At 34.5% G+C, this 118,206-nt stretch overlaps 2 protein-coding genes across 7 annotated transcripts; one reads left to right on the plus strand and one right to left on the minus strand.

The window, feature by feature from the left end:
- Nucleotides 1-6,810: 6,810 nt before the first annotated feature.
- Nucleotides 6,811-97,446, minus strand: LOC144438902 (uncharacterized). 5 transcript variants are annotated; one of them, XM_078128123.1, is made up of 17 exons: nt 97,274-97,446; nt 91,838-91,938; nt 89,658-89,858; nt 88,770-88,858; nt 74,771-74,870; nt 73,371-73,492; nt 56,748-56,944; nt 54,071-54,135; nt 47,459-47,565; nt 46,742-46,799; nt 46,323-46,470; nt 39,416-39,455; nt 38,956-39,007; nt 36,137-36,329; nt 30,141-30,267; nt 10,267-10,357; nt 6,811-7,378 (listed from the first exon to the last, which is right to left on the minus strand). In XM_078128123.1, the coding sequence occupies exons 1-17, from the start codon at nt 97,437-97,439 to the stop codon at nt 7,286-7,288; spliced, it is 1,950 nt and encodes a 649-aa protein (XP_077984249.1). In that variant the 5' UTR covers nt 97,440-97,446; the 3' UTR covers nt 6,811-7,285. The 5 variants fall into 5 exon arrangements, with proteins under 5 accessions (XP_077984249.1, XP_077984253.1, XP_077984252.1 ...); XM_078128127.1 differs by lacking the exon at nt 91,838-91,938 and having other exon boundaries at nt 97,274-97,385; XM_078128126.1 differs by lacking the exons at nt 6,811-7,378; nt 10,267-10,357 and adding an exon at nt 31,165-31,202 and having other exon boundaries at nt 30,140-30,267.
- Nucleotides 97,447-97,737: 291 nt separating this feature from the next.
- LOC144438437 (pirin-like) lies at nt 97,738-107,269 on the plus strand. Of its 2 annotated transcripts, none has more exons than XM_078127460.1 (8): nt 97,738-97,856; nt 99,624-99,950; nt 100,515-100,688; nt 101,110-101,316; nt 103,116-103,245; nt 103,496-103,578; nt 104,887-104,953; nt 105,516-107,269. In XM_078127460.1, the coding sequence occupies exons 2-8, from the start codon at nt 99,669-99,671 to the stop codon at nt 105,626-105,628; spliced, it is 1,056 nt and encodes a 351-aa protein (XP_077983586.1). In that variant the 5' UTR covers nt 97,738-97,856; nt 99,624-99,668; the 3' UTR covers nt 105,629-107,269. The 2 variants fall into 2 exon arrangements, with proteins under 2 accessions (XP_077983586.1, XP_077983587.1); XM_078127461.1 differs by having other exon boundaries at nt 97,748-97,856; nt 99,764-99,950.
- The last annotated feature ends 10,937 nt before the right edge of the window (nt 107,270-118,206 follow it).

Below are 118,206 nucleotides of genomic sequence, written 5' to 3' on the forward strand. Positions count from 1 at the left end.
ACTGCAGTGATAAGTAGATTGATTAACATTTGTTGAGAATGTAAAAAAATAAGCACATCGTTGCACCACTTTAGACAACATTTCCTGACGAGAAACTATTTTTCAAGCATGCATTCTTGAGATCACGGTTTTTTTTTCCTATTTCCTACCTGATATCAATGTCTTATCTGAGTTTATCAGCTTTGCATTAATTAGTGGCTTGCTAGAATAAACTCACTATTTGCCCAAATTAACACATTATGCCTGTGAGTGTAAACATCTACTGATCCGACTAATGGTAGTATTTGTCGGATCAGTAGATGTTTACACTCACGGCATAATGTGTTAATTTGGGCAAATAGTGAGTAGTATTAATAATGAAACATGTATCACATCGACCATCTGTATGGACCACCATATCTCTAAGACTGGTATCACCACGCCAAGCTGTTAAAGGTACTTCAGGAAATAATGAATTGGTAACCCTATTAGAACGTACGATATTAAAATGCTTGTATATAATGTTCTCAACTCTAGTGGAAAAGGGATGGTATGTTAGCGCTCATATGGGACGATCGTTGTTACTCTTCTGATCATGTGATTTGATTAAAATTACATATATAGTTAATAAATTGCATAAGGTCATCAAATTTGAGTGAAGCTGCACCAACGCCGTCATCAATAATTGGTTTATATAGATTAGGTAAGATTCCTTGATCTGAGCTGAAAATAAGGTGTTCTTGATAAGACATAAATAAACCAGCATAACTAGGTCCAAGGCGCCAACATATTTTGCCACAGAAGACTTTATCATGTTAGTTTCAGCACCTGTGTCTAGTATTAAACGTACTGGGTAATGTTTATAGAATGCTTTGAAGAACAGTGACTGTTTGGTATTAACTCGGCATGTACGGACTGGGATCGTCTCTGTATCAGGGCTGTGTGAACGATGTAATATTTCATCTTCATCATTGCACATTCATTGTCAGTACATCTACTCTGGCATGTCTTGGTGATGTATGTCCGATCTACAGGTGGTAAGAAATTTACAGGTGCTGAGCTAGTGATGATAATTCTGCTATCCTCCTTGCTTACACAATGGACATGACTAATTAGTAACTTGACGTTTAGCCTGTCATTGCCTAAATGTGGTAGGTGTAAACTGTCTGTTACTGTAGGTGGGTGACCTTTTGTTGTGCTGTGCGCCTTTTTGATGCCAGGCTTCAAAAGATGTTATGGTTTCATGTTTTGATAGAGACCACTGCTTCAGTGCTCCGACACTTTGGGCCATGCAGATTGTATATACACTGTATTCACTGTGTGAAAGCAATCTTCCTACCACTACAGGATAAGCTAGTTCACAAGTGTAGATCTTGACGTGATGTTGGGAGTGTTATGGGGTTGCTTTTGATGCGTTGAGTTTCGTTTTATCGCTGCCACCATGCCAGTAATTGAATAGAGTAGTCTCAGCAGAACAGTAGTCTCAGTTAGCCTGACTCTCACCACTGGAATTCTTCTATGAGACTGCCCAAATGAGAGTCTGGGGAACCATGTTTCAACTACCCTGCATGGGAGTAACACAGTACATTTCTTCCAAGTCATAAAAAATCAGTTTATGTGACCTGTTGTTGTAATTTAGATGTATCACTCACTTGAGAAGTGATAACTTCTAGTGAAGTACCTAAATCATTTAGCATTTTTCGTTAACTTGTCAATGAATCCCTGATGTTATCTTTGCAATATATATGATCATTTGGCTGTTGCCTTGGGTGTGGTATTGTTGCTAGGCATATTTGCATACATGTTTTGAATGTTTGTTCATTTGTCTAAGAATCAGTTATCTTTGTGAAATACATCACCGTTTGGCTGTTGCTATGGGAGTGTTCATGAATGCTAGGGATATTTGCATGCATTTTTTGAATGTTTATTCACTTGCCTACCAGATGATGTTGTTATTTGACCAAAATATACTGCCATTTGGTTGTTGCATGGTCATGGTTGTTAGGGCCAATTGTGACAAAATCTTTTGAATAAAATCTGAAGAACAACACTTCAAGAAACATCTCACGAAGTTTCAGTTTCACTGACCCATTACTTTTTGAGAAAGAAGTTTTTGTCCCGTTATAATTGTCAAAAAACCCTACCATTTGACTGTTGCTAAGGGCGTGGTCATGGTTGCTAGGCCAATTACATAAGTATGACACACTCACAATTTGCAGACTAACAGTAACACTTTCAGAATGATAACCAAATTTCATCCCCAGTAGTTTGAGAGATAAAGCTCAGTACCAAAATCACCAAGACTGACAGACAGACAGAGAGACAGGCATTTTAACTTGAACCAACCTGTAGTTCTGTGCTAAAGTTAGATAGACAATGTTACCAAGCAACCTCAAACAGAGATTAATTCCAGTGCCATTCACACACAGTTGTTACATTATGTTAAGTACCCCATAAAATCTTTAATAGTTTAATCAGATCAATAAAACAATCATTTCTGTACTCATCTGGCCTAAATATTCCTACAGACATTTCACCCAAAACATTTTTTGGCCCAAATTTGCATATTGTTTATGGTATTATCATGTAATAAATATCACATGATCTATACATCCCCAGAAACATCCCTGTGAAATTGCAACCAAATACTTTTGGAATTATAGACTTTTGACCAAAGACATATTTTTTGCCCTTATTTGTATATCACTGATGGGATCATCATGTCATGATTATTTCTTAAACTAAATATCCCAAAGAAAATTCACACCAAATTTCAGGCTGATCTGCCCAGTAGTTTGGGAGTTTAAGTTTTTTGACCAAAAATCACTTATTCTGACCCAAATCACACACTGGTGATAAGACCATTTTTTCTTCTGTAAGGAAGCTATGTATTAGTGGGTGAAAGTTTGTGTGTGTGGCTGTCTGTCTGTGTATTTGTTTTCTCAAAAACGGCTGGCTCAATTCAAATGAAATTTGGCACAACTGTTCCGTTGAGTAATGGCAAGAACTGATTAAGTTTTAGCATAGACCCTCCACCCACAGGATACGCAACTGCAGTAAACATCAAAGGATCTCTAAATGTTTATTGTACGATGTTTGTTTGTATACATTAAGCTAAATAAGCATTTCCTGTCCGTTTCCAAGTTGTTTACACTCACTGTGACTCAGTGAGAGTTGCTAGCTATCCGACATGTTTTTGACTAAATTTTCCGACCATTTTGAAGTTTACAACTGGTTGAAGACCCCAACAAGATAAATAGTATTTTAGGTAAATGCATACATAGTCTTGTCGTGTATTTTGTTGTTCTATGGCATGAAAAGAAGAATTGATTGCGTAAGCTGTCCATTATTTGCGATTGTTGCAGTACGCTTTGAGTACAGTGTTTCATTCATCACGTTTGTAACCCGATTTCTCTCAGTCAGAAATGATTCTTGAAATTTTGAGTCCATTTATTGATGCTTTTTATCATGTTTTAATATGTTAGGCTGTTTTCATTGATCAGGATGAGGCATGTTATCGTAACTACATTGAAATAGAAAGTAATTAAACATCCAAGCGTGGTTGCCATTTTACCTCTATTGTCGCGGTTGATGTATTCACAGAAAACGATACATTTCGTCAAAAACACGTCTCCAAAACGATTACTAGAGTACTAGACATCAAATTTCTTGCTGCTAGTCGATTGTCTTTGCGGAATTTGAAACTTTAGAGCGTTCTCAGCCAAACTATGACCGAACTAACTGAGAAAATGAGAAGTACTCCAACTGTGACTTGAGAGATTGTATTTACACAGATTACCTTTCAAGTTGTGACTCAACTTTAATATTTGAATGAATTGTAACCCAGTTTTGACTTCTTTGAGTTGAAAAGTACAAATCTTTTATGTTCTTGAGCATAGTACATGTGCTGATATGTTATGTAGGGCTATTAAAATGGTATAAAAATACATGACATTGTAGAAATGTGCGAAATTCGTAGACATACCAGTTTGATTGATTATGTGTTTCACAAAACTGCACATTCATTCTTCAAATTCTAGAGGCAGGCATTGATTTAAAAATGTCTCACGCAATAGTCGGGGCAAAAACAGCTGAATTGTAGATTTGTATCTAAACTTCCGGTCTTTCTCACGCTTGTCGCATAAGTTTGGCCACTATCAGCCTGTCTATGTATAGGAAAATAACATATTTTCATCACAATTGTACGTTACATGACGCAGGCATTGATTTAAAAATGTCTCACGCAATAGTCGGGGCAAAAACAGCTGAATTGTAGATTTGTATCTAAACTTCCGGTCTTTCTCACGCTTGTCGCTTAAGTTTGGCCACTATCAGCCTGTCTATGTATAGGAAAATAACATATTTTCATCACAATTGTACGTTACATGATTTTGTATGGCTTCATGATATAAGGTATCTTCGAATGGGAACCCGTTTAGTGGGGAGGAAAGTACTTCGCGTTGCCTATATACATGCCATACGGCAGTATGAATGCCATTATCCGCTTGTTCAACTATCGAGTCCTTCCTTGCGTATACATAGCTGACAAAAATCAAAAATCGTCGTCAAAGACACCAGAAAATTCATGATCCACACTGGAAGACGCCATGCCATGCCATGGCATGACGTGTTGTGGTCATTAACATAAATTAGCATAACCGCGTATAATCTCTTCTCGCGTTTTGCAAGATTTTACATGTGATTTATGTCGCGTTGTGAGGTTTTTACACCCCGGACACTTGTCTGCATTACCGCTATATGTAATCGGATTAATCATACATAATGTACGCAAACGCATATCGCTTCAAAGGAAATTCCGCAGTTGCATATCCTGTGGGTGGAGGGTCTATGGTTTTAGTAAAAATCAAGAATAATAATGAGCAATTTGCGTAATTAATTGATCGATTGTCTGGTTGCACATGCACTTCGTTTTTAAAGTGCACCACCAATGGTGATGTAAACCAGGAAGTGACAGTACGGATGTATACACGCTGTTGTTCTACACTGAGAAAGACTGTTTTCAAGTATTTCAAGTGTTTGTATCGATATTTTCGTTGAATCTGAAGATTATTACATCGAAGCAAGGAGGTGAGCACTGAAAATACACATCATCTGGAAGCTTTATTGCCAAAATATACAGTCACGATCGTCTGCTCACTTCACACCTTTCAGGCATGTATGAGATTTGGAGCAGATGGTGTGTCTGTCAATCTCAATCGAAACAAGAATATATATCGATACGTTTCTGTCCAGATCTGAATTTTATATTTTGAGAAAGCAAACGAACTTGAGAGCCATGGAAATTCACCTCATTGTGGCATGCATCGCGAAATTCTTGAACTGAGTGTTACATTGCCATAAATGAGAATCAAAGTATAGAGCGGTATCAGGCTTACCATAAAGTATGTAAATTTTCTGATGCATACTAGGGATGTTGCGACGGTTTGAATTTTGTTTATTTTTTGCCGTGGAAACGAGTGTACATATCCCGGGTATGTAGGGGATCGCGAAAGTCGGAGTGTTCAAAGTCGAGTCAAGCTTTCCTGTATTGAGAATAGGTAGCGGATATTTGAATAACTTTTTTGACAACTAACTTCACTGGGACTTCAAAAATCACAGATATAGAGTTAAAATTCATTATGTTCAAATGATACCAATAAGCAATCCAAACAATTGTTCTGTATGCATGGTAAATGTACATATGTCTGTATGCATGTCGGATGTATGTGTATCCCTGTAAATTTGAGTAATTTGATTTCAAAAGCAATTACACCTGTTCCACTACATGTACATTGTACATACATAGATTGATATCACAACATGTACATACATAGATTGATATCACAAACTACTTTAAGATTTCTATAGTTTGGCACACCTTTTGCCAATTCAGGGGTATATCATGTACTAATAGCCTATTACCACAAAGATTGTTGCATTCCAGCAATTATTGTGTATGGAACAAAAAGCTCAATATTACCCTTATGGGAAGGCATTCAGTTTAAATCTGGTGATTTGAACAATTTGCCATCTAGACAACCAGGTAATATACCCACCAAATTTCATGGCAATCGGTCCAGTGGTTTTTGACTTTCAGTTGTTTACACACACACACACACACACAACACACAGACACAGACAGAAAGACACTTAGTGATGCCTATAGCACTACTGAGCCTTATCAGTTCAATTATGCTAAAAACTCATTTTAAGGTGTTTGCCAACGTTTTTTTAAAAAAGTTTTTAAACCAGAATAAGTTTCATGAACATGTTGTCTAGCAAAATCGAAATAGTGAATGTGAGTATTTTGAATCACCTTTAACAAGGGCAAAACTTTGTCTGTTAAGGTCTTGTTAAAGTAATGGCTTCTATGAAAGTATAAATTGATGACTACACTATAGGATGATAGAGCCACAAAGGTAAGTGATGACAGAGCCACAAAGGTAAGTCTGGAATGATAGAGCCACAAAGGTAAGTGATGAATGACAGAGCCACAAAGGTAAGTCTGGAAGGATAGAGCCACAAAGGTAAGTCTGTCTGCTGCAAGTACAGATCGAAGTCAATTTTTTGAAAAATAGGATACATCAGTTTTAACTTTTATATGAAAATGTACAATGAATGATTATGGGCTGAAAATTGTCCATTTGCAGAGAAGAACAATCACACTAGATATACAATATAAATATCTACATGTTTTTAGTATTCAGCACCCCTTAATCAAATATAACTTAAATATATATCTACATATATGATCAGATGATATGTAAGCAAACAGATTTACCTGTTGTAAGTTGAATTTTATTATTATATTTTACTTTATTTCAGTGGGGAAGACATATTAAGTAAAGTCATATTTAAAAAACAGATCTTGCAGTGATTTCAGGTTTGGATGTATAGATTTCACTTCATCTAGATAGTAAAATTTTATGCTAATTTTCTTTGCAATAATTTTTCATGTGTATTTTGCGGAATAATATAATTATACCTCCTGAAGCATAATTAATGAAAAATCAGGATGGCAATTTAGAACTCAAATATTTTAGCACAGAACCAGTGATGTACACAGGGGTTGCTGTGTAAAAAAAACCCTGCAGTGTATGTAATCCAGATTTACTGTTCAGAGACAATAGCTTGGCTTGTGCATGATATTGTATCTACAATTCAATTAGTCAAGTTTTTCCCATTATTCAAGCACAAATGTTGAAACTTTTTCTCACACATCTACTAATTCAATCATAGGGTGTTTTAAATAGAACTTAATAGCAATTTCTCTATTTTCGGCTCAGTACACGAAATTTAGTTGCTGTTACTCAATCGCTTGGTGTTTCTTGGCTAGTTCTACCAAGTCAGGAACATTTTCAATCTTGAAATCTAACAACATTTGCCCATAAGCTTTACCCTGCAAAGAGAACACATAAGTGGAAAGTTATCAGCTTATTGCTATCGCGTACATGGGGTGGGGGTGGGGGCGGTGGTGGCAGGGTGGGGGGGTGGGTGGGTTAATTCCTACTTTGCGATCATTCACTTTTTCATATTTTAGATTTTCAACTGTTATACTCAAATTAGCATATGGATAGTGACAAAACATCACATCACATTTATTCCAAATTTGTACACATGTAGAATAAATCAATTAACTTTATAAGTTTAATGGAGTCAAGATAGTCAAACTGTATACTTTACTAAGTTTAATGGAGTCAAGACGGTCAAACTGTATACTTGACTAATGAGTTAAGATAGTCAAACTGTATACTTTATAAGTTTAATGGAGTCAATACGGTCAAACTGTATACTTGACTAATAAGTTTAATGGAGTCAAGACAGTCAAACTGTATATTTGACTAATAAGTTTAATAGAGTCAAGATAGTCAAACTGTATACTTGACTAATAAGTTTAATGGAGTCAAGATAGTCAAACTGTATACTTGACTAATAAGTTTAATGGAGTCAAGATGGTCAAACTGTATACTTGACTAATAAGTTTAATGGAGTCAAGATAGTCAAACTGTATACTTGACTAATAAGTTTAATGGAGTCAAGACGGTCAAACTGTATACTTGACTAATAAGTTTTATGGAGTCAAGATGGTCAAACTGTATACTTGACTAATAAGTTTAATGGAGTCAAGATGGTCAAACTGTATACTTGACTAATAAGTTTAATAGAGTCAAGACGGTCAAACTGTATACTTGACTAATAACTTTAATGACTTTAAGTCAATGACAAAACATCACATCACATTTATTCCAAATTTGTACACATGTAGAATAAATCAATTAACTTTATAAGTTTAATGGAGTCAAGACAGTCAAACTGTATATTTGACTAATAAGTTTAATAGAGTCAAGATAGTCAAACTGTATACTTGACTAATAAGTTTAATGGAGTCAAGATAGTCAAACTGTATACTTGACTAATAAGTTTAATGGACTCAAGACAGTCAAACTGTATACTTGACTAATAAGTTTAATGGAGTCAAGATAGTCAAACTGTATATTTGACTAATAAGTTTAATGGAGTCAAGATGGTCAAACTGTATATTTGACTAATAAGTTTAATGGAGTCAAGACAGTCAAACTGTATACTTGACTAATAAGTTTAATGGAGTCAAGACGGTCAAACTGTATACTTGACTAATGAGTTAAGATAGTCAAACTGTATACTTGACTAATAAGTTTAATAGAGTCAAGACAGTCAAACTGTATACTTGAATAATAAGTTTAATAGAGTCAAGACGGCCAAATTGTATACTTGACTAATAAGTTTATTAGAATCAAGATACTCAAACTGTATACTTGACTAATAAGTTTAATGGAGTCAAGATGGTCAAACTGTATACTTGACTAATAAGTTTAATAGAGTCAAGATGGTCAAACTGTATACTTGACTAATAACTTTAATGACTTTAAGTCAATGACAAAACATCACATCACATTTATTCCAAATTTGTACACATGTAGAATAAATCAATTAACTTTATAAGTTTAATGGAGTCAAGACAGTCAAACTGTATACTTTACTAACAAGTTTAATAGAGTCAAGATGGTCAAACTGTATACTTGACTAATAAGTTTAATGGAGTCAAGATGGTCAAACTGTATATTTGACTAATAAGTTTAATGGAGTCAAGACAGTCAAACTGTATATTTGACTAATAAGTTTAATGGAGTCAAGATGGTCAAACTGTATACTTGACTAATAAGTTTAATGGACTCAAGATGGTCAAACTGTATACTTGACTAATAAGTTTAATAGAGTCAAGACGGTCAAACTGTATACTTGACTAATAAGTTTAATGGAGTCAAGATAGTCAAACTGTATACTTGACTAATAAGTTTAATGGAGTCAAGACAGTCAAACTGTATACTTGACTAATAAGTTTAATAGAGTCAAGATGGTCAAACTGTATATTTGACTAATAACTTTAATAGAGTCAAGACTGTCAAACTGTATACTTGATTAATAAGTTTAATGGAGTTAAGATGGTCAAACTGTATACTTGACTAATAAGTTTAATAGAGGCTAATCTGCCTAGTAATTTTGAAGTTTAAAAGTTTTGACCAAAAATCATATTTTTTTTACCTAAATCACACATGTCATGCGATCATTTTGATTTATCATATCATGGCAATCGGTCCAGCAGTTTTTGACTTTAAGTTGTTTACACACAAACAAACACACACACATCCACAGACAGACAAACACTTTCCCATGCCTACAGCACTACTGAACCAGTTCCGCAGTGCTAAAAAAATTAAACACGGTACCACAACAAATACTTTGTAAAGTGGTAATTTACCTAATCAAAAGGATTGAATTGTTTCTCGTAAAATATCTGATATATTGAAAAACATTGCTGCTCCATGACTTTTAATTGATAATATATACAACTTCAGACACCAGACCGTGGACAAAAAGAAACCCGATCAAACAAGGAAAGTAAACAACTGCATTAATTTTGATTAATAACACTTCTCACAACACGTTGGAAGTACTTAGAGTCCTATTACATTTTATCATTTGATAAAGAACAGTTTTATGGCCACATTATATAGTTCACATTCACAAATAACTTTCAATTTCCCCTGGAATTTCATGTACACATGAACTGGCCATAAAACTGCTCTTATCAAACCATGATGTATAATAAAACTCTCTCCTGTTCCAACATGCTGAGCCAATTGTTACTGATTCAATTCATTTGTTTACTTTCCCTGTTTGTAACAGTTTCTATTTGTCCACAGTCTGGTGTCGGCAGTTGTAATAAAATTAATGACAATGTCTTACCTGAGGATCACATCTTAGTGATGCTATACCACCACCACCGAGACAATTATCCAACAAGAAATTGAATGCATGAATTCCTGGAAGTTCATACCTGACAAAAATAAGAATAACCATGATAGAATCTATTAAATATTTTATTACGTAATAAGGTACCTTACAATTCAACCCCCCCTCTCCCTCACAACTAAAATGGCCAAAATTGAACTTGTGTCAAAATTGAAAATGCATCATTGATCCATAGTAGACTACATTGTACATAATAAGATGTCTTACAATTCTAGTATTATTGGTCCATAGTAGATTACATTGCACACAATAAGATGTCTTACAATACTAGTATTATTGGTCCATAGTAGACTACATTGCACACAATAAGATGTCTTACAATACTAGTATTATTTGTCCATAGTAGACTACATTGCACACAACAAGATGTCTTACAATACTAGTATTATTGGTCCATAGTAGACTACATTGCACACAATAAGATGTCTTACAATACTAGTATTATTTGTCCATAGTAGACTACATTGCACACAACAAGATGTCTTACAATACTAGTATTATTGGTCCATAGTAGACTACATTGCACACAATAAGATGTCTTACAATACTAGTATTATTTGTCCATAGTAGACTACATTGTACATAATAAGAGGTCTTACAATACTAGTATTATTGGTCCATAGTAGACTACATTGCACACAATAAGATGTCTAACAATACTAGTATTATTGGTCCATAGTAGACTACATTGCACATAATAAGATGTCTTACAATACTAGTATTATTGGTCCATAGTATACTACATTGCACGTAATAAGATGTCTTAAAATATTAGTATTATTGGTCCATAGTAGACTACATTGCACACAATAAGATGTCTTACAATACTAGTATTATTGGTCCATAGTAGACTACATTGTACATAATAGGATGTCTAACAATACTAGTATTATTGGTCCATAGTAGACTACATTGTACATAATAAGATGTCTTACAATACTAGTATTATTGGTCCATAGTAGACTACATTGCACACAATAAGATGTCTTACAATACTAGTATTATTGGTCCATAGTAGACTACATTGTACATAATAAGATGTCTAACAATACTAGTATTATTGGTCCATAGTAGACTACATTGCACACAATAAGATGTCTTACAATACTAGTATTATTGGTCCATAGTAGACTACATTGTACATAATAAGATGTCTTACAATACTAGTATTATTGGTCCATAGTAGACTACATTGCACACAACAAGATGTCTTACAATACTAGTATTATTGGTCCATAGTAGACTACATTGCACATATTAAGATGTCTAACAATACTAGTATTATTGGTCCATAGTAGACTACATTGTACATAATAAGATGTCTTACAATACTAGTATTATTGGTCCATAGTAGACTACATTGCACACATTAAGATGTCTTACAATACTAGTATTATTGGTCCATAGTAGACTACATTGCACACAATAACATGTCTTACAATACTAGTATTATTGGTCCATAGTAGACTACATTGCACATAATAAGATGTCTTACAATACTAGTATTATTGGTCCATAGTAGACTACATTGCACACAATAAGATGTCTTACAATACTAGTATTATTGGTCCATAGTAGACTACATTGTACATAATAAGATGTCTTACAATACTAGTATTATTGGTCCATAGTAGACTACATTGCACACAATAAGATGTCTTACAATACTAGTATTATTGGTCCATAGTAGACTACATTGCACATATTAAGATGTCTAACAATACTAGTATTATTGGTCCATAGTAGACTACATTGTACATAATAAGATGTCTTACAATACTAGTATTATTGGTCCATAGTAGACTACATTGCACACATTAAGATGTCTTACAATACTAGTATTATTGGTCCATTGTAGACTACATTGTACATAATAAGATGTCTTACAATACTAGTATTATTGGTCCATAGTAGACTACATTGCACACAATAACATGTCTTACAATACTAGTATTATTGGTCCATAGTAGACTACATTGCACATAATAAGATGTCTTACAATACTAGTATTATTGGTCCATAGTAGACTACATTGCACACATTAAGATGTCTTACAATACTAGTGTTATTGGTCCATAGTAGACTACATTGCACACAATAAGATGTCTTACAATACTAGTATTATTTATCCATAGTAGACTACATTGCACATAATAAGATGTCTTACAATACTAGTATTATTGGTCCATAGTAGACTACATTGCACACATTAAGATGTCTTACAATACTAGTGTTATTGGTCCATAGTAGACTACATTGTATATAATAAGATGTCTAACAATACTAGTATTATTGGTCCATAGTAGACTACATTGCACATAATAAGATGTCTTACAATACTAGTATTATTGGTCCATAGTAGACTACATAGTACATAATAAGATGTCTTACAATACTAGTATTATTGGTCCATAGTAGACTACATTGCACATAATAAGATGTCTTACAATACTAGTATTATTGGTCCATAGTAGACTACATTGCACATAATAAGATGTCTTACATTCTAGTATTATTGGTCCATAGTAGACTACTTAGTACATAATAAGATGTCTTACAATACTAGTGTTATTGGTCTATAGTAGACTACATAGTACATAATAAGATGTCTTACAATACTAGTATTATTGGTCCATAGTAGACTACATTGCACACAACAAGATGTCTTACAATACTAGTATTATTGGTCTATAGTAGACTACATAGTACATAATAAGATGTCTTACAATACTAGTATTATTGGTCTATAGTAGACTACATTGCACATAATAAGATGTCTAACAATACTAGTATTATTGGTCTATAGTAGATTACATTGCACACAATAAGATGTCTTACAATACTAGTATTATTGGTCCATAGTAGACTACATTGCACATAATAAGATGTCTTACAATACTAGTACATGTATTATTGGTCCATAGTAGACTACATTGCACACAATAAGATGTCTAACAATACTAGTATTATTGGTCCATAGTAGACTACATTGCACACAATAAGATGTCTTACAATACTAGTATTATTGGTCCATAGAAGACTACATTGCACACAATAAGATGTCTAACAATACTAGTATTATTGGTCCATAGTAGACTACATTGCACACAATAAGATGTCTAACAATACTAGTATTATTGGTCCATAGAAGACTACATTGCACACAATAAGATGTCTTACAATACTAGTATTATTGGTCCATAGTAGACTACATTGCACACAATAAGATGTCTAACAATACTAGTATTATTGGTCCATAGAAGACTACATTGAAAACAATAAGATGTCTTACAATACTAGTATTATTGGTCCATAGTAGACTACATTGCACACAATAAGATGTCTTACAATACTAGTATTATTGGTCCATAGTAGACTACATTGCACATAATAAGATGTCTTACAATACTAGTATTATTGGTCCATAGTAGACTACATTGCACACAATAAGATGTCTTACAATACTAGTATTATTGGTCCATAGTAGACTACATTGAACACAATAAGATGTCTTACAATACTAGTATTATTGGTCCATAGTAGACTACATTGCACACAATAACATGTCTTACAATACTAGTATTATTGGTCCATAGTAGACTACATTGCACATAATAAGATGTCTTACAATACTAGTATTATTGGTCCATAGTATAGTAGACTACATTGCACACATTAAGATGTCTTACAATACTAGTGTTATTGGTCCATAGTAGACTACATTGCACTGTACAATATCTTACCCACAACTCTCTCTGATTGATATGCTTGGAGGTTCCTTATTTTATAACTTTTTCAATAATCCATACTTTTCAACATTTTAAGCATAGTAATTAAGTTTAATTAATATGTAGCAAAAGTACGCTTAGGAATCAAAAATAAAGTTCTAAATTTTGTACAAAAATGAACTAACAACTAAATTAAGCATGTGCTGTGAATAAAATACTTTTCACTGTCAAAGTGTCAATAACTTGGGTAGTCAGTGTGTATGATGAGTTTTAGTATGTAAATTTCTTTTGTCATACCTATTCAAATAAATCTATATCTTTGGCAAAGTCATAACAGGTGCATATATTTTCCTTAGTTTCGTCGCAAATATTCTTCATGTCTTTCAAGAAAATCTGCTGACAAATTCCTAAAATTGCTACTCCTTCTACAATAAATTACTGATACCAGAACCGATGAAAATGGGTATTCAGAAATTCACCAGTGGCAATTCTACGCTTGCCAAATGGAAAAAATGTTTTTACAAAACCCTATACACTGGTGAGATTTGTCTGACTTCAAGGAGATGATGTCCTACACTACAAATCAGAGAGAGTTGTGGGTAAAATGTTGTACAGTGCATTGTACATAATAAGATGTCTAACAATACTAGTATTATTTGTCCATAGTAGACTACATTGCACATAATAAGATGTCTTACAATACTAGTGTTATTGGTCCATAGTAGACTACATTGTACAAAATAAGATGTCTTACAATACTAGTATTATTGGTCCATAGTAGACTACATTGCACATAATAAGATGTCTTACAATACTAGTATTATTGGTCCATAGTAGACTACATTGCACACAACAAGATGTGTTACAATACTAGTATTATTGGTCCATAGAAGACTACATTGCACACATTAAGATGTCTTACAATACTAGTGTTATTGGTCCATAGTAGACTACATTGTATATAATAAGATGTCTAACAATACTAGTATTATTGGTCCATAGTAGACTACATTGCACATAATAAGATGTCTTACAATACTAGTATTATTGGTCCATAGTAGACTACATAGTACATAATAAGATGTCTTACAATACTAGTATTATTGGTCCATAGTAGACTACATAGTACATAATAAGATGTCTTACAATACTAGTATTATTGGTCCATAGTAGACTACATTGCACATAATAAGATGTCTTACAATACCAGTATTATTGGTCCATAGTAGACTACATTGTACACAATAACATGTCTTACAATACTAGTATTATTGGTCCATAGTAGACTACATTGCACATAATAAGATGTCTAACAATACTAGTATTATTGGTCCATAGTAGACTACATTGCACACAACAAGATGTCTTACAATACCAGTATTATTGGTCCATAGTAGACTACATTGCACACAATAAGATGTCTTACAATACTAGTATTATTGGTCCATAGTAGACTACATTGCACACAATAAGATGTCTTACAATACTAGTATTATTTGTCCATAGTAGACTACTTAGTACATAATAAGATGTCTTACAATACTAGTGTTATTGGTCTATAGTAGACTACATAGTACATAATAAGATGTCTTACAATACTAGTGTTATTGGTCTATAGTAGACTACATTGCACATAATAAGATGTCTTACAATACTAGTATTATTGGTCCATAGTAGACTACATAGTACATAATAAGATGTCTTACAATACTAGTATTATTGGTCCATAGTAGACTACATTGCACATAATAAGATGTCTTACAATACTAGTATTATTGGTCCATAGTAGACTACATAGTACATAATAAGATGTCTTACAATACTAGTATTATTTGTCCATAGTAGACTACATAGTGCATAATAAGATATCTTACAATACTAGTATTATTGGTCCATAGTAGACTACATTGCACACAATAAGATGTCTTACAATACTAGTATTATTGGTCCATAGTAGACTACATTGCACACAATAAGATGCCTTACAATACTAGTATTATTGGTCCATAGAAGACTACATTGAACACAATAACATGTCTTACAATACTAGTATTATTGGTCCATTGTAGACTACATTGCACATAATAAGATGTCTAACAATACTAGTATTATTGGTCCATTGTAGACTACATTGTACATAATAGGATGTCTTACACAATAACATGTCTTACAATACTAGTATTATTGGTCCATTGTAGACTACATTGCACATAATAAGATGTCTAACAATACTAGTATTATTGGTCCATTGTAGACTACATTGTACATAATAGGATGTCTTACATTCTAGTATTATTGGTCCATAGTAGACTACATTGTACATAATAAGATGTCTTACAATATTAGTATTATTGGTCCATAGTTGACTACATTGCACATAATAAGATGTCTTACAATACTAGTATTATTGGTCTATAGTAGACTACATTGTACATATTAAGATGTCTTACAATATTAGTATTATTGGTCCATAGTTGACTACATTGCACATAATAAGATGTCTTACAATACTAGTATTATTGGTCCATAGTAGACTACATTGTACATAATAAGATGTCTTACAATACTAGTATTATTGGTCCATAGTAGACTACATTGCACACAATAAGATGTCTTACAATACTAGTGTTATTGGTCTATAGTAGACTACATAGTACATAATAAGATGTCTTACAATACTAGTGTTATTGGTCTATAGTAGACTACATTGCACATAATAAGATGTCTTACAATACTAGTATTATTGGTCCATAGTAGACTACATAGTACATAATAAGATGTCTTACAATACTAGTATTATTGGTCCATAGTAGACTACATAGTACATAATAAGATGTCTTACAATACTAGTATTATTGGTCCATAGTAGACTACATTGCACACAATAACATGTCTTACAATACTATTATTATTGGTCCATAGTAGACTACATTGCACATAATAAGATGTCTTACAATACTAGTATTATTGGTCCATAGTAGACTACATAGTACATAATAAGATGTCTTACAATACTAGTATTATTTGTCCATAGTAGACTACATAGTGCATAATAAGATGTCTTACAATACTAGTATTATTGGTCCATAGTAGACTACATTGCACACAATAAGATGTCTTACAATACTAGTATTATTGGTCCATAGAAGACTACATTGAAAAAAATAAGATGTCTTACAATACTAGTACATGTATTATTGGTCCATTGTAGAATACATTGCACATAATAAGATGTCTAACAATACTAGTATTATTGGTCCATTGTAGACTACATTGTACATAATAGGATGTCTTACATTCTAGTATTATTGGTCCATAGTAGACTACATTGTACATAATAAGATGTCTTACAATATTAGTATTATTGGTCTATAGTAGACTACATTGCACACAATAAGATGTCTTACAATACTAGTATTATTGGTCCATAGTAGACTACATTGTACATAATAAGATGTCTAACAATACTAGTATTATTGGTCTATAGTAGACTACATTGTACATAATAAGATGTCTTACAATATTAGTATTATTGGTCCATAGTAGACTACATTGCACATAATAAGATGTCTTACAATACTAGTATTATTGGTCCATAGTAGACTACATAGTACATAATAAGATGTCTTACAATACTAGTATTATTGGTCCATAGTAGACTACATTGCACGTAATAAGATGTCTTACAATACTAGTATTATTGGTCCATAGTAGACTACATTGCACACAATAAGATGTGTTACGATACTAGTATTATTGGTCCATAGTAGACTACATTGTACACAATAAGATGTCTTACAATACTAGTATTATTGGTCCATAGTAGACTACATTGTACATAATAAGATGTCTTACAATACTAGTATTATTGATCCATAGTAGACTACATTGTACATAATAAGATGTCTTACAATACTAGTATTATTGGTCCATAGTAGACTACATTGTACACAATAAGATGTCTTACAATACTAGTATTATTGGTCCATAGTAGACTACATTGTACATAATAAGATGTCTTACAATACTAGTATTATTGATCCATAGTAGACTACATTGCACATAATGAGATGTCGAACAATACTAGTATTATTGGTCCATAGTAGACTACATTGTACACAATAAGATGTCTTACAATACTAGTATTATTGGTCCATAGTAGACTACATTGCACGTAATAAGATGTCTTACAATACTAGTATTATTTGTCCATAGTAGACTACATTGCACATAATGAGATGTCGAACAATACTAGTATTATTGGTCCATAGTAGACTACATTGTACAAAATAAGATGTCTTACAATACTAGTATTATTGGTCCATAGTAGACTACATTGCACACAATAAGATGTCTTACAATACTAGTATTATTTGTCCATAGTAGACTACATTGCACATAATGAGATGTCGAACAATACTAGTATTATTGGTCCATAGTAGACTACATTGTACATAATAAGATGTCTTACAATACTAGTATTATTGGCCTATAGTAGACTACATTGCACACAATAAGATGTCTTACAATACTAGTATTATTGGTCCATAGTAGACTACATTGTACATAATAATATGTCTTACAATACTAGTATTATTTGTCCATAGTAGACTACATTGCACACAATAAGATGTCTTACAATACTAGTATTATTGGTCCATAGTAGACTACATAGTACATAATAAGATGTCTTACAATACTAGTATTATTGGTCCATAGTAGACTACTTAGTACATAATAAGATGTCTTACAATACTAGTGTTATTGGTCTATAGTAGACTACATAGTACATAATAAGATGTCTTACAATACTAGTGTTATTGGTCTATAGTAGACTACATTGCATACATTAAGATGTCTTACAATACTAGTATTATTGGTCCATAGTAGACTACATAGTACATAATAAGATGTCTTACAATACTAGTATTATTGGTCCATAGTAGACTACATAGTACATAATAAGATGTCTTACAATACTAGTGTTATTGGTCCATAGTAGACTACTTAGTACATAATAAGATGTCTTACAATACTAGTATTATTGGTCCATAGTAGACTACATAGTACATAATAAGATGTCTTACAATACTAGTGTTATTGGTCCATAGTAGACTACATAGTACATAATAAGATGTCTTTCAATACTAGTATTATTTGTCCATAGTAGACTACATAGTGCATAATAAGATGTCTTACAATACTAGTATTATTGGTCCATAGTAGACTACATTGTACATAATAAGATGTCTTACAATACTAGTATTATTGGTCCATAGTAGACTACATTGCACACAATAAGATGTCTTACAATACTAGTATTATTGGTCCATAGAAGACTACATTGAACACAATAACATGTCTTACAATACTAGTATTATTGGTCCATAGTAGACTACATTGTACATAATAAGATGTCTTACAATACTAGTATTATTGGTCCATAGTAGACTACATTGCACACATTAAGATGTCTTACAATACTAGTATTATTGGTCTATAGTAGACTACATTGTACATAATAAGATGTCTTACAATACTAGTATTATTGGTCTATAGTAGACTACATTGTACATAATAAGATGTCTTACAATACTAGTATTATTGGTCTATAGTAGACTACATTGTACATAATAAGATGTCTTACAATACTAGTATTATTGGTCCATAGTAGACTACATTGCACGTAATAAGATGTCTTACAATACTAGTATTATTGGTCCATAGTAGACTACATTGCACACAATAAGATGTCTTACAATACTAGTGTTATTGGTCTATAGTAGACTACATAGTACATAATAAGATGTCTTACAATACTAGTGTTATTGGTCTATAGTAGACTACATTGCACATAATAAGATGTCTTACAATACTAGTATTATTGGTCCATAGTAGACTACATAGTACATAATATGATGTCTTACAATACTAGTATTATTGGTCCATAGTAGACTACATTGCACATAATAAGATGTCTTACAATACTAGTATTATTGGTCCATAGTAGACTACATTGCACACAATAACATGTCTTACAATACTAGTATTATTGGTCCATAGTAGACTACATTGCACATAATAAGATGTCTTACAATACTAGTATTATTGGTCCATAGTAGACTACATAGTACATAATAAGATGTCTAACAATACTAGTATTATTGGTCCATAGTAGACTACATTGCACATAATAAGATGTCTTACAATACTAGTATTATTTGTCCATAGTAGACTACATAGTGCATAATAAGATGTCTTACAATACTAGTATTATTGGTCCATAGTAGACTACATTGCACACAATAAGATGTCTTATAATACTAGTATTATTGGTCCATAGTAGACTACATTGCACACAATAAGATGTCTTACAATACTAGTATTATTGGTCCATAGTAGACTACATTGCACACAATAAGATGTCTTACAATACTAGTATTATTGGTCCATAGTAGACTACATTGCACACAATAAGATGTCTTACAATACTAGTATTATTGGTCCATAGTAGACTACATTGCACATAATAAGATGTCTTACAATACCAGTATTATTGGTCTATAGTAGACTACATTGCACATAATAAGATGTCTTACAATACTAGTATTATTGGTCCATAGTAGACTACATTGTACATAATAATATGTCTTACAATACTAGTATTATTTGTCCATAGTAGACTACATTGCACACAATAAGATGTCTTACAATACTAGTATTATTGGTCCATAGTAGACTACATAGTACATAATAAGATGTCTTACAATACTAGTATTATTGGTCCATAGTAGACTACTTAGTACATAATAAGATGTCTTACAATACTAGTGTTATTGGTCTATAGTAGACTACATAGTACATAATAAGATGTCTTACAATACTAGTGTTATTGGTCTATAGTAGACTACATTGCATACATTAAGATGTCTTACAATACTAGTATTATTGGTCCATAGTAGACTACATAGTACATAATAAGATGTCTTACAATACTAGTATTATTGGTCCATAGTAGACTACATAGTACATAATAAGATGTCTTACAATACTAGTGTTATTGGTCCATAGTAGACTACTTAGTACATAATAAGATGTCTTACAATACTAGTATTATTGGTCCATAGTAGACTACATAGTACATAATAAGATGTCTTACAATACTAGTGTTATTGGTCCATAGTAGACTACATAGTACATAATAAGATGTCTTTCAATACTAGTATTATTTGTCCATAGTAGACTACATTGCACATAATAAGATGTCTTACAATACTAGTATTATTGGTCCATAGTAGACTACATTGTACATAATAAGATGTCTTACAATACTAGTATTATTGGTCCATAGTAGACTACATTGCACACAATAAGATGTCTTACAATACTAGTATTATTGGTCCATAGAAGACTACATTGAACACAATAACATGTCTTACAATACTAGTATTATTGGTCCATAGTAGACTACATTGTACATAACAAGATGTCTTACAATACTAGTATTATTGGTCCATAGTAGACTACATTGCACACATTAAGATGTCTTACAATACTAGTATTATTGGTCTATAGTAGACTACATTGTACATAATAAGATGTCTTACAATACTAGTATTATTGGTCTATAGTAGACTACATTGTACATAATAAGATGTCTTACAATACTAGTATTATTGGTCCATAGTAGACTACATTGCACGTAATAAGATGTCTTACAATACTAGTATTATTGGTCCATAGTAGACTACATTGCACACAATAAGATGTCTTACAATACTAGTGTTATTGGTCTATAGTAGACTACATAGTACATAATAAGATGTCTTACAATACTAGTGTTATTGGTCTATAGTAGACTACATTGCACATAATAAGATGTCTTACAATACTAGTATTATTGGTCCATAGTAGACTACATAGTACATAATATGATGTCTTACAATACTAGTATTATTGGTCCATAGTAGACTACATTGCACATAATAAGATGTCTTACAATACTAGTATTATTGGTCCATAGTAGACTACATTGCACACAATAACATGTCTTACAATACTAGTATTATTGGTCCATAGTAGACTACATTGCACATAATAAGATGTCTTACAATACTAGTATTATTGGTCCATAGTAGACTACATAGTACATAATAAGATGTCTAACAATACTAGTATTATTGGTCCATAGTAGACTACATTGCACATAATAAGATGTCTTACAATACTAGTATTATTTGTCCATAGTAGACTACATAGTGCATAATAAGATGTCTTACAATACTAGTATTATTGGTCCATAGTAGACTACATTGCACACAATAAGATGTCTTACAATACTAGTATTATTGGTCCATAGTAGACTACATTGCACACAATAAGATGTCTTACAATACTAGTACATGTATTATTGGTCTATTGTAGACTACATTGCACATAATAAGATGTCTAACAATACTAGTATTGTTGGTCCATTGTAGACTACATTGTACATAATAGGATGTCTTACATTCTAGTATTATTGGTCCATAGTAGACTACATAGTACATAATAAGATGTCTTACAATACTAGTATTATTGGTCCATAGTAGACTACATTGCACGTAATAAGATGTCTTACAATACTAGTATTATTGGTCCATAGTAGACTACATTGCACGTAATAAGATGTCTTACAATACTAGTATTATTGGTCCATAGTAGACTACATTGTACATAATAAGATGTTTTACAATACTAGTATTATTGGTCCATAGTAGACTACATTGCACACAATAAGATGTCTTACAATACTAGTATTATTGGTCCATAGTAGACTACATTGCACGTAATAAGATGTCTTACAATATTAGTATTATTGATCCATAGTAGACTACATTGCACATAATAAGATGTCTTACAATACTAGTATTATTGGTCCATAGTAGACTACATTGTACACAATAAGATGTCTTACAATACTAGTATTATTGGTCCATAGTAGACTACATTGCACACAATAAGATGTCTTACAATACTAGTATTATTGGTCCATAGTAGACTACATTGCACGTAATAAGATGTCTTACAATACTAGTATTATTGATCCATAGTAGACTACATTGTACATAATAATATGTCTTACAATACTAGTATTATTGGTCCATAGTAGACTACATTGTACACAATAAGATGTCTTACAATACTAGTATTATTGGTCCATAGTAGACTACATAGTACATAATAAGATGTCTTACAATACCAGTATTATTGATCCATAGTAGACTACATTGTACATAATAACATGTCTTACAATACTAGTATTATTGGTCCATTGTAGACTACATTGCACATAATAAGATGTCTTACAATACTAGTATTATTGGTCTATAGTAGACTACATTGCACACAATAAGATGTCTTACAATAATAGTATTATTGATCCATAGTAGACTACATTGCACACAATAAGATGTCTTACAATACCAGTATTATTGGTCTATAGTAGACTACATTGTACATAATAAGATGTCTAACAATACTAGTATTATTGGTCCATAGTAGACTACATTGTACATAATAAGATGTCTAACAATACTAGTATTATTGGTCCATAGTAGACTACATTGTACATAATAAGATGTCTTACAATACTAGTATTATTGGTCCATAGTAGACTACATTGCACACAATAAGATGTCGAACAATACTAGTATTATTGATCCATAGTAGACTACATTGTACACAATAAGATGTCTTACAATACTAGTATTATTGGTCTATAGTAGACTACATTGTACATAATAAGATGTCTTACAATACTAGTATTATTGGTCTATAGTAGACTACATTGTACATAATAAGATGTCTTACAATACTAGTATTATTGGTCTATAGTAGACTACATTGTACACAATAAGATGTCTTACAATACTAGTATTATTGGTCTATAGTAGACTACATTGTACATAATAAGATGTCTTACAATACTAGTATTATTGGTCTATAGTAGACTACATTGTACATAATAAGATGTCTTACAATACTAGTATTATTGGTCTATAGTAGACTACATTGTACATAATAAGATGTCTTACAATACTAGTATTATTGGTCTATAGTAGACTACATTGTACACAATAAGATGTCTTACAATACTAGTATTATTGGTCTATAGTAGACTACATTGTACATAATAAGATGTCTTACAATACTAGTATTATTGGTCTATAGTAGACTACATTGTACATAATAAGATGTCTTACAATACTAGTATTATTGGTCTATAGTAGACTACATTGTACATAATAAGATGTCTTACAATACTAGTAATATTGGTCTATAGTAGACTACATTGTACACAATAAGATGTCTTACAATACTAGTATTATTGGTCTATAGTAGACTACATTGTACATAATAAGATGTCTTACAATACTAGTATTATTGGTCTATAGTAGACTACATTGTACATAATAAGATGTCTTACAATACTAGTATTATTGGTCCATAGTAGACTACATTGCACATAATAAGATGTCGAACAATACTAGTATTATTGGTCCATAGTAGACTACATTGCACACAATAAGATGTCTTACAATACTAGTATTATTGGTCTATAGTAGACTACATTGTACATAATAAGATGTCTTACAATACTAGTATTATTGGTCCATAGTAGACTACATTGTACACAATAAGATGTCTTACAATACTAGTATTATTGATCCATAGTAGACTACATTGTACATAATAAGATGTCTTACAATACTAGTATTATTGATCCATAGTAGACTACATTGTACACAATAAGATGTCGAACAATACTAGTATTATTGGTCCATAGTAGACTACATTGCACACAATAAGATGTCTTACAATACTAGTATTATTGGTCCATAGTAGACTACATTGTACATAATAACATGTCTTACAATACTAGTATTATTGGTCCATTGTAGACTACATTGCACATAATAAGATGTCTTACAATACTAGTATTATTGGTCTATAGTAGACTACATTGCACACAATAAGATGTCTTACAATAATAGTATTATTGATCCATAGTAGACTACATTGTACATAATAAGATGTCTTACAATACCAGTATTATTGGTCTATAGTAGACTACATTGTACATAATAAGATGTCTAACAATACTAGTATTATTGGTCCATAGTAGACTACATTGTACATAATAAGATGTCTTACAATACTAGTATTATTGGTCCATAGTAGACTACATTGCACACAATAAGATGTCTTACAATACTAGTATTATTGATCCATAGTAGACTACATTGCACACAATAAGATGTCGAACAATACTAGTATTATTGGTCCATAGTAGACTACATTGCACATAATAAGATGTTTTACAATACTAGTATTATTGGTCCATAGTAGACTACATTGCACACAATAAGATGTCTTACAATACTAGTATTATTGATCCATAGTAGACTACATTGCACACAATAAGATGTCGAACAATACTAGTATTATTGGTCCATAGTAGACTACATTGCACATAATAAGATGTTTTACAATACTAGTATTATTGGTCCATAGTAGACTACATTGCACACAATAAGATGTCTTACAATACTAGTATTATTGATCCATAGTAGACTACATTGTACACAATAAGATGTCTTACAATACCAGTATTATTGGTCCATAGTAGACTACATTGCACACAATAAGATGTCTTACAATACCAGTATTATTGGTCCATAGTAGACTACATTGCACATAATAAGATGTTTTACAATACCAGTATTATTGGTCCATAGTAGACTACATTGTACACAATAAGATGTCTTACAATACCAGTATTATTGGTCCATAGTAGACTACATTGCACACAATAAGATGTCTTACAATACTAGTATTATTGGTCCATAGTAGACTACATTGCACATAATAAGATGTTTTACAATACTAGTATTATTGGTCCATAGTAGACTACATTGCACACAATAAGATGTCTTACAATACTAGTATTATTGATCCATAGTAGACTACATTGCACACAATAAGATGTCGAACAATACTAGTATTATTGGTCCATAGTAGACTACATTGCACATAATAAGATGTCTTACAATACTAGTATTATTGGTCCATAGTAGACTACATTGTACATAATAAGATGTCTAACAATACTAGTATTATTGGTCCATAGTAGACTACATTGCACATAATAAGATGTCTTACAATACTAGTATTATTGGTCTATAGTAGACTACATTGCACACAATAAGATGTCTTACAATACTAGTATTATTGGTCCATAGTAGACTACATTGCACACAATAAGATGTCTTACAATACCAGTATTATTGATCCATAGTAGACTACATAGTACATAATAATATGTCTTACAATACCAGTATTATTGGTCCATAGTAGACTACATTGTACATAATAATATGTCTTACAATACCAGTATTATTGGTCTATAGTAGACTACATTGCACACAATAAGATGTCTTACAATACTAGTATTATTGGTCCATAGTAGACTACATTGTACATAATAAGATGTCTTACAATACTAGTACATGTATTATTGGTCCATTGTAGACTACATTGCACATAATAAGATGTCTAACAATACTAGTACATGTATTATTGGTCCATTGTAGACTACATTGTACATAATAAGATGTCTTACAATACTAGTATTATTGGTCCATAGTAGACTACATTGCACACAATAAGATGTCTAACAATACTAGTATTATTGGTCCATAGTAGACTACATTGCACACAATAAGATGTCTTACAATACTAGTATTATTGGTCCATAGTTGACGACATTGCACATAATAAGATGTCTTACAATACTAGTATTATTGGTCTATAGTAGACTACATTGCACATAATAAGATGTCTTACAATACTAGTATTATTGGTCCATAGTAGACTACATTGTACATAATAAGATGTCTTACAATACTAGTACATATATTATTGGTCCATTGTAGACTACATTGCACATAATAAGATGTCTAACAATACTAGTATTATTGGTCCATAGTAGACTACATTGTACATAATAAGATGTCTTACAATACTAGTATTATTGGTCCATAGTAGACTACATTGTACACAATAAGATGTCTTACAATACTAGTATTATTGGTCCATAGTAGACTACATTGCACACAATAAGATGTCTTACAATACTAGTATTATTGATCCATAGTAGACTACATTGCACACAATAAGATGTCGAACAATACTAGTATTATTGGTCCATAGTAGACTACATTGCACATAATAAGATGTTTTACAATACTAGTATTATTGGTCCATAGTAGACTACATTGCACACAATAAGATGTCTTACAATACTAGTATTATTGATCCATAGTAGACTACATTGCACACAATAAGATGTCGAACAATACTAGTATTATTGGTCCATAGTAGACTACATTGCACATAATAAGATGTTTTACAATACTAGTATTATTGGTCCATAGTAGACTACATTGCACACAATAAGATGTCTTACAATACTAGTATTATTGGTCCATAGTAGACTACATTGCACACAATAAGATGTCTTACAATACTAGTATTATTGGTCCATAGTAGACTACATTGTACACAATAAGATGTCTTACAATACCAGTATTATTGGTCCATAGTAGACTACATTGCACACAATAAGATGTCTTCCAATACTAGTATTATTGGTCCATAGTAGACTACATTGCACATAATAAGATGTTTTACAATACTAGTATTATTGGTCCATAGTAGACTACATTGCACACAATAAGATGTCTTACAATACTAGTATTATTGATCCATAGTAGACTACATTGCACACAATAAGATGTCTTACAATACTAGTATTATTGGTCCATAGTAGACTACATTGCACACAATAAGATGTCTTACAATACTAGTATTATTGGTCCATAGTAGACTACATTGTACACAATAAGATGTCTTACAATACTAGTATTATTGATCCATAGTAGACTACATTGCACACAATAAGATGTCTTACAATACTAGTATTATTGGTCCATAGTAGACTACATTGCACACAATAAGATGTCTTACAATACTAGTATTATTGGTCCATAGTAGACTACATTGTACAAAATAAGATGTCTTACAATACTAGTATTATTGGTCCATAGTAGACTACATTGCACACAATAAGATGTCTTACAATACTAGTATTATTGATCCATAGTAGACTACATAGTACATAATAATATGTCTTACAATACCAGTATTATTGGTCCATAGTAGACTACATTGTACATAATAATATGTCTTACAATACCAGTATTATTGGTCTATAGTAGACTACATTGCACACAATAAGATGTCTTACAATACTAGTATTATTGGTCCATTGTAGACTACATTGTACATAATAAGATGTCTTACAATACTAGTACATGTATTATTGGTCCATTGTAGACTACATTGCACATAATAAGATGTCTAACAATACTAGTACATGTATTATTGGTCCATTGTAGACTACATTGTACATAATAAGATGTCTTACAATACTAGTATTATTGGTCCATAGTAGACTACATTGCACACAATAAGATGTCTAACAATACTAGTATTATTGGTCCATAGTAGACTACATTGCACACAATAAGATGTCTTACAATACTAGTATTATTGGTCCATAGTTGACGACATTGCACATAATAAGATGTCTTACAATACTAGTATTATTGGTCCATAGTAGACTACATTGCACATAATAAGATGTCTTACAATACTAGTATTATTGGTCCATAGTAGACTACATTGCACATAATAAGATGTCTTACAATACTAGTATTATTGGTCCATAGTAGACTACATTGCACATAATAAGATGTCTAACAATACTAGTATTATTGGTCCATTGTAGACTACATTGTACATAATAAGATGTCTTACAATACTAGTACATGTATTATTGGTCCATAGTAGACTACATTGCACATATTAAGATGTCTAACAATACTAGTATTATTGGTCCATAGTAGACTACATTGCACATAATAAGATGTCTTACAATACTAGTATTATTGGTCCATAGTAGACTACATTGCACATAATAAGATGTCTTACAATACTAGTATTATTGGTCCATAGTAGACTACATTGCACATATTAAGATGTCTTACAATACTAGTATTATTGATCCATAGTAGACTACATTGTACATAATAAGATGTCTTACAATACCAGTATTATTGGTCTATAGTAGACTACATTGTACACAATAAGATGTCTTACAATACTAGTATTATTGATCCATAGTAGACTACATTGCACGTAATAAGATGTCTTACAATACTAGTATTATTGGTCCATAGTAGACTACATTGCACACAATAAGATGTCTTACAATACTAGTGTTATTGGTCTATAGTAGACTACATTGTACATAATAAGATGTCTTACAATACTAGTATTATTGGTCCATAGTAGACTACATTGCACACAATAAGATGTCTTACAATACTAGTGTTATTGGTCTATAGTAGACTACATTGCACATAATAAGATGTCTTACAATACTAGTATTATTGGTCCATAGTAGACTACATTGCACATATTAAGATGTCTTACAATACTAGTATTATTTGTCCATAGTAGACTACATTGCACATAATAAGATGTCTAACAATACTAGTATTATTGGTCCATAGTAGACTACATTGTACATAATAAGATGTCTTACAATACTAGTATTATTTGTCCATAGTAGACTACATTGCACACAATAACATGTCTTACAATACTAGTATTATTGATCCATAGTAGACTACATTGCACATAATAAGATGTCTAACAATATTAGTATTATTGCCCATAGCACTATACTGAACCTAACAAGCTCAGTTGTGCTAAAGAAAATGTCATGCTATGGTACACTTCACAAACTAGCAACTAGCAACATCATTGTACCAATGAGTTACTTATCTGTGATTGTACATGTATTTCACTCCTAACCAACGTCAGTCAGCTAGCAATTCAACTAAGTCACTCAAAACATTCCAATCTCATTTACTTTCTTTCTAGAAATGATTTCCTTTGGCTTCAACTTACCTAGTAACTTGCTTTGTATCTGTGCCATCTGATTCTTCCAGCAGATGTTGGAAGAACTGTTGAACCGAATTCTCTGTTAGGGCTTGTCTAAGATATGGTACATATAGTGGATGTCTAGCTATCACACCTGTAATCAAAGGGTAGGACTAGGTTAGTGTTTCTGTAAGATATGGTACAAAGAGTGGATGTCTAGCTATCACACCTGTAATCAAAGGGTAGGACTAGGTTAGTGTTTCTGTAAGATATGGTACAAAGAGTGGATATCTAGCTATCACACCAGTAATCAAAGGGTAGGACTAGGTTATTGTTTCTGTAAGATATGGTACAAAGAGTGGATGTCTGGCTTTTTCATTTGACATAAAAAAAACTGCATGGTCTCAAGTTGAGTATACTCTGTGATACGAGGTACAATTGATATCAATGTATGTTAAACAAGCATTCATTGAAGACGATACATCCCCTGCAATGGATATTTTCAGAGAATTGCCACAAGTGTGATGTATTAGATTGTATGAAATATAGTGGCAATGGCACTGTAGGACAACTGTATAAATGATTGAATATTTGCATACATTTTATGAATGTTTATTTATTAGTCTATTAAGCCCAGTTGTTATCTTTCAGTGATCATTTGGCTGTTGTTATGGGTGTGGTCTAGTTGCTAGGCACATTTACATATTTTTTTTGAATGTTATTCAATTGTCTATTAATACATATCATTATCGTTGCAATATACCGGATTGTTTGATTGTTGCTATGGGTGTGGTCCTGTTGTTAGGCACATTTACATACATTTCTTGAATGTTTATTCAAATGTCTATTAATCACCGTTATCTTTGCGATATGCATGATCATTCCACTGTTGCTATGGGCGTGGTCTTGTTGCTAGGTTTATTTGCATACATTTTTAAAATTTTAGTTTGTCTAAAAATCTGTTATCTGTGAAAAACACTGTTTGGCTGTTGCTATGGATGTGGTCATGGTTGCTAAGGAGATTGCATACATTTTTTAAATGTTTACTCACCTGCCTACGTGATGATGTTATTATTTGACCAAAGCACACTGCCATTTGGTTGTTGTCAGGGGCGTGGAAAGAAAATTTACACTTCTAAGAACATTCCCACCAAGTTTCAGGGCAATCTGCCTAGTAGTTTTAGAGTTTAATTTTTTTCACAAAATTTCGATTGTTGCTATGGGCTTGGTCAAGAAGTGTTAATGACTGGCATATGTAAGTATTATATTATACATCAGGAAGTGTTAATGACTATCATAAGTATGGATTATCAGGAAGTGTTAATGACTGGCATATGTAAGGATTATATTATATGTCAGGAAGTATTAATGACTGGCATATGTAAGGATTATATTATATGTCAGGAAGTGTTAATGACTGGCATATGTAAGGATTATATTATATGTCAGGAAGTGTTAATGACTGGCATATGTAAGGATTATATTATATGTCAGGAAGTATTAATGACTGGCATATGTAAGGATTATATTATATGTCAGGAAGTATTAATGACTGGCATATGTAAGGATTATATTATATGTCAGGAAGTATTAATGACTGGCATATGTAAGGATTATATTATATGTCAGGAAGTGTTAATGACTGGCATATGTACGAATTATATTATATGTCAGGAAGTGTTAATGACTGGCATATGTAAGGATTATATTATATGTCAGGAAGTGTTAATGACTGGCATATGTAAGGATTATATTATATGTCAGGAAGTATTAATGACTGGCATATGTAAGGATTATACTATATGTCAGGAAGTGTTAATGACTGGCATATGTAAGGATTATCAGGAAGTGTTAATGACTGGCATATGTAAGGATTATATTATATGTCAGGAAGTGTTAATGACTGGCATATGTAAGGATTATATTATATGTCAGGAAGTGTTAATGACTGGCATATGTACGAATTATATTATATGTCAGGAAGTGTTAATGACTGGCATATGTACGAATTATATCATATGTCAGGAAGAGTTAATGACTGGCATATGTAAGGATTATATTATATGTCAGGAAATGTTAATGACTGGCATATGTAAGGATTATATTATATGTCAGGAAGTGTTAATGACTGGCATATGTAAGGATTATATTATATGTCAGGAAGTGTTAATGACTGGCATATGTACGAATTATATCATATGTCAGGAAGAGTTAATGACTGGCATATGTAAGGATTATATTATATGTCAGGAAGTGTTAATGACTGGCATATGTAAGGATTATATTATATGTCAGGAAGTGTTAATGACTGGCATATGTACGAATTATATCATATGTCAGGAAGAGTTAATGACTGGCATATGTAAGGATTATATCATATGTCAGGAAGTGTTAATGACTGGCATATGTACGAATTATATTATATGTCAGGAAGTGTTAATGACTGGCATATGTACGAATTATATCATATGTCAGGAAGAGTTAATGACTGGCATATGTAAGGATTATATTATATGTCAGGAAGAGTTAATGACTGGCATATGTAAGGATTATATCATATGTCAGGAAGTGTTAATGACTGGCATATGTACGAATTATATTATATGTCAGGAAGTGTTAATGACTGGCATATGTACGAATTATATCATATGTCAGGAAGAGTTAATGACTGGCATATGTAAGGATTATATCATATGTCAGGAAGTGTTAATGACTGGCATATGTACGAATTATATTATATGTCAGGAAGTGTTAATGACTGGCATATGTACGAATTATATCATATGTCAGGAAGAGTTAATGACTGGCATATGTAAGGATTATATTATATGTCAGGAAGTGTTAATGACTGGCATATGTAAGGATTATATTATATGTCAGGAAGTGTTAATGACTGGCATATGTAAGGATTATACTATATGTCAGGAAGTGTTAATGACTGGCATATGTACGAATTATATTATATGTCAGGAAGTGTTAATGACTGGCATATGTAAGGATTATATTATATGTCAGGAAGTGTTAATGACTGGCATATGTAAGGATTATCAGGAAGTGTTAATGACTGGCATATGTAAGGATTATATTATATGTCAGGAAGTGTTAATGACTGGCATATGTAAGGATTATACTATATGTCAGGAAGTGTTAATGACTGGCATATGTAAGGATTATATTATATGTCAGGAAGTGTTAATGACTGGCATATGTACGAATTATATTATATGTCATGAAGTGTTAATGACTGGCATATGTACGAATTATATTATATGTCAGGAAGTGTTAATGACTGGCATATGTACGAATTATATTATATGTCAGGAAGTGTTAATGACTGGCATATGTAAGGATTATACTATATGTCAGGAAGAGTTAATGACTGGCATATGTAAGGATTATATTATATGTCAGGAAGTGTTAATGACTGGCATATGTAAGGATTATACTATATGTCAGGAAGTGTTAATGACTGGCATATGTACGAATTATATTATATGTCAGGAAGTGTTAATGACTGGCATATGTAAGGATTATATTATATGTCAGGAAGTGTTAATGACTGGCATATGTAAGGATTATATTATATGTCAGGAAGAGTTAATGACTGGCATATGTAAGGATTATATTATATGTCAGGAAGTGTTAATGACTGGCATATGTAAGGATTATATTATATGTCAGGAAGTGTTAATGACTGGCATATGTAAGGATTATATTATATGTCAGGAAGTATTAATGACTGGCATATGTAAGGATTATATTATATGTCAGGAAGAGTTAATGACTGGCATATGTAAGGATTATATTATATGTCAGGAAGTGTTAATGACTGGCATATGTACGAATTATATTATATGTCATGAAGTGTTAATGACTGGCATATGTACGAATTATATTATATGTCAGGAAGTGTTAATGACTGGCATATGTACGAATTATATTATATGTCAGGAAGTGTTAATGACTGGCATATGTAAGGATTATACTATATGTCAGGAAGTGTTAATGACTGGCATATGTAAGGATTATATTATATGTCAGGAAGTGTTAATGACTGGCATATGTAAGGATTATACTATATGTCAGGAAGTGTTAATGACTGGCATATGTACGAATTATATTATATGTCAGGAAGTGTTAATGACTGGCATATGTAAGGATTATATTATATGTCAGGAAGTGTTAATGACTGGCATATGTAAGGATTATATTATATGTCAGGAAGTGTTAATGACTGGCATATGTAAGGATTATATTATATGTCAGGAAGTATTAATGACTGGCATATGTAAGGATTATATCATATGTCAGGAAGAGTTAATGACTGGCATATGTAAGGATTATCAGGAAGTGTTAATGACTGGCATATGTAAGGATTATATTATATGTCAGGAAGTGTTAATGACTGGCATATGTAAGGATTATATTATATGTCAGGAAGTATTAATGACTGGCATATGTAAGGATTATACTATATGTCAGGAAGTGTTAATGACTGGCATATGTAAGGATTATCAGGAAGTATTAATGACTGGCATATGTAAGGATTATATTATATGTCAGGAAGTGTTAATGACTGGCATATGTAAGGATTATATTATATGTCAGGAAGTGTTAATGACTGGCATATGTACGAATTATATTATATGTCAGGAAGTGTTAATGACTGGCATATGTAAGGATTATATTATATGTCATGAAGTGTTAATGACTGGCATATGTAAGGATTATATGATATGTTAGGAAGTGTTAATGACTGGCATATGTAAGGATTATCAGGAAGTGTTAATGACTGGCATATGTAAGGATTATATTATATGTCAGGAAGTGTTAATGACTGGCATATGTACGAATTATATTATATGTCAGGAAGTGTTAATGACTGGCATATGTAAGGATTATATTATATGTCAGGAAGTGTTAATGACTGGCATATGTAAGGATTATATTATATGTCAGGAAGTGTTAATGACTGGCATATGTACGAATTATATTATATGTCAGGAAGTGTTAATGACTGGCATATGTACGAATTATATTATATGTCAGGAAGTGTTAATGACTGGCATATGTACGAATTATATTATATGTCAGGAAGTGTTAATGACTGGCATATGTAAGGATTATATTATATGTCAGGAAGTGTTAATGACTGGCATATGTAAGGATTATCAGGAAGTGTTAATGACTGGCATATGTAAGGATTATATTATATGTCAGGAAGTGTTAATGACTGGCATATGTAAGGATTATATTATATGTCAGGAAGTGTTAATGACTGGCATATGTAAGGATTATATTATATGTCAGGAAGTATTAATGACTGGCATATGTAAGGATTATATTATATGTCAGGAAGAGTTAATGACTGGCATATGTAAGGATTATATTATATGTCAGGAAATGTTAATGACTGGCATATGTAAGGATTATATTATATGTCAGGAAGTGTTAATGACTGGCATATGTACGAATTATATCATATGTCAGGAAGTGTTAATGACTGGCATATGTAAGGATTATATTATATGTCAGGAAGTGTTAATGACTGGCATATGTACGAATAATATTATATGTCAGGAAGTGTTAATGACTGGCATATGTAAGGATTATATTATATGTCAGGAAGTGTTAATGACTGGCATATGTAAGGATTATATTATATGTCAGGAAGTGTTAATGACTGGCATATGTACGAATTATATTATATGTCAGGAAGTGTTAATGACTGGCATATGTACGAATAATATTATATGTCATGAAGTGTTAATGACTGGCATATGTACGAATTATATTATATCTCAGGAAGTGTTAATGACTGGCATATGTACGAATTATATTATATGTCAGGAAGTGTTAATGACTGGCATATGTAAGGATTATATTATATGTCAGGAAGTGTTAATGACTGGCATATGTAAGGATTATATGTCAGGAAGTATTAATGACTGGCATATGTAAGGATTATATTATATGTCTTCATGGATACTACTTTATGTTATTGGCCACATTTTATTCCTTACCTATATTGGCAGTATTGCCTTTATCACCACTCCTAGTATAAGCTAAATCTCCAACCCGAAAACTAGAAGATCCTTGTTCAATTTTAATTTCTTCTGTAGTAGATGAGATGTCTGGATTCTGGCTGTCGCTGCCACTGTCCCTCAAAATTGGACAAGATATCTCTACCTCCTGCCCATCACAATCAACTTTGACCTTTGAAATACACATAATAAAAATTTATGATAATTAAAATTTGATACAAAAACTATGGACCAATTCATCCAAATATCTGAGATAAAAATAGCACCAATGGTGTTGTAGCACAACTGTAGTTTTGTTGTTCATGTTTACCATATACATCATTCTGCTGTTGCTATGGTCGAGGTCATGTTTATAGGTATATTTGCATACATTTTGGAAAGTGTATTCACTTGCCTATTAGAATTAATTGTTTTTGTTATCCTAGCAATTTACACCATCATTTGGTATGGGCGTGGTCTTGTTGCTAGGGATGTTTGCATACATTTTTGGAATCTTCAGTTTCCAGTTTTCATCTTTGCAATATAAACTATCATTTAACTGTTGCTATGGGCGTGGTCATATTTGCATATATTTTTTATATCTCTATTCACTAACCTACTAATCCATGTTGTTATATCTGTAATATGCTTCACATCACTTTTGATAAAGGTGTGGTCATGGTTGCTAGGGCCAGCTTTGACAATATGTTTGGAACAATAACTGCAGAATAACACCTCCAGAAACATCCCCACCAAGTTTCAGGCCCATTCAGATTTTTAGATCTAATTTGCATATCATGGATGGGATCATCACATTGTGAATTCATCTTCATCTAGATATATCCCCAGATGCATACCCATTAAATTTCAGCAAACTCTGCTCAGTAAGTTTGGAATTATAGATTTTTTATCAAAAAGACATTTTTAGACCTAATTTGCATATCACTGATGGAATGATCATGTCGTGAACACTCCTTAATCAAAACATCCCTGAGAACGTTCCTACCAAATTTCATCACAATCTGCTCAACAAAAACTTTTTGAATTATAGATTTAAGACCAAAGAAACATTTTTAGACTTACTTTGCATATCTCTGATGGTATTAATAAAATCCCACACCCCCAATAGGCCAAGAGAGAATATCTAACATGAGTTTGGTAATTTTTGTCTCACATGAGCCACAAGCAAGTTGCAGGCGAGTGTGAGACAAAAAATTCCCCAACAAGTGTGAGATCTTTGGCAATGCCCTTTGGTGTATGGGATTCTTTTTCTCATTTCCCTTTTTTTCTGGCAGGAAAACAAGTTAAAACAAAGTTATTACTGATTGAAATAACAACACCAAGGACGTTCTTACTTTGTATGTATGTCTTGTGTTACTTCACAAAAACATAATTCCTTTAATTCACATTCATTACCAGACACCTGATCGGTAGAGGGGCGATTAGGATAAAAAATGTAAACATGTACCAAGAAGGTCAATTCAGGCAAAATAACGTAGGTAAAATAACAATGAACGATTAGCCAACATCTACATCGGATTTTAATCAGATTGGGTTGGCTCAATCAGTGAGCTGGATTGACCATGATTTATTTTTTCACTTGAAGTATGTCTCTGAGGGTGCATAATCACTACATTCTGAGGGGTTTAAATTCTCCAATCACAACAAAACATGAGAATCCTACCTAAATGTGTCGCCAATATTTATCATCTTTGAAATGTCAACATTAGCCTGTTCACTTTGTTATCAGCTGTGGTAATGTAGTTCCGGTTCTACATTACACGTTATTCTATTCGTCAATTAATGCGTATGCCTACTGACTATTAAACGTAATTAACCAATCAGCAATAAGTTTACAAAACAAAATTTAACTCCCACATTGATACAGAGGGTGAAATCAAATCATTCTCATGTTCCTGCAACCTGAGAGTGTGGGACAGCCTGTGTGAGAACAAATCGATCTCACAATCTCAAATCAATCTCACACACTATAAATGAGCGAGTTAAATTTTGTTTTTATATAAACCTAATGCTGATTGGTTACGTTCCGTAGTCAACAGGCATAGGTATTAATTGACAAATAGAATAACATATATAGAAATGTTCCCACCAAATTTCAGACCAATCTGTCCAGTAGTTTTGGAACCATAGATTTTTGACCAAAAAGACACATTTTTAGACCTAATTTCACGTCATGAACAATTCTTAATCTAAACACCCCTAAGAACCTAAGACGAAAATCATATTTTTGTACCCAAATCACAAACTGGTGGTAAGATTATTCTGATTTGAACAATTTCCAAACTAGGCACACAAGGTGTCTACCCACCAAATAATGATGGCAATCAGCGGTGTTTACACACACACACACAGACAGACACTTATATTAAGTGTGCTAAAAATGGGCTTGTGTGTTCTAGTTAAGGGCAGTAAGATACATTTGTACTGATTCAGAAATAAAGCTATCAGTAAACTAAGATAGACACAAACTTAAAGCGTTTGTTACAACATGTCACTATTGAATAATTACATCAAATGGCCATTGATGTTTAAAGTACACTCATAGAAAGGTGTCATCTCTGATATCAAAGTTTCCTTCTTAAGCAGCTGCACATTCAGTCTCATTTATAATGTTTACACTACATGTATCTTGATTACAGGGTGATTATATGACCCATTTGACATGTAATGTCACAACAATAGTATTAGTTTGTAAGGATCTTAGTTCCTGATAGCTTTCCACAGTAGTTTTAATCATTATGAATGAATAAATTTCATGATATTTCATTCATCTAGTTTTGAGTTTGTCAGCCACTTACCTGAACTTTATCCTTGGAATATAGAAAAGAAAATAACTTCAATACAGGTGACCTGTGGATATATTAAAAAAGATAATGTAACAAAATAATATATTATAGAAATTTAACAAATGTGTTTCAAAATGCAGTATGGATCATCTATATGATAGACATCTCATTTTTGTACAATACTAGTAATTTAACACTCTGAAAGTAGAATACTTTAAATTTGTTTCCAGCTGTGGTTTCTCTTCCTCTGCTGGTTAAACATATCTTCAACAAAACTGTTTATGCTAAGCAAGTGTGAGAACAAGAAAACAGCTTGGCAGCAAGTTTATTAATTGTAACAGGTAACTATATAATGTATAAGACCCAAGTCAAGGAAGTTATATATCCAGTCTGGTAAAACACTTAGCACACCTTTCCAGCAAAACCAAATTGTTGACAATAAAGTAACATATAGTACACTAGTAGAACTTACACTCTTGGTCTTCCGCCAATCAATGTCATGAAACCAGGTGCTGAAATATACATAATACACAAATATCATTTTATAGGGCAGTACAATATAGTTACTGTGTAATCAATGTCAAAAACACTGAATATTTTGAGGGATGTTTTTATTTGAATGATGTGTTTAGAGTTGACATCTCATCCTATACTACAAGTTCAACCACAATGACTATGACAATATGCCAAATCCTTGTTTGGTTATCAATAGTACTATGTACAACTATGTGTCTATATTTGTAGCATCTTGAGTCAGTTTCTAGTCTAGTTCCTGACAGACCATATTCCATACTACATTATCTTCAGTTTCAGAAGTCATAACTATGTCTATATTTATATCATCTTAAGTCAGTTTCAGACGTCATAACTATGTCTATATTTATATCATCTTAAGTCAGTTTCAGACGTCATAACTATGTCTATATTTATATCATCTTAAGTCAGTTTCAGACGTCATAACTATGTCTATATTTATATCATCTTAAGTCAGTTTCAGACGTCATAACTATGTCTATATTTATATCATCTTAAGTCAGTTTCAGACGTCATAACTATGTCTATATTTATATCATCTTAAGTCAGTTTCAGACGTCATAACTATGTCTATATTTATATCATCTTAAGTCAGTTTCAGACGTCATAACTATGTCTATATTTACATCATCTTAAGTCAGTTTCAGACGTCATAACTATGTCTATATTTATATCATCTTAAGTCAGTTTCAGACGTCATAACTATGTCTATATTTATATCATCTTAAGTCAGTTTCAGACGTCATAACTATGTCTATATTTATATCATCTTAAGTCAGTTTCAGACGTCATAACTATGTCTATATTTATATCATCTTAAGTCAGTTTCAGAAGTCATAACTATGTCTATATTTATATCATCTTAAGTCAGTTTCAGACGTCATAACTATGTCTATATTTATATCATCTTAAGTCAGTTTCAGACGTCATAACTATGTCTATATTTATATCATCTTAAGTCAGTTTCAGACGTCATAACTATGTCTATATTTATATCATCTTAAGTCAGTTTCAGACGTCATAACTATGTCTATATTTACATCATCTTAAGTCAGTTTCAGACGTCATAACTATGTCTATATTTATATCATCTTAAGTCAGTTTCAGACGTCATAACTATGTCTATATTTATATCATCTTAAGTCAGTTTCAGACGTCATAACTATGTCTATATTTATATCATCTTAAGTCAGTTTCAGACGTCATAACTATGTCTATATTTATATCATCTTAAGTCAGTTTCAGACGTCATAACTATGTCTATATTTATATCATCTTAAGTCAGTTTCAGAAGTCATAACTATGTCTATATTTATATCATCTTAAGTCAGTTTCAGACGTCATAACTATGTCTATATTTATATCATCTTAAGTCAGTTTCAGACGTCATAACTATGTCTATATTTATATCATCTTAAGTCAGTTTCAGACGTCATAACTATGTCTATATTTACATCATCTTAAGTCAGTTTCAGACGTCATAACTATGTCTATATTTATATCATCTTAAGTCAGTTTCAGACGTCATAACTATGTCTATATTTATATCATCTTAAGTCAGTTTCAGACGTCATAACTATGTCTATATTTATATCATCTTAAGTCAGTTTCAGACGTCATAACTATGTCTATATTTATATCATCTTAAGTCAGTTTCAGACGTCATAACTATGTCTATATTTACATCATCTTAAGTCAGTTTCAGACGTCATAACTATGTCTATATTTATATCATCTTAAGTCAGTTTCAGACGTCATAACTATGTCTATATTTATATCATCTTAAGTCAGTTTCAGACGTCATAACTATGTCTATATTTATATCATCTTAAGTCAGTTTCAGACGTCATAACTATGTCTATATTTATATCATCTTAAGTCAGTTTCAGACGTCATAACTATGTCTATATTTATATCATCTTAAGTCAGTTTCAGACGTCATAACTATGTCTATATTTATATCATCTTAAGTCAGTTTCAGACGTCATAACTATGTCTATATTTATATCATCTTAAGTCAGTTTCAGACGTCATAACTATGTCTATATTTATATCATCTTAAGTCAGTTTCAGAAGTCATAACTAATTCTATATTTATATCATCTTAAGTCAGTTTCAGACGTCATAACTATGTCTATATTTACATCATCTTTAGTCAGTTTCAGACGTCATAACTATGTCTATATTTATATCATCTTAAGTCAGTTTCAGAAGTCATAACTATGTCTATATTTATATCATCTTAAGTCAGTTTCAGACGTCATAACTATGTCTATATTTATATCATCTTAAGTCAGTTTCAGACGTCATAACTATGTCTATATTTATAACATCTTAAGTCAGTTTCAGACGTCATAACTATGTCTATATTTATATCATCTTAAGTCAGTTTCAGACGTCATAACTATGTCTATATTTATATCATCTTAAGTCAGTTTCAGACGTCATAACTATGTCTATATTTATATCATCTTAAGTCAGTTTCAGACGTCATAACTATGTCTATATTTATATCATCTTAAGTCAGTTTCAGACGTCATAACTATGTCTATATTTATATCATCTTAAGTCAGTTTCAGACGTCATTTCAAACCTTCAAGTCGTAACCAAGATCATTTTAATGTTTGAGAGTATGTACTAGATAAATTCTCATACTGCAGTCTCTGTCATCCATGTAATGTGTTTAGTGTGTGCTGATGACTAAAATGAATGGATGAGAGTCAATATCAAATTTGTATCATGGTAGTTCCTCCCAAGTTTATTCAATCTTTATTTTCTGCTACACACTAGCAGAGTCTGAGAGTGTGGTATAGTACAAATCATGAAAAACAAAATGTAATAAACAACACTCACAATTGAAGTTTATGAAGCAGCTGCTCAAAAGACTGAAAAGCTGGTGCTGACTATAAGTTATAACAAATTGTTCCAAGTATTATAATGCAAAGGTGTGTAATACTTAATTGCTCATGAAGTGTCGACTGTCACTTCTACCAGTGGTATTAGTCTTAATAGCTCATGAAGTGTCAACTGTCACTTCTACCTGTGGTATTAGTCTTAATAGCTCATGAAGTGTCGACTGTCACTTCTACCTGTGGTATTAGTCTTAATAGCTCATGAAGTGTCAACTGTCACTTCTACCTGTGGTATTAGTCTTAATAGCTCATGAAGTGTCAACTGTCACTTCTACCTGTGGTATTAGTCTTAATAGCTCATGAAGTGTCGACTGTCACTTCTACCTGTGGTATTAGTCTTAATAGCTCATGAAGTGTCGACTGTCACTTCTACCTGTGGTATTAGTCTTAATAGCTCATGAAGTGTCTACTGTCACTTCTACCTGTGGTATTAGTCTGTAATAGCTCATGAAGTGTCGACTGTCACTTCTACCTGTGGTATTAGTCTTAATAGCTCATGAAGTGTCTACTGTCACTTCTACCTGTGGTATTAGTCTGTAATAGCTCATGAAGTGTCGACTGTCACTTCTACCTGTGGTATTAGTCTTAATAGCTCATGAAGTGTCAACTGTCACTTCTACCTGTGGTATTAGTCTGTAATAGCTCATGAAGTGTCGACTGTCACTTCTACCTGTGGTATTAGTCTTAATAGCTCATGAAGTGTCGACTGTCACTTCTACCTGTGGTATTAGTCTTAATAGCTCATGAAGTGTCGACTGTCACTTCTACCTGTGGTATTAGTCTTAATAGCTCATGAAGTGTCGACTGTCACTTCTACCTGTGGTATTAGTCTTAATAGCTCATGAAGTGTCGACTGTCACTTCTACCTGTGGTATTAGTCTTAATAGCTCATGAAGTGTCGACTGTCACTTCTACCTGTGGTATTAGTCTTAATAGCTCATGAAGTGTCTACTGTCACTTCTACCTGTGGTATTAGTCTTAATAGCTCATGAAGTGTCGACTGTCACTTCTACCTGTGGTATTAGTCTGTAATAGCTCATGAAGTGTCTACTGTCACTTCTACCTGTGGTATTAGTCTTAATAGCTCATGAAGTGTCGACTGTCACTTCTACCTGTGGTATTAGTCTTAATAGCTCATGAAGTGTCTACTGTCACTTCTACCTGTGGTATTAGTCTTAATAGCTCATGAAGTGTCGACTGTCACTTCTACCTGTGGTATTAGTCTGTAATAGCTCATGAAGTGTCAACTGTCACTTCTACCTGTGGTATTAGTCTTAATAGCTCATGAAGTGTCGACTGTCACTTCTACCAGTGGTATTAGTCTTAATAGCTCATGAAGTGTCGACTGTCACTTCTACCTGTGGTATTAGTCTTAATAGCTCATGAAGTGTCGACTGTCACTTCTACCTGTGGTATTAGTCTTAATAGCTCATGAAGTGTCGACTGTCACTTCTACCTGTGGTATTAGTCTTAATAGCTCATGAAGTGTCGACTGTCACTTCTACCTGTGGTATTAGTCTTAATAGCTCATGAAGTGTCTACTGTCACTTCTACCTGTGGTATTAGTCTTAATAGCTCATGAAGTGTCGACTGTCACTTCTACCTGTGGTATTAGTCTGTAATAGCTCATGAAGTGTCTACTGTCACTTCTACCTGTGGTATTAGTCTTAATAGCTCATGAAGTGTCGACTGTCACTTCTACCTGTGGTATTAGTCTTAATAGCTCATGAAGTGTCTACTGTCACTTCTACCTGTGGTATTAGTCTTAATAGCTCATGAAGTGTCGACTGTCACTTCTACCTGTGGTATTAGTCTGTAATAGCTCATGAAGTGTCAACTGTCACTTCTACCTGTGGTATTAGTCTTAATAGCTCATGAAGTGTCGACTGTCACTTCTACCAGTGGTATTAGTCTTAATAGCTCATGAAGTGTCAACTGTCACTTCTACCTGTGGTATTAGTCTTAATAGCTCATGAAGTGTCGACTGTCACTTCTACCTGTGGTATTAGTCTTAATAGCTCATGAAGTGTCGACTGTCACTTCTACCTGTGGTATTAGTCTTAATAGCTCATGAAGTGTCGACTGTCACTTCTACCTGTGGTATTAGTCTTAATAGCTCATGAAGTGTCTACTGTCACTTCTACCTGTGGTATTAGTCTTAATAGCTCATGAAGTGTCGACTGTCACTTCTACCAGTGGTATTAGTCTTAATAGCTCATGAAGTGTCGACTGTCACTTCTACCTGTGGTATTAGTCTTAATAGCTCATGAAGTGTCGACTGTCACTTCTACCTGTGGTATTAGTCTGTGGATGCATCATTAGATAATTATGTAAAAAAAAATTCAAATAGCAATATGGCGTTGTAGTACAACTGTACATTTAAAAAAAAATGCTTTTCCAAATGCTGATCCATTATCCAGTTGCCTATCCAACCCTGTTGTTATCTTTGCAATATACGTGATCATTTGGCTGTTGCTATGGGCGTGGTCACATTGCTAGACATTTGCATACATTTTTTGAATGTTTATTCATTTGTCTATTGATGCCTGTTGTTATCTTTACAATATACACAATCGTTTGGCTGTTGCTATGGGCATGGTCTTGTTAAGAGGTATATTTGCATACATTTTTAGAATATTTATTCATTTGTCTATAAATCCCTGTTGTTATCTTTATACTATACATAATCATTTAGCTGTTGCTATGCGCGTGGTGTTGTTGCTAGGCAAATTTACTTACATTTTTTGAATGTTTATTCATTTGTCTATTGATGCCTGTTGTTATCTTTACAATATACACAATTATTTGGCTGTTGCTATGGGCATGGTCTTGCTAAGCGGTATATTTGCATACATTTTTAGAATATTTATTCATTTGTCTATAAATCCCTGTTGTTATCTTTATAATATACATAATCATTTAGCTGTTGCTATGCGCGTGGTGTTGTTGCTAGGCAAATTTACTTACATTTTTTGAATGTTTATTCATGTCTATTAATCCCTGTTATCTTTGCAATATAAGCGAAAATGTGGCTGTTGCTATTGGAGTGATCTTGTTGCTAGGCATATTTGCATACACTTTTTGAATGTTCAATTGTCTAAGAATCTGTTTTCTTTGTGAAATACATGTACACCATCTTTTGGCTGTTGCTATGGGCATAGTAGTCATGTTTGCTCGGAATATTTACATACATTTTTTTAATGGATACTCACTTGTCTACCAGATGATGTTCTTTGACCAAAATATACTGCCATTTGGTTGTTGCTAAGAGTGTGGTCATGGTTGGTTGGGCCAATTGTGTCAAAATGTTTTAAACAAAATCTGCAGAATAAAACTTCTAGCAACATCTCACCAAATTTCAGTCTCATTGGCCAAGATGAGATCATTATATGCTAAATACTTCTTCACCTACAATTTGTATACACCCCTAGATGCATCCCCATTGCATTTCAGCCTAATCTGCTCAGTAGATTTGGAATTAAAGATTTTTGACCAAAAAGACACATTTTAGCCCTAATTTGCATATTACTGATGGAATCATCAAGTCATAGACAAATCTTAATCTACACAACATTTAGAATGTTCCCACTAAATTTCAGACCAATCTGCCCAATAGTTTCTGAGTTAAGGTTTTTGACCAAAAATGACATTTTTTGACACAAATCACACACCTGTGATGCAATAATTTTGCTTTGAATAATTTCCAAACTAGACACCAAAAGTAATCTCCCCACCAAATGCCAAGGCAAGCGGTCTTGTGGATTTTGAGTTGAAGTCACACACACACACACACACACACACACACACACACACACACATACACACACACACACACACACACACACACACATAGAAAGACAGACGGGCAGACAGCACCATGCCTATAGCACTCCTGAACCTTTATCAGTTCAGTTGTGCTAAAATTCAACATACCCATTCCAGTGCCAGCTGGAGCTACTTCTCTGGACAATACTTCTAATGCCTTTTTATTGGAATGGTGTGCAGCTACCCACAATACTACTTCACGTGGATTGTTGTCAATATGTGCATTTGGACCATATGTCTGTTCTGACCCTAAAACCTGTAGAAAATATCAAAGTTTAGGGATTAAGAATCAGGAACAAAATTTATTTTTCTTTTTAAGATTGACTTGTTGACTAGTGTGCAGTCTAAGTGATTTGTATTGATTTCATGTTCTGAAACTGCAATGAATTTATTTTGTGTACTTTTATTCTGTGCTGTCCTATTCTGTACACATTAACTATCCTACCAAAGTCAGGAGCTCTGACTGACTTGGAACACCTTAGGTAGGATGGTTGCATGTAGATGACAGACTGAAAGAAGATACTAACCTGTACTAGAGTTTTGGTGAAATCATCCATTCCAAGCTGCTTTAACATTCTCCTTGTTCTGTTCATTTACAACAATAGAAATACTACTAAAATGAGATACTAGTAATACACACAGAAACAATATAGACTTGTGAATTCTTCCAGTCAAGGTTCCTACTGAATTGAACACAAATTTCATATTAAGTAATTCAATGTGAGATTACATTTACATTTACATTAATTTTACATTTATTTATTTTCTATTTATTTTCTATCTACTTTAAAACAAATATTCAAAAGCGCTGAACAGTTACAGTTAAAAATTAAAGAAAAACAAGCATTGGGAAATGAAATAAAATTAAGTATATAAAAGTTAAACTTGTGAGATAAAAGACCCGATAAAACTACTAAAATACTACAATCAAGTTTACAAATGTTGATTATGTGACTACAATAATAAGGAATAACTTAATTTCTCTTCATATAGCATGTCTTTTTTGGTTCATTTCTTATCATCATTTCTTTTCCTCATTTTGTTTCAAGTCTGTTCTGTTGCATATAATTGAAATTATTTTTAGACTTAACATTTTCATCTTTCTCTTCATTCCTCACTGTTATTTAAGTCAAAGTATCATTTGATACAGAAAGTAGTGTCTAACTTTCTAAGCAATCAGTATCAATTCATATCAAACAATGACAAAATGAAATCTATACAAGTTTCTGGTTTTAGAAACTAACCTTGTAAGGATTGCTTCAGCAGTTTTATGTGCTTTCTTGGAAGCCCAAGGACCACCTAATGGACACACAGCTGTTACCCGAAAACCATCGGCATATGTAGCACTAACCTATCAACAATCAAAATACCGCCAATGGCGTTGTAGCACAACTGTACAGTTTTTAAAAATGTTTATCCATATGGTAGTCCATGCTAACAATAAGTGTTCATTTGGTGAATGACTATCCAGTTGCCTATCCAACCATGTTGCTATTTTTTCGATATATGCTATCATTTGGCTGTTGCTATGGACGTGGTCTTGTTGCTAGGCATATTTACATACATTTTTTGAATGTTTATTCAATTGTCTATTAATCCCCATTGTTATCTTTGCAATGTATGTGATCATTTGGCTGTTGCTATGGGCGTGGTCTTGTTGCTAGGCACACTTGCATACATTTTTAGAATGTTTATTCATTTGTCTTTCTATTCCTGTTGTTATCTTTGCAATATATGTGATTATTTGGCTGTTGCTATAGGCGTGGTCTTGTTGCTAGGCATATTTACATAAATTTTTTTGAATGTGTATTTAATTGTCTATTAATCCCTGTTGTTATCTTTGCAATATATGTAATCATTTGGCTGTTGCTATGGGCGTGGTCTTGTTGCTAGGCACATTTGCATACATTTTTTTGAATGTTTATTCATTTGTCTTTCTATTCCTGTTGTTATCTTTGCAATATGCATGATTATTTGGCTGTTGCTATGGGCGTGGTCTTGTTGCTAGGCAAATTTACATATAATTTTTGAATGTTTATTCAATTGTCTATTAATCCCTGTTGTTATCTTCGTGAAATACATGACCGTTTGGCTGTTGCTATGGGCGTGGTCATGGTTGCTACGGTATTTGCATACATTTTTTGAATGTTTACTCATTTGCCTATTTGACCAAAATATACTGCCATTTGGTTGTTGCTAAGGGCGTGGTCATGGTCGCTAGGGCCAATTTTGTCAAAATGTTTTGAAGAATAACACTCAGAAATATCTCACCAAGTTTCAGACTCAGTGACCAAGTACTTTTTGAGATATAAGTTTTTGACCAAAAATGAACATTTTTACACCTAATTTGCATATCACTCATGGAATCATGGTATGCTTAATATTTCTTCGTCCATACATCCCTAGATACATTCCCATTAAATTTCAGCCCAATCTGCTCAGTATTTTTGAAATTATAGATTTTTAACCAAAAATACACATTTTTAGCCCTAATTTGCATATCACTGATGGAATCATCCCGTCATGAACAAATCTAACTTTACACCCCCTTAAGAATGTTCCCACCAAATTTCGCACCAATCTGCCCAGTAGTTTCTGAGTTTAAGTTTTTTGACCAAAAATCACCTAGCTTTTCACTGCCGACCCTAAACTTTTTTTATGTATTCAAGAAAAAAATAATAAAATCGCAAAAATTATGAAGCTTCGCGAGAAATAGTGGATGTGGAAACTGAAACTTGAACCAGACACTCACACAGAAATTTTTTTTATCATAAAATAAAGTAAAAAATGCTGCCAATGGCATTGTAGCACAACTGTACAGTTTTTAAAAATGTTTATCCATATGGTAGTCCATGCTAACAAGAAGTGTTCATTTGTTGAATGACTATCCAGTTGCCTATCCAACCATGTTGCTATCTTTACGATATATGCTATCATTTGGCTGTTGCTATGGACGTGGTCATGTTGTTAGATATATTTGCATACATTTTTATATGTTTTTGTTCACTTGTGTATGAATTCCTGATATTATCTTTGCAATATATGTGATCATTTGGCTGTTGCTATGGGCGTGGTCTTGTTGCTAGGCATAATTACATACATTTTTTGAATGTTTATTCAATTGTCTATTAATCCCCGTTGTTATCTTTGCAATATATGTGATAATTTGGCTGTTGCTATGAGCGTGGTCTTGTTGCTAGGCACATTTGCATACATTTTTTTAATGTTTATTCATTTGTCTTTCTATTCCTGTTATCTTTGCAATATACGCGATTATTTGGCTGTTGCTATGGGCGTGGTCTTGTTGCTAGGCAAATTTACATACATTTTTGAATGTTTATTCTATTGTTTATTAATCCCTGTTGTTATCTTTGTGAAATAAACGACCGTTTGGCTGTTGCTATGGGCGTGGTCATGGTTGCTAGGGTATTTGCATACATTTTTTGAATGTTTTCTCATTTGCCTACAAGATGTTGTTATTTGACCAAAATATACTGCTATTTGGTTGTTGCTAAGGGCGTGGTCATGGTCGCTAGGGCCAATTTTCACAAAATGTTTTGAAGAAAATCTACAGAATAACAGTTTCAGAAACTTCTCACCAAGTTTCAGACTCGGTAAGCAAGTTCTTTTTGAGAACTAAGTTTTTGACCAAAAATGAACATTTTTACACCTAATTTGCATATCACTATGGAATCATTGTATGCTTAATATTTCTTTGTCCATACATCCCTAGATGGTTTCCCATTAAATTTCAGCCCAATCTGCTCAGTAGTTTTGGAATTATAGATTTTTAACCAAAAAGACACATTTTTAGCCCTAATTTGCATATCACTTATGGACTCATCATGTCATGAACAAATCTTACTTTACACCCCCTTAACAATGTTCCCACCAAATTTTGCACCAATCTGCCCAGTAGTTTCAGAGTTTAAGTTTTTTGACCAAAAATAACATTTTTTGACCCAAATCACACACCTGTTATGCGATCATTTTGATTTGAACAATTTCCCAACTAGACACCCAAGGTAATGGATCCACCAAATATCATGGCAATCGGTTCAGCGGTTTTTGATTTTAAGTTGTTTACACACACACACACACACATCCACACACACACAGACAGACAGACAGACGCCGGGCGATCCCTATAGCACTACTGAACCTCAGTTCAGTTGTGCTAAAAATCTACCTACCCCACCTATTCTAAAACTGAGCATAATCGGAACCATACAATTTTTTTTATTACAGGCCTTACTATACATTTTTTTTAAAATATCACCAATGGCCTTGTAGCACAACAGTACAATTTTTAAAATTGTTTATCCGTATCCTAATCCATGCTAACAATAGGTGTTTATTTGCTGAATGAATATCCAGTTGCCTATCCAACCATGTTGCTTTTTTTGCGATATATGTGATCATTTGGCTGTTGCTATGGGTGTGGTCATGTTGCTAGGCACATTTGCATACATTTTTAAATGTTTATTTATTTGTCTATTAATCCTCGTTATTTTCGCAATATATGTGATGATTTGGCTGTTGCTATGGGCATGATCTTGTTGCTAGACTCATTTGCATACATTTTTATTCATTTGTCTTTAAATTCCTGTTGTTATCTTTGCAATATATGTGGTTATTTGGCTGTTGTTAAGGGCATGGTCTTGTTGCTAGGCAAATGTACATACATTTTTTGAATGGTATTCAATTGTCTATTAATCCCCGTTGTTATCTTTGCAATATATGTTATTATTTGGCTGTTGCTATGGGCATGGTCTTGTTGCTAGGCACATTAGCATAGTACATTTTTTGAATGTTTATTCAATTGTCTTAATCCATTACTGTTATCTTTGTGAAATACACGTCAACCGTTTCACTTTTGCTATGGGTGTGGTCATGGTTGCTAGGAATATTTGCATACATTTTTTGAATGTTTACTCACCTAACCATCAGATGTTGTTATTTGACCAATATATACTTCCATTTGTTTGTTGCTAAGGGCGTGGTCATGGTTGCTAGGGCCAATTGTGTCAAAATGTTTTCAACAAAATCTGCAGAATAACACTTCTAGAAACATCTCACCAAGTTTCAGTATTATTGTACTTTTTAAGTACTCATTACAGAATCAAGCCATTAACTAAGGAAGTGGGGTTTCTTATCTTTCTTATCACTGAATAATGTTTGTTGGAAATTAGTCCCCGCCGGACGAAGTCCGGGACGGGGACTTATGGATTGGGTTCCGTCTGTCCGTGCGTGCGTCCGCAGCCATTTCTTGGAAATGCCTGGACCGATTTTTTTCAAACTTGGTACAGGGGCAACATACAATGGCATACATATGCATGTCAATTTGTTTCATGATACGATCCAATATGGCCGCCTAGCAGCCATTTTGTTTGCAAATTTTCCCTGTCTAAAGCCATAACTCAGACATGCTTGAACAGATCTCATTCAAAGTTGGTATTAGGACAGTGTTCTATAACATACATGTGCATATCCATTTTCATCGTGATACGATTCAATATGGCTGCCTGGCCACCATTTTGTTTGCGAATTTTCCATGTCCAAAGCCGTAACTCAGACATGCTTGAACAGATCTCATTCAAAGTTAGTATTAGGACAGTGTTCTATGACATACATGAGCATATTCATTGTTGTTGTGATAAATCCAATATGGCCGCCTGGCAGCCATTTTGTTTGTGTATTTTCCATGTCCAAAGCCATATCTCAGACATGCTTGAACAGATCTCATTCAAAGTTGGTATTAGGCCAGTGTTCTATGACATACATGTGCATATCCATTTTCGTCGTAATACGATCCCCCATATCCGACCCATCCTTTATTGTTGTAGGCATGTTCCATGTCCAACAAGCAGACACAACATATCTAAGTCTGCTTGATTTAGGTTCACAAGTGTTGTTGCGTGATCAGAGTAGTGATAATTCCTTAAAACCCAATCATCATAGCGGGGACTATGTCATTCTCAATGACTTGTATTTACAAATGTGGTAAAGCACTATTACATAACACAACAGGCAAAGCTAAGCTCAATATCTAAGTGTGAAGCCCCTATTGTCATATCAGTTGTTATCAGTTTTACTGTGAATAGCTTGAGAGATGCAAACAAGTCGGGAAAGTTGCACTTGAACTGCTAATGCAAACAATCCGTCATGTTTTTGAGAATAAATTTTTGACCAAAATTCACATTTGTACACCTAATTTGCATATTACTGATGAGATCCTTATAAGCTTAATATTTCTTCATCTATACACCCACAGATGCACTCCTCTTAAATTTCAGCCCAATCTGCTGAGTAGTTTTGGAATTATAGGCTTTGACCAAAAAGACACATTTTAGCCCTAATTTGCATATTACTGAGGGAATCATCATGTCATGAACAAATCTTAATTTAGTCGCCCCTAAGAATGTTCCCACCAAATGTCATGCTAATCTGCTGAGTAGTTTTGGAGTTTAAGTTTTTTTGACAAAAAATAACATTTTTTGACCCAATTCACACACAGATCATTTTGATTTGAACAATTTCCCAACTAGAAACCCAAGGTAATACACCCACCAACTATCATGGCAATTAGTCTGGCGGTTTTTGACTTTAAGTTTTTTACACACATACACACACACACACACACACACACACACACATCCACACACACAGACAGACAGACACTTTGCCATGCCTACAGCACTAATGAATCTTATCTGTTCAGTTGTGCTAAAAAATCATACAGATTGATTCAAGCACCTGTGGTCTATACCCATTCATCCAACTTTCAAACAGTGTAACAATTTCTAGTACAGTGATGCCTTGATACTCGTTACAATGTTACAATAATTGTGTTAACAGACCTTTATAATATTGCAATGCATGGCTATGTTATGTTGCCGATATGATGACCGGAGTACATGGTAGAATACATAGACACTCGAATCAATCTGTATGAATTTAAAAAAAATGTGTAGTGAATAACTCTTATTCATTCACTACACATTTTATAAAAAAATCATACAGATTGATTCGAGTGCCTATGGTAGCATTCATAGTAGTACTTTATGCAAAATCAAAACAAACATGGTTGCACCCAGTGAACTATATATGTACGTTCTGTGGGCAAAAGTATATCATGGAACGATCGTTTGACTATCTGGGTTAGTGAGAATTTTGATTCACCAGCATGGCAAAAGACTTTGAAAATAGTTTTGCCATTTCACATTTAGGAGTGTTCTGAATCATATGAATGGGTAGCCAGAGTAGACTGAAATGTCAATCAATTGTGCTCATTTTCCAGGGTTTCCAGTGCATTATGTGAATTTATTGTTCACTGCATGCTCTGAGATGACTACATGGTTCACTGGCATCGTTCAAGAATAAACAAATCTCTAAGTGTATACTGAGTTTACAGGTCTCTTCAGCCACATAACATTTGTCTCAAACACTTTTGCAATATTGTCTCTGTCAAGTTGAAAGTTGACACTGTCATTCATGTTAGGGAACTTAACTTGTGGAATGCGTTACCATACCGTACATGTTGTGCAAAGCTTTATTTGTTTAGATCATGTGGATGCAACATGGTTTCTTACATACTCCGTACGGACGGTCTGACTCCGAGAACCGCCAGAACAGAGATTCATTGGAGTAGAGTGCCTGAGAGCATATGAGTGGCCAAGTGGCACTCAAAAGTCAATATTTATATTGGGCAACTGCAAAATTACACATTGACCAAAATTTAGTGGATTCAAGCCCCCGATTGCTGCTTTTCCAGTCGTAGACTTTCTAGCTATATATACAAACACTACAGGCTATTGCATATATTACTGCCGGGGACTATAGATGCTGTATCTTACCTTGTACTCATTGCTTGGTGGCAAACCTTTAGCACCTTGTACAAACACAGCTTCCTTTTCTTGCCCTGGTTAAGAAAGTTTGATTTGAAAATGTATAGTATGCTATAATGACATATAATAACACAGGTAATAGAGGTGACATTTATGCCATTTTATCATATTATTAGAGAATAACTTTGGAGATGGAACCTCAGTCAAAATGTGGTTGCTCAGACAAGTTGATTTCACAGACATGCAGAGATGAGTCATCTTTTGAATCTTTCATCATTTTATTTCCAGAAATTTCTGAATTATTTTGAACTATCTTTCGTATGGTCTTATGTTTGTAAATGTTGTGAGTAGTATTGATATTGTTAGCTAGTTGCTAGTATTTTTATTGTTAGCTAGTTGCTAGTATTTCTACTGTTTGCTAGTTGCTAGTATTTTTATTGTTAGCTAGTTGCTAGTATTTCTACTGTTTGCTAGTTGCTAGTATTTCTATTGTTAGCTAGTTGCTAGTATTTCTACTGTATGCTAGTTGCTAGTATTTTTATTGTTAGCTAGTTGCTAGTATTTTTATTGTTAGCTAGTTGCTAGTATTTCTACTGTTTGCTAGTATTTCTACTGTTTGCTAGTTGCTAGTATTTTTATTGGTAGCTAGTTACTAGTATTTGTATTGTTAGCTAGTTACTAGTATTTTTATTGTTAGCTAGTTGCTAGTATTTTTATTGTTAGCTAGTTGCTAGTATTTTTATTGTTTGCTAGTTGCTAGTATTTTTATTGTTTGCTAGTTGCTAGTATTTCTACTGTTTGCTAGTTGCTAGTATTTCTACTGTTTGCTAGTTGCTAGTATTTTTATTGTTTGCTAGTTGCTAGTATTTTTATTGTTAGCTAGTTGCTAGTATTTTTATTGTTAGCTAGTTGCTAGTATTTCTACTGTTTGCTAGTTGCTAGTATTTCTACTGTTTGCTAGTTGCTAGTATTTTTATTGTTAGCTAGTTGCTAGTATTTTTATTGTTTGCTAGTTGCTAGTATTTTTATTGTTAGCTAGTTGCTAGTATTTTTATTGTTAGCTAGTTGCTAGTATTTTTATTGTTAGCTAGTTGCTAGTATTTTTATTGTTAGCTAGTTGCTAGTATTTTTATTGTTAGCTAGTTGCTAGTATTTTTATTGTTAGCTAGTTGCTAGTATTTTTGTTAGCTAGTTGCTAGTATTTTTATTGTTAGCTAGTTGCTAGTATTTTTATTGTTAGCTAGTTGCTAGTATTTTTATTGTTAGCTAGTTGCTAGTATTTTTGTTAGCTAGTTGCTAGTCTTTTTATTGTTAGTTAGTTGCTAGTATTTTTATTGTTAGCTAGTTGCTAGTATTTTTGTTAGCTAGTTGCTAGTATTTTTACTGTTTGCTAGTTGCTAGTATTTTTACTGTTTGCTAGTTGCTAGTATTTCTACTGTTTGCTAGTATTTTTATTGTTTGCTAGTTGCTAGTATTTCTACTGTTTGCTAGTTGCTAATATTTTTATTGTTTGCTAGTTGCTAGTATTTTTATTGTTAGCTAGTTGCTAGTATTTTTATTGTTTGCTAGTTGCTAGTATTTCTACTGTTTGCTAGTTGCTAGTATTTTTATTGTTTGCTAGTTGCTAGTATTTTTATTGTTTGCTAGTTGCTAGTATTTCTACTGTTTGCTAGTTGCTAGTATTTTTATTTGCTAGTTGCTGGTATTTTTATTGTTAGCTAGTTGCTAGTATCTTTATTGTTTGCTAGTTGCTAGTATTTTTATTGTTTGCTAGTTGCTAGTATTTTTATTTGCTAGTTGCTAGTATTTTTATTGTCAGCTAGTTACTAGTATTTTTATTGTTTGCTAGTTGCTAGTATTTTTATTGTTTGCTAGTTGCTAGTATTTTTATTGTTTGCTAGTTGCTAGTATCTTTATTGTTTGCTAGTTGCTAGTATTTTTATTGTTTGCTAGTTGCTAGTATTTCTACTGTTTGCTAGTTGCTAGTATTTTTATTGTTAGCTAGTTACTAGTATTTTTATTGTCAGCTAGTTGCTAGTATTTTTATTGTCAGCTAGTTGCTAGTATTTCTACTGTTTGCTAGTTGCTAGTATATTTATTGTTAGCTAGTTGCTAGTATTTTTATTGTCAGCTAGTTGCTAGTATTTTTATTGTTTGCTAGTTGCTAGTATTTTTATTGTTTGCTAGTTGCTAGTATTTTTATTGTTAGCTAGTTGCTAGTATTTTTGTTGTTTGCTAGTTGCTAGTATTTGTATTGTTAGCTAGTTGCCAGTATTTTTACTGTTTGCTAGTTGCTAGTATATTTATTGTTAGCTAGTTGCTAGTATTTTTATTGTTAGCTAGTTACTAGTATTTTTATTGTTTGCTAGTTGCTAGTATTTTTATTGTTAGCTAGTTGCTAGTATTTTTATTGTTTGCTAGTTGCTAGTATTTTTATTGTTAGCTAGTTACTAGTATTTTTATTGTTTGCTAGTTGCTAGTATTTTTATTGTTTGCTAGTTGCTAGTATTTTTATTGTTAGCTAGTTACTAGTATTTTTATTGTTTGCTAGTTGCTAGTATTTTTGGTATATAGATGGTTTTTCTGTCTTCATTAGATGTAGTCCATTGTTGTATAATGTTTTTATTATTGTGTAATTTCTCATCTAGCCTGTGATGAAGATTAATAAATAACAGCCATAGCTTACCTTTGATTTCTTTGATTTGAACTTGACTAAAATCACAGTTGACATCAGGAAGTATGTATTTCTTAGGATCCCCAATTTCATACACCAATTGCTCAGCTACAGTTCCAAATGATACCAATCCACCAGTCTTAGGTGGTTTGGTCAAAATAAACTTTCCATCAACTGCACATTCAACAATGGGAAATCCAATATTATCCCTACAATACATGGGAATGTACAAGATACATGAAAACTTTATCTCACGTAGAGAAATTACGGTGACGTGGATCCATACATTAAACACATATTAAAATAAAGATACAATAAATACAAAATACAAAATAAAATGTACACATTGTTAATGTCTTTAAAATGAAATATGGTCTTTGACCTCTGTAGGTCAGATAAAATGACAAAAACAAACCAGTGCAGAGCAGATATCTTTAAAATACAATCATTTAGTTTGGTTTAAAAGTCTTATTGAAGTGGGCACAAAACTTGATTTGGTTCTGACTGTTCTGAATTTTGGGACACGAAATTGTCTCCCTGATGGCAGAAGTTCAAAGTGTTGGGACATAATGTGGCCTTTGTCATTTACCATTTTTCTAGCTTTTTTTTTTGTACACGAGATGTAAACAATTCATTCAAATTAGTCTGCTTTTCGCCCACTACTTTACTACACACATTTACAATCTTGTACACAAATGTGTACTCTAGCTTAAGACATTGATTTGATCTAAATACTTAACACAATTAGACTCTGGACTCATCTTGGTATTGCTTATTTTGTGCCCCATAGTGTATATAAAATCACTCAACAACACATAATTAAAGAGTATTAAAGAGTTAAAACTGGTGATCAGCGGCCGACCTGAGCAGCCACAAATTTACAGTTATACTGCCTATTGTTCTCCCTTTAGGGGATTATGATGTCATGCAGCGTAATTTCATGTCAGTTAATAACGAGTACAGTAAGCAATGGCAGACAGTAGTAATTCTGACTTTGATACTTGTCACAATTTATTTGAGAGTCATGAATCCTTTTCAATGACAACTTTACCTTGTTCAATAGATTGACTTGGCTTTTTATGTAGGTGGCATGTCGTCTCATACAATAGCAACAATTGGTTGGTACAAAAAGCAGGTACAGGCCAGGTACAGGCCAGGCCAGGTAAAGCCAGAATATTTCTTTTTTATTCACATTCACATTCGGATCCAAAGATCCGTCATCTGTTTTTAGGGATGACATCAAAATCAAACACATCGTAATTACGCGTCCTCACGAGTAGTGACGAGTAGCTACGAGTAGTTACTATGTACTACGTGAAACAGGAGATAATGAGGTGTTCAAGTTCATGAATAACTGACAATAGATATAATCAGTTCACTTTTCTTTGTTTCCCGTAAAGACGTCGTCTTTGAGCGTAGATACGCGTAATTTTTTATCACCAACACACAATAGATAGTGATTCTCACCTTCCGTGTTTCCAATGATGACATCGTCTTCTATCGTAGTTGATCGTAGTTTGTCATAATTTTCGATCGTCAAAGAAAACCACATACTCCAGCCAATAATGTGCTGATGAAACTAGTACTGTACATGTTTTTATGAGTGCAAGTTCATGGGCGATATTCATAAACAAGCGACCTATCGGTCAGAATAGCTCCGCTGTTTTTTTTAAATTTTATTTTTTATTTTGGTGACACGTAGAAGTGGTTCAGTTCTTCAGCTCTTCACTATGCAGTTTTGTTTTAGCGATGCAATAAAGTGGTTAGTGGTTCATATGATGTCTCACTATAAACACATTTTACACAGAAGTTGGTAATGTATTGTACTTTTATACCATAGTCACCATTTTTATAACAAAAATCTACTGTTATGAAAAATTGCACAAAATCTCAGAAAAAAAATGACTGGGAAATGCACACAAGAAAAAGAAATATAAGAGGAATTTGAGGTTGCTATAAATAATTCCAGTGTCTTACAGCTTTAACCCTGGAAAATTTTAATGATGAATGAAATAAACTAGGGATCTAAAATAATCTTGAGGCAATTTGAATTTCAATTTTCTAACAAATTTACCAAGTCAACAACATTCAACTTGTACAAGTTGTAGTAGATATATATAGGGAAGAAATGTATTAATCGCCATCTCAGTTTCCGGACGGCGACAATCCACGCCAAGTACCCGAAAGAGAGTCATTCTCAGCCATACGTTACAGTGGTAACACTCGTTCATGTTCTATTACCTTTCACAAAGAAAACACAACGAAATGGTTGAAGTGATCTTTTTTTTAATTTCTTTTCATCACAACAACAAAATCTGCGTGATCAAAAGTGTTGTAAACTAAACCAGAAAGAATTATCGGACTGGCTAAACTTCCTGATGAACTGGAGTAAGGTCCAAGTCCAAGTCCAAGTAAGCCTCGATAGTACTATAGTACGTGAGAAAATCGTCTCAAACTAGCAATACAACTTTCAAAATATAACTTGACATGTCTTCATTTGTTAGAGTTAAACAATTCAAGACGCGTTTTCACTCGAAAACAACAATTCTGTGAATAATGACACTCTGAACGCAGCGATTTCTCGGACGATGTTACCACTGTAACGTATGGCTGACAACGACTTGCTTCCGGGTTAGTCCCTCGTGCATCCGGGTACCTGGGATTGTCGCCGTAGGGAAACTAAGAAAGATGGCGATTAATACATACATCGTCTGATATTTTAATTTACAGTGTTTCTTGTGACCGGCGCCTGTCAGCAGACTCGGCCATTTTTTTCATCATTCCATTGTATTTAAACCTTGTACATTTCGCAATATTTATAATTCTCAACAAAATACCTCAACATGCCTCACTTCGCTCGTACTCAAAGCAGCCCATCGCGGTATGATCACTGATGACATGACGAGAGAGAACCTTTTCGGATTTACATGTAAAACGGGGAAAGATACGCAAAACGTAATGCAAAGTCTGAAGCCAAATTAAAGTTGTAATTATTTTAATTATTTTTACTTGCCAAATATTTGCATTTTGGAAATGGCAAGACACGTTCATGTCGTTTAACTTTACATGTGACTGTCGGCCAATAAACAAAGTTTGGTTGATTCACAGTCCGCAGTTAGACTGCTCTTGCATAACTTCAACCGCATGCCTAGGCATGCCTTCCTTACGCAAGTTGTCTTAATTCTGGTTCACTGTCACTCCAAATTGCACGTCAATATAGAATTAATCACAAGTTACATGTTATCTGAAAACATCACATTTTTATAGTGGGTCTGAAGTGTGATTTTAGTGAGTACCAAGAACGTCCTGTGTTACTTGCTGTGGAAATTCACCCGGTCAAATGAGGTCAGCTTCAGTTTCTGGTCGAATCAGGATAGAGTATGCAAATGAGGATGTTGCGGACAGGCTGATTATGTAGAAGGGGTGCAGAATTTGGATTTGAAGTTTACAACCCTGTTTCGAATAAACGCTTGTCACTTCATGCATTTGGGCGCCCAATGCGTAGAATTATGACTATAGCACATATTACATTGCTTGTTTGACGTCAATAGTGTCTTTTGAAAAGTGGCAGTTTACTTAAAGTCTCGTCGACTGATTTCCAATATGGCGTCAGTCATAATACTCATTAACATATTCATTTTTTTTTCAAATTACAAAAAAAAAATCATAAAAAATAAAAATGAAGATGTGCTGACTTGAAATTAACAAACCTGAGTAAGCTACCCCCTTGCGCATCAACACACCAGATATCAAAGCAATCTAACAAGAAGTTTTCACGGAGATGATGAAAATGACATTTTATGAAAAAAAATCATAAAAAATTGAAAATGGCACAGATCAACTTGGCATGAACAAAGCTGAATAGCCTCCCCCCAGGGAACATGCACACCAAATATCTAAGAATTCTGACTGTCACTTTCGGAGATAATAATGACAGCGGAACTAAAAAAAACAATAAGATACCCACGAAATCAAAGTTTCAATATTCAGTAAATCTTTTCAGGAACATGACGGTATGTATTCGAAATTTATTGTGATGGACGCATGAACGTAATATTGTAACAGTCCTGGGTTAACAGTAAATCTTTGAGGAAGATTATTGTACAATTGTGTGACTCTCAAAGCATCAATCGCGGTTAGACTTTCTTTTTGTTTTTTGCACGGTCGACAAACTAACAGTACAACTTACATGTACAAGCTCACGCTTGGTGGCCATGGTAGGGCCAAGAAATGCTGTTGAATTTCCGGGTTGCGGAAGTGCAGTTTTGACTTTTATATCTTCGAATAACGGGATTTGTTTTATATATTCTAAAACAACAACTAATTTTTTATGTTTCTCAGTACAGTAACATTCCTAAATGATGGGGTTGAGTTGAGAAATCGCAATGTTCGGCAACATGTGGCGTGATGTCGGTAGATAAACATAGAGACGCAAGTGATGAAGTATTCAGTTATTCGTAACCCGAAATTTTGTTATATAAATGACGTTTTTCCTCAAAATTTTGAAGAAACAAAATGTTTTTAGGTGACCTCTAAATCAATCAAATCAAACAATATATTAATGCGAGACAAGCTTTAGTTTTTTATTTGTTTTTGTGGACAATGTTCGAATTCGACTGACGAATCCTGCGACTCGAATCTAACACGATCACCAGCCAGACGAAAATGGTCAACATGTTTGTTGTAGCCGAGAAGTGCATAAGGAACTTGTGAGGCAGTCCGAATGAATAGATGTAAAATCCGACGTTTTGAATAAAAATTCTTCTTCAAGGTATTTTTAGGCAAGACATATTAGGTAAACACCTGAATATATCTGAAACACTTGCCATAGAAGGCATCGAATGAATAACATTGAAAAAAGTAAGCGTGAAACTGATTTGCATAGGAAAGAAAATCTTTTTGTTTCGTTATTTTTTTCACAATGAAGACTACGCGTAAATGGTCGTAGTTTGGGCTCATGAATAACGGACAATAGGTGTTTACTTTTTATTGTCTACAACCTAAAGTACATGAATATGCATTGAGACTTATGAATATTCACCGTAGTACATCGTAACTACTAGTAGCTACTCGTCTTTACTCGTTACGACGCGTAATTACGATGTTTTTGATTTTGATGTCGCCCCTTATTTGCAATATATAATTTCACCTTCTCTTTTATTAAGTAATTCAACAATGTAAGTACCCAAATATATTCACATTCTGTTGAAAGCATCTATGATAATGACTATGTATCAATACAATATAAATGGCAGATGCACACAATGATAGAAATCCACAATTACAAAGCATAGAATGTACCCATCACTTAACCTGATTTTTATGCAAATTTCATTGACCTCTGAGATCTGATGCAACATATATGGTAGCCATTGAGGGCTCCATGCCTGCTGCTGCTGGGTAACCAAGACTATGTATATGTATCAATATAATATTATATTAACCCTTTCACCACCAATTCCCTCTATTGAGGGAACACTCTAGGGTGCCCATCAATTCCTGCTATTGCCGGAATGCCAAAGTTTATTCACCTACTTTGCTGTAAAGCCGTTTAATGGCAGCTCAGTTTTGCTGCAAAACTTGCTGCCATAACTAGTTCCACACATTTTGTTGAACACATGGAAATGAACGGTTTTTAAGTACATCCAAATGATAAGCGATTACAATTTTTGTGTGCATTTTTCGCTAGCAAAATCGAATTTCAACATGGCGGAAGTAATTAATGGCTCTTATAATATCTCTTACGATGTGAATTTGAAATTTCCACTGAATTTTACCAGAAAAACATCATTGAATACATGCAGTTTGTCGTGGGAACGGTACAAGCATCAGAAGTACCGCTAAGTTTGTGTGATCTCCCAATGGGGAATTTACGGGTGTCGTAGTGAAAGTGGGCAAAATGCATTAACTTATTGACCCATAACCTATGCCCATACCCTCATCTTGGGGCCAATTTTTACTGATAGTAAGAATTATTGTGGTCATTTTTCTTTGTGATAATGTGCAATAATGAATAATATTCATACAAGTTCAATTTATACAGATCAGTTGTCGTAGATTTTTAGCGTGCGTTTTTGAGGTAAAATTCACATTTCAACATGGCCACAGCCAAAATTGTCACTCCTACCATAGATTACGATGTAAATAATGACTATGTTCATGAAAAATTCTGTTAAATTTTACTTTGATGACATTATTGACAAGTAGGTGACTGTGTGAACTATTAAGTGTACTCTATGTAACGATCATGTTATCATGTCATATGTTCAAATCATTAGCAGCATATCTCTGTTGATAGTATGCATGTCGGCAAATAGCGCCAACTAGCTCATCCGAATTTGGCGCTGATACTACCGACTTATTTTTTACCGATTTAGAGAATAAATTTGATGATAAACTTTTGCTGTCCTGCCAAATATTTAATTATATTTCAACAAGCTCACTTTTCAGAAAGTCTTGAGGCAACAATTTCAGATATTTTAGTTCACTTTCACTGCTGGTGGGGACTGACTGTAGCATCATAAATGGATTAGTGAGCCGTTAATTATTTTAATTCAAATCTTAAGATGACTGAAAATAACATTTTCTGCCAAACTTTTGCCAATTTTGACCATTTAACCAGTGTACAGAAGTTTTGTAATAACATAAATGTTGGTATTTTGAATTTTGTTTGTAAAATAAATATTTTGTTTACTTGTGATATGACAATACATAAATAAACAACTAATGTTTCTTTTATTAATATTTTATTACTTTAATCCATATTTCAGTTGTGTATGTGACATTCCAATATATTTTCCAGTATGATGTAGAAATTTTATTTTCCATTGAACTGATACCTACATGTATATCATTTTTCCTAAATATGCAACTCTACATAATTTTGAACATTCCTATAAAACAGATTTAATATTATAAGGCTAACTTTGAAACACTCTTACTATTACACACAATGTTTCACTTGTTAAATTCTAACAATTGCTATACATGTTATATTGTCCACTGAATAACCTTTGACCTTTTCATCTTCAACTCGTTAATATAAACATGACATCTCAACAAAAAATTTGGACTTACGGAGGACATTTTATTCACATCTTTGGATCTGAATGTGAATCCAATAAAAATATTCAGTTGATACCTGGCCTGACCTGGCATGTACCTGTGTTGTGTACCGACCCGAGCAATAACAGTGAAAATGCTAGTGATTTGGAGAGTATATCGGGTTCAAGTTGATTGTCGAATTCTATTGCAAATTCGGACTTTGATAAAAGTACGTGCTCAACTACAGGCTAACAATGACAATCTTTTAAAAATACTGATGAAGATGTCTTCAAGCCACATTGTCATAGTAGGTGATTTTAATTTCCCGGATATTGACTGGAATCATTTAAGTAGTGGCCACAGTGGTGAAGAATTCTTAGATTGTGTACAGAACTGTTGTCTGACGCAACATGTGGAATTTCCTACTAGGGGTCAAAACTGTTTGGATCTAATTTTCTCATCTGAACCAGGGATGGTTGAAGGCTGTACACAGATTGGTCATCTAGGCATCAGCGATCACGTAATGATTAAGTTTGAAGTTTTAGTCGAATCAATTGTAAACCATGAAGATGAAATTGTTCCAGACATTCGCAATGCTGACTTTGAGAAACTAAGAAATGAATTAGAATTAATTGACTGGAATAAATATCTTGCTGATTCGGCTGGACCTCTTGATGAATGCTGGACATTCTTTAGGAATACAGTAGTCAAGCATACTAGTAATTGCATCCCCATGAAGAAAAGACCAAAGAACAATCGGCCAAAGTGGTTAAATAGGGGAACTCTGCATATCATACGTAAGAAACATAAGTTATGGAAAAGGTTCTGTATCTCTGGAGACGAGAACGACTACCAAATCTACACACAACATAGGAATTTAACAGTTAGAAAAGTCAAGGAGGCAAAGAAGAACTTTGAAAAAATGTTAGTGACAAATTTGAAGAACAAACCCAAACTTTTTTACTCATACGTCAGATCTAAACAGAAGACAAAGGAATCCATTGGGCCACTAGTCAATGATAGTGGGGAAACAGTTTCTACAGGTAAAGATACTGCCGAACTCTTGAATAACTTCTTCTCATCAGTCTTTACAAGGGAAACCATTTCACTACCACCAGATGAAGTTGCAGACAGTAACCCAGAGTTAACATCCTCATCGATACAGCAGAGCACAGTTGAGGCTAAGATTAAAGCTCTAAATGTGAACAAGGCCCCAGGACCAGATCCAATTTCAACTTGGGTACTTGTGGAATGTATTAAGGAACTGGCATACCCCATAACAATACTTTTTAATAGGTCACTTAAGGAGAGGTGTGTACCACTAAATTGGAGAATAGCTAACGTCTGCTCTATCTTCAAGAAAGGGAAAAAATCATCTCCTGGAAATTATAGACCGGTTAGTTTGACATCTGTAGTCTGTAAATTAATGGAGTCATGTCTAAGAGACAGGATTGTCAAGCATCTCAACGAGCACCAGTTAATTTTACCATCTCAACACGGCTTTACATCTGGGAAATCCTGTTTAACAAACCTACTGGAATTTCTAGACGAGGTGACAACGTACACGGATGAAGGATCTCCTGTTGATGTAATCTATCTCGATTTTGCTAAAGCCTTTGATAAAGTTCCGCATGAGAGATTGTTACTCAAGCTGCGAGCCCATGGTATAGTTGGAGATATTGCTAATTGGGTTGAAGAATGGCTGTCCAACAGACAACAGCGAGTAGTTGTTCAGGGATGTAATTCATCATGGAAACCTGTCACAAATGGAGTACCACAGGGGTCAGTGTTAGGCCCAGTATTATTTTTAATTTTCATCAATGACATTGATGTGGGTGTCCAGGCACAGATAAAGAAATTTGCTGACGATACAAAAATATATAGGAAAATCCAGGATCCCAGTGACCATTCTTCATTGCAAAGAGACTTAAATCATCTTGTAGACTGGTCAGATAAATGGCAGATGAAATTTAACATTGATAAATGCAAAGTTATACACATGGGATCAAATAACCCGAAACTGAAATACTCAATGATGGACTTCACCCTGAAGGAAGTAGAGGAAGAAAAGGATGTAGGAGTAATTGTGCACAGTAGCTTAAAACCTAGTAGACAATGTTCAGAAGCAGTCAAAAAAGCAAACAAAGTATTTGGAATGATTAAAAGAACTTTTAAATTACGATCAAAGGACATAATACTCAAACTATACAAGCAATTCATTCGACCACATCTAGAATATGCCTCACAAGCATGGTCACCATGGCTACAGAAAGACATTGCAACACTTGAGAAAGTACAAAGGCGAGTCACCAAGGTCATCACTGAATGTCAAGGCAAACCATACAAGGACAGACTAGCAACATTACAGTTAACTACACTCAAAACACGTCGTATACGAGGGGACATGCTGCAAGTATTTAAAATAATCAACAACATTGACAAATGTTCGGTTCCACTAGAGAAATCTACATACACTTCTACAAGAGGACATGCTGCAAAACTACGGAAACAACACGCACGATTGGATCTGCGAAAGAATTGTTTTCCTGTTCGTATTGTTACTGAGTGGAACTCATTACCGGACTACATTGTATGTTGTACTTTCCAAAAACGTCAACGAATTCAAGAATAACATTGATAAACACTTTTGCACCAGATTCTCATGGGATGCCATTATCTCTGGATATTTAATCCCTAACTGAACTAAACTAAACTAAACTAAACTACTGTTACAAGTTGATATATCAAAATTCCTCTAATGATATTGTATTGGCTCAAAAAACAATAATTCGAACCAAGCATAATGTTTCAAATGCCAATTTTTTTTCCCCATCCCAGAAGTTGATTGCTACTGAAGTTCAATGGTTATGTGGTGTAGGCCTACCTGGGCGAGACAAAATTAAAGCTGGCCTAATTTATTGCCTATACATGTATATGAAATGAGAGTAACCTGTAAATGTTTCAGTTTTTGTTGTGGTCTTGTATTGTCGCATGCTTGGCTTGTGACAGTGAGTTTACATCTATCATTTTCGGCCAGGGATGTCTAGGGCAGGATGCTCAAGACTTATGTCATTTATGGAGCCTGAGTCTGCGACCTACATAAAACTCGCATTCGCACTGAACAGCAGCAGGCCTCATCAACTTGTCGGGGAATTGAATTACTGTGTGTTTTTGATCATGGTGTACAGGGGATTATTAATTATCAGTAGTTGGGTAGTGTTGTCAAGGCAGTAGTTTTGTTTCTCGGGTCACCTTGGCGGTATGCCCATTCCATCCAGTGATAGGGAAGTCAATGCTCCCTGCGCCATAGTCACATTCGACTGAAAAATGGCCATTGAAATTTGCTTTCTTGGCGTCTTATAACACATTGTGGATTTTTTTTGTATATTTGTGTCAGTACTCCGATACTAAAATGAATTTCTAGGTCCGGTTTTCAGGTTCGAAATACGTACAAAGTGAACATCGAGGAAGCCCAACTCGTGTCAGCTGTTTACCTGTGCCGGTGTCGTGCGCCAAAGTTTCAGGTTGTATGATATGCGTATCCATCAAAATTGTCCGGAAATTCTGTCGCACATGACAATGCAAAATCAGTCACAGTTTCAGAAGTCTGTTTGTCAGGTGTAACTTCACCATCAACTCATTTAAACTAGGTGTGAAAATGGTTCAAAGTCTTCTCGTTCAATCCTACAAACACTTTTAAAAAGAAGGCACACACGTTCGATAAATTACAGGGATAACATCAGTGCTCAACACACGGAACATATATCGTAGATAATCTCATTAATATATGTGACTAATTTGCGCATGTGCGATGACCCTGTGATGACCCAATCCGGAAAGTTTGGTGGTGGGAAACATTGGCGCACCACACAACTAATTACTGCCCAGGACTGCCCGGGAGATATACAAAGATGTGCCCGGGAGCAAACTGGTGGTCAAGTGGCACTCAAAAGATGATATTTATGTGCATTGGCCCACTTCGAATATATATTGACCAATATTTAGTAGATTCAAGCCCCCAATTGCTACTTTTCCAATGTTTAGTTTGGGGATGGGGGTTTGACCCATTTTTGTTCCCATCTGACAAAATCTATTTTGCTTTCAATTGAATTTGTTTTTCATCCAAAAATTTTGGGTTGTCGGTGGCCAAGTGGTTAAACCACTTGCCTCTTACCACTGCGGTCGGGGTTCGAACCCCGTTCAGGGTTCGATTAAATTTACCACGCTGTAAGTAAGAAGAGTGTCGTTCAGTTTGACTCTACCGAACAACGCAGGTTTTCCCCGGGTACTCCGGTTTCCTCCTGCATTAACACTGAACCCATGAGGGATGGCCCTCACTTGACTTCTTGGGAGACAAGTGTTTAAATGCTTAAAGAACTATCCAGTATAAATAAAGATTATTATTTGCAAATGCAAAAATAAAGGTCAAATGGTGACAAAAAATCTAAGTTATTCGCCACATTAAGCGACATACACACGATGTTTTATATGACTCAAATTTTATGACCGGTGATTGTTTAGCTAGCAACAGCTGGATAATATGTTGTGTGGAATGGTTTTACTTCGTCAATTTAGTCTAAGACTTGTTATCCTCAAAAATTTTTGTGAGACAATCATGTTATCAGAAATATTAAATAGTTCACAAACAAGCTGCATCAAAATCTTGTGTACTTCTCATGACAATCAATCTTTATTCTATATTTTAAATTGAAAGGTACTCTTGTACTGAGCTAGGTTGCTCTTATTGGTACATCTACATTAAAAATAGATTTGCTCATCCCTGATCAAATTTAACTATGAAGCAAAATGTATGTATCCCATTGTAATACTGTGTCATTCATTCATATAATAAAGAGTTGCAGAATAACTGGATTATTTCATTTACCACGAATAGAAAAAAAAATCCAAATAAATTTACAAAATAAAAACTCAATTCTATACAGAGCAGAGATTGAGACAGTGGTATTGTTCAAATACAAATTTGCTCAAATACAAACTTGACAGCTTAATCTTAGATGTAACTTGTACTTGTGTACAAACAAATACCCCTTGGGGAGAAAATGATTAAGAAAGATGTGATGAATTGGTTGATCTAATGTAGGAAGGAAGATTTATGTAAATTCCTATTTTAGCATCTACAATAGAAATATACAGTAAACTGGTAAAATTTATTGTGAGGTAACAAAACATAGGTATACAAACCTGTTTTATTGACTTCATTATTAGTATTCATGTAGTATACGTATGAAATCAATTTCCATTAAACACTCAGCCCCCCCCCCCCCCCCCCCCCCCCCCCTCTCCCTCTCCTAAAACTAGTGGCAGCACTTACAACACTAGAAGACAGGACAGGACCACCAATTTATTTTGCAGGACTACTGCGTTAACAATTTTACTAGTCCTGTGGGATAGTGGTTTTTTTACTCCAGTGTCGAACCCTGATTTCTCATGACAATCAAAGTTTGTTTTATACTTGAAAGACTCTTGTACTGAGCTTAGGATACTCTTGTCGGTATATCTACATGGTTATTAATAAGCTTAGAAATAGATTTGCTCATCCCTTATCAAATTTAACTGTGAAACAAAATTTATGTATCCCATTGTAATATTGTGTTATTCATTCATATGATAAAGAGTTGCACAATAACTGGATTCTTACCAGGAGTAGAAAAAACAAACAAATAAATTTACAAAATAAAAACACGTCTATACAGTGCAGAGATTGGTCAGTGGTATTGCTCAATGAAATATTTAGACAGCTTAACCTCTTTCTATGTAACTTGTTCTCGTGTACAAACAAATACCTCTTGGGAGAAAAAGGATTGAAAGATGTGATGAATCAGTGGTTGATCTAATGTAGGAAGGAACATTAATGTAAATTTCTATTTTAGCATCTACAATAGAAATGCACACAGTAAACTGTCAAAATTTAGTTTAGCATGATAGAGTCAAGATTTTAATAATTCAATAATAATTATATAGTAATTTTGTGTCTTTTTAACTTTTTGGGGGTAAATATTTGATCATAACTGTTGGGCCCGTTAAAATTCTTAAATGGCTCATTGAAATTCAAAACAGCCAATTTATTTTTGCTGGAATGGGGCCATTTTCACGTTGGTATGTTTTGACTTCTCCCAATCACCGTCCATCCCCGATCAAAGCTGAAGTAGTGTACACCCGTATGGACTCGGAGACCACACTTGGATTGACTTTATCCATATAACCATATTTATCAATTAGATGTATTGCAAAATTCTTAAAGTCATACAGAAATAATGTCTCTAACTTCAAAACAAACAGACATCGGAGCGACCATGGCTCCAATCCAGATAGGAGTTGCATGCTTTTGCTCATAGTCACAACCATGTGCTGGGTCATGACCTTGATTGCATGCTGACGTCAATATTGTCCAATCATCATGATGAACACATTGCGATATTTGATTCATTAGTTTCCTAAACTGTATACTTCTGATAACATGATTCGTTACAAAATTCTTCTAAGAATATTAACTAGGCGTGTTACATGTCATCGCAAGGGAAACCATACAAGATTTTTTACATGAGTCGCTAAAGTCATTAAATGTAAAACCCGAGACTCATGAAATTTCACAATTCTTTAACAACTGACGGCTGGTAATAAAATCCAGTAAATAAACCTTCTTCTTTTGCGTCATTTTCATTGAAATTAGCAAGTAACTTACATGAACCTTGGATTTTTAGTGGTACACAGTGCTGTTTACATGCAATGACTCGGAACATGTCTCCATGCTCGGAGCAAATCGAACCAAAAGCGTATTATAGAACAAGAATATTGTCACAGTGGTGCTGTATGTCATGATACGCTTTCTTGAAGTTTTCCGTGGGTATTCTAATAAATACTTATATTTCAGGTCGAGTTTAGATAGAACTTATTCAGTCATCTTGATACTATCTCATGCAATTTGTCTGCATAGCTATAGTTAGGAAATGTACACAATTTACGGTTAAACAAATGGTGTAGTTCCTCTCACCCTCTCTTCTCAAAAAATGTTAAGCCCCGCCAATAGAACCTCAAGCATTATTTTAGCCACCCCTTCTGTCACCTACACTACAGTGGAGATATAAAATCATATGGTACAATGATGCGTTGGAAGGAGACAACTCCAAATGTGAAACAAAATGAAAATAAGACAGTGTAGGAGGCCATTTAGAAGCATAAAATATCAAACCATAGACATAATAAAATACCAGAATTGAAACAATTATGCTATGCATTACATATTATTTGGAAGTGTATTTTGTTGTGGCAAAGCTCAAAGATATTATGCGGATGTGCACATGGTAAATGACTTCTCCTGAAGTTTAATTGGTTCCAAAAAATCCCAAATAAAGAGCAAAACATTTCAAGACTTTCAGACTTTTGATGGCCCAATGGTCATAAACTTTTGTTCAATTCTTTTTAGTGCACATTGGATATTTAATCTCAATTCATGCTTGTATTCAACATCAGAGCCACGTAAACCACTGTATAAGATATTATATTATTTGGAATAGACTCAAATGTATATTGTTACATGTACTATTCAGAAAATATAAATGAATATCCTTAATTTTGAAAAAAAATGCGAAGCCCACATGAGAATATATTGCCCATCACCAGAAAAAATATATTGGTAGGTTGAACAGCTTTTTCATTTTTTTTCTGGCCTAATGTTGTATCTTTCAAAGTAGTTGCCGAAAAGATGTCACATTCAAAGTAAAAAAAAAATGGATGGTGCTTTCTCAAATAAGTAAAAAACAAAATAATCATTTTCTTTACCCAACTCCCAAAACTGTTATGGTCTCGTTTATGTCGGAACCCAAGGTGAACTCAGTGAATTCTCCTTGTCATTATCATTATAATGGAAATTGAAGTTTGGATTTTGATGTCGAAGGTACAGCTCTGTTTACAAATCTCTTTTTCAAGGCCATTCTTTCCAAAGCAAATTGTCGCTTCAAAATGAATTGCGGAATAACGCTAATGTCAGTGTGCAATGAGATAATTATATCAAACAACATTTTAACCAAAGACAACGTTGAACACAATTATTGAAAGAAATATCTTCAAATAGTGGATCTTAAACTGCGTACCTAGTTTAATAGTTTTCAGGGCCACCAAATATTCCAAAAAGAGATCTGCCGTTTTATCAGTATGAAATGTTTTAATATAAGGAACAAGATGTAAATGAGATCGAGCGCATCTTCGGAGTCACTGCATGCTGCATAGCAGGCGACCTCACGTTGAACGACTTTTTCCGTCTTTTTTTTTTAATTTCACTCGCTGACATTATAATTGCGACTTCCTATCTTCAAATGAAGGAGACTTTCAAGACTACTGTTACTCGCGGAAAATGCACAGTGCATGTGCGCACTTCATTTGTACTTGCCGCACAAAGAATTTTTAATTTGCTGCAAAAGTTACAATTTTTAACTGGACACATTTTAGCTGCCCCCTTGCCCCCCCCCCCTCTCCCTCCTCCTGCACACTCAAGTCAGCTGTGGCTTTCCATAAGGTAGTGTGAGTACACATCCGTAAAGGTTGGTTAAGACAATCATGTAGATTGTAGTTTTCTGTTTACTGATGTCTATTACAACAATCAGCGATTTTTTTCACAATCTTGTTGCGTTTTAGTCACATGTTGACTATGTTCGCCATAGCCTGAATGCTAAAGTAATCTCTGAATGACATCCCAAAATGGGTGTGGTCTACGTGAGACCAGAAATACCCAAAAGTTCTCAAAGTAAATCCAACAGAAACTGACTGAAAAACTGTCATTCTTGCATTACACTTATCAGTGGAACCACAAGGATCAAATACGATCATTTTAAATTTTTGTTCTAAACAAACTTTTTCTAAAGTTTTGCAAGACAACTAAAGCCCAATATAAATGTCAAACTTCTCATGAATTTAATGTACATGTATTGAAATTGATACATATAACATTAAATATGACGTAGAATAGACGTCGAATCCAATCTAATAAATTTAATATGAAAATTAACAGCTTAGAGGGTCTTTAGTGGCATAGGACACACTTAAGGGGTCAAATCATATGGTGAATTGCACAACCCTATTGTTGATACACAAAATCACGGAAACAAGAAACGTCACATTATTACATGAATTTTATTATTTAAAAAGAAGATAAAGTTAATTTCAATGCAAGAATGATGCACTATCTTGACATTGCTGCCATATCTGTGAAGATGACATGACTATGCATAACATGTCCCTCACTGAATTGTGGTTATTTTGCATTAGATTTGATGCAACAAAAGTTCAACTCTCAATTGCAAGTCGCACTTCTGTCATTATTTTCAACAGGCAAGCTGAATTTAATTGCCTTTAGAATTTCATATTAGTTACTGCAACTAATTGCAATAAGCATTGAATTTGTCTGAAGTTGTACCTTAGATTGTTAAACACACATGAGAAGTAGGCGGTTTATTCCAAACGTAAGTACAGGTAACTGATTTATACATCTAAATGCTTTATTACAATCCTTATCCAAATTGAGCCTTTAAATATTAATTTATTTGAATTAATACTAAAATGAACATGATACAATACCATGCTGGAACCGTGTGCCAGTCAGTGAAGATTCCACCCGTAGCTTGTGCTCCACATTCTACAAGATGACCAGCTAGACTTCCTGCTGCTAGTAAATCATAATCTGATGACTTCCATCCAAACTGAGGTACAGATTTAAAAATAAAAGTTCATATTAATCATGATACTTTGATATTTTATCACTAATAACTAAAAATAAAGTTACATTGATATTAAAAAATTAAATCTTTGAATGACAACTGACATGCATGTAAAGAAGTAGATCATTTGAATATACCATTAATATTTCGCACCATGACACTTCTAAGCATTCTGAAAACATTACCTCTTTATGAATGTACTATGTACAATATTTCACAAGATTAAATTATGTGTATTGAGTTTAACAAATACAGTAGACTAAGTCTAGTTCATATAGTATCGTTACCATGATTTACACCCCCACTCAGTCTAGTTCCTATACAGTATTGTTACCATGATTTACACCCCCACTCACAGTCTAGTTCCTATACAGTATCGTTACCATGATTTACACCCACACTCACAGTCTAGTTCCTATACAGTATCATTACCATGATTTACACCCCCACTCAGTCTAGTTCATATACAGTATCGTTACCATGATTTACACCCCCACTCACAGTATAGTCAAAGTCGTTACTCTAGAAATTTATTTATTTATTTATTTATTTATTTATTTAGGTAAACCAACGGGCATAAAGCCCATTTACAGGCACCTTTAGAAACAAATAAGGAAAAACAAGCACTAAAAAGATAAAACAAGGGGTAGCAATAACAGAAAGAAGTGACATGACATAAAAGGCAAACACAGAAATAAAAACAACAAAACAGGAAAAATTATTAAAAACACGCAGCCTGAAGCACACGCCGAAAGGCGGAAACAGGACTAAATAAATCTATGTTTGGATTTGCTTTAAAAACGTCATTACAAGTGGTTAAACATCTTAAAATTGGGGAATATTTTCTCAGATTTACTCTAGAGGCACTGATGCGAAAGATATGGTTATTACGTAGCTGTCTGCTTTGTACATTAAAACAAACCTTGTACAAAATGGATGGACAATTATAGCATGAATTGACCAGTTTGTAAACAAAAATAGCATCTAAAAACTTTCGCCTCCTCACCAGTGGGGGAAGCTTAAACCTAGCACATAGTGAATCGTAATCTGTTGAAGTATATTGCACATTTGATTTAACAGATGACTTGTTTTACACTCTCCTTTCAGGCAGTGCACATAATAATTTTATACATACAAATTTTGACAGTGCCACTGTACTATGATGAGTTTGGCCAACTCTACCAAATCAAATAAGGCACACTGACTAAGTGAGTTCAATTCTGTCCAGGAAAAGTTAACTTTTTTATATAATAGACTTACTTCATACATTAATGGTCCCAGTACAACAGCACTATCCACACATCTACCTGTTATCACTATGTCTGCACCTAGTTCTAAAGCTTTAGCAATTGGACTTGCCCTAGAATGAAATAGAAATATAGGCATTATAACAGGGGGACCTGTTCAAGCATGTCAGAGTTATGGCTTTGGACATGAAAACTGCGCCAACAAAATCGCTGTCGGATTGTATCACGATGAAAATGGATATGCACATGTATGTCATAGAACACTGTCCTAATACCAATTTTGAATGAGATCTGTTCAAGCATGTCTGAGTTATGGCTTTGGACATGGAAAATTCGCAAACAAAATGACTGTCAGGCAGCCATATTGGATCGTATCACGATGAAAATGGATATGCACATGTATGTCATAGAATACTGTCCTAATACCAACTTTGAATGAGATCTGTTCAAGCATGTCTGTGTTATGGTTTTGGACAGGGAAAATTTGCCAACAAAATGGCTGCCAGGCAGCCTGCATATTGGATCATATCATGACAACAATGAATATGCACATGTATGTTTACAACAATTTACACAATTTGTATCTTTTTTCAGTATGTGTTGTCAATCAAATAAACGTGTGAATGATTGAAAATACAATGACTGCTCTACCTTGGTTATTTGATGGTTTTTTCAAAGGGAATAAGCCGACCATTTACAGTCTGTAATAGTTGACACTTTTTCACTAAACGATTGACACATTTTCAGTCATCAATGTGATTTTACATACACTTTGCCGACAACGAAACACCTCCTGCTCCGCTATTTGGATAAAAACAATGTGCACTTCTCACCGTGTTTACCGACACAAGGATGTATGCTTGTACACTCATAAATTAAAAAGAAAAACGATATAAAATGTGATAATGAAATGCATAGGTTTCTAATAAATTCTGAGAAATTTCGCTGATGAAACCATTCCTTCTCTAGTATTTTTTTTTTTTATCTTTCATGTTCTTTATTGAAAACCCATTGAAATTATACAGTATACAATAATATATGCATGTTGTCATGAATTAGGTTTTCTTTTTAGGATGAATTGACATAGAAACAAGATGTACATGTACAGAACAAAACAAAAACAAGAAACAGAAGCAGACAAAAGAATGATATCCCACTTTGTCATGTACTACAAAATCAAAGAAATTCTACAATTGTATAATGACTGTTGAAAAAAAAAACAAAAAAAAAAACAACAGATTACTACCGTCAGGATGAAAATATATACATTACATCTACTAGAATACTTCTATGCCTCGAAATCTTTCCATTTTTCTAGGAATATTGGCAATGTTCCCTTACGACGTGAAATAAACAATTCTAAGTTTTGATTATGTTTAACTTGTATTCTTAGTAAATTAAAGCTTGGCAGCTGTTTTTTTAATTTACAACTGTAGATATTTTTCTTATACATGAGAACAATATAATTCAGTAATTTAGACCAGCATTTATCACCTAAAATAATCTGTTGAGATGACGGGTACCTAGGGCAATTCAAAGCCTCACCCCAAGTTGTGTACATATCTTGCCAGATGGCTTTCACATATTCGCAATCTACAAACAGGTGTACTAACGTCTCAGATGTTCTGTGACAAAAAGTACACGCATCTGTATCCACTAAAGGAGAACGCATGTTATATAACATGGAATTAGTATACAGAATATTGTGGCTTATTTTCCATTGAAATTCTCGAGCGACACTACTGATTGTAACTTTAAATGGCATACTATAAATGAAGTTCCAATCAAGATCACCTTCAAAAAGGTTACTAAAGAAAATTTGACTTTTTGGTTTAATGAAGTAACTGCCTGAAATTAATTTACGTATCTGTTTTTGTTCCGACTTTAACAATGCAATCAGTCCACCTTCACTGTGAAAGAGGAAGGTGTTTACAGGTCGTACACAAAAAGCTTTGTTTTTCCTCCAATTCACAGGCAGTGCCGATATCAATCCCTGCCACTGCAGAAAATCTATTAGATTAACCCCCAAATTACGAAAATACTCCCATCCTTTAATGTTACCATCAGTAGTGAAGATATCCGAGACATATCGAACTCCTACATTATAAAAGGTTTTAAGAAAAATACTTTTCCCTTGAATGAGGATATTTTTGTTATTCCAAATAATTTCAGAAGAAGATGAAGTAGACTTATCATGGCTATAGTTGCTCCAAACACTTAACATGTCATGATAAAAAGGAGGAATCTCGAAATTAAGTACATTCAAAGAAAAATTACATTTAAAGATAAGCTGTCCACCAACTGGTTTAAGATAGTAGTCTAAAACAACTTTCCAAGGGTCGAAGTATGGGAGCAGATAGTACTTAACCCACGTTACTTTGAAAGCCTTTTGCATTGCACAAATGTCTAGCATACCTAAACCCCCTTGGCCTATGTCACCAATCATTGTGTCACGTGCTACTCTATCGTGTCCCTTCCATAAAAACGAATAAATTAACAAATTGATGTGTTTTACATCTTTTTGATGGACATTGATAAGATTAAGGATGTACAGCAATTTCGGAATGACTAGACTTTTAATTATCTGAACTCTACCCATAATGATAAGGTTACGACTGGTCCAGCATTGCAGTACATCTGACAGTCCCTTGAGTGGTGCAGCCAGATTCAGTTTATAAGCTGTAGCTGTATCATATGAAAAAAATACACCCACAATCTTGATTGGTGACATAGGCCATTTGACCCTGAACGGAGTATCTCGACGAAATCTCCAATTTCCCAACCAGAGTGCTTCAGTCTTATCAAAATTAACACATAACCCTGATACTTCAGAAAAAAATCTAAGAAGACAAAGAAGGTTTTCAGCAGATTGTTCATCTTTCAGGAAACAGGTGAGATCATCAGCATATGCCGAGCTCTTAACTTCATAGCCCTCCACACAAATACCACTGGTTTTATCATCATGATGTAACCTGATAAGTAAGGACTCCAAAGCAAGAATGAATAAGATCGGTGAAAGTGGGTCACCCTGCCTAACTCCTCTACCAAGATTAAAATATGAAGTTGAAAGGCCACGATTCATGACACAGCTGGATGGATTGCGATAGAATGTTTGTATCCATTCTATAATAGATGGACCAAAGTTGAAATTCTGAAGACATTGAAACATAAATTTACGATCAAGACTGTCAAATGCCTTTTGAAAATCAACGGCAATTAGTATGCCTGTGGTATCAACATCTTTCGTATAATTCATAATGCCGTCGATAAGCCGAACACACTGACCGATTGATCTATTTTTCACGAAAGCTGTTTGTGATACACTAATTAAAGACTCAATGACTTTATCCATTCTTTTCGCAATACATCTAGCTGCCAGTTTGTAATCAGTATTAAGGAGTGTTATTGGACGCCAATTACGAATGTATCTTTTGTCTTTACCCTTTTTTTCTATTAATGTAATTACGCCTTGACACTGACTAGGCGATAGCTGACCCTTTACCTTTGCCTCATTCATAGAATCGATTACATAATGGCCGAGCAGGTTCCAGAATGTTTGGTAGAATTCAACCGTTAGGCCATCATTCCCTGGTGTTTTGTTTTTAGGCATACTGTTAAGTGAAAGAAATCCCTCGTTGAAAGTGATAGGTCCCTCACACATATCCTTATCTATATTGCTAAGTTTGGGGAACATATCACTATTCAGAAAGGTGTCGGCGTATTCCTCATCCCAATCCTGAATATGATTGGCATAGAGCTCAGAATAGTAACTCCGAATATGGCTTTGAATTTCCTTAGGGTGTGTCAATAGATAATCATGTTGATCAAATAATTGGGTAATTTGTGACTTTTTAGCATTATATTTTTCAAGGCCGAGAAAATATTTTGTATTTTTTTCACCAAATTCATACCAGTCAGCTCTGGAGCGCACTACCGCACCTTCTGTTAAATAATTATATTCAAAATTTAATTCATTGCGAATTCTTTCGATTTCTGTCTTCAATTCGTCCGAGTCCCTACCACTGAGCTCTATGTCAAGGTCACGTAACTTATTTTCTAGTGTGGTTATCCGCTCATTCCTCACTTTAGCATTTCTTTTGCTATAACTAATTGTGGTAACTTTGACCTTAAACTTAATATATTCCCATAAGCCTTGCTTATTGTGAGGGTTGCCATACTCTGTCTTCCAATTCTGGAGACTATCGTGAATAAGATTAATATATACAGGGTCATGAATCAGGCTATTGTTAAATTTCCAGTGAGATCTGCCAAGCCTACATCGACTATCTCCAATTGTCAAAACTATAGCTGAATGATCAGACATGATATTTGGGACGATATCACAGTTAACAATAGAGCTCTGGAGAGAACTACTGATCAGAAAGAAATCTAGGCGGCTTTGAATCAATGCTGGACGTAGACGTCTCCAAGTAAAACGTTTTATCGTTGGGTTTCTAGTACGCCAAATGTCCTCCAAGTCAAACTTGGATAAAATACTATTAAACACACTAACTGACTTTTTCCAGGTAATTGGATTACCTCCTGAGCGATCTAAGTTTTCGTCTAAGGTTAAGTTGTGATCACCGCCCCAGATGATCTCACGATCAGGTTCAATATGAACTTCTTGCAGTAGATTCGACAACTGTTCCATGAAAATAGAGTGTGTATTCTCATAATTAGGTGCATATGTATTAACAATAAGGAAAGGCTTATTCTCAATATCAATGGAAATTATGACAACCCTCCCCTCTGTATCACATTTAACTGTATGTATAACATAATCTAGATTTCGTATAATAGTGACAAGGCCTCTGCTAGCAGAGGTACCATGGGAAAATATATAATGACCTGGTAGGATTTTTGACCACTTATTTTCATCTTCTAGTGTGGAATGAGCTTCCTGAAGCAAAATGATATTGTGATTACGTTTCTTTAGCCAACCCAAAACCTTCCTTCTCTTCTTCATACCCCTAATCCCCTGACATTCAGGGAAACAATGTTTAACTTTTCAGCCATTTAGAATTACTAGTATTGCAACCCGTAAAGCTAGTTGTAATGACATAGACAATAAGGTTATATCAAAAATATCTAGTATTACTACTGAGAACATCGTAAAACTATTATTCGAAAACTCTATTACGTATCGACTATCTAGTACCTAGCATCATGCCTAAAGAAAATCGTCCACGTTCCTGTCGTCGCCGAATGGCTTATGATACGTCATTCAAGCTGAGAGTAATCGCGAAAGTTGCTGAGTTGGGTAGTAATCGTAAGACTGCCGAGTACTTTGGATTGAACGAAAAACAAGTACAAGATTGGTTGAAGAAGAAGGATGAACTCGCTGTCACTTCAAAGAACGCAAAACGTCTCCAGGGTGCTGGTAGACCAGTAAAAGACAACAATTTAGACAATCAACTTATGAACTGGATTGATACCCAACGTAAAAATGGAAATGGGGTGACCAGTAAGCAACTCCAACGTCAGGCGCTGAGGATGTCAAGTGGTAACACTTCATCATTCAAGGCGTCAGATGGTTGGTTGCAAAGTTTTAAACGTCGCCATACTTTGTCAACTCGTCAACAAACATCAATAAGACAGAAGTTACCAATGGACTTTGAAGAGAAAATGGTTGCGTTCTATCGGTTTGTCATCCAGTTGAGGGAGAAATACAAGTACCACCTGTCTGATATTTACAATATGGACGAAACGCCACTTCGTTTCGACATGCCAGGAAACTGCACTCTCGATCGTATCGGTTCGAGAACGGTTCACATCAAAACAACAGGTTCTGAAAAGAAAGGTTTCACAGCCGTGTTCACCGTGTCTGCCGATGGGGCAAAACAGTTACCCATCGTTATATTCAAAGGAAAGAGAAACCAGAGTCATTTATCCATCCGCAGTAAAATACAAGTTAGAGTCCAAGAAAAGGGTTACATTGATGAAAAAGGTACGTTAATATACAGATAACTTTCATCATGTTTACTGCAAAAGTTTGAATAGGAACCGAGTAATCAAAATATTTGCATAATTTATGTGAAAAATAATGTCATGCATGCGCATATGGATTGATTAAGTTTACTGGGCCATGACATATTTTCCTTGGATGTTATGACCACTGAATGGAGAGAAGGTTGATGACGTTTTATTTACACCATGTCAGCATGCTCTCTATGCATGCCATGAACGAAGTACGAGCACTGCATACTTAGATACGCTGACATTGTTTCCTCATTTGTTTCAGGTTGTCTTGATTACATACGTCAGCTTTTCCCTCGCCTTGACAGCAATAAACGAAGATTGCTTGTGTGGGATTCATGTTCCGTCCATTTAACAAACGCTGTCAAAGAAGATCTAAGGTCCCGCAACGTCGGTGTAGCAGTGATCCCTGGTGGATCTGATTGACTCCGTTACTCCAGCGACTCGATGTTGGTGTCAAAAAGCCTGTGAAGATGTCCGTTCATGACAGTTGGGATGATTGGATGAAGGATGGCGAGGCAGAGTTCACGGCTACTGGCAAGAGGAAACCCCCAAGTAGAGAAATGGTAGTGCGATGGGTGTTTTCTGCCAGGAACGACTTGTCACCGTCCATCGTTCGCCGCTCGTTCCTGAAGTGTGGCATCTCCAACAACCTCAACGGAACAGAAGACGATCTCCTGTATGAAGATTTAGAAACCGATGACGAAGAAGACGGCTATGAACTTGCAGAAAGAATAGTAGACATATTCGACAGCGATGTAGAAGAGGACGACGAATTTCTTGGATTTGTGTAAATCTGAGTATGATCTCAGGTACCCAAACAAAACGGCCCTTTTCAGGGCCACCACATCCTCCAAAAAGAGTATACCATAAACCACAACAAGCCCCGATTATACACAAAAAATAATGTTTATATACACACAAAAAAATGATTCATTACAGTGAAACATTAATGACATTTGGTTCATGACCTCCTAGTTAAATTTCGTTGACATTCTTGTTTACATTTTTTTAACCGGTAAAAAGTTGTTATTAAAGACGCACCCCGACTTCGAAGTTTGTTTTGTTGATAATATGTTGCAAAAAAATTATTAAAGCCGTGGCTATAAATACAGATTTAACGGTAGCACTCCTGAACCTAAGTAGTTCAATTGTGCTAAAAGCTGACAGACGGACAACAGATGACGACAAAGAATCAACCTAGCCCTTAAGCTCTACTCAGCTGTCACTGACAGTGGGCCTAAAAATGGCTTTCTAACAGGACATGGTGGTTTCCGAACATAAACAAACAAAAATGGTGGTCAATGTTCGACACTGATGTTATTGCATATAACTACAAACCTGAGACATTTTTCAAAAATGGAAATTTTGACGAAAATATCCCTTACCAAATGATACTCATTTATGATCATACATTAAAATAAATAACGCAAATATTGTGTTGTCACACAACTTCATGTTCAGGGCAATGATAGATTTAACTATCAGATGACAGGTTTAACTTTCTTGGTTGTCTTATTGTAATTAAATGCCAGCTACATTCAATTTATAGGTGATGAGACAGCTGTCTTACAACATATTATATAATCACGTCATAAACCAAACTGGCCATGATACACACTTTACCACCAGAGGAAATAGTAAAGTAAACATTATAGCTATTTAACAATGTACTGTTCTCACTGTGTCAGCTATTAATGAGGACATATCTACACATTCTCAACAAAGTTTAAAGCTCAATCTACTTCTTAATTTCAGAGTTGAAGATTTTTGAGGAAAAGCAATGATAAAGAATAACACTTCTAGAAACATCTCACCAAGTTTCAGACTCATTCACCAAGTACTTTTTGAGATATGTTTTTGACCAAAATTCACTTTTACACCTAAATTCCATATCACTGATGAGATCATTATGTTTTCAAGAAAATCTGCATCATAACATTTAAAGAAACATCTCACCAAGTTTCAGACTTGTTGACCACATACTTTTTGAGATATAAGTTTTTGACCAAAAATGAACATTTTTACACTTAATTTGCATATCACTCATGGAATCATTGTATGCTTAATATTTCTTCATCCATACAGCCCTAGATGCATTCCCATCAAATTTCAGCCCAATCTGCTCAGTGGTTTTGGAATTATAGATTTTTGACCAAAAAGACACATTTTTAGCTCTAATTTGCATATCATAGATGGGACCATCATGTCATGAACAATTCTTAGTAAAAACACCCTGAAGAACGTTTCACACAAATTTCAGCCCAATCTGCCCAGTACTTTTGGAGTTTAAGCTTTTTGACCAAAAATCAAATTTTTTTACCCAAATCACATACCGGTGATAAGATCATTTTGATTTGAACAATTTCCCAACTAGACACCCAAGGTAATGCACCCACCAAATATCATGGCAATCGGCCTAGCAGTTTTTGACTTTAAGTCGTTCACACACACACACACACACACACACACACACACACACACACACACACGCTGGGCGATCCCTATAGCACTACTGAACCTTATCAGTTTAGTTGTGCTAAAAATAGCGCCAATGGCATTGTAGCACAACTGTTGTTTCATTTGATTGTTGCTATGGGCATGGTCTTGTTGCTAGGTATATTTTCATACATTTTTTGAATGTTTACTAATTTGTCTAGTGTTAATCCCTGTTATATTTGCAATATGCCTGATCATTTGGTTGTTGCTATGGGCGTGGTCTTGTTGCTAGGCACATTTACATGTTAGATTTTTTGAATATTTATTAATTTGCCTATTAATCCATGTTATTATCTTTGCAATATATGTTATCATTGGCTGTTGCCATGGGTGTGGTCTTGCTGCTAGGTATATTTGGATACTCTATGTTTGTTCACTTGTCTAAGAATCCCTGGGCCCTGTTATCTTTGTGAAATACACCATCACTTGGCTGTTGCTATGGGCGTGGTCATGGTTGCTAGGGGTATTTGCACACATTTTTTGAATGTTTACTTGCTTGCCTACCAGATGATGTGTGATTTGACCAAAATATACTACCATTTGGTTGTTGCTAAGGGCGTGGTCATGGTTGCTAGGGCCAATTGTGTCAAAATATTTTTAAGAAAATCTGTAGAACATCTCTTCAAGTTTCAGTCTCATTGACCAAGTACTTTTTGAGATATAATTTTTTTGACCAAAATTCACATTTTTACCTCCCGTAAGGGTACGGGAGGTATTACAAGCGACCTATCGGTCAGAATAGCTCCGCTGTTGTTTTTTTTAATTTAATTTTTTATTTTGGTGACATGTAGAAGTGGTTCAGGTCTTCACTATGCAGTTTTGTTTTAGTGATGCAATAAAGTGGTTAGTGGTTTCATATGATGTCTCACTATAAAACACATTTTACACAGAAGTTGGTAATGTATTGTACTTTTATACCATAGTCACCATTTTATAACAAAAATCTACTGTTATGAAAAATTGCACAAAATCTCAGAAAAAAATGACTGGGAAATGCACACAAGAAAAAGAAAAAAAGAGGATTTTGAGGTTGGCTATAAATAATTCCAGTGTCTTACAGCTGTAACCCTGGAAAATTTTAATGATGAATGAAATAAACTAGGGATCTAAAATAATTTTGAGGCAATTTGAATTTCAATTTTCTAACAAATTTACAAAGTCAACAACATTCAACTTGTACTAGTTGTGGTAGATATATATAGGGAAGAAATGTATTAATCGCCATCTTAGTTTCCGTACGGCGACAATCTCAAGTTAAGTACCCGGAAGAGAGTCATTCTCAGCCATACGTTACAGTGGTAACACTCGTTCATGTTCGGTTACCTTTCACAAAGAAAACACAACGAAATGCTTGAAATGATCTTTTTTTTTATTTCTTTTCATCACAACAACAAAATCTGCGTGATTGATCAAAAGTGTTGTAAACTAAACCAGAAAGAATTATCGGACTGGCTAAACTTCCCGATGAACTGGAGTAAGGTCCTACTACTTCCAAGTAAGCCTCGATAGTACTATAGTACGTGAGAAAATCGTCTCAAACTAGCGATACAACTTTCAAAATATAACTTGACATGTCTTCATTTGTTAGAGTTATACAATTCAAGACGGGTTTTCACTCGAAAACAACAATTCTGTGAATAATGACACTCTGAACGCAGCGATTTCTCGGACGATGTTACCACTGTAACGTATGGCTGACAACGACTTGCTTCCGGGTTAGTCCCTCGTGCATACGGGTGGATTGTCGGCGATTAACACATACATCGTCTGATATTTTAATTCACAGTGTTTCTTGTGACCGGCGCCTGTCAGCAGACTCTGCCATTTTTTTCATCATTCCATTGTATTTAAACCTTGTACTTGACATTTCGCAATATTTATAATTCTCAACAAAATACCTCAACATGCCTCACTTCGCTCGTACTCAAAGCAGCCCCGCGCGGTATGATCACTGACACTGATGACATGATGAGAGAGAACCTTTTCGGATTTACATGTAAAACGGGGAAAGATACGCAAAACATAATGCAAAGTCTAAAGCCAAATTAAAGTTGTAATTATTTTAATTATTTTTACTTGCCAAATATTTGCATTTTGGAAAGGCAAGACACGTTCATGTCGTTTAACTTTACATGTGAACTGTCGGCCATAACTTCAACCGCATGTCTGGCATGCCCTTCCTTACGCAAGTTGTCTGAATTCTGGTTCACTGTCATTCCAAATTGCACGACAATATAGAATTAACCACAAGTTACATGTTATCTGAAAACATCACACTTTTATAGTGGGTCTGAAGTGTGATTTTAGTGAGTACCAAGAACGTCCTGTGTTGATACTCAAGATGCTTGCTGTGGAAAATCGCTCGGTCAAATGAGGTCACCTTCAGCTTCTGGTCGAATCAGGATAGAGTATGCAAATGAGGATGTTGCGGACTGATTTGAAGTTTACAACCCTGTTTCGAACAAACGCTTGTCATTTGGGCGCCCAATGCGTAGAATTATGACTATAGCACATATTACATCGTTTGTTTGACGTCAATAGTGTCTTTTGAAAAGTGGCAGTTTACTTAAAGTCTCGTCGACTGATTTCCAATATGGCGTCGGTCATTATGCTCATTAACATATTCATTTTTTTTTCAAATTACAAAAAAAAAATCATAAAAAATAAAAATGAGGATGTGCTGACTTGAAATTAACAAATCTGAGTAAGCTACCCCCTGCGCATCAACACGCCAGATATCAAAGCAATCTAATAAGAGGTTTTCAAGGAGTTGATGAAAATGACATTTTATGAAAAAAAATCATAAAAAATTGAAAATGGCACAGATCAACTTGGCATGAACAAATCTGAATAGCCTCCCCCCAGGGAACATGCACACCAAATATCGAAGAATTCCGACTGTCACTTCCGGAGTAGATAGTAAAAATATAAAAGTTTGACGGACACCTATGATTCACTCTACTCTCTATACCTCAATACCCACCTATACCTAAAGCTACGCTTTCAGCTTTCGCTGACAGCGGAGCTAAAAAGGGGAATGTTTTTTACCTCCCGTAAGGGTACGGGAGGTATTAAAAGGGGAATGTTTGTCTGTGTGTCTGTCTGTCTGTCTGTCTGTGTCATCATTTTCTAAAAATAGGCTGGCTTAATTGTAATGAAATTTGGGATATATAATCTTTAGGGTAATAGCTAGACCTGATTAGGTTTTGAGCCAGATCTGTTAATGTTTAATTATAGAAATTTGCATATTAATGAAATCAACTAATTATGCAATATCTTAAGACTGCATACTTCAATTTCAATATAATTTAGTATATTCGTTAAACATAACAACATACATTTGTCCTATAAAATTCATTGATATATCTTACAGCGTTAATGAATAATTTGCATAATTAATTATTTTTGGTAATTAGGCTATATCTTAAGAATACATACTACAAATTCAACATAATTTAGCACATACATTAACCATAAGAAAACACATATGTCCTATCAAGTTTGTTGATGCACCGTACAGTGTTAATGAATAATTTGCATAATTAATGATTTTCGGTAATTAGGCTATATCTTAAGAATACATACTTCAATTCCAATATAATTCAGTACACACGTTAACCATAACAATCGCATATGTCCTGTAAAGCTTGTTGGTGTACCTTTCAGTGTTAATGAATAATTTGCATAAGTAATGATTCTTGGTAATTAGGCTATATCTTACGACTGCATGCTTCAATTTCAATACAATTCAGTACATACATTAACCATAACAAATTGTGTATGTCCTATAAAGTTAGTTGATGTACCTTACAGTGTTAATGAATAATTTGCATAATTAATTATTTTCGGTAATTAGGCTATATCTTAAGACTGCATTAAGCAGTATCATACACTCTTACATACATTAAACTAAGAAAGCACGCTTGTCCAAAAAACAAAGCCTGTTACCATAGTTTTTTTAGTTTAATGAGTTATTTGCATAATTAGTGATTCCCTTACGGGAGGCATTCAGTTTCATCTGGTCTGGTTTCATTTGCGCCCCCATCCCCACTCCACAGACTGTACAACGTTCGCAGACGAACAGTGAACATTTGGACGCGTGCCAACTCGTTTTAGACGTGCTAATTCGATGTCTAGTTACTCCTAATTTGCAGATCATTCATCTATACGCCCCCAGATGCATCCCCATTAAATTTCAGCCCAATCTGCTCAGTAGTTTTGGAATGAAAGATTTTTGACCAAAAAGACACATTTTTAGTCATAATATGCATATCACTGATGGAATGATCATATCAGGAACATTTCTTAATCTAGCACCCCTAAGAATGTTCCCACCAAATGTCAGACCGATCTGCCCAGTAGTATTTTGAATTTCAGGTTTTTATTTAACCAAAAATCACATTTTTTTACCCAATTCACACACCGGTCGTAAGATCATTTTGATTTGAATAATTTCCCAACTAGACACCCAAGACACACACACACACTTTGCCATGCCTATAGCACTACTGAACCTTATCAGTTCAGGTGTGCTAAAAATCACACTTTTTTGACCCACACAAGACTCATGTCTTGTCTGTAACATAAATGAACCTGTTATGAATGATTTAATTCAGCTGTGCTAAAAACAGCGTTTCCAATCAACTTCAAACAGAGGTTAATCTTGAATTGATGCCATTGACATTGACATTTGAAGTAGCCCAAAAACGATTCAATAGTTTCATTGCATCAATAAAACAATAAACCTTTAGTCAAAGCACTTTTTTAACACCGCGAATCCTGTTTTTGGACCCAAAATGAATATCTCCGATGCAATCATTTTCATTTGAACGATTTCCGATCTAAGTAATATCCACAGCAAATACCAAGCTGATCGGTCTGGCGTTTTTTTTTACTTTAAGTGATTTACACACACACACACACACACACTTAACACACACACACATTTCCCCATGCCTATAGCACTAATGAACCTAGTTCAGTTGTGCTAAAAATTCGTAACAATACTACAAGTATGACGTGCATTTCACAACGGTATTACTGCAGGACACCCACTGTGTGTACAATACAACATGTAGTACTGCAAAGTTACTGTTGCAGCCGAATATCTAGTTTTATTAACATATTAAACTTTCTGAAACTTTTAGAGAACCTACTCTACTACCAAAGTTGTATTTTGACAACTGATGAAAATGTCAATCTTTAAAACAATGTCACCGACAGGTTGACACAGCCAGCAGAGAATGTGCAAGTAAATGTCACCTGATAGCAGAGTCAGATGACACAAAAGCCCACTGCATAGCAAGCTGTGCTCTTTTAATTTTTCATTTGTATTCCTGGGACATAGGCATATGATAAATCAGTTATTTACCTCTTCATTCATCATACCACCATTTGTGCAATTTCCACAATGTGAAACGCACCTTACGACACCTTACGTGTGACACATTTTGGAAACTGCACTCAAGGAGATATGACGAACAAAGAGGAGATATAGGGTAACAGTTTGTCTTTATACTGTTTAGTGTTCAACTCACCCGAGATATGCATTCATACTGTGTACAGTCTTTGGAAGAGATAAACCTGACTTCATATCTGTCACACCAAGAGATCCAAGTTCAGCTCTCTGCAAGGATGCAATGAAAGAAAAATCTTCTTTTTTTTCAATACTTTCAATAAAGCTAAAAAACGATATTGTTTATCTAAAAATTTAGACAGGAGTTAAGCAGCAATATATATATTAATTGATGGATTTTCATCATTAACCAACCTGATGAAAACATTATGCCCTTTCACCACAATGCTGAATTTTCCCTAGTCTTCAAGGGGATAGATATTACTTTAGTTAACATAGCTCCATTCACATAAAATGTCTTTCATTGAAAATGTTGGTCAAGATCAACAGTCCAGGTCTCATTAGAAAGTTTACTATTAATACTATGGGATTACTGAGGCACTTGAATGGTATCTGTTTGTATTAAACTTTTAGAGTTAATAAGCAAAATGTGCATTTTTATGGCTACCATTTTGTCATAAACTGATAAAGATGGTCAGAAATTAAGAGACAACCATATACACTCCATAGTGTTTAAAATTTGTTTCAAGTTTAGTTGCATGGGTGTCAAAGATATGACACAAATGGACACACACACATACACACACACACACACACACACACACACACACACAAATCCACATATCCACTGACAGACAGACACTTTTCCATGCCTATAGCGCTACTGAACCAGTTTAGTTCAGTTGTACTAAAAACATAACTGTAGAATTTCACCTTTGCGCATATGTATAAATTTTTTATGGTGAAAATATTGAAAATGATGAAGAACTTATAAGATAAATGCATAATGACACATCAAAACAATGTCCTTGGAGGATCTGAATTAAGAAATCTTTTTATAAATTCTTACCAAGGGCATGAGATCATCTCCAGTCACAATTGCAATCTTCAAACTGACATCAAGTTTCTTGGCAATGTCTTGCAGAGCTTCTAGACAACCATGTGGATTAACACCTCCAGCATTACTCACTACCTTTATCCCCTGCTTCTTAATTTCTTTCAGGAGAGGTGCCATTGTCATTGACACAAAATCTGGTGTGTACCCTAGTTTCTAAAAGAAAAAACAGTGCCAATCACATTGTAGCACAACCGTACAATGCTAGGTTCAGATAGGTGTTCCTTTGCTGAATGATTATCCAGTTGCCTATCCAAACCTGTTGTGATCTTTGCAATATACATGACCATTTGGCTGTTGTTATGGGCATGGTCAAGTTGCTAGACACATTTGCATACATTTTTTGAATGTTCGTTCACTTGTCTCTGAATCCCTGTTGTTATCTTTACAATATACTTGATCATTTGGCTGTTGCTATGGGCATGGTCTTATTGCTAGGAACATTTACATACATTTTTTGAATGTTTATTCATTTGTCTATTAATCCCTATTGTTATCTTTGCAATATATGTGATCATTCGGCTGTTGTTATGGGCATGGGCATGGTCTTGTTGCTAGGTACATTTACATGTATTTTTTGAATGTTTATTCACTTGTCTATAAATCCCTGTTGTTATCATTGCAATATATGTGATCAATAAATATCAGAAACAAGATAAGAACTAATGTTTTCTGGTTTCATTTGCGCCTCCCCATGAATAATTTGCATAATAATAATGTTGTTTTCAAGAGAGCTGATCTGATGGACAACCATGAGCGTCAAGCATCGACTGCGTTTACTTTATCTGTTCCTCGTTTCTAGAGATAATCTATACATTGATCGGTTGACTGCTTGACTCAAGGTATAAACTTGAAGAGCTTTCTTGAATACAGCATGCTTTGTGCCCGACTGGCTTCATGACTCGGTGGAGTGAGAAGATATAGACATGGCGACAGGTTGATATTTACAATTTACTGGAAGTTACGTCAGTAGATTTTCGGGTTTGGGGATTTCCTTCTCGAATATTGATGACTCATACTCTAGGACAGGATCCCAGACAAATTTCTATTTAGATTAATGGTAAGTCGGTCAGTGTAAGCTCTTACACTTGCTTCATTTTTATGACAGGACATGCTCACCTGTTTCCACACCAGCCGAGGCTAGAAGTAGAACCGATCGTGTGCATACCTTGACCCTAGTAGGTGATAATTTGTACAAATATGTGATAAGTCGGCTGCTTTCTAAATTTCCTTCATAATTTCCCATTAACAAGAAAATTGAGAAAATCCTCCTCTGAAAATTTGCAGAGTTCATTATCACCTCGCTGGACTACAACGTTCGTAGCAAACGACAAACAGTGAACATCAAAATTTGGACAGATGCCAACTGTGCATTATTGCTCATTTTAGACGTGCTAGTTCGATGTCTAGACCAATCACATCTCTCAATTTGCACCATCAATATACTGAATATCATATATACGGTATAACTGTCAATTGCTCATAATCAAAAAATGACAAAATAAAAACAACTTGATCATATGGCAATATCCATGAAAAGTATTGTTCTAAGTATGTTAATGTGAACAGACATGGGTAAACTGTAAGGTAGTTCTTTGTATATTCTTTATATTTTAGTATGTAAATTTCAAATGAAACATATAATATGGATGTTTCCTATATTATTGAGGTTGTATTAGTTTACAATCAGGCAGTGAAACTACTCTTCCACTTAGAAATTAAAGTTTACAGATTTAAGTTGTATCTGTAATTCATTAAGATAATAACTTTTGTGTTTCATTAACTTGCATATTATAAGCTTACATGTAAGTGTAGTATTTTTGCAAAATATTTGAGTGCCCCCCTCACCCTACAGTTTTTGAGATCCCCACCAGCTTCGTAGCTTTACCTTTTTTGAGTGACCCCTCAGGTTCCTCCACCAACAACAATAGCACCCCCCCCCCCCCCCCCCGGCTCCTTTTAAAGTTTTATTTCGTATTTTTGGTGCTGTTCACAAAGAATGGAGAAAGTGACATTTATAAACATGGCATAAAACATTATACATGTACATGTCTTCACACCACTTCAGTTGACAGACAAATACAAATGTATGTATAATAAGAAAGTGTGTCCACAATTAATGGAGTTCAACTTACTGGAACTTTTTGTCTGGCTGCTGTAAGTAGAGACATTGTAATCTCTGATAGATAATCAAATACAAGGTAATCTATATTTCCCTGGTTAACAAGTTGCGGTGCTGCAAATAAAATAAACATACATGTTGACCAACAAAACACAAAATTCGTTTACCTGATGTTTATTGTAAGTGTGCACAGGTGAATTCATTCAAGGTACAAAGTCTTACCGTGTTTATTTATATTGGAAGCACCTTGACATCTCAAATGAATATTATACTTGGTGATAGCTGCATTGTAATTAACACCACATCAATTGTTTGACTTCAAAAATATAACATTTGGACAAACAAATGTCTGATATATGTTTTTAGTTACAACTTTTAACAATCCTAAAGTAATCTGGTCATCTAAAAACACCAGGCCTACACTTTTAGTTAGTACACTTAAATAATGATTCCCGAAATATAACATATCTCATTTTGTGGTGTTCTTATTTGATATTAACACAATCAGTGTGCAAAATTAACATTGTCATTGGTCCATTGTCTGAGACCGTTGATTTCCATAAAGTCCAACAGTTTTGCAGAGTTGCAACTACTTGTTGGTATACATGTTCTTATGATCAATTGAAATTTGATTTTAATAAATAACATTTATTCAATGATATGGATAGATTTCCATATTTTACCAGCATGACTCAGACCTTGTGGTACAACTTTTATGCTTACTTACTTGCTTGTATTAAAGTCAAAAGTCTCTCTCATGTCTACAGTCAAATTGACCCAATAATGAGTCAGAGCATTGTTGATATAAAGTTTACAGTGACATGATAGCACACAACAATTACAAATGTACTATAATATGTTATACATTAGAACATCAGTGATGGGTTGAATTTCTGTAGTTGTTACTGTCTTGACTAATCCAAGACATTCAGAGTTATCATAAGCATTCATGTGCTGAATCAGGCAGTGAGGAAGGAGAGGACTGTGATCTCTTTGAGATTGCAGATAATATGAATCCAGTGTCTACAATCTTTGCATCTGTATTTGTGTATAATATTTTGTGAATAATAACAGAAGAGATTATATAGATGAAATAACTTATTGTGAATATTAACCTATTCATTGCACTCACTCATTTTATTACAGCAAAAGACAACATGTTGTATCATGTTAAAGTTCAAAATTGTTTGAACTTTATAGGAAGAGGTAGGTAGCTCTAGATTCATGTTGAAACCGAAACTGTATAGGGTATACGTAAGGACCAGCAGTCTCCAATAATGACCAACAGCTTTTCCCACCTGTAAGTTGATCCTATTTGGTCAGACTTAGCCCTTCTGTGTGGCTTCAGCTGTTTATTTCTTTAACCAGGTTATTCCTTACAACTTTATCAATTAATGATTTAATCGTTTCATGTAACAGCTCAATGTACTAGTAACTATTTGACCAATTTGTGTTACAGATTGTTAAGGTCTACTGTACTGGCTTCAGAAACTACCGGTACATATATGTCAAATGTGCAGGCATTTTCATGGGCTATGTATACACTCACTCTCTCACTTTTCGGACAGGGTCATGTTATTCGACTTTTACTATTGGATAAACACTGCAAAAAAGTAACACCATCATTGCTGCTTAGACTTTTTCCTTAGGGTCTTTTCCAATAGGGTTTAAAGTCAGAATTAACTTATGGATGATGCAGTCACCGAATTTATAACCCTACGTTGATGATTTAGTAAACGAATGACAGTATTGGTAATCAGTCATGAACTTCCACACCGATTTACATATTTGTCATATAAGTTAGGAATTTCACCAGTTCATTGATTTAAATATTGGGCAAAAACATTGGTATTGTGGTATTTTAATCACCTTTACACTAAAGTTGATTGTTTTTGCAAAGGATTTATCATGAACACTGTCCTCCTAATGAATTCGACCCCTGGATTCAATCATAGTTCATGGTGCTGCTTGGCAGTCTATTCTTGGGTGCGTAAATGTCAGTACTGTCCGATATCTGAGACACTTCTTTGCTCAAGATATGTACCATATTTTCGTTTAAAAAACACCCAGATTTCATGGAAAACGTCATCTAGTTTGAACAGAGCACTGGTAAGGGGGAGCAAACTATTAAAGATTTACATAAGAGAGAAATGATATTCAAGTGATTTTGTAACAGTTCCTATGGCATATTATTTCATACGGTAACTTTGTAATCGCCGATATTAGTGCTCTCGTATCCGACACCACAAGAATCAAAGTTGAATCAAAGCTTTAGTATCACCTGATCTTTTGTACGAATGCTTGAGCATGATAATATGGAAGTTCCGGAGAAAATGGCAATGATCATGGGATGAGTTGATATCTGTCCAAAAACAGAGTCTGTCCGAAAACTACAACAGTGAGTGTATGCAACAGTGTTTTCTCCAGGTTTCCAGGACAGGGGGGGATTGTCCCCCCTTCCATCAAATTTTGGGGGGATCTGGTTCAAAATGGGGGGGACAGAACAATTTCATTTTTTAAATCTGCATGTGAGTGATAATGATTGTAACTTATTAAAACACAAGTCGACAACACTTTTAGGTGATCATACATAGAATTTACATTTATTTCAATCATTCATGTATCTGTTTGTCTTGAACTCAACACAACAATAGTCTTGTCAATGTCATTACTTGTACATTACTAATAAAGACGTTTTTGTTTTCATTTTGTTCCAGGTAAAATGACAGGTTCATCATTTATTGATTGTAATACGAACTAATAAACAACATGATTTTTCCATATGATGACAGACAGTCCCTATTTATATTATTCACATTCAGTATTATGTTCCATTACATGGCTAGCACAGTCACATAGAAAAAATCCTCCTTGATTTGTGACACCTCTCCATAGCTTCAAGTTCAGGGCTTTCTCTCCATCAAACTCAAGAAGAGGTGGTCCCTCAATTAATATTGCTAGCAGTCTGTTTAAGGAATGTTCTTCTAGTCTGTTTCTCAATGATGTTTTCACTTTATTTTGTGCAGAGAAACCTCGCTCACAAATTGCTGTGTTGACTGGTAACACAACACAGATCTTTGCTAGTTTTATTAAATTTGGCACTGTATCTTTATGGTTAGCATTGATAAATCTCCACAGTGTAATAAACTTATCTCTAGGATATGCTTGTTGTAATACCAATGGCTTTATTATTGCCCACTCATTCCTTGTTTCATCTGGGACTATGACTGGATGACAAACTTCCCCTGCTTTGTTTACTTTCTGTACACCATAATGAGAGATTAATAAAATCTCTAATTTGTCATTACCATACTGTGGTAATTGATTACATGGAATAAAGGATAAATCTCTCATCCCCAAAATATCAAAAGCAGACACTACCCCAGTACCCTCAGAGGGAAATCTGGTCTCAATGTTATCAATCAGATTACACAAGAATAACTGCTTTACTTCCTGTACAAGATTGACCTGCTTAGATTTGTTTTGCAGTTTGTGTCCCATTAGCATATTATCGCTATTTATATCTTCTGTGAACTTGCTGTCATAAAACCCCTTGAGGTTACATCTTTAATTTGTTTCAGCTGGTCTATTGTTGTACAGACCGTTGGTTTTATTGCTGCAATATCGATTTCATCTTTCTGAAAAATCAAGTTCAGCCGGGTGACGATTGGAATGACATCCATGAGAAAATACAGTATTGCCGCGAACTTGTATTGCGTTAATTTAGTATGTAGTCCGATGGCTTTTGGATCTTTTTTCTTATCTTGACCGTCGAAGTAGGTCACGAGTGCATTCCATGATCGGTACACCGTTTGTAATGCGTCATAGAACGCAAATCACCTCATGAATTTCCTTCACCTTGAGACGTGGACTTTGAAGCATTTCTTCCACTTCTCTGAGAAGGGAGGAACGTAACGAGGACTGCTTAAAATAATAAAATAAACTGGTCAGAATATCTTTGTATTCCTTCAAATACGGGACACTTGATGCTGCTTGACTTGTACACAAAGCGAGACGGTGGGCGACAGTGAATATTTATAAGGAATGGGCTTACAGCCTTCAACTTGGCACTAACTCCATTTTTAGCACCAGTCATCACCGAGGCCCTGTCACTTCCTAAACCGATCATCTTCACCGTGTCTAGGTTGTTATTATTTACAGCACTGATCAATTTATCGGTCAAAGACGATGCATCCTTTTCCACAATGTGTAGATCTCCGAGGAAATGTGACTCAACATCAGAGTTTTCGGTCACATTTCTCACATACAGGACGAGTCGACCAGTGACTGAAATATCGGTACTTTCATCGGTTAAAATGCTAAAATATTCACTTCCGTCATAATTGTATCAGTGATCGCTCGCTGTAATTCTTCGGCCATGGTATGTGATCGATATGATGCATTTCCATCGACACCAAGATTAGTAACTCGTTCACAACCAGCAACTTTTAATAAATCGAGAAGTGAAGCATATTTATCAGTAGCCACAGCTTCCTTCGCCAACCAATATACGGCTTTCATGGCAACCAGCACTGCATCCTGCTTTTGAGTCATCGCATTTGAAACAACTGTTTGTAGATTGGACCGTAGACTAATGTCTGATAAAGCGGCTTGGTGTTTGCCGCTCTGCACGTGTCATACCAATGTGGACATCTTATAGTTTGCGCATCCTCTTTCTGAAGTAAACGGGTTGGTTTTACCAGCTCCTCGGCAGATTTTACATCGCATACCATTTCCACCTTTAGGTTTTTCTAGCCATGAATACGTACCAAGCCACGATTCCTGCCACGTCGATTCTTTTTTTCTTTTTTTGGAAGTTTGATGTTCACTATCACCAATACCACCATCGCATTCCACCAACATTCCGCTATTGATACAATGACCACGGTAGGAATTACGTCATGTACACACACAAACCGATCATTGGTGAAGCTTTTCTTTTCATTGCAGACCCTCCCTCCCCGGCTGATAATATTAACACAGTGTTTTGCTTACAGAAACAACTGATGCAACAAGGGAGTGCTGAAAATAGACAACACATACATCGATTCGTTCAATCTCCAAGCCGTCCCTCAGACTTCGTGTAGTAGAATGCCAGATAATATGTACACGTCTAGTGCGCGACCTGGCGCGCAATGGGTATTTTTATAGGGACGCTCTCGTCTGTAAAATGCGAATCGCGCGTCCTGGAGAAAACACTGATGCAATGCACTGAAAAATTCTAACAGAACAAACATGGTGTTAATAAATAACTTGGATAATCGTGTTCTATACTTCGGTGTTAGCCAAAATTTTGAGTAGCCCCCCTTTCACTCCCTAGGTTTTGAGTAATGCCCCCCCCCCCTCCCCTTTCACTCACCCAATATTTGAGTGAACATCTCCCCCCCCCGGTCATAAATAATGACGGCTCCCTTGCAAGTAAGTACCCGCCACAATCCCATCCAGTTACCTGCACATGCCGTATCGCCCCAGAAACCAGAGGCACAGCCTATTCTGACTGTCTTCCCTGTTAGTGTTCCACTTGACCATCGAATAAAGCATGACGACGACGGTTGTTGCCATCGTGCATTGAATATTTTGACAAGATTCCGTGATCTGCAGACGACTGATGCCATGTTGGTGTCAAAGGTCGGGTTTTCCGAGTTGGAATCAACCATTTCAAAACTCAATGTTAGGACATGGGTTCGGGTGTGACGGATATTTAAAAGAGATGTCTTGTGTGTGACAATGCTGAAGTTCAATAATTTGCTGAAACATCTTTATTGTTGTTGGTGTTGTTGGTGTTGTTTTTGTTGTTTTGCTTTTACAAACAAAGCTTATAACTTTATTTTTTGAGGCCGTACTATACTGCACGCTATCAAAAAAGCCTCGTGAACCTTCCACAATATTCTATTCTCCCCTATGCAATAATAGTTTTCCCCAAAACATCGTGAAGTTTCGTGAACGTTCGCAAACAATCGTATAAAAACAACTGGGGAGTCAGACTGGAGGTAGTATTCGGACTTTCGAAGAGCTCTGCAGCAGACGTTACGGTAAGTGTATCGAACGATAAAATGTGTTAGCTTTGATTTATAGTATGACTCCACGTTATTACATATAACATTTATTCGGATATGCATTTTTACGTGTGAAAAGTTATCGAGATGAAGAGAGTACAGCTGTAAATTAGAATTTCACTGCAAGGGGTGTCCCCTCAATCTCCACGTTTGTCTAGATTGGCCAAATCGCTGTTTCGTAGTCTGATGCTCGTGTTTGGTATTGTGACCGTGTGTTGATAAGACAGTTGCAACGGCGCAGAAATCTGAATGGAAACGACATTCAAAGCCCGGATTCATAGTCGGTGATGATACATGATGTCCCCCTATAACAGTAATACATCCATCGTGTTACAAAGGTGTACCCCCCGGAACGAAATTCAATGACACACGTACGTAGACGTTTACAGTGAAAGCGAGCTGATCGACTGACCTAAAAAAAATTGCTGACTCATATTGTCGTGAAACGTGAAACGAGGGGACCGACAAGATGAACAGTGCAATTATAACATAATTTGAAGATGCGATAAGCACTGGCATTGAAATGTAGTTATAGTTGGTTGTCATTCATTGTACTGGACACGTACAAGAAGATCTAGTGTGGGCTGTGACAAAATGAGGGAACTGTGTATTGAGTCAGCACTTTCGCGGATGATGACCGGGGATGTTGATTCATTTGATGGAAGTAAAGAAAAAATCCGTATGTAGTTTAACGAAGTTGTGATAGTTCATTAGTTGGTTAGAAATAGCCCCATGTATTTATTTATGCATGGTCACCAGAAAGATTATGATGAGTATATATAATAGACTATTAACAGAGCTGGCATGAGAATTCGTGTCGAAACCCCCACAGTCTGGATGCCAACTGTGTGAGTGAAGGTATAAATCGTAACGATACTGTATAGGAACTAGACTATGTGAGTGAAGGTATAAATCGTAACGATACTGTATAGGAACTAGACTAATACATCCATAGCTAGTTTTAACCAAATGACTTTCAAATTTACTGATCACTTAAGGGGGTGGGGTGACTGACCTTCATTGCCTCCTATTCAGCCCCGACACAGACTGAGCTGAGTGAGTCGACAGTTTTCAGTGAACAATAACACCACGTCAAGAGTCTCGCACACACGTAAACACACAATAATACTAAAATCAATATATGCCTAGTTATAAATATATTTAATGTGTGACTGTTCAGTATTAAATATTGTAAATTTTAATTAAAGAGTGTACAATGTACATGTGTATGCCTCCCATTTTGGATTATCTTGTTAATTTTGACATCAAGATTATTCTTAATGATTTTGGAATCAAAATGCTGAGTCGGCACTTTTCTTCCAATGATTTTCTTTGAAACAAATAATAAAATGTATAATTTAACTTGTGCTTACATGAGTCAGTTCACCATCTTTACAGGTAAATGAATGTGTTGTTTTGAAAGAAAACAAATATTGTAAATTCTAATTATAAAATGAATATGCCAGTAGATTTATGTCACTGTATGAGAGATGTTTTGTAAGATAGATGTAGAACTGACAAATTAGGTACTCTAAGAGGGGATCATCAACATGGATCTGTAGAATATCATGTGTGTCTTTTCTAGGAGCAATTCCATGTACACAAATCAGATTTGAAGTATTGTTGAGAAAAGTGAAGGAATGATTGAAATATGCTGCTTGACCAAAGTAAGTGAATGTATTAGTTTTGTTGTGTGCAAGTGGTGCAACCTTATTTTGTTCTCTGTTTTTTGTATACATACAGGTGAGAAGACCCACTCTGTTAGGTTGTTGATATTTTTTGGTCTTGATGTTTAAGCCACTTGCACAAACATTACTTCTCCAGTTGGGCAAACCCAAGATCCGTGACAGTTTCCTTATCCTTAGTGTGTTGTCTTTACACAGAAGCCGAACATTTGCTGACCCTCAAGTCAACATACATCGAGAATTTCATCCAACTTTAAGCTACCAGTTTAAGTTTACAGCCAATAATTCAAGTATGACTTCAAGAACTATTCAGAAATCCATCCTTAGTGTGGAGCAAGCTGAAGGTGTTGGTGCTAGAGTAAGAAGAAGCATTGGAAGACCAGAGGTAAAAAAAAAGAAAAAAAAGACTCTTACCTGAAAATAGTATATCGATACAATCTCTCAACATATGTAGCACTGAACATTTTGCACACCTGTGTGGGTCACTGTCTTTTTGATACAGTCTCTCAACATATGTAGCACTTAACATTTTGCACACCTGTGTGGGTCACTGTCTTTTTGATACAGTCTCTCAACATATGTAGCACTTAACATTTTGCACACCTGTGTGGGTCACTGTCTTTTTGATACAGTCTCTCAACATATGTAGCACTTAACATTTTGCATACCTGTATGGTCAGTGCCTTGTATATACCATAGGTAGACATAGTTATTTGTAACACTGCATGCTATCTCATTTCATAATATCCATCCGTGTTGAATGTTGAAGTGGGTGCATTAATGAAGGTCAAATTGCCCACAGTTGAAATCAAAAGTGGAATTTCTGCTAGAAAGTATTCCCAATTACCACTTTAATGGCTTCAAGTCGCCCAGAATTATGTATAAAAATATTGAATCAATGTATAACAACTAGTAAATATAATCTGACTTTTCCGTATGTTTTTCACAGTTGAGAAGCTTTGACCCATTCTTGATGCTTGATGAATTCAAAGTGGGAAAACCAGCTGGTTTCCCTGATCATCCACACAGAGGATTTGAAACAGTCACTTACATGTTACATGGTGCTGTTGATCATGAAGACTTCGCAGGACATGCTGGCACTATCAAAGCAGGAGATTTACAGGTAAGAACTTACATATGAACAATTACCAAACAGAACCTCAGTTATATGTAACAGAACTTTAATAGTTATAAGTTCTGTCATCATACTTGTATGCTATTGTCCCATACTATTTCAGCATAAATTATGTTATTAAACATAAATTTTTACAATGTAATGTTTTGGTAATAATTAAAGTAGATGACAATAGAACATGTACACCAGTGATTTTCATACATATTTTCCCTACTTTAAGTATGGTGATAGTAATATTATTAAACACAATTAAATTTGTATAATATAATACGGTGATGATTATTGTAACACTAGATAACATCAGAATTTGTACACATTCCCTTGCATTATTGTTGCCCACAATTTTAGCAAATAAAAGTAATATCATTAAAAGTACTAGCGTAACATATGTACAATTATTGAATTGCAGTGGATGACAGCAGGCCGAGGTATTGTTCATGCTGAGATGCCACATGGTGAAAGTGAATGCCATGGATTACAATTATGGGTGAACCTGAAAAAAGCTGAGAAATTAGTTGAACCTAATTATCAAGAACTCCTTGATAAGGATATACCAAAGAAAACGGAAAATGGAGTGACAGTAAAGGTCATAGCTGGAGAATCCATGGGAATCAAGGTATTATAGTTCACACAACAAGATTTGATGAAATATTATATTGGTCGATAAACATTTAAAATTATCACATATGATGCCTAGCAACAAGACCATACCCATTCCATTGGATAGATGGATAGGCAAGTGAATAACAATTCAAAAAATAAATATGTGGTGTTTAGCAACAAGGCCATTCCAAATAACAACAGTCAAATGATGGCATATATGGCATAGATTATATCAACAGGGGTGCATAGGCAATTGAATAAAAATTCATAACATGATCCTCAGACCAATATAGAGAACAGACTAGAAATGCCTTTAGTATTAGGTGTGAATGAGATGCTTAATCCCTCTTCCTACTGTCACTATCTTCCTTCAAGCATGCCTTTTGTTTTACACTCTCTCTGAATACTGCCAAACGTTGTGCAAAATGATACTTCGGGTCTTTATGTTTTTTTTGTAATTACTACACTTAGACTCTATTACCTTTACTTGTAGCCCATTAGTTTTTTTTTCTTCACCACTTGGTAAGTGGTGCATCATCGATCATATTGTTGAAATGGTCATCCTTGTTCTCTGAGTCATAAAAGTCAGTTCCTAAAAAATTTCATTCCATTCACAGTCATCAAAAGCTATCATTTAACTGTCGAAATCAATGTCAACAAACGTGTTTGGTAGCCTGATACAACTACAAGTACACATTATGCATGTATACTATACTATAGTACATACACAGGAACACGTTTTGAGATGTCTGACACACTATCAACATCCGGTTGGGACAGATCTCTGGCCCTTGCTGCAATAATTGTAGTGTCTGCTCTGATTTTGAGGGGTTTTTCTTCTGTTTTTGTGTTTTTTTCTGTTCCAATGTTTAACTGGAAGCAAACATTACAATTCCTCTGATGTTAACCCAAATAGATGAGATCATGCCGAAAATGTGAGTGAGATGTCAGCATACTGTCCTTTTCAAAATACTGCATTTGCTGATTTTGATGGAAATTGGGGTACCTCTGAACACATATTGGGTCTTGAAAGCTCTGTAATTAAAGTTGAGTTAGGAAATGTCCGATTTTTTTGGCAGGTAAGGCATAATTTAGCAGAAAAATCCACCCAACTTTGCGATTCATATCTGAATCGCTTCTATTTGTGTTTACGCTACAGGAATTGTACCCATTTGCTTCCAGTTAATCAGTACGAAAAAAGTACAAAAACTGAAGAAAAAGGCCCTCAAAATCATGTCACAATTATTGCAGCTACTCTGGCCCAAATATCGCATTACTTTACATGATCAAACGTAACATTATGAGTTCGTAAATAAACAACAGCCCCTAATTAAGATTAAAAATTATCGTTAAAGGAAATAATCACACCAAGGGAAAAGCCACATTTCTAGTCTGTTCTCTACAGTGGTCTGAGTATGAACATATGCCGAGCAAGAATATTACCAAGCCATATGACAGTCAAATGATGGTGTATATCACATAGATATCAACAGGGATGGTTAGGCATGGTGATAAATGAATAATTCATAAAATTGACATATAGGACAAGATACACCCCATAGCAAACAATATATTGGTATTGGTAACAACAGGGATGGATAGGCATGCGTATATATTTACATCTATAACTTCTTTTTAAATTGTCTCAAATTGTACAGTTTTGCTACAATGCCTTTGGTGCTAGTTTTTAAATCAAGTTTTAAAATTAGACATATATTACATTAAGAGAAGATGATCTCAAGTGAAAGTAAAAATGTCTTGCTTTATGATGACCTAGCTGTATTTTCACATTGATTTCTTTTTACTTGACAGTCTGCAGTGAGAACTAGGACACCAGTGTATTACCTTGACTTTGTACTAGACAAGGGTGCCAAACTGAACCAGGCAGTACCTAATGGATGGAATGCCTTTGTATACACACTCACTGGTAAAGGGACATTTGGTAAGTATGATGTAGTTTGTGAAATAGATGAAATTGGTCCATATTTTCTAACAAACCGCACCAGACAGAATTAATGAAAAATTAATAATGTACATGATTTTGTATACAATTACACATAATTATCTGCAATATAATGCATATTTTGATATAATTGCATAATTGTATTACAGAGACACAACATTTACCCCATGGCACATAGTGAATTTTGTATCACTGTGTACTATAATGGTTTTGATATTATTACTTGCAGGCCCTTCCGGTGACCAAAAGGTCGTTGAACCACATCACACTTTAGTTCTGTCAAAGGGGGACTGTTTTGAAGCTGAAAATAAGGTAAGATCTAAGTGTCATACATTGTTTGAAATTATATTATAATATCATAACTAGGCAAAGCCCATAAGCTCACGCAGGGTAGATTCATTTGTGACCGGCTGCCTGGGCCAGGGTTGATACACTTGATTTGGGTCATTTTCCAGGGGTATTGACCATCAAAATTTATTTTATTGAATGACAACTAATTCTCTGACATGGACGAGAAGTAAAGCAAGTCAACACTCTATGCAGTTGTTGGTTTCAAAAACCATTATAGCCATTAGATTAATATTGTTCATTTTCAATCAGCCAACTTATCATAGACCATCCACCAACGTACGTTGGTCTTTGGACAATTCAACTCGATGATTTAGGAATGTTACTGTACCAACAAACATAGGAAAGTAGATATTCTTTTTAAAACATGTAAAAAAAAAACAATTATCGACAATATAAATATCAAAACCACACTTCCACGACCCGGAAATTAAACTGCGCTATGTCATCAGTGGTCCGTATCGCGTACCGCCGTGCATAACTTCCAAATAGTGTAACAATTTCTCCTTGAGGTACAGTGATGCCTCGATACTCGTTACAATGTTACGATAATCGTGCCAACAGGCCTACTGTTACAATATTGCAATGCATGGTGATGTTATGTCGCCTATGATATACGATGATACGGTAGCGCGTGGAGAATGCACGTAGAGTTACGGAGTATATGGAAGGCGCATGCGTAGTCAGTGCGCGCCGCAATGCATCATTGGGAGAACCACCAATTTTTTTCGAATAGTATATACGACGCGCATGCGTACTAGTCATTGAGCCGCTTCGCAGCAGCTTCGCTGCCGCTGCGCGAGCGATAATGATTATTTCTTGAAACATATTTGCTAGAGGTATTTTATTAATAGATTAAAATGTGTAGTAACTGAATTATAAAGTAATGTATCATGATGAACAGGAAGTTTGTATTACAGTGTTGATTGAGTTATGAGATATGTGATATGAGCATGTCATTAACAAAATCTATTAAATGGTTTTCATTGTACAAATACATTTAAACATATTCTAGATAATGATATTTTTTTCATCATTATGTTTTGAACATAGACAGTAAGAAGAGTACAATTCCGCAAGCTTGTTCCATTTTTGTAATAGATGTCATATATCATAGGGGTACTTGTATTTGATACTAAGACTTAAGTAATAAGAATGAAGTTAGTTGGCCATAGCAATTCATTTATTTTGAATTACTGAAATTTAGTGTTGACATTCATTTTGTTGTTAATTGTTAAAATTCTGTAATCTTTCATTCTTTTAAATCATTAGGGTGATGAAGTTCTTCACTTTGTGTTGATTGCTGGTGAGCCAATTGAACAGCCGGTCTCCCAATATGGTAAGTACAAAGTTAATAAATCAAGAAATTATGTTTAGCAGTGTATACTATTATAAATCAATGTCATTAAATCTGTGAAAATCACTAAATACTGTGTACAATGGCAACAAATTGATGTTCATACAATGTAGTTTGAAAGAAAGACTGTTAAGCAACACAGAAGTAGGTAAAATCAACATAAATTCCCCAGTCATTGTACAGGTGTTCCCAAGCAAAATGATTCGTTAGCTATAGATTATGTCAGTAACTATGCCTGTGTTACCTGATTTCATCCTTTCTGTTACCATGGTTCCCTAACACAGCAAAAATCATGGATACATGTATGTTGAAAGTTTGTACATGTTAATTTAAAATGATCAACATTTAAAAATAAATCAACACTTTTCTCGTGACATGAAAGTACTTGTGTAGAAACCAGTCCATAACTAGTGTGTACAAATCAGAATGTATGCCACGTCTAATAAGTTTGACAGTAACTTATCCAGCACATGATACAAACGTGTTGACATTTAATCACATTCTAGGAATTAAAAAGGGGATTGTTAATTTTGTCTCTCTGCAGGCCCATTTGTCATGAACACGAGAACAGAGATAGAAGAAGCTATCAATGACTACCGCAGTGGAAAGAATGGATTTGAGAAGGCGCATTCATGGAAGTCAAAGATTGGGAATTAAGAATAGCAAGCAAAACAACTGTTGCAGGCTAAACTTGTAACTGGAGTTTAGTATGGAACATCTTTTAGTTATCTTTCAAAAGTGTTTAGTTTGCATGTTCATTTTACTGAAGCATCATAGTTGTCACCATTATGAAAAACCCACAAAAGTTATGGACTATATTTTCTCTAAATACTGAATTCTAGTCAGTCTTTCATGATTGTTATTTTGACAGAGAGATATGCTGCATGTACAATGTATATTATCACAAAATGATTGCAGAAAAGTGTTAGAATCAATTATCTCACCCTTTTCACATAAAGTAATAGGAAATACACAATTAACCTATTTTTGTAACTTACCGTGCTAGGATCCATATACATACATACATACATACATACATACATACATACATACATACATGTATTAATAGAAAGTTGAAGAATATTTATCAATGTGTTTTGTAACATACTAAGTCACATGTTTACTGGAGGGTCAAACTTTCACAGGTAAATTATACATCATACGATGCACAGCATGTAAAATAATTTGGTACTAGTGGTGATAGATTTTAATATTGAATATTTTATATGTCATATTTTATAGGTTTCTTGTTCCAAGTGTGTGTTGTTTTAGAGATGAAGTTCTAGCATATTAACAAAGGGTATGAACATTCTTTTTATTTTACACTGAAAAAGAGACTGTACTGATACTGTAAGAGGGATTACATTTAAGTTGATTTCAATGATAAATCTGGTAAATTACTGTTGTTTACAATACTCTATCATTCTCATTTCGGACCTATGGTTTTACAGGGTACAATACTGATTTTTTTCCTATGAAAACAAATAATGAAAGTATTTTAATTGATGAGGACATGTCAAACAAGTTAAATAAAATCACTACACACAATTGAGAAAATCTTTGTTCTTTGTTTAATTTGTAAGCTTAGAATGAAGGTTTTGCCTAACCTTGCCAATGCAGAAAGAAATTACTATAAAGTAGAAAATTGTATCCAAGATTTCCATTGGGTATTTGTTTTGTTTTGTTTTGTTTTTGTCATTTCAAGTAACCTAACAATTATTATATTCAGCATTTGTTATGTGTTGGCTTTATACCACATTGCTTGGATATATTTTATTAGTATATTTATAGGAAGCCTAGCACTATAAAAGCACATTTACAGTAAGGGATACTACAGCGCCTGTTTCTTTCAAATCATGCACATTTTGCAGTAATGTCATGTTATGTCTGTACATTTGAAGTCATAATAGAGTGACTCTTGAATATTACATGTACACTTTGTAGAGAATGTTTTCACCTTTCACATGCATAGTTTTACACTTTGAAAAGATTGAAATTAAGAGAGAAAAAAACGTCTTTTTCTGTTGATAGCTATTGTATGAAAGGCCAAGATATTTTAAGATAAGGTTCATGTAACATTAGACGTTTACAAGAACATTTCTAGACTTCCTGTAAGAAGTATGTTTTGTACGCAATAAAACAATGAGTTAACTTTTCTCAAGCTTTACCACCTCATGTAATGTTAACTGATGCCATTCAACAAAACTTCAATAAAATGACAAAATTGATTTCTCTTCTTTGTATGCATATCAACACTTATCTATATGTATAATAAAGTACTGTTCAATCAACAGTAAATCATGACTGTGATGTTCACTTTTTTAGCACAGTATGACATATATAAGTGATAGTGCTTAGGGATGCCAGCCCAGGATATCGATGGTGTCTGTCTGTGTCTGTGTGCATTTCTTCAAAACTTTATCAACTTCAGAAAGACACAGAAATGTTACAGCTCTTTGACTTAAGACATTTTGAAATGTTCTTTCATAATGATTTGTTCTTTGTTTTCTTCAATATTGATATATTCAGAAAGTACCTGAATTGGATGCATGATTCAAATACTATTGAAAAGAAAAACCTTTGTCATGCTAATACAAACAGGTCGTTTGATTTTCTCTCGGTGATTATCAGCAGATGGAAAGGTGAATGAGGCAGATAAGATTTGGTAGCACATACTTCCTGGCAACGGTGAGGGCGTCCTCAATGGTTGCACAGAATCCAGGGTTCTTTCAGATGAGTCAGCCTTACATGGATTCACTAATTATGCATTTTCACTCAAAACCAGCTCCGAAATTAGATCTTTACAAAAATCTAAATTATTAGTAGTCTTTATCTAAGTGGCAATATTTGCATAACGTTTCATGATTAAAGGGGAACACTACCAGGATATATGTGTATTTTCATAATTTTTGGGGTTCTGGAGTCATGTCGTGATATCATATCCCATTAATTTTTTGTGTAATACACCATATTTGAAACTTTATCTCACAATTTTTCTGACACTGGCCAAGTGTTGCCTTATGGGCCTTAGCATATATACATATTTATTCGAATGCACACTGAATAGTTACAACTATTCATTTAAGAAAAGTAAGATTCATTGAAGGCATCATGAATGCACTACTATTACGATTAATATAATACAGAAATTGAGTGAGGGGGATGATTTCCAGTGGTACCTTTTGATTTAAGAATTTGTAAGAGAATGATGTAATATACTTATATAGGTTGAATAGACGAAGCGTTTAATTTGAGATCGCCCAGTTCATTATGTTGATAGGTTGATTTGATTTAATGAAAGCGAGATAAATTATAATAAATAAAATAGATAAACATTTTTTTCTTTTATTGAGATCAAGACATAACATGTCTCCCAAAGTAGATTTTTGAACAGTTGTTTAAGCTTATAATTTCTGTATTTAGTTTCAAAGAATTTGTTGTATTTTTCACTGTTTTAACAGTAAATTTGTTGTTGGTGTTCTTATATACCCACATGAAGGCACAATTGTGCAATAAAGTTATTATATTATTTAACACTTAATTGACTGAGATGAGTTGTAATGTCTCACATTTTTTTATTTTCAAAATTTTTCATATATTTCCATTATCACTGTCGCAAGCCAGAGCACAATTTTTTTGCTCACTCAATGAAACATGCATCGCTGCCGTAAAGAGGTTGTGGTTTACGATAATATACGATAATATACATGTAAGCAGAAGTTAGTAAGCTTGTCTTTTCCGCCCCCCCCCCCCCTGTACTCCCATGGTGTACGTGTATGTGCGCATGCCACCCAGTTGGTTCACTTTTCACGAAAAAATCCCTACTAAACATGGGTCGACTGTTCATCTGCAAATTCCCCAATCATAGGTACGGTACAGTCTGGACATTCGTCTGTGCAGCCTATTTGCGCAATATTTATCGTGCATTATCGTTGAAATCCTACTTTGGGCTACTAGAGATATTCATAGAATTTGATGTTTGTTTTTTTAGAGTTTGTATCTTTAAATACAATATGACAAATTGTAACCTTATCAAGTTCTTAATCCTGGTCTTGGTAGCGAGTTGACCGGTGTTTGGCGTAGTGGGTAAGGAAAGATAACCAGAGTCGTAGAGTATACTCAAAACACTACATTCTTTATTGCTACATGTGGTACACTAAAGTTACAAGCCAAGGATAATGAATAACCCAACCCCTAATTAATATTCATGTACTGCTCACGAATAGTAATGTAATGGAATAGGCAGGGCACATGTCACATACCTCCCCCCTTCTTTTGATGAAAACTGGGTTCTTCATCATAAAGGCAGTAACCTAAATTACATAACACTACTGCTATTCCATGTTGGTCAAGCAGGATAATATAGATCTGAGTGTACACAGGGTCACGCTAATGTCGTGCCAAAATACACCCAGTGGTAAGATTGTACTATTGTATCATAGCCTGCTCAACCTCACACATGCTAATTACTCGCACTCTATCTCACATAACTCATGCCATGCCCTGCATAGTGCATCAGCATTCTCATTATCAATTCCCCATTTTATGCCGTATGGTGAACTGATGTGTTACCTGATATACCACCTAACCATGTTCATCATCAGTAGCTGAACGGTTTTCCCCTTCAACCTGACTGTCACCAATGGTGTATTCATCACTGGTGCCAGTACTATGACCAACCTGCGGAACCACCAGGTCCTCTATTGGTGTTGCCATAACACTGGAGGCTAGTTCACTCTCTCTTACTTTAGCCTCCTTTCCATCAATTGCTTTCTGTTGTTGTCTGCTGACAATTAAAGACCATGTCGCATTTTGGCTTCCCTTCAACTTTATAGTTTCATTACCCAGCAAAATATCGTAGGGTATACCTTCCCGCACACCAACTCGTAATGGTCCAGAAAATGCCTCGCATTGAAGTTCAATGATAGCCATTGGTACTATCACTTCATGTGGGCCAAAGTAAACAGGAGTGTATGCATTGGGTATGTATGTCCCATGCTGTGCTACACTGGGCTTCACTATACTTAGATTACAGCCAGTATCCCGTAGGATTTGGAATGACTGCCCTCCGACTTCCCCATCTATTGTGAAAGGCGCAAACAAGTCATTTTCATCATCCCCCTGTACGTGTGCTGTATCTACTGCCATGCAGCATCCAGCATACTTAGCTTTACCTGCTGTCTCCTCTCCCTGTAATCTCTCTGGGCACACTTTCGCAAAGTGACCTCCCTTCTTGCAGATGTAGCAAGATTTGTCAGATTTACTCTGGTCAGATTGAGCAGCATGACTGGACTTGTGTCCCTCCCCATCACTACCATTCTGACTGTTTTCAGAGTTGCCTTCACTAGGGTCTGACAGATCCCTATAAGGTGTGTTACGAGCTGCAGTGTATGTCTCTGCCTGCCCTAACATTTCCTCAAGTGACTTTGGGCTTCTTTCCCGTAGCCACACTTGCAGATCTCTCGGAGCACATTCAACAAATTGCTCCCTCACTAACAGATCCTTAACACTTTCAGTGGAGGTCTTCTCCATTACCAACCACTGTGTCAGTGTCTCCGCGAGACGGTTACCAAACTCTGTCAGAGTTTCGTCAACTTTTCGCTTCATAGTACGAAATTGCACCCGGTATGCCTCCCCAGTCAATTCATACTTTTTATAAATTGCCGCTTTAATTGCCTCATAATTGTTGAAATCTCCAGGCGGTAGCCTAGAAAATGCGTCCTGTGCTTTCCCTGAAAGCATAGGTCCCAGTTTAATACCCCACTTCTCCTTTGGCCAACCGTAAGCGGTTGCCAACCCTTCAAAAGTGCGAAGGAAGGTGTCAATATTGTCACCCTCCTTAAACTGAGGAAGTTTTGCATTCCTTTCTACCACTTCAACTTCAGCTTTAGGTGAAATTGGAATTGATCTTGCCTCCAATTCCAATTTCTTAATTTCAAGCTCATATCGCTTCTGTTCCACTACTAGTTTCATTTCAGCTTCTTTCTCAGCTAAGCTGTTTAGGTGTCTCTCTCTTTCCATCATATGCTCATGCTCTATTCTCTCTTTCTCAGCTAATCGTTTCTCTTTTTCTAACTCATACTGTAGAGACAAAAGGTCTAGTTCAGTTCGAACGTCTTTTGTTTCAGCATCAGCGACAACCCCGTCCCCACTCCTGGGTTCAAACTTCCTCTCAAGTTTTATCCCATCCAAGTGATATTGTTGACTCATTGGAGTCAACAAGGGCATTGTCGGCCATGTGAGAGAGCCCCCATTACCTGGTGTGCCTTGTCTTTTGGTTGACATGACTACACAGGGTCAAACCACTTCAAACACAACAGACACACACCACAGGTTATACCAACAATATACTATCTTAACACTATGCTGCCACCACTATTTTACAATGGTATCACCCACTGTAAGTTTTATCCAATCCCCACAGATTAGATAAATATAGACTCGCCCTCAGCAACAGTATCACCCTACTGTCACACCCAGATCTTTACATATATTATTTCACTTAAATGAGGATGTTTTGCTTACACTAATCCCATTAATATGTTGTACCAACATACACCTATAGATAGCAACTCTGTTAACTGCTTGTCACTGAGATGTTTTTTCCGCTTAGCTTATGTAACTTTGTGTACTTACTTGGGTTTGGCTTACGGACTCACCGGATACGGTCCAATTCAAAGCATTCCAAAGTAAAAATTCACACACAGAAATGAAAGGAAAGGAAAAAAAAAATCTCAGAAAATTCAAATAACAATGTTATATGAATAAATACACAGAGTTCTCACGATAAAGTTCTTCAGCTCTCCAAAAGTTCACAGTTAGTCCACCTAATCAAGATTAAGTCCTCTCAACTGCAACCTCTGAGCAAGTTCTTTATCACACGTTGTACCTTGGATAACTATTTCCCTCTGACGATGAAGTCTTCTTTCAATGGTTCCAGATAGCAAACCCCACATGTGTTGTACTATCCCAAAGATTGAACGCCCTTCAATGGTCTTCCACTACTGTTCCACTGTGTCTCAGCTTTAGATGAGTTTCAAATACAGCTTCCGGCTTCTGTGACTTTACCACGTGTATAAGCTCACACCAGAATTCCACACAGTACTGTATTAAACTCCACCTCTTGACTGCAGACCAAACTACACCGAGTTTCTCAGCAAACAGCAGTTAATTTTCAGGATCACCAAGTTCTATGTTTTCATCCAATTTACAGCACTTCCTTATGAAGTATCTACTGACTCCGTTGGATTTATTAGTTTCTGTAGCAAAGTTCAGTTTTGTCCGTAGAGTGTACTCACTCTGGTTTCTTCACAATTCCATGAAAAGTCCGTCTTTCATGAAAAAATCCCAGCGCTGATCACCAATGTAACCTTATCAAGTTCTTAATCCTGGTCTTGGTAGCGAGTTGACCGGTGTTTGGCGTAGTGGGTAAGGAAAGATAACCAGAGTCGTAGAGTATACTCAAAACACTACATTCTTTATTGCTACATGTGGTACACTAAAGTTACAAGCCAAGGATAATGAATAACCCAACCCCTAATTAATATTCATGTACTGCTCACGAATAGTAATGTAATGGAATAGGCAGGGCACATGTCACACAAATATTATTATGAATAAGGCTGTCCGAGAAGAGAAAAATCCTGTCTATGTTCCGAAAGATTTACAATATTTTTATCGATTGATCACAGAGTGCATAGTCACTTATCCACGTGACATATTTTCGATACAAAAAAAATATACGTAAAGTGAAATATTCTTTGATGAAAAATATGTTTACACATAAACACGTGAAAATCAAATGGGATGAAGTTTATATCTGGAAAATACTTGAACCAGTTTTGTTTATTATTTATAAAACGTCGTGTAGGTATTATAATTCCTAGCTGATCAATGATGACTAAAACTGAATTATCGAAAATTTGAAATTTTGAATGTCATTTTATTTCATCGGTAAAAAATAATTCTGTGGCCAAATTTCGTGAATTTTCATAGTTATTAACTATGCGGTAAATTTTAGAATGATCCGTTTTGATCACATTTTACTTGCATACGGACGGAAAACGAGCCATTAAAACCTACAGTAGTCGGGATTACGTTGCACTAAATTTCTAAAAACAAACAAGGTTACATGTTCTGAGAGATATAGTTCAATATCATTGCATGGACAGATTTTACGTTGCAGGGCTTCATCGGTGTATGCTTTAATAACAAATCGAATGATGTATGTGACATGCTTAGCACGTACGTCTTTCTCTTGGCCCAGGCCATTTTACGAGAGGTATGTTTTTTCACGGAAGTGAAATTAAGAAATCTCAAAACGAACATCAATCAAACAAAACAGTATTATGAAAAATCTCACATAAAACTACGATTTTTGAAGCTACAAAACATGCGAGTTGGTCACTTGTAGATTGTACTGTGACCCAGAGTCGAGTTGGGTGTGGAATTGTGTCTTTCCCTACAATATGTAGCTAAACTCTATGTATTACTTATGGGAGCTAAACTAGATAAACACAGCTAAACTACATCGACTTTTAATAACGGATATACATCGTTCTAAATTTTAGAAAGTATCCGCTAAATAGTCCCACTGGTGAAAAAATATTTACATGTACAAGGATATATCCGCTAAATATCATTCTAAACTTTATAAACTGTACAAACTATCCCCTAATTAGACAGGTCGTCCCTGGTGAAAAAAAGTTTTACAAGGATATATCCGCTAATTATCGCATCTACATATCGTTCTAAACTTTTTAAACTTTATAAACTAGACGGGCCTTCGTGCACAACTCAAATATCATAACTGCATAGTATTGAAATTAACCTTTTAATAGAACCCATTCAAATGTGTATTTTGGTCATATGACTATGATAAAAGAAGAGAAACTTTGGAAGTGATGTCGATGTGTATGTACATGAAGATCTTTTTGTAGAAATGACAACATCTTGCAGTAAAACTTCACATATTTCAGCATAGCTCAGACCACTATATAGTCTTGCTGCTAGACGTTACGTTCGGGCTTTCTTCCGATACGATAACCGAACGAAGTTTGCAGTGAGGGTTGCCCATCCTCGATAGCGATGTTCGGTCGTGTGTCGTATTGTATCGGAAGAACATCCGAGGTCTAGCAGCTAGACTAACCACTATAGAGCTCAATACACAGGAAGTCTACCAGATTGTTTAAGATAAACAACTAATCGTTTCACACGATATCACAATAGCTAGCTAACAACACTAATTAATATGTTTGCACCACACGATGTTCGGATGAAATGTGTTGTGTCGACAACCACGGTAACAGTTGTTACCGTATACTCTTAGCTTTAGAAGTGCCAGTATGTCTGAGCATGGAAGTAGGGGTTCTACTTCCATGGTCTGAGGTGCACCTAACTACATGATCATGATGGACCACAGACAAGTAATTACTTCTCTGTGGTAATTACTTGTCTGTGGATGGACTGAGTAACAAATTATAATATTGTGGAATAATAAAATTGATGACGAAAATTAAGCAGCCTATGTTTAATTTTGATTGTTATTTTACTTGGAGCTGAAGGCTTAGGTAATGGATGAAAGTTTAAAAAAATAAAAACGTTGAACTTACACATGAAATCAGGACACCTGTATTTCAAATGTAAACAAATATAAACAAATAGAATAGAATAATGTGATGGTAGAATGGTGATTCTCCAACCTATATTAAAATGGAATAATACTCCTTAGTAACATTTGTAAACAAATGAGTTTCTTCTATTGCGGTGTATAATGGGAATAGAATAGAATAATTTGTTGGTAGAATGGTGATTATCCAACCTATATTAAAATGGAATAATACCCCTTAGTAACATTTGTAAACAAATGACTTTGTTCTATTGCAGTGTATGATGGGAATAGAATAGAATAATTTGATTGTAGATATAGATTGGTGATTATCCAACCTATATTAAAATGGAATAATACTCCTTAGTAACATTTGTAAACAAATGTGTTTGTTCTATTGCGGTGTATAATGGGAATAAAATACAATAATTTGATGGTAGAATGGTGATACTCCAGCCTATATTAAAATGGAATCATACTCCTTAGTAACATTTGTAAACAAATGTGTTTGTTCTATTGCAGTGTATAATGGGAATAGAATAGAATAATTTGATGGTAGAATGGTGATTGTCCAACCTATATTAAAATGGAATCATACTCCTTAGTAACATTTGTAAACAAATGTGTTTGTTCTATTGCAGTGTATAATGGGAATAGAATAGAATAATTTGTTGGTAGAATGGTGATTGTCCAACCTATATTAAAATGGAATCATACTCCTTAGTAACATTTGTAAACAAATGTGTTTGTTCTATTGCAGTGTATAATGGGAATAGAATAGAATAATTTGTTGGTAGAATGGTGATTGTCCAACCTATATTAAAATGGAATCATACTCCTTAGTAACATTTGTAAACAAATGTGTTTGTTCTATTGCAGTGTATAATGGGAATAGAATAGAATAATTTGTTGGTAGAATGGTGATTGTCCAACCTATATTAAAATGGAATCATACTCCTTAGTAACATTTCTCAACAAATGAGTTTGTTCTATTGCGGTGTATGATGGGAATAGAATAGAATAATTTAGTCGTAGAATGGTGATTATCCAACCTCTATTAAAAGGGAATAATACTCCTTAGTAACATTTGTAAACAAATGATTTTGTTCTGTTGCAGTGTATGATGGGAATAGAATAGAATAATGTGATGGTAGAATGGTGATTATCCAACCTATATTAAAATGGAATAATACTCCTTAGGGACCGGTCAGTTTCTCCAGCCTGGGGGGGGGGGTGGAATCTTAAATCGGGCCGACAAAAATTCACTGACCCCCCCCCCCTATCTGTAAAACCCAAAACAGGCTGACCCCCCTATCACTTAATTCTAAAACATGATGACCCCCCCCCCCCCCATATATGATATTCGCATGAGTGACAGGTATTTTTTGATCGTGACTCAGTGTGGACTGCTTGACTGTCTTGCATCTACTTTATAAGATCCTGGGTTAGCACTATCATAATTATAATTATTGACTACACAGGGTAAATATATTTGAAAATGAGTTTAATAGCATCTTGACAGTGAAAGGTAGGGGGACAGCTTGAGAAGGGAATATGTACAGCGGTCATGAGGGGTCCTAGGGGGTCTCCCCCTAGAAGCCCAGGAGGTTTTTAACTCTGAAAAGTCAATTTTGAGACTATTCAGACATTTTCAAACAATAATTTCCAAGCCTTACAAGACAACACCAACATGTAAAAAACAACTACATAGGGTTGAAATACTTTTGAAATATACTTTGATAGCATCTTGACAGTAAGAGGGGAAGAGCTTGAGACTGGGATATGTCCACCTCATGCGGGGGGTCTGAGGGGGTCTCCCTCTAGAAGCCCTGGAGGATTTTTACTCTTATAGCCAATATTTACGCTATTTAGACCCTTTAGCAATAACTTAATCCATGCTTTACAAGACAGCAAGTATCAGAAACTATTCTTTATAACTTACAGTAAGGGTTGAAATATGTTCTTAAAAAGTTAAATGGCATCATTATATACATGTAGTAAAGGTCAGCACATCTAATGGTAGTATCATTGGTAGGGGAGATTTGGAGATTAAGGCAATTTTAGACTATCTTGGCAAACATTTCATATCTTGAAAAGACAATATCATCTCAAATTAGAATAGGGTGAAAATACCATTATGACAGTAAAAAGGTTGTTGGTGCATCTGATTGTTGGTTGAATGCATGAGTGACGCCTGGGGGTGAGGAAGTCCTTGGGGTTTCCCCCTGGCAGATCTGGAGTTTTTTGCTTGAGATACTAATGCAATGTTTAGGTTATTCATAACCTTTGAGGTAATATTTCCAAGCTTCGAAAAGCTAACATAAATGTACGTTTTAAATGAGTTTCCTATATCACATAAAATGGACATGTAACATTAGTATAGGGGCATCAATATATGTATAATAAAGTCACCGGTATGTTAGAGAACTTTAGGTGGTCATACCTAGTGTATAACAGAAACTGGAATCTGATGAGATTTGGTGATTTGTAGTGTCAATAACATGACGAGTAGAACAATTAAGATTAACTTCATTTATAAACTATCTATGAAAATTGCCATTACGAAACCTTCAAGTTCACTTTTGCTCCAAACTGCAATATAAGTGAAGCATTGATTGTGAAACAGCCAAGCATTTACATGACATGTTCTGTAACTAGTGTGGTAGCTAGGTAATACATGTATATGTATATGTATAGTTATGTTTGAACTAATAAGTAATATTAAAGAATTCATGTAAGAAACAGGGACAAGAACAAATATTGACATGTACCACATTTCAGACAAGGCTATATGCCATTGTAGAAAGGATTTTTTTCTTCCGTCACAATTTAAAACACAATGACCCCCCCCCCCATCCACAATTTTCAAAACAGCATGACCCCCCCCCCTACTGTCAATTTCAAAAACAGGGTGACCCCCCCCTACCAATCCACCGGACCCCCCCCCCCCAGGCCGAAGAAACTGACCGGTCCCTTAGTAACATGAGTTTCTTCTATTGCGGTGTGTGATGGGAATAAAATACAATAATTTGATGGTGGAATGGTGATACTCCAACCTATATTAAAATGGAATAATATACCTTAGTAACATTTGTAAACAAATGAGTTTCTTCTATTGCAGTGTATGATGGGAATAGAATAGAATAATTTGATGGTAGAATGGTGATTGTCCAACCTCTATTAAAATGGAATAATACTCCTTAGTAACATTTGTAAACAAATTACTTTGTTCTATTGCAGTGTATGATGGGAATAGAATAGAACAATTTAGTGGTAGAAGGGTGATTGTCCAACCTATATTAAAAAAAAGAATCATACTCCTTATTAACATTTCTAAAAAAAATGAATGTGTTCTATTGCAGTGTATGATGGGAATATAATATAATAATTTGATGTTAGAATGGTCATTATCCAACCTATATTTAAATGGAATCATACTCCTTAGTAACATTTGTAAACATATCAGTTTGTTCTATTGCAGTGTATGATGGGAATAGTATAGAATAATTTGATGGTAGAATGGTGATTCTCCAACCTATATTAAAATGGAATAATACTCCTTAGTAATATTTGTAAACAAATGACTTTGTTCTATTGCAGTGTATGATGGGAATAGAATAGAATAAGT

Source organism: Glandiceps talaboti, chromosome 8, assembly GCF_964340395.1.
Source record: "Glandiceps talaboti chromosome 8, keGlaTala1.1, whole genome shotgun sequence".
Classification (NCBI taxonomy): domain Eukaryota; kingdom Metazoa; phylum Hemichordata; class Enteropneusta; family Spengelidae; genus Glandiceps; species Glandiceps talaboti.

Excerpts from the sequence above, each read along its gene's own strand:
- LOC144438902 (XM_078128123.1), bottom strand. The coding sequence starts at position 97,439 with ATGGCATCAGTCGTCTGCAGATCACGGAATCTTGTCAAAATATTCAAT. Across the intron at positions 46,471-46,741 it reads TCACCAAAACTCTAGTACAG|GTTTTAGGGTCAGAACAGAC; the intron begins GTTAGTATCTTC and ends TATTTTCTACAG. Across the intron at positions 36,330-38,955 it reads ATTCCAAGGATAAAGTTCAG|GTCAAAGTTGATTGTGATGG; the intron begins GTAAGTGGCTGA and ends TGTATTTCAAAG.
- LOC144438437 (XM_078127460.1), top strand. The coding sequence starts at position 99,669 with ATGTTTAAGCCACTTGCACAAACATTACTTCTCCAGTTGGGCAAACCC. Across the intron at positions 101,317-103,115 it reads GAGAATCCATGGGAATCAAG|TCTGCAGTGAGAACTAGGAC; the intron begins GTATTATAGTTC and ends TTTACTTGACAG. Across the intron at positions 103,579-104,886 it reads GTTTTGAAGCTGAAAATAAG|GGTGATGAAGTTCTTCACTT; the intron begins GTAAGATCTAAG and ends TTAAATCATTAG.